This window comes from Equus przewalskii, chromosome 26 (assembly GCF_037783145.1).
Source record: "Equus przewalskii isolate Varuska chromosome 26, EquPr2, whole genome shotgun sequence".
Taxonomy (NCBI): domain Eukaryota; kingdom Metazoa; phylum Chordata; class Mammalia; order Perissodactyla; family Equidae; genus Equus; species Equus przewalskii.
Genome location: NC_091856.1, coordinates 11,685,196 through 11,827,678, shown reverse-complemented (window position 1 = coordinate 11,827,678; position 142,483 = coordinate 11,685,196). Strand labels below are relative to the sequence as shown.

The 142,483-nt window shown below is 39.8% G+C and overlaps 1 protein-coding gene and 1 long non-coding RNA gene across 2 annotated transcripts; both read right to left on the bottom strand.

Moving 5' to 3' along the window:
- Nucleotides 1-83,010: 83,010 nt before the first annotated feature.
- TMEM38B (transmembrane protein 38B) lies at nt 83,011-134,618 on the bottom strand. Its single transcript, XM_070596529.1, has 6 exons — nt 134,325-134,618; nt 111,814-111,970; nt 102,170-102,354; nt 101,245-101,332; nt 96,721-96,838; nt 83,011-85,214 (listed from the first exon to the last, which is right to left on the bottom strand). Exons 1-6 carry the CDS (start codon nt 134,566-134,568, stop codon nt 84,999-85,001), a joined length of 1,008 nt encoding a protein of 335 aa, XP_070452630.1. The 5' UTR covers nt 134,569-134,618; the 3' UTR covers nt 83,011-84,998.
- Nucleotides 114,856-128,505, bottom strand: LOC139079718 (uncharacterized). The gene is made up of 3 exons (XR_011533598.1): nt 128,449-128,505; nt 116,257-116,404; nt 114,856-114,921 (listed from the first exon to the last, which is right to left on the bottom strand). It is a non-coding gene; the product is annotated as an uncharacterized lncRNA (long non-coding RNA).
- Nucleotides 134,619-142,483: the final 7,865 nt, after the last annotated feature.

Genomic DNA, 142,483 nt, shown 5'->3' with positions numbered 1-142,483 from the left:
GCCTCTCAAAGGCATGTGGTCAAGTCCGATTGGCCCCTGGTTCTTTCTCAAGCCTTCCTGATTGCCCTGAGGCCACAGAATCAGGACTAAACAAAGACTGGCAGTCTCTGTGCACTCAGTTGTTGTCTTTATGAGACATGGATGATGGCACTGCCCCACTTCCAAGAGAGGGACATGGCATCTGTCTGTCTTGCTTGGCCTCAGTGCCACTTCAAGCAGGCGTTAGCAGGCATCCCTGGGCAACGTCTTCTGCCCTTCCCGTGGCCCAGAGGGAAAAGCTCTCGTCCTCAGATTACACTTGCCCCCAGCCTCAGCCCAGGCCAGGGTCTTGCCTAAGTGCTCGCTGCCTGCCTTGGTCCAGGCCAGCATCTCCCAGCAAGGGCCCAGCACCGGGCCAGGAGCATAGCAGATATATAGTAACCCTACATAAAAGTAAGTCCCTGCCACTCTCAGGACCTTGCCACAGGTCAGAATCGTCTTCCTTATGCCCATTGTCTCCCTCGGCTACTGTATGTGCATCTGCGTCTTTGTGGGCTGAGGTGGAACCTGGGGCAGGCAGAGCCTCACGGATAAAGCCAGGAGAAGCCAGAGCAGTGAGGAGGTCTCTTGCAGGCCTCACCACAGTGATTCTCCCAGGAAAGAGACAGCTGGAGGAACACGGCTGGCCCCCTTCCCCGGAGCCCAGCACACGGTGCTCAGGGGCCACCTGCTGGCAGCCGGGGGCATGTGTGACTCTGGGGGCAGGGCTGCTTAGGCCCAGGGTGTTTTCTGCAGGGACCACGTGCAGATGCACTCCAGTACATGGTGTGCATCCGTGCACACACACAAATATACCTCCCACATGTCCAAGTATGTATGTGCATACTCAGGGAGCCATGCATGCACACAGTGCTCGTGCAGACATGAGCCAGCCATGCAAGCACATAAACATAACACAGTTGCATGTGTGCTTATATGCATGCATCAGCACACACCCATGGGCACACAGGTACACACACACAAGTGTGGGTACTTGGGAGAGTGGCCCCTGACTGAGCCCCTTCCTCCCCCATGGCCCGTTTTGCAACTCCCTACCTCCCGGACATTACCCACACGGCCTCTGCCCTGTGCTCTCCTGCTCTTAGGAGGCAGGTTGTGCTCCTCCATGGCTCAGGGCCCAGGGGCTCCTCACACAACCTCAGCCCCACCTCAGCACAGGATTAAATGGCCTGCACCCAGCCTCCCCTCACCTGTGGCCTGTGTCTGGACAGCAAGTACGTGTGGCAGAGATGCCTCAGCTGCATGAGGACAAAGAATCAAGGGGCTCAGTTGATAGTAAGCTCAACTGGAGAGCAGTTGCCCACTAATCCCATAACAAGGTAGCAACAGCTGCACAGGTATGGGATCTAGAAAGGTGGGAGGTGATGCTCTTGAACTCTCTGGGAAGCTGAAGCCCTATGTTGACGCCTCCAAGGGGGCACTCAAGGGCTGACAGAGCCTCAGAAACCAGGTTCAAGGATGAGGAAGGAACCTACTATTTACTGAGTGCCTGCTGCGTGCAGGCATTGTTCTCATGCTATCTCATCCCGTCCTTACTGCCCTGGGAGGTAAGGAGTGTTACTAGTCTTCACAAGTGCCCTAACAACCACCACCAAGCCCCATTCTTTTCTTTCCTGAATAGCCATCAGATGTTTCCACTGATGCACCAAGGCTTGCCTGGGCCAGTGGCACAGCCTCCTAACTGGGCCCCTTACCCACTCTTGTCCCACCCAATCTGCCCTCCATAACAGACAGGTTTTAACAACACAAAGCTTAAAGTCTTTTCAAGGCTTCACTGACTTCTCGTTCTGAGGACCAAGACCAAAATCCTCCTCTCTCCCTTGCACCCTCACTCTCCTCTCCCGGCTCATTTATCACCCTAGCTCCTCCCACCCCTCATTCCCCACTGGTTGTTTTCAACATCTCTAATGCACCATGCTCTCCTCCTGTCTCAGGGGCGTTGCACAGGCTCTTCTCTCCACTTCCTATTCCCATCCCCTTGCCTGATAAGTCCTCCTTGTGAAGTCCTCCTTCACTCTCTCCTCACATGTCAGTTCCTGCCGGCTGTCTTCCTTGCCCTGGATCTCCCGGCCCCGTTAAGCACTCATAACTCCCTGCGGTGTTCCATCATAACACACAGCAGTGTGGTAACTACCTATGTGTGCTGTTAGGTGATTTCCCTCTGTCACCTCTGTCCCCTGGCTCTGAGCTCTGCAAGGGTAGACACCTTGTCTCTGGCTCACTCTTTTATGCCCAAGTTCCCAGAAATTGTACATGCTGGAGAAAAGGACATTCAAACCAGGTCCCTCTGCTTCCAAACAGTGTCCTTAATTCAAAAAGTGTCTCTGTGACCCAGAGGGAACAAAGCTGGCAGGGCAATGCCAGGAATGAGGACTGGTCCTTTCTGGATTCTGAGACCCCTGACCTTCTAGGTGAGTCCCTGGTTCGAACAATCCAATCAAGCCCATGCTTCCATCAGCCTCGGCACTCAGACTGTTCACGTGTTTCTACCTCAGCAAGCCTGTACTCTTATCTTTCTTGAACAAAATAATAACCATCTATTGGAAAAAAGCAGAGCTTATCTGCCATATCTGGTTGATGGATAAATGAAAACAGACCCAGTAACTAAAGAAAAGACCAGCTTGCCACAACTAGAAGGACCCACAACTAAAAATACACAACTATGTACTGGGGGGCTTTGGGAAGGAAAAGGGAAAATAAAATCTTTAAAAAAAAAACAAAAAAGAAAAGACCAGCAGATACTTGCATCGTCTTGGGGAGGCTGGGGGAAGCTTTCTAACCACAGAACCAAGGGCATACATAACAAAGAAAACTCTTACCAAGTGAAAATGGTAAACTTCTGTACCTCGTTTTAGATGTTCACCATCCAAAGGAAAAACCAAACCTATGAAGCTCTTGAGGACTCGTGCTTGGGGAACTCCAAGGTCGACAAGCCTCCTTCCAGGAGTGGCTACACAATTCACTGGACCCCTTATTCAAAAACTATTAAGAATTTTCAGACAGAGACAGCAGAGCAGTAAGCCAAGAGCAGAGCCTTTCTACGTGCAGGGACTTGTGCAACTACACAGGTCACATGCCCATGAAGACAGCCCTGCTCCTTCGCTCCCGAAAGCTGGGCAGGCCAGAACTACCCACGACACAATTTGACTCTGGAAACGTTCGCCCCCAAGCACCTCACCTGTGCCCAGTTCTTGCCCTCATGAAGCTCTGAGCCTAGAGGTAGAAGAGCTGTCAGGGCAGAGCTGAAAAGAGAACTTGGTGTGTCTTTACTCCCCTGGAGGCAGATGAGGTGGAGGGGCTCCAGTCCAGATCCCAAAATCACAGCGGAGAGCAAGGATGGTATAGCGCAAACATGGCCCCGGGGATTGTCTCACACACAGCACCCTGTGAATTACTTTCCTCACACTCGACAAAAGCCTGCGTGCATTTTGGAGGAGGGAATTAGAGAAAATCGGGCTGAAGAGAGCTAGTGCAGGTGCTGCAAGAAGGCGAGGGTCTTTGCAGAGCCTTGAGGTCCTCTGCAGTTTCACGCCAGTAAACAACACTCCCGTAACAGGAATTTTGATTGAGGCAAAATTGTCCCCCTTAAAATCACCCAAGATGACTCTGGCTCTCCCTGCCAACTTGGGTGGGAAGTTTGAGGGCTTCTGCTGCTATGTTTTCATCAAAGAAGGGCAAAGGAGAGGAGACCACGGCCACCTTCAACTCACCACATATAATGAAAATAATAGCTACCATTTGTTGTCTACTACACTGAACCAAGCACTGTGTTAAGAGCTTTTACATTTAATCTTCACATGAGCCCCCAAGGTATGTCTTACCCCTGTCTTGAGACTCTATGAAGGTTGATATTTTTATTTTTATTTTTATTTAACATGCATATAGCACTTACCATGTGCCAGGCACTGTTCTAAAAGCTTTATAAGTATTGACTCATTAAATCCACAAAGCCACCCTATAAAGTAGGCACTATGAACATCACTCCCATTTTGCTAATGAGGAAACTGAGACCAGAGAGTGAAGTGACTTGCTCCATGTCACGTAGATAGTAGCTGGTAGAACAAGGATTCAAACCCAGGCAGACTGGCTCCAGGATCCATGCCCCTAACTGTTATGTTGTGTTGCCTCTCCAGAATCAAAAATCAGACAGAATAGAGTGCAAGCTTAACTCCAATAGCCAGCCTGTTAATTTGTATACTATTTGGGTTTTATTTCCATAGCTACTTGCAAATATCAAGGTACTACATCATTCTTTCAAGAAAGCAGCTAGTGTGGATTAAGACGAGGTTTTGGATTGAGACAGACCTGGATGCAAGCCTCAGCTCTGCTGTTTGCCAGCCTGGGGACCGTGGACAAGTAACTTCAGCTGTCTGCGCCTCAGTTTCTTAAACTGTAAAATGGAGGTAATAATAGCATCCACCTTTTAGAGTTGTGGTGAGGATTAAATGAGACAGTAAGCCCAGGCCCAAAGTAAGCATTCAATACAGGTTCAAAGTTACTCTTTTTAACACTATCGTCTTCATTTTATCAATGTAATTGAGAGAGAGTAGGGCAGTAGGGCAGAATGAGAAGAACATACAATTTGGAGACAGGAAATCCTGGATTAAAATGTAACCACATAATTTTTTCACTGTGTAGCCTTGAGCAAGTCACTTCTAACTCCCTTTCCTCCTATGTAAATGGAGATTATAATGAGAGTTGCCTCTCCCAGCATTTATCAAGATCCTATGAGCTTATATGTGTCAAAAGGGCATGGTTATCTATCTAGAAGCATAGGTATGTTGGTCATCATTTGTGTTATATAAAATAGCCTGTCTATAGAGGGTTGAATGGTGGCCCTCCCCAAAAATATGTCTACATCCTAACTTCCAGAACCTGTGAATGTGACCTCTTTGGAAAAAGAGTCTCTGCAGAAGTAATTAAATTAAGGATAGCGAGAGCAGATCATTCTGGACTATCTGGGTGGGCCCTAAATCTAATAGCAAGTGTTCCTATAAGTGGCAGGAGAAGACTCAGAGAGAAGGAGGAGAAGGCCATGTGAAGACAGAGTGAGAAATTCAAGTGATACTGCCACAAGCCAAGGAACACCTGGAGCGACCAGAAGTGGGAAGAGGTGAGGAAGGATCCTCCCCAGAACCTTGGGACAGAGGGCGCCCTGCTGACACTTGGTTTTCAGACCTCTGGCCTCTAAAACTGTGAGAGAACAAATTTCTGTTATTTTAAGCCATCACATTTATAGTAATTTGTTATGGTAGCCCTGAGAAACTAAGATGCTGTCCCTAGGGGGAAAAAAAGAAAGAAAGTCTATGAGGAGGCTGGATTAGTCTGCTAGAACTGCCATAACACAAAAACAGGGACTGCATGGCTTAAACAGTAGACATTTATTGTCTCACAGTTCTGGAGGCTAGAAGTCCATGATCAAGATGCGGCCAATTCAGTGTCTGGTTCAGACTCTCTTCCTGGCTTAGAGACATGTCTTCTCACTGTGTCCTCACCCGGCCTTTCCTCTATGCGTGCTCGGAGAGAGAGATCTCTGGTGTCTCTTCCTCTTCTTAGAAGGACACTAGTTCTATCAGATTAGAGCCCTACCTTTATGACCTCATTTAACCTTAATTACCTCCATAAAGGTCCTCTCTCCACATACAGTCACATTGAGGGTGGGGGCTTCAACGTGGGAATTTGGAGGGACACAAGTCAGTCCACAACAGAGGCCATGTGAAGAATGTGTTAAAATCTGGAGCAATCAGACATAGCTCCATTAGGGCGGTGGCAGCATTGTGGAGCACAGGCAACTTCCTAGAATGGGGTCCCCAGGGCTTTCCTCAGTGATGGCCCAAGAAACAGGTAGCAGCACAGGGAGGACCAGGAGGAAAACTTCCTCCACCCTGTGCCACCTTCTCAGTTGGCCTCACACTCAGTTTACACCCAGCACTATTATTCCCTTTTATTCTATTAGTCAAATGTTTGGTCTTCCAAACCACAAGATTAGGGAAACAACCACAAGATTTCATTTTTGAAAAGTGAATTCTTAGATTTGAAATACCACCAAAGAGTATCTGAAACCCTTCAAATCCTATGAGGGGCTGTGTTTATAAATAAATATCTGGATGGATTCAGGTTTTGAACAACCAAGATGGCTGCAGTCATTTTCTTACAGAATTATGAAAAGGCGGTGTATCCCCATGTGGATGGGAACACACATCAGATCCTAATGGCAGAACTGCAAGCAGGATTCGGGATGATATAGCGGGAACATCCAGAGGAGCTGCTCTCAAACTTGAGGAGTTTCAGCATGGTAAATTAAGTCCTTTGGCAGCTTTTAAACCCTAAGGAAATCAGTCTTATGTTTCTCTAACAGGTTAGGTTTTGGTGAAACTAAACAATGCAAACTTTTAAAATCCTCCTGGCTTTGAAAACAAATAGCTGATCACCATCTATTCCTGCAATTCGCATTTCCCTTGAATGTTTACAATTTATTTGGTCAATAAATATTTATTCAGCTCCTACTATGTGCCAGGAATAACGCTGTATCCTGGGGGTTTTGTCATAAACAAAAGTAGACAATGCCCAGCCAGCAGGTGAGCCCACAGTTGGCATTGGGGGTCAGACCAAGGGGAAACAGGAAGGCAGCCCTACACACAGGGGGACCTCAGCACAGGGACTTAGCAGGGGAGCCGGAACACAGGCCAACTATAGGGGGCCCACCAAGTTTTGTGGAATCACGGTCTGAAGTGGGCATCCTGATATAGGGATGGGGAGACATGGGGCAAGGGTACATCTCAGGCAACAGTAAGGGGTTCAGGGGCCCATGCTGGGTGCCCCTTCTCTGCTCTGGCTAACAAGGAGACTCACGCAACCCTGAGCCTACCCACATGGGAGGAGGAGAGGTGCCAGCAGCAGGTGCCCACCCCCTGCCTCAGCCCGGATGGGTGTGGGGCGGGGACGAAAGAGCACCTGTAGAGGAACATCAGTGCATCCAGTTGGAAGTTGACAATGGGGAAAATAAGCCAAAAAAGTGCGGCTGGAACTGATTCAACCCACCTCGGGAAAACTGGGTGGTCAGGGACTCACTCAAGCATCAGGATTTTAAAGCCCCCAAACCAAAAGCACACCAAAGGGTCCAAGCTCACAGTGAGTAGGAATGCCATCTCTCGAGTTTCTTGGACCTGCCATTCTCTCATCAAAGAGCCCCCTCTGGTCTTTGGGCATTATCTAGTGTGTCTCCTTGACCTGCGGCATGAATAAGAAAATGGAAGGAAAAGGCGAGAAATGAGAGCACTCAGGGAAGGCTGCTCACCAGCCGTCACATAAACTTAAAGTCAATTTCTGTCCTTCTTGGATTTTTTTATACCTGGTCTTATCCTTTCTGGAAACTTGCAATGCTTTCCAAACTTAAGTGGTATCCAAAAACCCAAAAAAGTAAGAGGCAAATTCTCAGACTTATTTATCTGCCCTGTATTAAAGAGATCATAGAATTTTATCTTGGAAAAGGCATGACCTCTCTAAGCTTCAGTTTTCACCTTGAAGAATGGAGATAAATGAGGAGAAAAATCTAGCTCGCAGAGCTAATGTGAGAATTAAAGACTTTTACATGATTTGCACACCTGTGTACATTAGTAATTATTTTTATAGACATGCGGATCCACAAGGGAGAAGAAACCAGAAAGCTCCCACAGTCAGGCCGTCTCCTCCCTCCCTGATATCTGAGTGTCCCCTGCAATAGGCCCATGAGGTTGTCACCCCAACTATCTGTCACCCAAGATAAGAAATCCATCAAGAATAGTAATGTCCATGAACATCGATGCAAAAACTCCTCAACAAAAAACTAGCAAATTGAATACAACAATACGTTGAAAAGATCATATACCATGGTCACATGGGACTTCTTCCAGGGATGCAAGCATGGTTCAACATCCACAAATCAATCAATGTGATACACCACATGAACAAAATGAAGAATGAAAACCACATGATCATCTCAATAGATGCAAAGAAAGCATTTGACAAGATATAGCAACCATTTATGATAAAAATTCCAAATAAAATGGGTATAGAAGGAAAGTACTTCAACATAGTAAAGGCCATACATGTCAAACCCACAGCTAATATCATTATCAATGGAGAAAAACTGAAAGCTATCCTTCTCAGAACAGGAACCAGAAAGCATGCCCACTTTTGCCACTCTTATGAGACATAATATTGGAAGTCCTAGCCAGAGTGATCAGGCAAGAAAAAGAAATAAAAGGGATCCAAACTGGAAAGGAAGAAGTGAAACTGTCACTATTTGCAGATGAAGTTATTTTACGTATAGAAAACCCTAAAGAACCCACAAAAAAACTCTTAGGAATAATAAATGAATATGGCAAAGTTGGAGGATACAAAATCAACATACAAAAATCAGTTGCTTTTCTATACACTAATAATGAAGTAGAAGAAAGAGAGATTAAGAATACCATCCCATTTGCAATTGCAACAAAAAGAATAAAATACCTAGGAATGAACTTAACCAAAGAGGTGAAAGATCTGTACACTAAAACCATAAAACATTATTGAAAGAAATAGAAGACACAAAGAACTTGGAAGATATTCTATGCTCTTGGATTGGAAGAATTAACATAGTTAAAATGTCCATACTTCCTAAAGTAATCCACACATTCACTGCAATTCCTATTAAAGCTCCAACAACATTTTTCACAGAAATAGAACAAAGAATCCTAAAATTTATATGGAACAAACAAAAGACCCTGAATAGCCAAGGGAATCCTGAGAAAAAAGAACAAACCTGGAGGTATCACACTCCCTGATTTCAAAATATGCTACAAAGCTATAGCAATCAAAACAGCATGGTACTGGCACAAAAACAGACACACAGATCACTGGAATAGAACCAAGAGCCCAGAAATAAACCAACACATCTATGGACACTAGTTTTCAACAAGGGAGCCAAGAACATACAATGGAGAAAGAAAAGTCTCTTCAATAAACGGTGTTGGGGAAACTGAACAGCCACATGCGAAAGAATGAAAGTAGAACATTCTCTTATACCATAAACAAAAATTAACTCAAAATGGATTACAGATTTGAATGTAAGACCTGAAACCATAAAACTTCTAGGAGAAAACACAGGCAGTACACTCTTCGACATCGGTCTTAGCAGCATATTTTCAAGTACTGTGTCTGGCTGGGCAAGGGAAACAATAGAAAAAATAAACAAACGGGACTACATCAAACTAAAAAGCTTCTGCACAGCAAAGGAAACCATCAATCAAACAAAAAGACAACCTAACAATTGGGAGAAGATATTTGCAAACCATATATCTGATAAGGGGTTAATATCCAAAATATACAAAGAACTCATACAACTCAAAAAAGCTAACAACCCAATTAAAAACTGGGTGAAAGATCTGAACAGACAGTTCTCTAAAGATGATATACAGACGGCCAACAGGAAGATGAAAAGATGTTTAACATCATTAGCTATCAGGGAAATGTAAATCAAAACTATAATGAGATATCACCTCATGCCTGTAAGAATGGCTAGAATCAACAAGACAATAAATAATAAGCGTTGGAGAGGATGTGGAGAAAAGGGAACCCTAATACACTGCTGGTGGGAGTGCAAACTGATGCAGCCACTATGGAAAACAGTATGGAGATTCCTCAAAAAATTAAGAACACAACTACCATACGATCCAGCTGTTCCACTGCTGGGTATTTATCCAAAGAACATGAAAACATGAATACATAAAGATACATGTACCCCTATGTTCATCGCAGCATTATTCATAATAGCCAAGACTTGGAAGCAAGCTAGGTGCCCATCAAGGGACGAATGGATAAAGAAGATGTGGTATATAAACACGATGGAATACTACTCAGCCATAAGAAATGATGAAACCTGGCCATTTGTGACAACATGGATGGACCTTGAGGGCATTATGCCAAGGAAAAAAAGTCAGAGGAAGAAAGTCAAATACAGTATGATCTCACACATAAATAGAAGATAAAAACAACAACAAAAAAACACGTAGAGACAGAGATTGGACTGGTTGTTACCAGAAAGGAAGGGGGGAGCAAGGAGGGCTAAAGGAGTGATTAGGCACATGTGTAATGGGGATGGGTAACAATTAGTCTTTGGGTGGTGAACATGATGTAATCTACACAGAAATCAAGATATAATGATGTACACCTGAAATTTATATAATGTTATAAACCACTGTCACCTCAATTTAAAAAAAAAAAAAAACAGGAACGTCCCGCATTTTCTGAGTACATGCTATGCATCTGGCACTGTGCTCAATGTTTCCCCCGCAGGGTCTCACTCTATCTTCGTAATCAGTCAGTGAGGTGATAATAGCCGTACAATTCTGTGAACATACTAAAAACCATTGAATTGTATGCTTTAAATGGGTGAATTAAGTAGTTACGCGAATTACATCTCAATAAAGATGTTGGTTTTTTTTTTAAAAAAAAAAACCCTCAATGAGTAGGATCTGCTATTACCCTCATTTTACAGATGAAGAAACCGAGACAGACAGGTGCAACAACTTGCCTGACATCGCACAGCTAGCAGGGGGCAGAGCCAAGCCACGGTCTTCCACGCCGAGTGTGTACATACTGCTCCCTTGCCTCTCTGAGGGCAGCTTCCACGTCGGGAGGCTTGCCCCACGGGAACCCCGGGGCCAAACATCCTTGCTTTGTCTCTCTCCACAGCCCACGAGGCAGCCTGCTCCTGTGCTGGATAACGTGGGTCTTTTGCCAGTTTCCGCATATCCTGAGCCAAATCTGCCTCCGTGGAGTTTCCAGCCCATCATGCTGGTTCTCGCTCTGGAGCCGTGGGGAGTAAGAATGCTGTTCGCTCCATGAGGTGCCTTCAGGTATCAGAACGCAGCAATAGATTACATTCCCCCATCTTCCTTCCTCCAGGGTCTGACAAATACCTGAGCCTGGCAGAAGCTTGCAGACGACAGAGCTTGGCAGCCAGTGCTTCCTAAAGTCAGCCTGTGGATTTGGCTGCACTGGATTCACCCAGGAGGCTTCAGAAAACCCCAATTCCACTGAGAGAGCCCAAATCAGTGGTTGTGAGCCCGGGAGTCTGTATTTTTTTAAAGCCACCAAGTGATTCCAGTCAGGGGTAAGGTAAAGAAACCTGTCATTTTAAAGAAAGGAAACTGAATCTCACAGAGGGATGGAATGACTTCAAAACCCCTCAGCCACATTCGCGCCAGCTCACCCGAAGGACAAGCCCGCTTCAGTGCTGAGGATTCCAAGTTAAGACCACGCATGAGACTGTCAGTGGTCATGCAGAGGGTACAGGACAGAAGATGTGATTCATACAAGAAGAAATGCTATTGAACAGCCGTTTTAATCCTAATATCTATTTTTTAAATGCAATCAAAACAAGGTAGGGCATTTTATAGCCATCAAATTTATAAGCTAACAATACCCAATTTTGGTGACGTTATATTGAATTTAGTTCATTTGCACATTGCCTGCAACAATTTAAATTGATATAATACTTTGCAAACCAATGCAGCACGATAAATCAAGAGAACCAGGCTGGCTCCTTTCCTGGTGTTGGAAATGCAGGTAGGAACAAGACTTGCTCACTGCCTTCAAAGGACCCAGGGTCCACTGGATGAGACAGAGAAGGGGACACTTGTTTCAATATGAAAGATAAGTGGTAAGCACTGGGGGCCATGAGACTTTCTAAGGAAGGCCTCCTGGCCCTACCTGGAGGTTCAGAAAAAGGATTCCTGAAAAGATTGACAAATGAGCTGAATCCAGAAGGATGAGCAAGAGTTAACCAGGTGAGGAAGGCTGTGAGTGGCATTCCAGGCAGAGGGGACAGCCTGAGCAAAATCTTAGAAGCTTGCATGCAGTATGTGGGAGAGCAGAGGGAAGCCGGGGCTACAGGTGCTTGGAGGCAGGTGGGTGCACACCACAGAGCCCTCAGAGTTCTGCTAAGAGGCTAGGCTTTGACTAATAGGCTATAAGGAGTTATTGAAGGTTTTAGGTAAGGGGATGAAATAAACATATGTGAGCTTTAGAATGGTCCCTTGGGCCATGGTTTGGAAGAAGAAAGCAGACAGGGATGGCAGTTAGGGGGATGGGACCACAGTCTAAGCAGGGAACAGATGATGGAGGCCCCCACAGAGCAGTGATGGGGCAGCGGAGGGGAGGAAGAGATGGATGGGAGGAAAGGAAGGTCAGGAGCCTTCAGCATGTTCTAACCATCTGGTCACCAGAACCTAGGAATTCTTTGTGGAGGTTTAAAGGGGAGAGAAGAGTTGAAACAATCTCAGGGGAAGAGCCAGAAACTGATTCATCAAGGGTCACTGATCCCCTGGATGTAGCTGAGGCAGCTTCATGGCTCAGGAGAGGGGAGGACATCCCACCTGCATCAGCATCCCAGGGAGTAACCCAGGGGTGGGGGACATCTCACCTGCATCAGCATCCCAGGCCGTGGCCCAGGGCAGTGGGGACATCCCACCTGCATCAGCATCCCAGTGAGTAACCCAGGGGTGGGGGACATCCCACCTGCATCAGCATCCCAGGGAATAACCCAGGGGTGGGGGACATCCTACCTGCATCAGCATCCCAGGGAATAACCCAGGGGTGGGGGACATCCTACCTGCATCAGCATCTCAGGGAGTAACGCAGGGGTGGGGGACATGCCACCTGCATCAGCATCCCAGGCCACAACTAGCTGGTGTGGGAAGAGTCCCAGGCAGTAGAGACTAGGAAGGTGTCACAGGTTGGATTTCCCAGGAAGCCGACTCTGAGATGGAGATTAACATGCAGGAGGTTTATTAGGGTGTGTTCCTGAGATCGATGCCTGTGGAAAGGAGTAGGAGGAAGCAAGCAGAATTGAGCAGAGGGAGAAGTTGGGCTGTGATACAGCCTTGATGGAGGCCTCAGCTCTCGGGCTGGGATGGCCAGGCAGAGAGAGAGCCAGGCCCTTACCTCCGGCATCCGTCATGAGCTGGTGCAGGGAAGGAGCCATGGCCTCAGCAAGGTGGCTGTCTTCAATCGTCATTGGAGGCAGTCCCTGCAGAGCTGTCTACAGTAACACTGCTGGCAGCCAGAGACCATGTCCTCCACTTCTGAAGAGGGACCGGTCTGGGGGCCATCATAGCGTCCACCACAGCAGTACAAGCGAGGTTGTCAGAGCTAACCACAAGGGCTTGGGCCATCTCCCCATGAGAGAATTGGAAACCGGGACAAAAACCTAGGTATAAGATGGAGCCACTCAGTGGGGGTTTTCTGGGCATGAAGGAGCCGGGCCTTTCTCAAACTCTCTGGGTCCCAGTCCGAGGGCCGCAGGACTCTTTTCAGACCCACTGGGGTGTTCCAGGCCCGTGGACTATTGCCCTCAGATGTGATGGACTCAGTCCAGACCAAGGTCCCTAGCAGCGGCCGCTGGCCACGTGGAGAATGGGAAGGGTTGTCATTCAGTTGCCTTCTATCCATAATCTCCAAAAACCTGGAAACAAGCTGCGTGTCCACCATCAGGGATAGATGAGTAAATCATCGTGCTTCCACTCAAAGAACTGTTCTGTAGCCATGAAAATAATTCAGGCAACTTTTAAATGACATCAAAAATAGTTAGGATTCATTCAGCAGAAAGAAGCACAGCAAGAAATATCCACCTTATCGGTGTTAACTATAAAAATAAGCTCTTGCATATGGACAGACATTGGCAGCGAACACAGAAGATAAAACCTTCAACATTTATGACTGAGGGAGCATGGATGGTTTTTAATTCCTGTTATCATAGTTTGTAATAAGTGCTTTCTTCCAGGCTTGACCGTCTCCCACCAGAGGAAGCTACAGATGCCTTCATATTGGTGTGCGGCTGGCGGACGTTGTATTCCATTTGACACTCACAGCGACAGCTGTGGGCAGCCCACGCTGCAGGCAGACCTCCACGCCTGCTAAGGGATTGCTCAGGGACAGCCAAATCCTCTGAGCAAAAGGGGTTTAAAAGTTGGCAATGAGGAAAATATTTTTAGGAGGGAAGAAAAGAGAGTTTTGCGTCCCACACCCAACAACTAGTAAGTGGGATGTGAAAGGAAGCAGAGTTTAGATCAATATTTAAGGAAAGTGCTTGTGCTAACAGCTGAGGGGCTGTTTCCAGAATCATGAGCCCACTAGATTCAAGCAGATGCTAAAGGATCATTGGTCGAGGATGCCATAGAAGAGTTTCAGGGAGTCAAAGACCTTGATTTGTTTAATCAGAAGATTTCATAGATGGCGATTAAAAGAATTCAAAACTGACTCAAAGAAGGTTGTGTAGGGACCAGCAGGTCAGATCTTCATGGGTCCTGGAGGGACAAGCGAGACGCCCAGGGTTGCCCCTGGGGAAGAACACTGAGGCTCTCTCTTCCAGCACCCTCTGGCCATGATCGGCTAATCTGCCCTTGGGCTGAAAACCCAGACCTTTCAAGGCTGAGTCATTCAAGGACCCACAAACTTCCATCTCTTCCTCATGCTCAAAGGAGTTTCTAGAAGTACGGGGAAGAAAATTCCCAGGGTTAACCTAGTGGCCCTTATTTCAATCATTTTTTTCCCTAAAAGTACTTTTTATGTTTTCCTTGAGTTTAACACCATGGTCAATGGCACTGGAATGCAGGCTTGCAACGAATTTTCATTAGAAATTGTCAAGCAGCCCTCAACCCCATTTAGCACATCAAGTGGGTTTTGATCCTACCCACAATTCCCAAAGACGTTCCTTTGTACCTTTCCTGAAGCCATTCAGCAAACGTTTCCTGAACACATTGTGTTCCATGAACTGTGTTAGGCATCGGGGGCCCAGAGATGAACTAAGCCAGAAGCAACAGTTGAGTTACAGAGACAGATGCTCAAAGTAAAATGAGGGAGCAAGTGTGAGAAGAGCCAAGGAGGAAGCACAGAGCACAGTCCGTGGGATTCCATGATCCTTCAGTGAGAGGCCATATCTCACCTGGAAAGGGGAAGTAAGGATTCCCCTAGATGAAGAAGGTGGCACAGGATGTAACAGGAACTGAGATTTATAGGGAAAGATGAAAAAGGTGAGTTTCCCCATGTGGCAGTAGCTTAAGGCGCAAAGAGAGGTGAGCCTGGAGCGGTAAGGAGGGTTCCGCTCATGAAAGATTTTGCATGCCGAGCCAAAGAATTTGGAGTTTATCCTAAGAATCACGGGGAGACATGGGAGTTTTCAAGCAAGAATTGGATGGGATTTGTGTTTTTTATTTTAATATTTCTGGGACAGTGAGAGTATGGACCAGAGGAGAGAGGACACAAGACAGGAAATTATAACTATCTGTTATAATTTAATCTGTCTCATTTAATCCCAACATCACCTCCATGACTACCTGTCCCTCACCTGGCAGATGATCCACTGTGATGTGGATCTGATTCTGTACTGGAAAGATTCCATGGTGTAGTGGAAAGAGCACAAGGTCTGGAAATAGAAGCCCCAGGCTAGAATTATGGCTCTTTTACTGACCAGCTGTGTAACCATGAAAAAGCCACTTGACCTCCCTGATTCCTAGGCCTACCAGTTATAAAAAATGGACACCTGCCTCCCGGACAATGTGAAAATCCTGAGACAGGGATGCGGAAGCCCTGGAGAAATCACAGAACTCTGTGAAAATGCTGATTCCATTGTCCTCTTGCTACACATTTCCCCCGCATTACTTCTGCAGTGAGGGTCCCCTTAGATTTGGATTCCATTTTTGCACTGTATTAAGAGAATCTCAATAAGGTATCTTAGACAAAATGGTACTACATAAAAGAAAGCACCCAGCTTTCTGTATTTACCTGTGTCCCCAGGCAATTGAGGTGGCACAAACCACACTCTACCACTAGAGGGAGCTCATCCTTCAGCATCTAGGAAGTCATTTCAGCTCAAACTCGAAACAGGCTGTCTGCTAGGGAGACAAAGCTGAGGAGGGTTGGTTGGTTTGTTGGTGGTGGTGGTGGTGTGTGAGGGTGAGATAGGGTATTCCAATCACTATTCATCATTATTCCAAGAGTAAATCTCTGCAGTTAGACTAGAATTCAATCCCCGTGTCACCATTTCCCAAGTGTATGAACTCGGACGAGTGACGAGCTCTCTGAGCCTAAGTTTCTTCATCATGCCTGTTCAGTGGCGACGATTATGTGAGATATTGGACACACAGTGTCCAGCAAATACCTAGCACAGAATAGGAACTCCATACACTATAGAATCCTTTCCTTTTCCCATCTAATTACAAATAACGACAATAATTGAGAAACATATTTAAGTGAAATTGAAAGGCAAACAGAGTAGAAAGAGGCACAAAAGGATGGTGAATGGGCTTGGTGTTAGACGTGGACATTCCTCATTCTCACAGCTGTAGAGCAAAGGCATCCATGTATGTGGATTCTGTTTTATAAGCCCCATGGCTCGACTAGGCAGCCACGAACAGATGGGAGCGAGGAGTAACTGCAAAATGAAGCAGGCATATGGACCACAAACTATGGCTCCCTCTCCTTCTGTTGGAGCCATTCCCTTCAATTCTGGAGTCGTTACCCCGAGGTGGGAGGGGAAAAATGTTATTTAATCAATTTCCTGTCACCCTATCTTATATTTCTAAAATCACCATATCAGTCCTGCCTTCTATGTCCACAGAGACTTCTTCTCTCCGTATTCTAGCAAGTGGCTCTGACAAAGGCTATGCCAGAACCATGCCAACACAACTGGTGGAGAAAGAAGATTCGAGTCAAACAACCAGGTTCCCTTGACTGAATTCCAAATATCAGATGGGGTGATTTTTCCTCTCTGAATTAACCCTTTTTTTACTAAACCAACAAAGTCAACTGGATATTTTGATGTCTCTTAGACAAAGGGAAGAGGGAATTCCCATCTGTTAAGCACTTGTTGTGTACCAGGTTCTGTGCTGGACACTTTACTAACACTCTCACGGAATACAACCCTGTAAGGGAGAGAAGCTTGTCTCTGCCTTACTGGATGAGACACGTGAGGCTCAGAGAGGCTGACTAACTTGCCTGAGGTCACACAGCTATGTGTGTGGGACAGTCAGGCTGGAGCTCTTATATGCTGGACACCAAAGTCTGAGTTTTCCCAAGTAGACACCAAATACGGGCATGCACCACATAATGATGTTTTGTTCTACAGCCTGCATAACTACTGATGGTCCCATAAAATTAGTACCATGTGGCCTAGGTGTATAGTAGGCTATACCATCTAGGTTTGTGTAAGTACACTCTGATATTCATGCAGTGGCACAATTGCTTAACGAGGCATTTCTCAGAACCTATCTCCATCATTAAGCGATGAGTGACCTTACAATAAAAGTCTCTCTGAAAGCTCCCTCTTTAAAATGCCCCTGTGTGAGGTGTCCTCTTTTTAGATCTCATCCATCTCAATTTCTAAGTCTTCCTTGGGTTTCCTTGTTATAAAACTGTTCCCATTTAATCCACCCTCAAAGGCTCTTACCCTCTTTCTTCACTGTAACACTGCCCCACGGAAGATAAGAATAGCCTGCTTCACAAGCAAAGAAATTGAGGCTGGGAGTGACTTACCTGTCTAAGGCCACTCAGCTGGAAGGGAGGGTTCTGGGCATAGAGAAACAACTTTCTCTCATGAGGAAACTACCCCTAGACTGAGCTGGAAGAGTTCCACAGTGCTCTGGCCCCGTGAATGCAGAACCCAGGAGTCCAGCTTGGAACTGGATCATCATCCTCAATGCTTTCCTTAACTCTCCTCTCAATACTGATTAAACATATCTTGAAGGAGTCACCTCATATCTATCTCCACTACCCATGCCCAGGTCAGGCCCCCACTGGCTGCTAGCTGGATCCCTGCAGAAGGCAGCCAGCTGCTGACTTAACCTCTGGTCCTGCCTCATCAACCCACTCCTCACTGTCAACAGAGGGCTCTTTTCAAAAAATTAATGCCATCAAATCACATACCTGATGAAAATAATACAGTGACGCCAAAGACACACTCCTAAAAAAAGTCAGAATGCTTTAACCTGCAAAATAGCCTCCTTTATATTCTGACCAGGCTACCTCTCTAATCTCATCATTTCCACCCAAGACCACGCCCTCCTCTACTCATTTGCTTAATGAGGCAATATAGTATTGTGTCTGTAGCTAATGCCAATTCATTCTCCACTTCCCCTTTTGGTAATGGAACCCTTGACTTTTAGCTGAGCAGAAGGACTCCCTTGCAGCTAGGTATGCCATGTGACTAGGTTCTGGCCAATGGGATGGAAGGGAAAGTGATGTCTGCTACTTCTGGGTTGTGTCATTGAAAGGAAGTTTCTTGCTCTCCACTTTGTGTTCTTTCTCAGGGGTGAAAAAATCCACATGTTGATAATAAGCCAGCTTTGACCATACAGATCAGGACAACATCCTGGGAGATGATACAGCAATGAGACAGAAGGAACTTGGGTCCCTATGGGTTTGCAGGGTACACCACTGTTGTACTTGGTTTGGGCTTCCTTGGAGATAAGGATTTGAGTGCATTTATTTCAGAAGTGATTCCAGGAAAACACCAGTAGGGGGTGGGAAAGTGAAACAGAGAAAGGAAAGAAATCAATAAAGCGTACATTACCAATCCATTACCATGAGCAGCCAGAGTTCAGTCATGAGAAGACTAGGCGAGAGTCTAGAGCATGACCGAGAATTATCCTGCCCAAGGGGCAAGAGAGCTGGGGCATTTATACACCAACACCTGCAGAAATTGATAGGGATATTGGAGGAAGGGGGCATTCATTCCCCGGCACCTTGAGCCTCCTCACTCCAGGCAGAGTGCTCTGGGGGCAGAGACAGCCCTCAGGCAGGCACCAGTGCTAGACAGTGGATGGTGTGAGTGCACAGACATGGTGAGTGTGGAGGGGGTTTAGCCATCCCTGTTACACTCATCCACCTCTCCATCCCTGCATTCTAGCTCAGACTTTATGAAAGAGAAAAATAAGCATTCTATTTTCTGAAGTCACCATTATTCATTCTCTATTAATGCATGTATTTCTATTAACCAACAATAGTGTGAGACCGCCTACATGCAAAGTCCATCTCTGCCACTTACTAGATGCAAGGGACTGAACCTCGCTGATCCTCAGTTTCCTCTTCTGGAAAATGGGTCTACTTATAATACTTCCTCTTAGGCCTATTTTTAAGGGTACCTAGGATGATACATGCAAAGCATCTAGCACACCGCCTGGCACAGAGCAAGCCAGCTGCTCTTCTTGTTTCACTTCTAGAAGCCCTTTTCAAAAGCTGCTCCTGCATTTGCCCTGACAGTCCACATCATCTCTTGAACTGGTCCCCAGAGAGGCAGAACATGATAGGTGGTCCCAGAGCAGTGGGATGCTAAATTGAATGTTTGCTAACAACCATCTGCAGAGATGCTGCTGCCCCAGAGTAAAAAAGAAATTGAGTCCTGAAGCCAGAGCCCAAGATCAAAGCCAGGAAAGGACAGCCAACTTAGGAAGAAAATGACCGGAAATGAGACCAGACCACAGGAAAGCCAGGAGAGCCCTTCTAGAGTTCTCTGCACAGATTCCCTGGGTCGCTGAGCTTCTCTGGCCCATGCATCCAGCCAGGCAGCAGGGAGCAGTGCCCCATAAGTGTTCGTGAATGAGCAGGCAGGTCGCCCTGGCTGTTGCCTGGCTCTGCTACCAGCTCTGCTCAGTTAGCAACACTGAGGAAAGCAGCTCCCCCAGCATGCAGCCTGGATGTCTGCAGATGGCTCATCCCTCCACTATTTCCCCTCCCCACTTCCCCAGCACCCTTGGGAGCAGAGAACATGCCCTCAAGGTGGGAAGCAGCAACTCCTTCCTTTCAAAGACCGGTCAGTGGGAACCAGGAATCATTAACAAACACCGGTTGCCCAGGGTAAATATCTGTTGACTCCTGATGGAGTCAAGAGAGCAATGATTGAGAGTAAGTACTCAGTCATTAAGATTAGTTGAAATTGAACCTTGGGGGTTATTGTTTTAACTGTTACTCTCCACAGGTGCTATCACACACGAGGAACTGGTCGTTAATATTAATTATTGAGTCCACTTCTGTGGAGCGCTTCCCCAGCCAGGCCCTGTATTAGCCCAGGGTCTCAGTGAGGAGGAGATGGCTCCATGACTGTGATCAACATATCTACCCGGGGAGCAGCCGAGTAACCTCGTGTGTGTGTGTGTGTGTGTGTGTGTGTGTGTGTGTTATCAGCCAGGGATTTTTAATCATTGACTGACAGGAATTACCTGAATCTGTAAATTTGCAGCTTCCTGGGCCCCACTCCCTACAACTTAATCCAGGACCTGCCGGTTTTTTTTTAATAGACTCTATTTTTTAGAACAGTTTTAAATTTACAGAAAAATTGAGAAGACGGTACTGCATACACCCTCTCTCCCCATTTCCCCTACTATTAACGTCTTACATTCTTATCGCACATTTCAAATTTATGAACCCATATTGATACATTTTTATTTACTAAAGGCTATAGTTTATTCATATTCCCTTAGTTTTTACCTAATGGCTCGCTCTGTTCCAGAATCCTATCAGGGTACCCCACGACATTTAGTTGTCATATCTCCTTAGGCTCCTCTTGGCTGTGACAGTTCCTCAGATGTTTCCTGTTTTTGAGGACCTTGACGGTTTTGAGGAGGACTGGTCAGCTACTTTGTAGGATGCTCCTCAACTGGAATTTGTCTGATGTTTTTCTCAAGACTACACTGGGGTTGTGGGTTTGGGGGAGGGAAACCAGAGAGGTAAGTGCCTTCTCATTACATCATCTCGAGGGTACATGCAATCAACACGACTTATCACCCTTGATAATACTGCCTGTGATCACTGACTGAGGTAGTGTTTGTCCATTTTCTTCACTGCAAAGCTACCCTCCTTTTTTTTTTTAATTGCTCCCATACTTTCCTCTTTGGAAGGAAGTCACTATGCGCAGCCCAAACGTAAGAGATGGGAAGTTGCCCTCCCTGTCCTTGAGGGCAGAATACCTACAGAAGTTATTTGGAATACTTCTGCACAGGACATTTGTGTCTTCGCCCCATTTATTTATTTAGTCAATCATTTTTATGTCAGTATGGATTAATGGCTATTTATTGTAAACTTTAGTTCATTCCAGTACTGCTGGGTTTGGCTGCACAAATTGTCCTAGCTTTGGCCACTGGGAGCTCTTTCAGTTGCCCTCTGTGTTCCTTTGATTCACTTCCATTAATTTAGGTTTCATTTGTTTGTTTTTGAGGACATCCTTTTTCTGGCACTACAAGATGCTTCAGGCTCATCTCACACATTTCATGTTCCAGTCTTAGAATCAGCCGTTTCTCCAAGGAGCCTTGGCCCCTTTATTGGAAGATGGTTTCAGAATCAAAGACCTGGGTGCCAGGTGCAGGGCCTGCATTTTATTTAACTTCTTATTTGAAAATAACTTCAAACTTAGAGAAAGGTTGCAATATAGCACAAAGAACACCCGTTTATTCTTTATCCAGATTTAGCTTTTTTAGTATTTTGTGCCACTTGCTATGTCATTTGCTCTCTTTCTCTCTGTATTCAATTTTTCTAAATCACTTGGGACATCACAGCTCTCTATCTCTAAACACTCCAGTGTGTATTTGTTAAAAAGAATAAAGATGTTCTCCTACATAACCCCAAAGAGCTATTGATTTCCGTAAATTTTTAGATATAACTCTTTTATCTAACCTACCATCCACTTTCCAGTTTTATCAATGGACCCAACAACATCCAGTACAGATCCAGGCTAAGGTTAGGTATCGCACTTAGTTCTCATGGCGTTTAGTCTCCTTGAATCTGGAACCGTTCCTCAGCCTTGCTTTGTCTTTTATGACATTGACTTTGTTTGAAGACCATCATCCACTTTTTTTAATAGCAAGTTCCTCATCTGGAATTTGTCTGATTGCCAAGAGTTAACCAAACTACAAAGTTTGAGGACACCATCCCTAAGTCTACCCTCACATCTTATACCAACTGTAAATTCAGGGGATTCCCAAAACTACCCTCAAGTTCAGCAATTCACTAAAAGGACCCATAGAACTCACTGGAGACCTTTATATTCACAGCCACAGAGAAAGGACACAGATTAAAATCAACCAAAGGAATACTGTAGATGCATAGGGCAGAGTCTTAGAGGATTCCAAACATAAAGTTTCTGCTATCCTCTCCCCGGGGAGTTATCACTTATTACCCTCCCGGAATTGATGTGTGACAATACACTCAAGCCTCAGTGTATTGAGTTTGTATTGTAGCTCCATCCCATAAGGATGATTGATTGATTGATTGCCCACATGGTTGAACTCAGTCTCCAGGTCAACCCATATCACATGACCCAAAGCCCCCACCCTATGACTGTCTAGTGTGCCCAGTCCCCACCCTAAACAAGACACTCCTATCAGGTATGATACAGATTGCTTTCCAGAAGCTGAGGGCAAAGGCCAGACCTCTTTTGGGAAGGCCAAATTCTTTATTATGCACTAATGGTTTCCCATGAATAGACTCAGATTATGCATTCACAGCTGTGATACCACCTGAGTGATATCATATCAGAGTATCATATCTAAAGGTAGTCATTGGCCATCTGCCTCACATTGGTGACGTGAACTATAATCCAGTCAAGATATTGTATAGAAACTATGCTTTCCTTTGCTTTTTAATAAATCACTTATTAAAAAGGTAGAGACAATTTAAGATCAAGCAAATATCCTGCTCCTAATGAAAACCCCCCTGGATATAGCATCTATTGGCGTGTCTTGCCTGAACCAATCTTGACTGTGACAGTTGCAGAAGGCTGCTGATCCATCTCCAGCACTCCCTCCAGCTTTCCCAGTCAGCACTCGTCATGTACCATAAACAAGGAGGGGCTGCAGTTTTCATAAGCACCCCCAAATGATTCAGATGCAGGAGGTCTCCTCAGCGTTCTCTGAGAAACACTCTGAGTAGCCAGTCTAACACAGAAACATAAAACTAGAATAAATCTCAACTTAGTGGATGAGGAGATTCATCTGTAAAAGAAACACATCCCAGGGAGAAGGTACAGCACTCGTAGTGGCCGGAGGTGTGGAGCAGTCCAGCTGATTCTGGAAAAGACAAGGCTTGCAGACTGGAAAGAAGAAATCTTCTTTAGATTTTCTTTGCTGACTTTCCTTATTTTCTTTCCAACAGCTTCATTTTCCTGCCCCAAACTCTTCGCTTTTACAGAATATAGTCAAATAATTTATCATTTCGTACCCCCTTCCTATTCAAAGTGATTCAGCAGCAGCAGCTGCACTTGGGGGCTTGTTAGAAATGCCAAATCTCAGACCTCATCACTCACTCACTGAGTCAGAATCTGAATTTTTTCAAAACTTCCAGATAGTTTTTCATCACATTAAATTTGGGGAAACACTGACCTTTAGGACCCTTCTTGATCCATCCTCTGACTCTCCAACCCTCCCTGGAGCCATGCCCCGCTCCAGAGTCAACCTCCAACCACAATGAACCATGTATCCTCCCCTGAGGGCCCCATACTCTCTCCAGCCTCCAAACAGCCTTTGCACAGGCTGGCCTTTGCCTGGAAAGCCCTGACCTGTCCCCACGCCACAACACTTTGAATGATTGCTTCTTGTTCAGTCATCTGGACCCAGCTTAGAATCATTTCCTCTAGTCTTCCCTGATTCCACCAATCAGGTTAGAAGCCCCTGCTGTGTGCCTTCAAGGCATCCTCAACTTCCCTGCTCCCAGTACAGACCCACTGCGCAAGAACTGCCCATTTTCCCATCTTTCCCCCCGCTTAAGACTGCAAGCAATTTGGGAGCAGGGACTGTGTCTTACTCATTAACAGTCATGCATTTACACATTCACTCATTCATTCATTCCCAGCACTGAACAAAGTGCCTGAGCCCTAATGGGCACTAGTAGAATTTGTTTAAATAAATAATAGATGTATGCTTGATTATATAGTAATTAACGTTTATTTAGTGTTTTCTATGTGCCTGGCACTGGTCCATGTGAGATACACACACACCCCCATAGCAGTTATGCAGTGTAATTATTATGCCCATTTTGCAGTTGAGAACATTGAGGCACAGAGAAGTTTGGTGTCTGAACCAAGATTACACAGCTAGTGAGTGCTGGAGCTAGGATTTGAATCTAGGCAGTCTTATTCCAGAGTTTGCAAGTTTCACACACTGTGTTGCTTGATACAAAAGTATAGTGAGGGGAAAGCAAGCTAGTTTTTCTCTCGATGACCACTGTGCATCGATGAGGTCCAACAGCCTGACCTCACTACCCACAGAACTTAAGGCCCCATCCTCCACCTCAGGGCAATGTACCATTACTGCTGTCAAGGTACCTGGAAAATGGGCAGCCGCTTGTAAGTGCTGAACTTGCAAACCCCAAAAAGGAGAAGGAAGGAAGAAGGAAGTTCAAGTGAACTTTTCAGGTGAAAAGGACAGGACTGTCACACTCTGGCACAGTCTTCAGGACACGGACAGGCCTTCCCACCAGGCATATCTCAAAGGACAAAATGCTCAAGAAAGTGTATCATAAAGAAATGGACACATACACAAAAGTTGCTAGTTAAATTCATTCATTCATTCCATACATGTAGTGAGTTCCTATGGCAATAGGCCAGGCATTGTGCCGTTGCCAGCGATGAAACATCGATGAAAGAAACACGGCCCTGCCCTCAGGGGACTTACAGTCTGCTGGATGTGCATAATGACCCATATGCTGCATCTGCATCATAGCTGAAGAGAATGACGCCTCCTGGCGAGAACACATGTTTCAGGGTGATGCCGCGACACAAGTCATGCCTGGTCTTTCTCTAATGATGCCTTCCTCACGGACTTGTTGAGTCGTTTCTTTATTCAACACACATTACTGGATGTCAGCTCTGTGCAGGAACCAGGGACATAAACACGAAAAGTACAATCTCTGGCCTTCAGGTATTCATTGCAGGGGAGACAGACATATAATTCATTGAGAAATTTCCTGCTCTATCCCCATGGTCTGTTTGGCACATAACAGGTATGCCTGAGAAATATTGGTTAAATGGATAAATGTCCATAGAAACACCATAAGGCTGTGTGGTAAGGCTGTGACAGGCATGGGCAGCCTTTCATTTATCCAGTCATTCATTCTAAAGTATTCGTTGAGCATCTACTGTGGGCCAGCCTCTGTGCTAGACCACAGCGATACAGCAGAGAACAAAGACTCCATGGAATCCTTGCCCTGATGCCATTTGGAGGAAAATAGATGATAAACAAATCAGTAAATCAATGCGTAACTTTATACAAGGTAGTATTAAGTGCTACGAAGAAAAATAGAGCAGATTAAGGACTCAGAGAAGAGCGGGGCTGGGGGCTGTTGGACCAGTCAGGATACACTGAGCTTGCACTGCGGAAACAAACACTGCCGACGTCTCAGGGCCTCAGCACACTGGAAGTTTCTATTTTGCTCTCATGAGGTCTGTTGTGGGTGTGGACTAGGAGGCTTGAATGCTTGGTTCCTGCTCAGTCTTCAGGACTCAGCTTAGAACTGATTTCCTCCAATCTTCCCTGGGGTCCCACCATCCGAGTTAGAAGCCTCTGCCGTGTGCTTCCCCACAGTCCTGCTTAGGGTCCACCAGTTTCCAATGCTGCCAGCTCCACATGAGGCTTCCGGGTCCACCACAGCAGGTGAGCAGAGGACCTGAGAGGCAAGCACCCACAATCTAGAGGGACACGTGGCACTTCTGCTCCCAGTTCATCGGCCAGAACTAGTCGGCATCTGCACCTAAATTCCAGAACTCAGGGAAACGTGATCCTTCGAGGCCAGAGATCTTGAGAAGAAACCAATATTCTTTTTTTCTGCTTTATTGAGGTGTAATTGAAGCCAATATTTGTGAACGTTAGTAATGGACTAATGTCTAAGACAGATTTATTTTTTGAATGCATGGTCATGAAGGCCTCTCCGAGGAGGTGATTTCTGAGTAAAGTCTGAAATGAAATGATAAATTACACAGAACTCTGGGGAAAGAATGTCCCAACCCGGGAGAACAGCCAATGCCAAGGACCTGAAGCTGGATACGCTTGGCACGTTTGAGAACAGTAAAGCTGTCAGAGTGGCAGGATGGTGGGAAGTTCAGAAGCCTCAGACAGAGGATATTTGGTCTAGGTCTTAGAGCATGAATAGGAGTTTGCCAGACTTACAAAGGGTAGAGTGTCTCAGATAGAAGGCACAGCAGGGGCAATGATAGTATGGGGACCAAATGAGATTATATGGTTGAAAGTGCTTTATGAAGTACGAGGGGCTCCATTCACACTAGCTGTTGTTACCTACCAAGGATGCGTGTAGAAGAGATGGCAGAGATACCACAACAAATGGTAAAGAAAGCTGAAGAATCTGGGAGAGAAAAGAAACTTCCAAAAGATTAAAAGAAATCAGCGACAAAACACTGGCATTAATAACACAAATGCAGCCTTCATCTGACAAGTCGTTTTGGTGTTCTAGAAGCATTAGATAAAGTTGTAGAAACTGTAAATACTGATCAAAACCATTCAGTTGCTGGTTCTGCTGCCGTTGCTACTGCTGCCACTTAGAAAAATCACAAGAAAACTCAGGGAAAATCATGATGGGAGAGTAGGCATCATACTAAAATTTTGCCTAATTAGATGTGTAGAGACCTTCCTCGACTTACGATGGCATTACGTCCTGATAAACTCATCATAAGTTGAAAATGCAAATCGAAAATGCATTTAACACACGTAACCTACCAAACACCACAGCTTAGCCTAGCCTACCTTAAATGTGCTCACTAGCCTACAGTTGGGCAAAATTGTTTAACACAAAGCTTATTTTATAATAAACTGTCGAATGCCTCATGTAATTTATTGAATACTGTACTGAGTGAAAAACAGAATGGTTGGATGGGTACAGAATGGTTGTAAGTGTATCGGTTGTTTACCCTCGTGATCACCGGGCTGTCTGGGAGCTGTGGCTGGCTGCCGCTGCCCATCATCCTAAGAGAGGATCGTACCGCATTGTGATAGCCTGAGAAAAGATCAAAATTCAAAGTATGGTTTCTAGTGAATGTGTATCACTTTTGCACCATCATAAAGTCGAAAAATTGTAAGTTGAACCATCATAAGTTGGGGACCGTCTATACTAGTCAGGTTCCTCCAGAGACACAGAACCAATAGGGGATAGAAGGTAGGTAGATAGATAGATACATAGGTGGATAGAAAGATAGATGGATAGATAGATAATAAGGAATTGGTTCGTGTAATTGTGGAGGCTGAGAAGTCCCACGATCTGTAATCTGCAAGCTGGAGAAGCATCCTGTCCGATTCCAAAGGAGCATCAACGCTATAAGTCCCAGCCTGGAGGCAGAAGACTGATGTCCCAGCTCAGCTGTTAGGCAGAGAGAGAGAATTTCCCTTTTCCTCCACCTTTTTGTTCTATTTAGGCCCTCAACTGATTGGATGATGACCCCCCAAACTGGGGAAAGAATCTGCCTTTGAGTCCACTGACCCAAATGCTAACTGCATCCAGGTACACTCTCACAAAAATTAATGTTTAATTGGGGTACCCCATGATCCAGTCAAGTTGACACATAAAATTAACTATCAAAAGATGCCAGATCCCAAAGAAAGACATAAGCAAATTGACCCATACTTCAGAACAAAGGTTGACAGTCCTGGGCTCAGAAAAACCACAGAACCCATGTTGACCCTCTAGGAAACCATCTCTCCAGACTTGGAAAAAATGGCAAATGGTTATCTTTATGGAAGAAATAGAACATGGTGGTTAAGAATACAAGGCATATCTGGTCCCCAGCCCATGTCTACCTTTTACTACATGTGTGTCCATGGGCAATCACTTCCCTCTCTCAGCCTACTTCCTCATCTGTAAATTGAAAACCATAATAATGGTATCTTCCTCAAAAAGTTGTGGTGAGAATTCATGAAGATAACACAAGGAAAACACACAATACACGTTAGTTATTATATATACATTTAAATACTCTTATTAAGAATCCTATCACAGTTAGGAAAGGGTTAGTGGAAAGCTGGACAAAAATGTATAATGACAGGGTTAAACTACAGACATTCAAATTGTGACCAAAAAAGAGAAAGGAAGACAGAATTCAACTTTATTAAGCACTAACCATATGACAGACACTCGTAGACCCTTTAAGTCCTTTGTCTCATTCACTCTTCACAACCCTCTCTGAAGAATGAGTTGGGCACCACTGTCTTCATTTTTCAGAGACTGAGTTTCAAAAAAGTTCAGTAACTTGCTCAAGGTCACAAAGCTCCTAAATAGTACTTTTGTCTGATGTAAAAACGTGTTCTCTTTCCATTATAGCAAGAATGTTCCTGCGTGGTACCAATATTCTTGCTGTTATTCTCAAGACTAAGGTGAACACTAATCTCTCAAAAAGGCACACCCAGAGGCAAATCTCTAGACTGGAGAGCACTTCCTTTCAGGGATCGGGGTGATTCTTATCAATGAAGTTTTCAAGAAAGTGACAGCCCTTACTAGCAACATAACCCGGGGTGAATTCCCTAAACTCTCAGAGCATTTATTTGCTCACCTGCAAAATGGTGCAATACCTTGCAAAATTGCTACGTAGATTAAATGAGATCATGTGTGGGAAAGCTCCTGGCATAGTACCTATTTTCTCACCCGAATCTTCAAATCAGCTCTACTGAAATAGTTCGGAAATCCCTTACTGTCAGAAACCCTTGAAGGGATTATCCAACTTCTCATGGCCGTGGTTACTTTTGTAGATATGAGGAAACATTTTTTGAACAAATTATTTTTGGGGAATTAAAAAACAAAGGAGTTCATCTTTCTTTTTCTAGGTTAAGAATAAACAGGAAGACAGTAGAAAATGAGTTAACTTCATAACCCAATATTATAGTTTTCTTTATTTTTACCTACCAGGGAATGTGTTTCACTTTTTCTGTGTGTGAGAATGTGAGGGGATATGCAAAAAAAATGCACATACTGGATTTGTTAAGATAATACATATGTCGAGCTTGTTAGCTTTCAAAATTGAGTATTATTTGGGATTAAGGCAGGAATCCTAATACAGGTATCAAAAATATCTCCCAGATGTACAACATCAGTGCTTTCCAAAGTTGCCTGATGATAATTCGCTCTAGGGTTGGGGCAAGAAATCCGTGCTTTCATGAGCGCTCCAGGCTATTCTTAAAACCAGGTAAATTAGGAAAATACTATTCAAACCCATCTTGCAAATTTCAAGATGTTTCACCTTCCCATGAGTCTACTAATTTTAGCCTCAAGTATTTTTGGCCAAAGCAACTATCAAATCATTAAACAATTCCCTAATGCAACTGACAATTAACTTCTAATAAAGAAAGTACTCCTATAGTTAATTTCAGGAAAGAAAGTATTGTGAAAAAATGAAAGCTGTCTGTCAGAGCAGCGAAGACGTATTCTGACTGCATTAGAAGGGAGAAGCGCTCTCTGCGTAGGGAAGAGAACGTGAGCCGTCGGATCTCTTTGGCCAAGTGATTGAAACCAGGTCCTACCTGGCATCCAGGCAGGTGTGTTGCACTTCAGTAACTCCTGTCTTGCGGCATCAACACAGAGCCCAAAAGAAGGTATCACGAGAACAGGGCAGAAGAAGATTTCTGAAGGGAAAGAAATGATGAACAACTGAACTCAATGAAGTTAATGAACGCTAGAGTCAAACTGCCTGGGTTCAAATCCCAGGTCCCCTCCTACCAGCTGTGGGTCCTTAAGCAAGTTGCTTACCCTCTCTGAGCTCCCTCTGTATAAAGCAGATAATGATGATACCAATAGTACTTGCCTCACAGCCTGCAGTAAAAGACTTAGCACATGCCTGGCAAGTAGCATGCAGTCAGTGAATGGTGGTTGTCATTGTTCCACTCAAACACCAGCCCAGGAAGATATAATTAGATTGTTTGTCCAGCTCGTCATTTGCTAGCAATTGTCCCAGTATAGGATGGACTCCCGGCCATCACAAAATGACTCTGGGTCTCCATCTACTAGTTGTTCATTCACTCAGCAGTTTTTAAGAGCCTACTGTGAGCCAGAAACTGGTATCAGTGCTAGAGAATCTCTATTTTTTATTTTTATTTTTCTATAAAAATAGCGTATGTTTAAAGTGTACAACGTTTCGATATACATATACACTGTGAAACAAATACTACAGTCAAGCTAATTAACACATCCACCATCTCACATAGTTACCCTTTGTTCTGTAGTGAGAACACTTAAGATCTACTCTCTTCAATTTCAAGTATACAATAGAGTATTATTAACAATAGTCACCAGGCTGTACCTTAGATCTCTAGAACTTATTCATCCTGCCTAACTGAAACTTTGTACCCTTCCATCAACATCCCCCCATTCTTCCCTCTTCTCCTAATTTAATAACTCTTCTAATCACTGCTTCTATGAATTTAACTTTTTTCGGATTCCATGTAAGTGACACCATGCAGTGTTTTTCTTCCTGTACTTATTTCACTTACCATAATGTCCTCTAGGTTCACCTATGCTGTTGGAAATGCAAGATTTCCTTCTTTTTTAAGGCTGAATAATATTCCATTGTGTGTATATATATATATATATATATATATATATATATATATACACACACAATGTCTTTATCCATTCATCTGTCGACAGACACTCAGGTTGTTTCCATGTCTTAGCTATTGTGAATAATGCTGCCATGAACATGAGAGGGCAGATATCTCTTCAACATCCCTGATTTCATTTCGTTTGGATATATACCCACAAGTGGGATTGCTGGATCATATGGTAGTTTTATTTTTAATTTTTTTTTTTGAGGAAGATTAGTCCTGAGCTAACATCTGCCGCCAATCCTCCTCTTTTTTGTTGAGGAAGACTGGCCCTGAGCTAACATCCATGCCCATCTTTCTCTACTTTATATGTGAGATGCCTACCACAGCATGGCTTGCCAAGCGGTGCCTAGATCCACACCCAGGATCTGAACCAGCAAACCCCAGGCTGCCATAGCAGAATGTGTGAACTTAACCACTGCGCCACCAGGCCAGCCCCTTATTTTTAACTTTTTGCAGAACCTCACATTGTTTTCCATAGTGTCTGTACCAGGTCACATTCCCACCAACAGTGCACAAGGGTTCCCCTTTCTCCACATCCTCACCAACACTTATCTTTTGTCTTTTTCGGTAATAGCCACCCTATCAGGTGAGATGTGATACCTCATTGTCGTTTTGACTTGCATTTCCCAGATGATTAGTGATGCTGAGGACCTTTTCATGTACCTGTTGGCCATTTGTATGTCTTCTTTGGAAAAATGTCTATTCATGTCCTTTGCCTGTTTTTCAGTTGGATTTTTGGGGGTTTTTTTTGCTATTAAGTTGTATGTGTTCTTTATATATTTTGGATATTAACCCTTTTTCAGATATACAGTTTGCAAATATTTTCTCCCAATTCATAGGTTGCATTTACATTTTGTTGATGGTTTCCTTTGCTGTGTAGAAGATTTTAGTTTGATGTAGTCCTACTTATTTTTGCTTTTGTTGCCTGTGTTTTTGGCATGATATCCAAAAAATCTTTGCCATAGAGGAGCTTTTCCCCTATATTTTCCTCTAAGAGTTTTACAGTTTCAAGTCTTACGTTTGTCTTTAATCCACTTTGAGTTGACTTTTGTGTTTGATGTAAGATAAGGGTGCAATTTCATTCTTTTGCACGTGGATATCCAATTTTCCCAGCACCACTTATTGAAGAGACTATCCTTTCCCTATTGCATATTCTTGGCTCCCTTGTTGAAGATTTGTTGACTATACATAGGTAGATTTATTTCAGGGCTTTCAATTCTGTTCTATTGGTCTATTTGTCTGTTTTTATGCCAATACCATACGGTTTTGATTACAATAGCTTTGCAGTATGATTTGAAATCAGGAAGTGTGATGCCTCCAACTTTGTTTTTCTTTTTCAAGATTACTCTGGTTTTCTAGGTCTTTTTTGGTTCCATGCAAATTTAAGGATTGAAATGTCTGTGGAAAAGGCCATTGGAATTTTGGTAGGGATTGCATTGAATCTGTAGATCACTTTGGGGAGTACAGACATTTTAACAATATTCATTCTTCCAATTCATAGCACTGATCTTGTACATCAAGGAGATAAGTGGTAAGTAATTAAGACGGAGTCTCTGTCCTCTCAGAGCTTATGTTCAAATAAAGTGGGCTGAGCCCTCCTCCCCAGGACTTTAGACTTTGGTCTGTTCTGGCTGGTCTTTTGAACAGAGGACCTCTAGCAGTGGAAGCCATGGCCAGGAATCAGGGTAAGCTGGTCTGGAGAATGAGAGAAGACTGAAGCAGTGGCCCAGAGAGAAGCCATCCAAAAGAGGAGAGAGAGGTCCCTGAGGTCTAACTGTACTCTAGCCTCCATGTTCATGAGAAACTTTTGCATCCTTTTAATGAGTTCCTCTCTGGCCATAAGAAAGGTCCAAAAAAATTGTGTTTACTTGCATCCAATGAGAAAAAAGTCTATGTGTGGATTTAGAGATTGTCACAGGTAGGGACCAAGCTACATACATGACATTAATGAACAGTCTGATAGCCTTGTAGCTATGTCAAAAATGTCACCACATTTCATCCTCAGAACAATCATATCAAGTAGGGACTTGCAGGTCCATTTTACAGATGAGGAAACTGAGCCTCACAGAGGTGGTAAGACTGCCAAGCTAATAAAAGCAGAGTGACAATTTGAACTCAAGTAAATCTGGCTCCAAACCTGAGCTTTGAACTTTATACCATTTTACCAAAGATGAGAGTTCCAATGGCTCTGCTTTAGCGGCCAAAGTGTTCATGACTCCTCACCTTCCTCAACCTAGAGTATTTTCATTTGCATCTACTCAAGGCACTGTCTCCAGCTCTAGAGCCTATAAGGATGAACTGGACATTGACCAACACAGAATTTCCAGCCTACAGGGATGTGTTAACAATGATACCAACCCTAAAATCTCAGTGGTGTATTTCTCACTGCTCTCACAGTCCCGTGTAGGTCTGGTAGGTTCTCGTGCTTGCTGGGAGCAGGGATCTGGATCCTTCCATCATGTAGCTCCACCACACCAGAGTCCTTCACCTCCAGTTGCTCCGACAGGGGAAAGAGAGCCAAGAATACTGCAGAAAATAGTAACGGCCAGGTCTGGATGTGGCAAACATCATTTCCACCCCTAGGATTCCTAGGAAGAGCACAACACAACCCTCCAGCCAGGCTCTGCTAGCGAAGTAACCGGAAGACAAAGTAGGTGTCCTGTTCCCTAAGAGGTGAGTAGGGTGTGACACAAGTTAAGAGAAGGGGCAATTCCCTCTAGCCCAGCTGTCTGGGAGAAGGGATGGCATTTCTGTCCTCGATGGTCAGTCTTGCATTCCAAAGCAGTGACGTTCTATTCACAAGGAAGGGGCAGGGCTGGACAAGCTGACCTTCTGTGTCAAGCTGAAGTCCACTCTGCCCAAAGGATTCTGCCCCTGGTCAGACTCCTTCTGCAGAGGCAGGAGCCGCAGCAACTGCTAAAGTAGGTGCTTCTCAGTGTCCTTCCTTGTCTTCACACTTCCAGTGCCCAGACTTGCTCCCCCAGGTATAGCTGCTGCAGAATGGGGCTGTCAATCTTCAGGAGGAGAGCGACAAGGAGAAGGGCAGCCTCAGTGCAAAGGTTTCTGACTCTGATTCGCAGCCAGGACTAACATTGATAACTATACTGCCCGATGCTCCAAAACTAAGGCTTCAGGACTCACCTCTAATAGATTATTCAATGCCTCTCCTTTCCCATTTCTTACTCTTACCTCCTCCACCGGATTCCCAGCACCTAAGCATTAATAACATCATAGAGCTGGATTTCCCAAACTTGCCTGCTGATATGAATCATCTGGAATGCTTGCTAAATATCCGATTCCCAAGCCTCGCCCCTGGAAATTCTAATTCTGGGAAGGAGCCCAGGAATCTGTTTTTCTAAGAAGAGCTCCAGGTAATTCTTACCTTCAAGAAAGGTTGGAAAACACTGATATAATGCATATGACCATGGTAAATAATTTCTGAAAGTTTCTTAGCTTTAAAACACCATTCTATGTCATTTTTAACACCATTGCTTTAGCGTCCTGTTAACAATTGATATTTGTTGATTATTACTTAGTGATTTCATTGGACCCTTACAAGCACCATGGGGGCTAAGTGGACACCGGAACCAGAGGAGGTAAGTGACTTGCCCAAACTTGTCTAGGAGGAAATGATAAAGTCGAGATCAAACCCAAGTTTTCCGACCCCTAAGCCACACTCATGCCCCTTCATTATCCTGCATTCCTTCATTCGACGAATCTTTGTCAAGGCCTCTTTTCCACCAGGGGCTCTGGCAGTGCTGGGAAGGCAGCCACACTGACTAGAGAAGTTGTGAAACTTCTCTGACATCCCCTCCATCTGAGGTGGGGGAGGAGAAGGGGAGGGCAAAGATGCAGCTAGGAAGGTTGGTTGAGGGGCTGGGCAGAAACTAAGTGAGTTCCTCTCACTACAGGGGACTGTAGTGCTGGGGGCTACTCAGGAGGGGCCAGGACCTGGACTCCAACTAAATAGGGTGGTTGGGAAATTATTAAAATTCGAAGAAGGGGCAGGCCCCGTGGTCGAGTGGTTGAGTTCGTGGGTTCGCTTCACGGCCCAGGGTTTCACTGGTTCCGGTCCTGGGTGTGGACATGGGACCACTCATGACGCCATGCTGAGGCAGCATCCCACACAGTAGAACCAGCAGGACCCACAACTAGAATATACAACTACGTACTGGGGGGCTTCGGGGAGAAGAAGAGGAAGAAAAACAAAAAGGATTGGCAACAGATGTTAGCTCAGGTGCCAATTTTAAAGAAAGAAAAAAAAAACCACCATAGAGTAAAAGTAACTCTTTAAAAAAAACGTTCGAAGAAGGCAAAGAACCAAGTTCACAGTGGTCAGCCAAAGTATTAGTGACCCCTGACCCCTTGACCAAACTCTTGGCCTCTGTCCAGTCTGCTCTACTGCTGGGTGTGAGGGGGTCTGTTTCCAATGATGTGCGGGTACCACAGCTGCTGCCGCTCCCCGCTTCTGCTACCATTTCCTAATTCTTCTCCTTCAAGCCCCAGGCCAAAACCTGCGGCTCTCTAGGAGGCCCTTGTCTGCACTTCCCAGGACCCCGATCTGCACTTCCCTTGGAGTAATTGGCATGGAATCCCTCCTATTAATGTTCTTTGCTACTTAGACTATGAGTCCCATGAGGGTGGGCAGGAGGCCAAATACAACTCTGTAACTCGGAGCTGAATGATCCTCTGAAGCAGCACAAACACGCTCCCGACACCCACTGCGGGGCCTGCTCAGCTCTGGGAGGCTGCCTGCCACCCGGCCTCCCGGCTGGCCCCAGCTCACGCTGGCTTCGCCAACTTTCTGCCTCTCTTGCTCTGATTTGCATTCTCTGTCTCTGTCCTTCTCTCTCTCTTCCTTTCTGCTTTTCTCTTTCTCTTCCTCCCCATTTTTTCCACTCTCTCTGCTTCCTCCCCTACATTCCCCTTCCCAACTCAAAATCGCTTCCAGTGCGGTTTCTCTCTGTTTCTCTTAAAAACACTTCCTCTCTTAAATACACACTTTACCTCTCTCTCTCTCCACAAGCTCATTATCATCACAGGTTGAGGCTGAGGCAGGAGGTGAGTCACACCCACTGATGTCCTGTTTCCTGGTGGCATACACGTGGCCAGTCGCCATGACCAGCTTTTGTCAATGAACCTGTTTCTTCTTTATCGCATGTTCCGGCCCACAGCGGGCAGCAGACATTGCTTTAATCGGCCTCACAACCTTTCCATTCGATTCCTGCTCTCCAGTGGTTTCCCTCCAGATCCTAAAGCTCAAAATGTGCTGGTAGAAACTCAAACCAGCTGGGGGAAACGGCCCGTGACAGCATCAGCTGCAGCTGTGGGAGCTTCCCTGAGGAGTGAGGGAGTCTCAGTTCATGAATCCAAAGAGTTCAAATTCAAGTTCACGTTCCTCCATGGCTGGACTGTTCCTGCCTGGGACATTTTCCCAATAAACCACCCCACAGTGTGTCTCTGTTAAATGGGAATGTCGCTGGTGTCTCAGGATTTTCTCTGAAGTCGAAAGCTAAGAGATAGCTACAGATGGGTCCTGGATCCCTTCGTTCATCACCCACCTTCAGCCTAGACAAGCTTACAAGAGTCAGAGTAAAGGTTTCTTTGACAAGACTTGCCTGTCTAGCAGGAAATGTGTTACAGCCCCACCCCCCTTCCAGGAAGAAGGAAGTGGGAGGGGGGTGTACTCACCCCACCTCCACCCCCAGGGAGCTGCCTGTGACTGCAGAGCGGAGAGAGACAGCCACAGTGGGGTGAGCTCCACCTCCTCAGAAGGTGAGGCAAGGGTGGATGTGGGTTTTCCCACAGGTCAAGCGGACTTTACCAAGAGTAGCCAAGCTAGAGCCATCTTAAAAGGACCCCCACGCAGGAGGACTGCCCACAGGCTGTAGAGATTCCAGCAGGAACAGTCTGGGGGTGTTCCCTCTGGGCAAGAGCTGAGAGGAGGTCGTTAGCAGCTGGCCTGAGGATGCATCGTCCATGCCAGAGATCCCTGTGAAGACCAGCACTGGGGCTTCAAGCACTCACATAATCTCTCCTTGAGCATTTGGGCATCTGCCACACAGAGAGCATCAAGGCCCAACTATGCCAGCAGTTGTCAGATAAGAATTAAGATTTCTTTCTTCCGACTCCTCCCCACTCCTCCAGAAGCAGTAGGTGAATACGGTGGAGAGAGCAAGAGCTGGGAGGCAGGGTAAAAGGACAGACCACATCTCTCTTCTCTAAGGCAGGAAACTGAGCCTGAGGCTGCCGGGAGCTGCGGATTAGAAGACAAGCTTAGAACTGGGTAAGAGAGGGAAATTTTAGTTTAAATAAAATTGAACTTTTTAATGCTACCAAAATGAGCCTGTTCTGATACTGGAAAGTACCAGAAAAGCAGATATCTCTGAGTTATTATCCAGGCACAGGAAAGGGGTTTCTGACAGAGCTGGTTTAAAGAGCAGTGGTTAGGAAAAAAAATAAAATTATCTTTGAATTTCACTCTCCCAAGTTCAGCCCATTCGACATTCTTGTAGTTCAGATGTAAGGCATGCTAGAAGCTTGAGGGAGATGTGTTAAATGTGCATTCTGAGCTGGGAGGAGCAGCCAGAAGGTAGCCAAAAAGAAGGGGTCTGGGGAAGCTAATCTGGCTTGGGACTGTGGAGGGGTATGTGGGCCCCAGCCCAGCTCCCAAAGTCTGATTCTCCATGCACTTGCATTGGGCAGTCTGACTACTCAGGAGGAGGATGCAGAAATGGGGGCCCAAGGGTCAGAGGTCAAACACTCAGGAGCGAAGAGATGCTAGACCTGGTTCTGGAAGGTCCCAGGCAATGGTCAGGGGCCTGGCATATTCCATCCCCCGGAGGAGAGGGAAGTACCAACGGGCATTAAGTAGAGTACCTGGGTTCTAACCAAATTGACTGAGGTTCAGGGAAAGGCTTCCCTCCAAAGGTGGGACTGAAGAATTAAGAAGGGCAACTAGTAAAGTACAAGACAAAGAACTAAGGCAGAAACTAGTCCCGTGGATGGAGGCCAAAGGGCTGGTTATGTGCAGAGACTCAGTTCCATGAGTTTGCTTCTCAGGAAATGTTGCCCTCAACTGCCCTCTCCTCTTGCTCAGCCCCTGACTGCATTAAAATCTCTTCTTTGTTTTCATAGAATTCTGCGCTTCCCTCTAGTTTAGCCTTTATTATATGATAATGTAATTGTTCCCTTACTTTTTCATCTCCTTCAGAGGGCCTGGGGGACAACCATTCTGAGAGCAAGGTTTTAGTAAATGTTCATGAGTGAAGGAGTGAATGAGTGAATGAAGAGCTGTGTAGGTCCCTTCAACTAGCTCCTGGTGGTGTGTAGGTCCAAAACAGGGTTAGCACCAAACAGACATTAGCAGGCGGTTGGGAGATGGGTCAAGACGAGACAAAGAGTGGTGGCTAGCTGGTGGAGCCTGCATCTGGGGTAGAGGCTGAGTTCCTTTTAAGAACTGTGGGGTTAAGGGAAAGGAGTACAGGAGCTTTCTCAATCATGATAAGCTCAGGACTTGAGGAAGGAGAGATCTTCTAGGTAGAAGATGTCAGGGAAACCAGTGGGAAGTTGCTGAGGAAGGTAGAGCTCAGGGAAACAAGATGGCAGCTGATATTGTGGTCTTTCTAGAGTGTTTCACAACTGACCCTAGAGTGTTTGCAGTATAGGGGCCATAACAATGCCACTACATCTTCGGTATTAAATAACACAAGGATAACCATTTGTCAACAGTGCCCGGCACTGTGGCACTACATCTTGTAGGTAGAGGAATCACATCCAAGGGGCAATGATCCAGTTTCTACTGAATCCAGTTCCCACTGAATTACAGCGACAGAAGAATAATGTCATTTGGGAACATATGCTAAGAACACCTTCCCAATAAAATTCTTTAAATTAAGAGGCAGTGTTTAAAGCAGAGCGAGCATATCAATATCAATGAGATGCAATTGAGTCCCACATTAAAATCCATATTACCATGTGCATCCATATCACCGTAGAAAGTAAAGCTGGACAGAAAAGGGGAGAATGGTCAGACATCACACCCAACATAATTTCAGATCTCTGAGCCCCATGCCAAGATTCTGCCAAACCTTATGGCTTCCAAGAGATGGGAGTTAGATAGAAAAAGCATATGGCTAGGGTGGGAGGGGGCTGGGAGGAATTGCACAAGAAACAGACTTGCTTTTCCAGAGGAGGTCTGCTTTAGCATCAGACTGTTGAGACGAAAATATGCTGTTTGAAACAAAAAAAATGTCCTTGGTATTGCCTTTGGACACCAGGAATTGTGTCCTAGGGGGTAGGCTGTATCCGACCTATACCTTGCACACACACAAAGTGCAGACATGTGGATGGGTGTACACAGAGAGTGTAATTCCCAGGAATCTAGACCTTCTTGGGTGCTGTCAGAGGCATCTGGCAGACATAACTTGATTATTTGATTCAAGACCCACACTGTATGTTTTGCAAGTATAATTTTTTTTATTATTTCTTAGGGGGTAAAAAAAAGTACACACAAAATTAAGTTTTGGCATATTTTTAGTGTTTTTGCCAACTGTTACATGGGGGAAGGGTGTCAGCTTTGGTTTTTAAATTATGTATAAAAAACAAGTGGTCATAAGTAATTTGAAAAGAAAAAAGGAAAAAAAAAAAAATTCCACAGAAAGCCGAAAGGCAATTATTACTGCGTAAGGAAAAGCCATTCTAGGAATTTCAAAAGTAGATGAATATGGGGCTCAGAGAGAACTGGGTCAAGCATAGCATAGCCAAGCAGCAGCCTGTCCTTCCGTATTTAACACGAGAGTGGGCCATAAACCTAACAATAGTTAGACACTGTGCCCAAAGGCATTCCTTGATTTGATAAGATATGTGACATTGAGCAAGTCACCCTCTCTCAAAAGTAATTAAGAGTTCTGGAGGCCCTACAATATGTCCACTACTATGCTAAATTTCATAATCATGCCCTTTTTAAAATCCTCACCACAACCATGAGGATGTAGTCATGGTTATTCCCGACTTCCAAGTGAGAAAACTAAGAAAGAAAAATTTTATAACCTTCCCAATGTCTCACAGCATCCCAGCACATCAGATCGGCCAGGGGATGGAGTGTCTGAATTGGGGAGAGTAGTGCCAAGCCAGGAAACGAGCAGAGATAAGAGAGGAATCAGGGCAGGTGAACAGCAAAGACATGTACTGTTCTGCCCAATCTGGCCTCATTTTCACCTCATCCACCTGTTCAGCTGACTTCCTCCAAGGTAACTTGAGAATTCTGAAAAGCTTCTGACACTCAGGAAAGCTGATTCAGGATTCAAATGCAGGTAGGGATGATGATGGTGGTGATGACGAGGATGAAGACTGATGATGATATTATAATGATGGTAATGATCAATGATGAGGATGATGAGGATGGTGATGATACATAAAGCATTACCATCTATTGATGTACTAGGCATTGCTAGGTACTTTAAATCCTTTATCTCATCTTATTCTCACTATCACCTTGTGAGATAGAGATGATCATTATCCTCCAAGTTATAGATGAAGAAACTGAGGCTCAGATGGAAATGAGTTCCCCAAGGTAACACAGCTAGTAGGTGGGTAGTAAAGCTAAAATCCAAACTCAGGCCTAGAGACTCAGAAGGCCATGCCCCTAACCAGTCCACTTGAGGGCCTACCCATAGCAAGTCAGCCACAAGGCCAGTAGGGATCCAATATCCCACGCTGCGCCTCAAGAGAAATTTACCCAAAGTAATTCCTAAGGTTCCACGCAGAAATGAAATGCTATGACCATGACTTTATCATTATCATTACAAATACATTCAAAGTACGTTTGCCTTTTAAATTTTGGTTATTTTTGTTCTTGGCCAGAAGTTTTTTATTCGATGGGCCAAAACTTGGAACTCTTTCTCTTATGATTATTTTTCCATGACTTCAATGCTTAGTAAGGTATTCTGCTGTAGGAAAAAAAAAATAACGACTCTATTTTACTTTAGTCTGTTTTCTGGCTGGACATTCCTTTAAGTCTTGAATCCATCTGGAATTCATTTTGATGCATGGGAGTAATCAAATTTTAGATCCACTGGTCTAGCTAACACTATTTCTGACAAAAGCCTCTTTATTGCCTCTTCCGGCAATTACCATCACAAGATAAGGCATTCTTCTCTCAAAGCTAAAGTTTTCCAAATGCTTTCCAATTATTTGAACTCCTATGGATATATCTATGAGTCTCAATCTTCCTACACTACGTATAGGTAATTCAACATTAAACATTTTAGCAAATCAATTTGAACAGAAAGTGTTCTGAGGTGGTGACATTGATAGCAGACATTTGATGTCCCCACTCCCGAATTTCCATGAAAATGGCAAACAAACTTTAGTTAACACTCCATTAGTAATTTGTAGATTGATGGGCACTGTAGACCACTATGATTAGCATTACCCCAGGGCATGTAGGATTTAGCAAACAGCTGATTGGTGCTAAGTCACTGAGGTGCGAATATCCCAAGGGAAGAAATGGAGTAAAATCACCACATCTATGAAATAAGAAATAAAGCTACAGATCAGAGGAAGAAAAGGAAATCCTAAAAAAAGAAAGAAATGCTTTTATGAAATAGATTCATCCCAAGAAGAAAGAGAAATTTGGAAGCATTTATGAGTCATATTCCCAGCAAGATTCATGGATATATTGCACCTATGAAACCAAAGCAAAGAGTCATGAAGAAATAACACTTTAACGTCAAGAAAGATTGGAGAAAGATGAAAATCTGTAGTACTAAAGCTGTAATGGAAGCACAGACCAAAGAAAATCGGATTACCAAAGTGGAAGAGAAACAAGGGATGTAAAACTCTAAGTAGAAAAATAAACCTTTTTTTAAACATAAGAATACATAGTGGGGCCAGCCTGGTGGTGTAATGGTTAAGATGGGCTTGCTCAGCTTTGGCAGCCTGGGTTAACAGGTTCAGATCCCAGGTGTGGACCTACACCACTCATCAGCCATGCTGTGGCAGCAACCCACATATAAAATGGAGGAAGACTGGCACAGATGTTAGCTCAGGGCTAATCTTCCTCAGAAAAAAAAAAAACGAGTACATGGAGGATTTATTGAGGAGATTCAGGCTATCTATGACACCAGTGTCCACAATACTTTAGCCTTTATAACAGTTTATTGAGATATAATTCACAAGCCACATAATTCACCTATTAAAGGGTATAATTCAATGATTTTTAATATATGTAGAGATGTGCAACCATTATCAAAATCAATTTTAGAATATTTTCATCACCCCAAAGAGAAATTCCATACCTCTAAATTCCTTATCCTCCACCAACCACTAGTATAGGCAACCCATAGCATGCTTTCTGTCTCTATGGATTTGCCTGTTCCAGACTTTTCATATAAATGGAACCATACAATATGTGGTCTTTTGTGTCTGGTTTCTTTCACATAGCATAATATTTTTGAGATTCATTCGTGTAGCATGTATCAATACTGCATTCCTTTTCATGACCAAATAATGCACATTTGAGTTGTTTTCACCTTTTGGCTATAATGAATAATGCTGCTTGAACATTCATGTACAAGTTTGGCTTTTTGTTTGTTTGTCTTTGGCAGACACGTGTTCATTTATCTTGGGTATGTACCAGGAGTGGAATTGCTGGGTCATATGGTAACTCTATGTTTAACTTTCTAAGGAACTGACAAACTGTTGTCCAAAGCAACTGTATCATTTCACATTCCCACCAGCAGTATATGAGTGTTCTAATTTCTCCACATCCTTGCCAATACTTGTTACTATCTTTTTAATTATAGCCCTCCCAGTGGTATAAATTGGTGCGTTTGATTTGCATTTCTCTGATGATTGATGACGTTGAGTATCTTTTCATATGCTTATTGGCAATTTATATATCTTTTTTGGAGAAATATTCAGATCCTTTGCCCTTTTTTCTTTTTTTTTTTGGTGAGCAAGATTGGCCCTGAGTTACATCTGTTGCCAATCTTCCTCATTTTGCTTGAGGATGACTGTCACAGAGCTAAAATCTATGCCAATCTTCCTCCATTTTGTATGTGGGATGCTACCACAGCATGGCGTGATGAGCGGTGTGCAGGTCTGTGCCTGGGATCCGGAACTTCAAACCCTGGGCCGCTGAAGTGGAGCACACAAACTCAACCACTATGCCACTGGGCCTGCCCCTTGACCATTTTTAATTGTGTTGTCTTTTTACTATTGAATTGTAAGAGTTCTTTAAATATTCTAGATATAACTCCTTTGTCAGATACATGATTTGCAAATATTTTCTTCCATCCTGTGGATTCTCTTTTCACTTTATTGATGGCGTCCTTTGAAAACTTTTGAAGCACAAAAGTTTTGAACTCTGATGAAGTCCAATTTACCTATTTTTTCTTTGGTTCTTATGCTTCTGTTGCCGCATTTAAGAAACATTGCCAAATCTGAGATCATGAAGATTTATGCCCATGTTTTCTTTAAGAATCCTATTATAGTACCTCTTACATTTAGGTCATTAATCCATCTTGAGTTAATTTTCTTATGCTGTGTACAATAGGGGTTCAACTTCATTCCTCTGCATTTGGATATCCAGTTGTCCCAACACCACTTCTCACCTTTTGAGTCACTGTGTTCTTTAATACCCAAGAGAAATAACTCAAAACTTCAACCTATGTAGCTGTGGGAAGTTTGGAACCCTCACCACTATTTTTAAGCATTCCTGCAAGGAGAAATGTGTCAGGCTCCACCATCTTTCCTTCTGGACTCTTGCTCCTGGTTTTTTTCTATCACAGATGCTGTATGGCTCAGAAAGTAGATGCCTATGAACTGCACATATTGTGAAAGAAGTCCAAGGAATGCCTTCCAGTGCACTTTCCTCCCGAGAAAAGGGATCCCAAGCAAGTCTTTCCCACAAGCATGCCCCGGCTGGAGCCATAGGTGTCACCTGTACAACCTTGCCACTCAAGCTATGGCTGATGGCACCAGGAAGAAGTTGCAAAGGTACGAAGAAGACCAGGAACTTTCAAGATGGCTTTCTAAAGACACTGCCTAAGAGGGATGCTCCATATAAGTGGGGGCAAACTGATCCAGTCGAATTCTCTATTTTGGGAAGTGTAAATGCTCCCACCAATGTTGTGAGATAAATGGGAACTCTAGATTACGGTAGTTGATCACCACCAAGGATGATTTTGGCTTAAACGGATACCCTTAGTATAATGCTAAGTTTTATAGTAAATGGGTGTATTACTTTATCTTTTTTTAGGGATCTCACTGTGTCTCTATGGATATGATGTCTTACTATATTAAATTCCTAAAAATAATCCCTTCCTTTGTCCTATTTGTTTCTGTTGTGTCGTTTTTCCACTGACTTTTTTTTTTTTTAAGATTTAAGATTCTTAAGAATGGTCTATAGCTTTCCTTTTCATCCATCTTTGTTGAGAATATTTAAATGAGACTATTTTTCGATTGGCTTTAAACTCATCAGGTTCCATGTTCTAGAACAGTACAAACGATACAGAAATTTTCCAATTCTTACCAGTTGGGGAAGAATAATCCATAATTACCTCTAGCATAGAGTGTGTTTTTCTTTTTTTTCCTTGAGATTTAATAATTGTATTTCTCTTTTTTTCCTTGATTATCATTCCATTCAGCCTTTCTATTTCTTAGAATCAATTTTGATCTTTTTTTTTCCCAGGAGACCATCCATTTCTAAGTTACTCTGCTGCATTCCTTTCATATTATTGACTTTTGATTTTTTAATATTCTCCATGTCTATCATTATATTACCGTCCTGCACTATACTTTTATTTACATATTTTCTCCACTGCCGTCTTGATTAAAATTTCCAGAAGTTTGTATTTTTCTAGAGAACCAGTCTGATAATTATTTATACATTCTACTGTTTTCTATTTTTAAGTGTATTTCTTTATAATTGCCCCACTTTTAGGCAATTATAACTTTCTTAAAGTTAGCTTTTTATTTTTTTCTAGCTCCTTGGTGTAAAAAAATTAATATTTTTTTCCAAAAACTTTTATCATATATTTTTTCTACCTTGATCTTTATAAATGGATATTTAAAGTCTGTAAACTTATACTAATCTGTGGTTAAATGTAAATATCCCATGGACACTTGAAAGGATATGTTTTTTACTTGTATAGTATTAATATAATGATAATTAAAATATTTAGATAATTTTATCCTTTTTTAAATTACTTCCGTTTAAGATTCATAATCTTGAAATTTGTTATTCTCTTATCTTCTTAATTTCCAATGGCTTTTTGCTGTGTATATTTTGCTGCTTCTCCACAGCACGTAAATTTTCATTACTATTAAATCTCTACTCTCCATCGGTGTTTCTCAGTGACCCGCAGCATCATTCTCACGTGGGAATTTGTTAGATATGCAAATCCGCATGGCCCATCCCAGACTCAAGGAATCAGAAACTCCGTGGGTGGGGCCCAGGGATCTATTTGCTAACAGACCCTCCAGGTGGTTCTGATGCATCTGACGGAGAACCGCTGATCTACAGCAGCACTTCCGGCAGGATCAAATGATTCTAAACGACTCCTTTAACAATTACTATAACCAGTCTGCTTTCTTGTTTCTTTGTTTCCCTAACATACGTTGGCCTTTTATCTTATCGTTGAACATAGCAAACCACTGAATTTTATTTTATGATCAAATTGGAGAAAGTTTAACTTTTCTTAAACAGGCAATTTTGAACTTTATTCTCATACTTGTTATGCTTGGTCTTTCTAATACCATTTTATGCTTTCTGGTTTTTGTTTCTTTGATTTTCCTTTCTGTTCTAGTTTTCTTTGAGGTTAAACTTATTTTACTCTTCTACAAATATGTGGATTTCTAGTAGTAAATGACATGTAAAGCTTTCAAAAGCACTCTAAAATCTATATTTATTCATCAAATATGAAAACTAATTTTTACTATCTATTGAAAAATATTAAAATTAACACTTGCATTTTTTTATTGCCCTCTATTCTTTCTGCTTTCTTTTATTTCGAGTTCAGATAATATTATTTTCTCTTTTGAATATATATAATATGTATAATTTCTTTAGTCTTTTGCCTTCTGTACATTTATCACTATTACTTGAATTATGTCTATATGTGGAATGTATTCAGTGCTCACAGCAGTGTAATTCACGTCTCAGTGATCTGGAGTGCCTATGACTAACCTGTTAAGCAGTATTATATAAGTGGTGTATTCCTTCAGACACCAAACATATCCGACAGAGTTGTCCCATTCTCTTCTCATAGGAACCACAAACTTTCCCAGCAAGTTCTCCATACATCACTGCATTGTCTTCTGGCATTTAGTGTTGCCAAGAATTCTAGCATCAATCTGCTTTTTGCTTATCTGTCAGAAATGGGTTTTTTCCTTTCTTTTCAGGATGCTTGCAGGATTATTTCTTTTTCTTTGAAATCCAAGTTTTTAAATTTGTTGAGACTATTTTAAATCCAGAAATCCTTCTTTCATTTTTTCTTTTGTTTATTGCCTCTACTCCATTGGTTCTGGATTCTTTTTCTAGAATGCTTGTTACCCATGAAGTTAATTTCTGCTTTCTATTGCTTAATTACAGCTGCCACCTTCTTTGACATTGCTTTAATATCTTTGCCCTTTTCCTCTGCATTCTGAGGATATCTAAAGTTTGTCTTCTACCTCGCTTAATTATTTTTTATGGTATCCTGTCTCCACTTTCTTGATTCCTATATGGATTTTACTTTAGCTACTATATTTGTCATTTCTATGCATTCTTTTTATTTTCTTACTCCCTTCCCTCCCCATGACAGCCTGGTCAGTTTAATAGAAACAAATATCCTTGTGTGTCTTGTTAGGAATTGATATTTTTTTTTTTTGAAATGTGTTTTCAGTTTTTCACAGGAAACCTATTTCAGACGAAACTGAATTTGCTTAGTCACAGTACATTATCATGCTTCTCTTGTGCTACAGAATTTTCCCATAAAACCTTACATTGATTTTTCTGTTCTCGTCTTTATGAAGGAAATACACACTCGTCCTGGATTGAAGCATTACCAAGAAAGAATTGCTTTGGGACTAGTCAGAATTTGGGTGAGGGGGTTGTGGAAGAGGGAGCCCTCCCAACTCCTTATTCCAAGGTTCAGATCCAAAGGAGATTGCAAAGGCTATAAATGCAGACTTAAATGGCCTAGAGAGGGGCAGGGCCACCTGGGGAGTCTCTTAACATCTGTAGGAACCACAGACAGGAAAAGGCCTCCTACTGTGCCTTCATGGAAAACATTCCTGGTCCCACAATATTTTAGGGCCAGAAGGAAACTAAGGCCCAGAGAAGTCAAGCCATCTCCACACCTGTGACATAGTCTACACTTGAATCCAGGTGCCTGACCTCCAACCTCAAGCCATCACCTGCAGCCACACAGGCTGTGCACTGCACATCCAGAGAGTGCCACTTACAGAGCTACACCCCTGGAGTTGCACATTGGGGCAGCCATGATGTAGGAATCATATTTCCAAATCTCATTGCCTCCCCACTTGGTTCCCCTGCTCCTCCAGGGAAGGCTTCATATCTTAGGATTGCTCTTGCCAAGCCTGAAGTACCATGGCTGGAAGGTGGCTTTTTTCTCTCCAGGAAGGAACTTCTGCCTCTCCCACCGCAGTCAGCACTGTCCCTTGTTGTGTGTGTGTGTTTTTTTAATCCAGATTTCAGTTCTCTCTCAGGGGTTATTGTTCTAAGAGTAGTTGTAAATTTGTTGTGTCTGTGGGAGGAGGTGAATTCAAAGTCCACCTACGCTGCTATCTTGACGCCATTTCCTATAGTTTTTTTAAAATAAAGAATTTTAAATAGTTTATATGGAAACATGAATTATAAATATATGATATCTATATAAATGTAATTTATAAAATTTTAGAACTTATAGAATATACAATCATATAGAATTTTTATAGATTCTTTATAGAATTAGAACATATAAATATTGATAAAGTGACTGAAGGGTATTGTCAGCTCTCTCAGGATTGTAGCTGAGTGGGGCCAGCCGCAGTCATGGGAACACCTAATTGTTTCAGGCTGTGGAGGGTGGGGCCAATCGCCTATGTGGCTGTTTGATAAGCACAAGTCTGCTGCAGCTGAGCATTACAACCAGCCAGCCAGGGGGACAACCTAGCCTCTCTGGGCACCTGCAGCAAAAGCAAACCTGCCACAACAGAAGGACACATGAAGCCCACACAGGGGCACTTTTGGAACACTTGGAACTGGTGACAAGAAGGAAGCACACTGCTGGGCCTTACTAGGCATCTCTTATATAAGGTTACCTCTCCAAGATCAAGAGATATAGCTGACCTATCTGATACGTATATATAAGCACAGAGAAAGAGGCAAAATGAGGAGACACAGGATTACAGTCCACATAAGGGAACAGGATAAAACTCCATAAAAAGAACTAAATGAAACAGAGATAAACAATCCACCTGACAAAAAGTACAAGCTAATAGTCATAAGGATGCTCACTGATCTTAGGAAAAGAATGGATGAACTCAGTGAGAACTTCAACAAAGAACTGGAAAATATAAAAAAGAACCAATCAGAAATCAAGACTGCAATACTGGAAATGAAAAATTCACTAGAGGGACTCAATAGCAGAGTAGATGATACAGAAGAACAGATCAGCAAGCTGGATGAAAGACTAAAGGAAATCACCCAAGCTGAACAGATAAAAGAGAAAAGAATTAAAAAGAATGAGGACCATCTAGGGGCCTCTGGGACAACATCAAGTGCACTAAGATCCGTATTATAGGTGACAAGAAGGAGAAGAGAGAGAGAAAGGGACAGAGAATCTATCTGAAGAAGTAATAGCCAAAAACTCCCCTAACCTAAGGAAGGAAACAGACGTCCAGGTACAGGAAGCATAGAGATCACCACACAAGGAGAACTCAAAGAGGCCAACACCAAGATACATTATAATTAAAATGTCAAGAGTTAAAGATAAAGAGAATCCTAAAAACTGCAAAAGAAAGGCAACAAGTTACATACAAAGGAAACCCCATAAGGCTATCAGCTGACATCTCAGCAGAAAGCTTACAGGCTAGGAGGAAATGGCATGATCTATTTAAAGTGCTGAAAGGAAAAAACCTACAGCCAAGAATACTCTACCTAGCAAAGTTATCCTGCAGAATGGAAGGAGAGATAAAGAGTTTCCCAGACAAGCAAAAACTAAAGGAGTTTATCACCAAGAAACCAGGCATACAAGAAATGCTAAAGGGACTTATTTAAGTGGAAAAGAGAAGACCACAAATAGGAATAAGAAAATTATGGGAAAAAAAAGGAATAAAATCATGGTAAAGGCAAATATACAGTAACAGTAGCAGATCAACCACCTATGAAACTTATATGAAGGTCAAAAGACCAAAATACTAAAATTATCTATTTCCATGATAAAAGGGTAATGGATACACATGCACAAAAAAAGAGGTTAGGTATGATACCAAAAACCTAAAATGTGAGAGGAGGGGAGTAAAAGACTAAAACTTTTAGCAAGAGGTCAAACTAAAGAGACTATCAACTTAAGATAGATGTCTATAAACATAGGTTATTATATATGAACCTCATGGTAATCACAAACCAGAAGCCTATAACAAATACACAAAAAATTAGGAGAAAGGAAACCAAACATAAAACTAAAGAAAGCCGTTAAACCACAGGGAAGAGAGCAAGAGAAGACGGAACAGAGAAGAACTACTAAAACTTCCAGGAAAAAAGGGGAAAAAACGGCAATAAGAACATTCTTATCAACAGCTACATTAAATGTCAATGGACTAAATGCTCCAATCAAAAGGCATAGGGTGGCTGATTGGATTAAAAAACAAGACCCATATATATGCTGCATACAAGAGACACATTTCAGACCTAAAAACACTCACAAACTGAAAGTGAAGGGATGGGAAAAGATACTCCATGAAAATTGCCATGAGAAGAAAGCTGGGGTAGCAATACTTGTATCAGACAAAATAGACTTTAAAACAAAAACTGTAACAATGAACAAAGAAGGGCACCACATAATGATAAAGGGAACAATCCAACAAGAGGATATAACACTTGTAAATGTCTATGCACCCAACACAGGAGCACCTAAATATATAAAGCAACTATTAACAGACATAAAAGGAAAAATAGACAGTAACACAATAATAGTAGGGGACTTTAACACTCCACCTACGCCAATAGATAGATCATCCAAATAGAAAACAATAAGGAAACATTGGCCTTAAATGGCACATTAGATCAGATGAACGAAGTAGATATATACAGAACATTCCATCCAAAAACTACAGAATACATTCTTTTCAAATGCTCATGGAACATTCTCCAAGATTGATCACATATTAGGCCACAAAACAAGTCTCAATAAATTTAAGAAGACTGAAATAATACCAAGCATCTTTTCTGACTACAGTGGCATGAAACTAGAAATCAACCACAGGAACAGAATCAGAAAAGCTGCAAATATGTGGTGATTAAACAAAATGTTACTGAACAATGATTGGGTCAATGAAGAAATCAAAAGAGAAATCAACAAATACCTGGAGACAAATGAAAATGAAAATATGACATGTCAAAATTTATGGGATACAGCAAAAGTGGTCATAAAAGGAAAGGTTATAGCAATATAGGCCCACCTCAACAAACTAGAGAAATCTCAAATAAACAATCAAAGAGTGCATCTAAAGGAACTGGAAAAAGAAGAATAAACAAAGCCCCAAATCAGTAGAAGAAAAGAAATAATAAAAATCAGAGCAGAAATAAATGAAATAGAGAATAAAAAAAAGAAAAAATTAATGAAATTAAGAGCTGGTTCTTTGAAAAGATAAACAAAATTGACAAACTTTTAGCTAGATGCACCAAGAAAAAAGAGAGAAGGCTCAAATAAATAAAATCAGAAATGAAAGAAGAGAAATTACAATGGACACCTCAGAAATACAAAAGATTATGGGCCGGCCTGGTGGTGCAGTGGTTAAGTTCGCACGTTCCGCTTCTTGGCAGCCCAGGATTCGCTGGTTCAGATCCCAGGTGCAGACATGGCACCACTTGGCAAAAGCCATGCTGTGGTAGGCATCCCACGTATAAAATAGTGGAAGATGGGCATGGATGTTAGCTCAGGGCCAGTCTTCCTCAGCAAAAAGAGGAAGATTGGCAGTAGTTAGCTCAGGGCTAATCTTCCTCAAAAGAGAAAAAAAGAAATACAAGAGATTATAAAAGGATACTATGAAAAGCTGTACACCAACAACTTGGATAATCTAGAAGAAATGAATACATTCTTAGAATCATACAACCTTCCAAAACTGAATGAAGAAGAAATAGAGAATTTGAACAGACCAATCACCAGTAAGGAGATTGAAACAGTAATCAAAAACCTCCCAAAAAATAAAATTCTGGGACCAGATGGCTTCCTTGGTGAATTCTACCAAATATTCAAAGAAGACTTAATACCTATCCTTCTCAAACTCTTCCAAAAAATTGAACAGGAGGGGAAGATTCCTAACTCATTCTATGAAGCCAACATTACCCTGATACCAAAACCAGACAAGGACAACACAAAAAAGAAAATTACAGGCCAATATCACTGATGAACTTCAATGCAAAAATCAATAAAATACTGGGGCTGGCCCCGTGGCCGAGTGATTAAATTTGCGTGCTCCGCTGCAGGCAGCCCAGTGTTTCGTTGGTTCGAATCCCGGGCATGGACATGGCACTGCTCATCAAGCCACGCTGAGGCAGCGTCCCACATGCCACAACTAGAAGGACTCACAACAAAAGAATATACAACTATGTACCAGGGGGCTTTGGGAAGAAAAAGGAAAAAATAAAATCTTTAAAAAACAAAAAAGCTATGGTAATCAAAACAATATGGTACTGGCATAAAAACAGACACACAGATCAGTGGAACAGAATCGAGAGCCCAGAAATAAACACATACTTCTATGGACAGCTAATTTTAAACAAGGGAGCCACAAACATACAGTGGGGAAAGGAAAGTCTCTTCAATAAACGATGTTGGGAAAACTGTACAGCCACATGCAAAAGAATGAAAGTAGAACATTATCTTACACCATACACAAAAATCAACTCAAAATGGACTAAGGACTTGATTGTAAGACCTGAAACCATCACACTTCTGGGAGAAAACATAAGCTGTACGCTCTACAACATTGGTCTTAGCAGCATATTTTCAAGTACCATGTATGACCGGGCAAGGGAAACAATAGAAAAATAAACAAATGGGACTACATCAAACTATAAACTTTCTGCATAGCAAAGGAAACCATCAACAAAATGAAAAGACAGCATAAGAATTGGAAAAACATAAAGGGTTAATATATCTGATAAGGGGTTAATATCCAAAATATATAGAGAACTCTCACATCTCAACAACAAAAACACTAACAACTGAGCAAAAGATCTGAACAGACATTTTTCCAAAGAAGATATACAGATGGCCAACAGGCACATGAATAGATGTTCAACATCACTAATTATCAGGGAAATGCAAATCAAAACTACAATGAGATATCACCTCATGCCCGTCAGAATGGGTATAATTGAGAAGACAGGAAATAACAAATGTTGGAGAGGATGTGGAGAAAAGAGAACTCTCATACACTGCTGGTGAGAGTGCAAACTGGTGCAGCCACTATGAAAAATCATATGGAGATTCCTCAAAAAATTAAGAACAGAACTACCATACAATCTAGCTATTTCACTGCTGGGTATTTACCCAAAGAACATGAAGACACAAATGCATAAAGATACATGCACCCCTATGTTCATCGCAGCATTATTCACATAGCCAAGACTTGGAAGCAACTTAGGTGCCCATCAAAGGACGAACGGATCAAGAAGATGTGGTATATATACACAACAGAATACTACTCAGCCATAAGAAATGATGAAATCCGGTCATTTGTGACAACATGGATGGACCTTGAGAGTATTATGCTAAGTGAAATAAGTCAGAGGGAGAAAGTCAAATACCATATGACCTCACTCATAAATAGAAGATAAAAACAACAATAAACACATAGAGACAAAGACTGGATTGGTGGTTACCGGGGGGAAAGGAAGAGGGAGGAGGACGAAAGGGGTAATTAGGCACATGTGTGAGGTGATGGATTATAATTAGTGTTTAGGTGGTGAACATAATGTAATCTACACAGAAATTGAAATATAATGATGTATACCTGAAATTTATATAATGTTACAAATCAATGGTATCGCAATAAAAAAAGTTACAAAATAAAAAAAGTACTATATCCTTTTTCTTAATGATAAAAGAGTGTTTTAAGAGGGTGTTGGAAAAATATACCTATCAGAACAGCAGTTTATAACTCTGTCCCAAAAATTCTGTGACTATGTATGGTGATTGGTGTTAGTTAGACTTACTGCCGTGATCATTTTGCAAGATATACAGATCAAATCGTTATGTCGTACACCTGAAACTAATATAATCTCGTATGTCAATTATGCCTCAATGAAAAAATAAATTTTTAAAAATAATAATTAAAAAAATGAAACTCTGTCCCAGGAAGACCTGAGGTTTAGCAGAGGTGGCTCAAGGATAAAAGAGGAGGATGAGGGAACAGCCTCCCAGTGTCCCTGCCCTACTTCAGAAAGAGTACTGCCACTTTTATCTATTTCATATGTTTGGGGTTTTATATAAGATTTCATCTGGAAAATGATCACCACTGCCTAAAAAACTGAAACACATTGTATTAGAGGCTTTATATTTGGTTTATTCAGGGCTACTGTGATTTATAATAAGTCTGTTGTTTATTTAATAATCACTAAAGAGTTGGCTGCTTGTAACAGTCGGAATCTATTTTCCTTTCTTGAAACTTCCCCCCCTCCTTGAATGCATCACAGGTTTCTCCTGCCACCTGGTGGCAGCATATGTCTATTGCAGGGGCAATTTCTAAATTTAGCAGGTATCTGCTGAAGTTGCAAATACAACTCACAAAGTGATGAAGATTTGTAGGGGGATTTTTAAATATCCATTACAAGTTACAAGACATCTCTGCATCCATTATCTCATTTTATCTTCCCACCAGCTTTGGCAGGTGGGTATTCATAGTCTCTCCCATTTTCAGCAGAGGAAAAAGCTCTCAAAAGCTAAGGAACTTAGGTATAGCCAGAAAATTATGGGACTTGGAGTCTAATAGTTATAAGAGAGAGATAGCTTTGTGACAATCTAAAGAGTCTTAAATCTAGAGAGATATTTGGGCTGGAAGCACAAAATTGGTATCCATCAGAATAGAGGTTAGTGTTTGAAGTTACCAGGTGATCAAAACTTGGAGCCATGGGAAATGACACATGGGATTCTAACGAACAAACTGAGATGGTATGGCTTGGTGATGGCTGATAAAAAACAAACAAGGAAGCTTATACGGTTGGCAGTCTGAGGTCACAATCTGAAGAATGGAAATCTTTGTATATTGCGTGAAAATACATAGCAAGAAGAAGAAAGAGAAGGACACATTAAGAGCTCCACTCTACACAGTCCAGATCAAACCTAAAGTTCAGGTCCCTGTTTGAAACTCAGATGTGACAAAGAAAAATAATAAAGTGTGACTATCACAGCCCTTTCCCTCCTTACCTCTCACTCCCAAAAGGATTCTTTCTTGCCCAATTACCCAATCAGTCCCTAGGCGTTTCTGTGAATAGTAGGGTAATCAACAAGAGAGACAACACAGGAAGAGGGAGAAGACACCAGCATTGAAAAGAGAAAGGGAGAGAACTAAGGACAAAAGGAGAAGAATTTATGCAGAGAGGAAGAGAGACCTTATGGGCTGGGGTTAGAAGAGAATATTTGGAGTTTGGAGTGGGAGAGAAAGGAGACTTTGGTACGGTTGCCTTGTATGGGACACTGGTGGAGAGAGAGGAAAGAGAACTGGGCACAGCCTCAGACAGGTAGAGATGAGCACTCACAGGAGCAAGGGTTAGAGGACGGAGCACGTCACGAATCCGGGCAGATGACAAGAGGTGTAGAAAGGGCCACAGGTCAAAAATTCTGAGAAAGAGAATGATTCCAAGGCAATGTCTGTGCCATCCACGATTTGCCTACCAAGACAGAAACCAAATCCTCAGAATGGACGGGTCTTGGCCAATAGATGCCAGAGAGAAAGGGCCACATTCCACTGAATAAAGGAGAGAAAGGAGAGGCTGGCAAAAAATCTTCTGACAGACTCGGGTGCAATAAAAGAGAAATCTGTCCATGCCTAAGAGCCATTTTCTAATTGCCATTTTCTAACTAGTGACCCTGGAAAATTCCTCCCCTCTCTGGGCTTCCATGCCATCCTCTGGATAATGAGGAGATGTGGCTGGGAGATCTCTGAAGGCTCTTCTGACTCTGACCCTCTGCCTCAGGGCCTCAGCATCACATTTGGCAGCAGGCCCAGTAGCTGGCTCCTTCCCCCAGAACAGGTAGGACTGAGAGCAGGTCCTCTTTTACTGCTGTGGCTGTTGCCACTGGGAGTGCCCCCCCAAACCCCCAACCTAGCCTGCAGCTTTCTCATCACCATGCCCTTCACAATTGCCCCCACCTGCCTTTGGGGCATAACCTCCAGCCACCCTCTCTCACACACCAGGCTCCAATCACACTCTGTTCCTCAGTGTCCCCCTTGCTCAGCTGTGGACCTCTGCCCCTGCTCTGTCCCTGTCCACACAGAATACCTGCCAAACACTTCTTTATGTTTTTCAACAGATTCTATAACGCAAAGATGCCAATTCCTCCCTTTCCAATGTTACCTTCTCTGTTGCTTAAACTCCTAGAATTCTGGAACAGGATGGGCTTATAACTATTTGTCTTCCATTTCAGATTGTCATCTCTGTGAGGACTCAATAAATATTCATTAAACTGTTTATTAAATGATTTATTAAATTAAATAATTAATGAACAAATGGATGTGTAACGCTAACAAATCCACACATTTCCCACTGTGCTCACTGCCACCATCTTTATCTGTCATCTGGATTTTTCTAACAATTCTCACCTGTTCTCCTTGTACGTGCCTCTCCTTCCATCTTTCCAAAACCTTTTAAAACTTAAGTCATATTTAAGTCGTATTTATCGCTCCTCTGCTCAGAGCCCTCAGGAGGAAAAGCCGAAGGCTTTATAAATGGCTTACCAACTCCTGTCTGATCAAGGCTCTGACCTCATCTACCACACTTTGCCTCACTCACCCCAGCCACATGGCCTACTTGCTGTTGCACAAACTTGCCCTCACACTAACGCCTCAGGGACTTTGCCCCAGATATCTGCCTGGCTCACCCCCCTCACAGCCTTCGAATCTTTGTTCCCATGTCACTTTCTCATGGAGGATTTCCCTGACCACCATATTTAAAATTTTCAACATGTTCCTCCCTGAGAATTCCCTAGCTCCCTCTCCTGCTTCATTTTTTCCATAGTACTTACCATGTTACAATATATAACATAATTTATTTATTTACTTTACTTTCTCTATCTTCCAATAAATTCCATGAGAAAGAGTTTCTGGTTTGTTTTATTCATGGCTGTATCCCCAGTCGTTGGCACAGAATATTTGTTGAATGAAATCCCTGATTCTCAAGTAGTTCAATTCCAGCACGGTGTCTCATTCAAGTAAACTAATCCAGCAGCCAAAACTAATTCAAAACTTTTATTGTGCTCTTAAAAACCACTAAAGAAGATTGCAATCACCGTCCAAGCAAAACTTCTTAAATTTCCTTTCCACCCTTCTGTGATCCTTAGATTCCAGCAACTGCTTCCTTTAAACCCTTCGCTTCCACATCTCTCCCTGGGTGCCCTGTCTGTGGACCAGCCCCCTCACATCCTCCCCAGAGGTCATTGCCAGGACTTCTGCTCCCACCGCTGAGCCACTGGGATGGCCAGAGACTCCCCCTTGCTCCCCACAGAGGGAAGTGGGCCGAGTCTTCCAAGAAGCAAGGTTCTCTCATTCTGAGTGCTTTTCTCAAGGTAACTGTAATAAAGGTTTCTGGGAATAATTTTGCCCATTTGTTACAAATGCAACCTCAGGGAGCAAACAGGCGAGGGGTCCCAATAGTTCCCCAGGGAGTTGTATGTGTTTGCTAATTGAGGCTCTTGTACCGTTATTGTTAACTTACCTGTGACCAGTGGGTGGAGGTTAGAGACTTCCCTTCCCGCTAAGCTCTGGTTTGAGAACCTGGACCTTTGAGGGAATTTGGAGGTTGGCAGACTGGAACATTATGGGTCACTCTAGAAGAGAAACTGAGTCACACCCTGACTGCCTCGCCCCCACACTCAGTGAGAGGGAGGTCTGGCTAGCTAGAGAAGCACAATCCAGGGAGCGGCCAGGCTACTGAGCTCTCAGTTCCAGGAACCTGATCATCTCAGCTGGTGGCCAAGACTCTGGAGTTAGGAGAATAGGCATTTATCTGGAGAATCACTCAAGGTGACAGGATCCCAGAGCTCCTGCTCTTGAATCAGAGGGAGTAAAGAGCAGGGACCAGAATTACCATGCGAGCCATGACCAGAGGGGAGAGGGAAGAGCTAGGACCAAAAACGAGCCAAGCACCCAGGAATTCCCTTGGGAGCAAGTCTTCTACAGCAAAAAAGACTTAGGGAGCAGTGATGGGATCAGCCAACGGGTCATGATGGGGTCACTTGGTCCCAGGCAGGCCTGAGGGTCCTGACACTAAGCACATGAGGCACAGACAGCAAAGATACTGATAAAATTCCTCCCTTGCTCGAAATGGACGTAGATCTGGAGTAGAATGAAGCCTACAAGTGGAGCCACCAGAGGACAGGGAGCAGCCAGGAAATTCATTCATTCACCCAACAAATGTTTACTGAGTACCTACTATTGCCAGGCACTCTTCCTCTTGGAGCCGGCCTCCTCATCAAACAGACAAACCTCTATCTGAGACAAGTCACTACCAAGAATGCCCCCAGTGACCGCTCTCACTGGGCTCCTCAATCCACACTGTGGTTAACTCCGAAAACAAACTTCATGGAGTAGAGGCTACTTGCGCTAGATATATATTTTAACCCCAGAAAAAGTTTAACAAGCAAACCAAAATCAGAGTACCGTGAAAAAGAAAAGAATGTCCATGGCTGATTTTATTACCGTTATTTCCTAGAACTCTTGGCAGCCTACTCAGGATTCCAGGATTCCACAGAGCACAATTTAAAATCCTCTGTCTTCAGTCAGGCTGACCTTCCAAAAGAGAGGTAGGCGCGCTCTCCATCCCCCAAGCAGCAGTAGCGGTGAGATATATCAAAGCAGAGCGGGCCAGGCTTCACTACCGGAGCTCGGAGGCCCGAACCGGGCCTCACAGAGGGTCCATGTGGACTTGTAAATAGATGCACTAAAAGAGTAAATAATGAATTTGTGCAATTGGAGGAAAAGGCTCCGAAGCAGTTCTGGTGATGCAGAGACAACCTTTTAAAACAGAGAGCCTGTGCGTGCATCTCCCCCAGCAGAGGTAATGGCTTCATATACATTCATGAGCTCTAGTCCCCCAACTCTTCCTCGTTCTCCATCACAATCATAAAACACAAAGGAAAAGTGAGACAGAGAAAGACAGATAAACTTCAAGGGTCCGAATTGCAAACACAACCTACAGTCTGTAAATTGCTTGGAGACCTTTGGAGGGAGAATCGAGGAAATGAAAAGTAGAACATACAGGAATATTGCTGTTTAGGGGAAAGTCTCTGCTTTGGGCATAAAATCTTGTCTGGAGAACGGTGGAGAGGCGCTATACCCACTAAATGTGAGATTGCTTTGTATAAAGGACGAGCCGCGTTCTTACTCCGCATTCTTCCGCCTGTCTCCGGTGGCCACCTCCAAGGTCATTTACTTGCGGAAGCTCCAAGGCTCTATGGTTTTAGTTATATTAAAACCAGGAGCCCAGGAGTCCCGGCTGTGTTTGTTGGGCTCTGCTAACCCCACCCCTCCGAGATCCCACCCCTCCGAGGTGGATCCTCCGAGAGCCCAGCCTGCCACAGAGTCAGAGGGTCTCAGAGCTCAGACCCCAGAGTCAGACTGTGTGAGTTTACATCCCAGCTCAGCCACATGTCGTGTAACCTGCACCGTCTTCCAGAAAGGACTTAGGGCCATCTGCAAAACGGCTTTGCAATTTTGTGCATTTGTGCATGCGTTGCCTGGTAATTTGGGGAGGGGGATTTATCCTTTTTAGAGATAAACATAAGCGCACACACACACAAGGTGAGGAAATTGGCCGCCAGGAACCTGAGGTCAAGTTATTGTTACATGCTGCGGTCTTGTGTCCTCAAAGGCAAGTGCGCTTTGCTAACTTCAGCTGGAAGGAATGCAGCAGGGTGGCGGAAAAGAATGAAAGAAAGATCACAGGCCAGCTTCCGCTCCCACACCAGGCTGTATGTTCAGACCAAAGGCGGCCAAGAGCCAAGCAGCCAGCTCGGCCGGGTCACGAGGCTCAGCTGCCCCTTCCCTGTGAGTGAGGCTGACCCCAAGCCCCCGCAAGCTGTTAGGGGGCTCCTGGCTGCCAGAGGAGCAGCTCTTCAGAAGGGATGCGAGCTGAAGGTCGTACCCATTTGTGCTTAGCCCTGGCCTCGCCGCAGCGCTCAGAATCGTTGGCCCAGGGCCAGCTTGGATAATTACATTTCACCTGCCCAAACTCGCCCGTGGTCTCCCCTGAGAGACGTCTTCCTCTTCCATGGCTGCCGTGATCCCGAACATAAATACTCTCTCAAAGGCAGTATTCTATGCCTGAGCAGCTCAGGTTTGTTCCTGAAAAAAATCCTCTTGTAACAACGCACTTACTCTCATTCCTTCCTTCCTTGGGCAAACAGTTATTAAGCAACGACTTAATGAGTGCGGAGCACTGTCCTGAGTGCAGGAGGAGCAAAGACGAATAAGGCAATAAATTTTCGGCCTGTGAGAAGCTTGCAGTCCAGCAGGAAAACCATCAATATGAGTAGTAAATGCCTTTAGAAATGGAGTATGTCTGGAGAACCAAAAAGAGAGATTCTAAATCTTCTTAGAAAAGTCAAGGAAGGTTCCCAGGGTCCGTGATGTTGGAGCCGAGCTGTTAAAGAGAACCTCAATAGGCAGATACTGAAGAAGAGCATGCAAGGCAGGGAACAAATACATATGCAGAGCAAAGGGGTATGAAAGAGCCTGGAGCGGGCAGAATTAAAGGGGAGTGGCAGGAGTATATGGCGTGAGAGAAAGGGGCCTGAAGAAGGGAGGCTGGAAACGGAGTCTCTGGGTAGGCTGTGGAGAGCCCGGAATATCACAATAAGGAATTTGCTTGTAGCGTTTGAAGATTTTTAAGCAATGAAACGACTGATCCATCTGTGTTTTAGTAAAGACAGTCTGTGGCAGTGTGGAGAGAAGAGTGGGGAGACTAAAGAAATAAAGGTCAGAAATAACAAAAATGTGGCACTATTCTCCTCGACCCAATGAGAGGTATTGGGGGCCTGAATGAAGGCAGAGGCAGCGGGAGAGAAGCAGACAGACACAGGCGTTCAGGAAGGGAAATCAACAGGTTCTCAGGGCCTGGTTGGATGAAAAGTGAGAGAGTAGAAGAATCTAGAAGAGTGGGCAACTGGACGGATGGTGGGACTATTAACCAAGACGCCACAGGAGGAAGCAGAGTAGGGGAAATGAAGGATTCCTGCAGAGATTACAGAAGACAGCTAGAAATGTAGGTCTGGGTTCATTAACTTCCATAAGTTCCCTGCAATGACATTTATCAATTTTATCAACAAAATTTATTTCTGGAGGCTCTACACCGGTGGTCCTCAAATCTGAGTTTAAGAATCACCTAGTGGGTTTGTTAAAACACAGCTTGCTAGGCTCCACCCTCAGAGTTTCAGATTTAGCAGGTCTGGGGTACCCAGCCCAAGAATTTGTATTTCTACCAAGTTCCCTGTGATGCTGAAGCGACTGACCTGGAGCCCCCACTGTGAAAACCTCTGCTCTAGATTTTTGTTTGGGCTGCTTTCCCCACGATCTGAAATTTTCTCTGAGTAGGTAACTAAAAGGGCTGATTCAGGTGGAGATGATCAAAAATGTTCTCTTTTACCAGCAGACTTTCAAGGATTCAGTTCTAACCACTAAAAACAAGGGTTTGAGTTTGGTGGCTGACTAATCTCTCATTTCTTCTTACACAAATGACAGGCTTTAAAAAAAACCTTAGCATGTAGAAGTCGGTAGCATTTTTTGAGTGCCTACTATATGCCAAGCATTGTGCTAAGCACTTTCCATACATTGTCTCATTTAGTTCTATCAATAACCCCATGGAAGTGAATACTATTCTAATCCCCATTTCTCAGATGAGGAAACTGAGGCACTGAAGTGGTTAAAGTTAGCCCAAGGTCAAGTTGCCAGGAAATGGCAGATTTACTACAGAGTATATGCTCAAATACTATAAAATATTGCCTTTGTTATCATCCCATATTTTGTTCTATGAAATAGGCTAGCTTACTCCAAGACCAGAATCTTCCACATCCTATTATGTCATTAACCCACAGTGGTTTCCTGAATCTGTTTTCAAAACTCTGCCAGCACATTGCTGGCAGCCACGATGGAGTATAATCATCATCTTTCAGCTTCTTAATAACCCTTGTGCATTGAACAATCAGGAGAACGGAAGGGTCAAGTGGAAGGCAACGCCCTGTGGTGCTATGAATGTGTGTGAGGATTTTCTGCAATAACGCCTTGGGGATACATGGGCATTCTCAGCATTCTAGAGTGTAAGAGCCTCTCACAACATCTGTTCCAACAACCTCTCTAGACAGTACACACAGTATCATCCTTAAAAGACAATTTTCAGAGAGCCCTAAACAGTTGTTAAGATTCTTTGGCCATCTCCAAAGAGAAAAGCAAACAAAGTGAGCAATTCACGCACCAGCTCTCTATATAGAATCTACTGGCCTTTCAGCCCCTAGGTTACATGACTAACCTGTGAGACAGAATGCGTCCTATGAGACCACAGGACATCAGAAATTTGTGACCTGTGTCCCAGTGTTATTTTAACATAATTCCTAAAATCTGAGGAGTGTGAGTCTGGCTGCTTGAGGAAGCCACGGGTACCAGGATTCCTCTCTTCTGAGGAGATTAACCTCTTTGAAGGGCACAAGTGAATGCCCTTCTGGAAAAGACAGTGCTCAAGAAAATTTCAGGAGGACCATCCCAAACTATCCCAGGGCCATGCCTGGCCCAAATAGTCCCTGGCCCACCAGCAGGGGGGACCTGGAATTAAGTCTTGCTGTCACAGGCCAAGAATCTCCAAGGCAAAGCCCTCACATGTAAGCCTTCTCCCAAATCTCTGTCTGTATCACTAGCCTTCAATGCCACAACTAGAACCTGAACTTGAATCTTAGTTCTTAGCTCAGGTCCCAGAATCCCATCCTGCTTGATTCTTGGAACCCCGTCTTCCCAGGGTCTGGACTCGAGCATCCATAACACTCCTACCACCAAAACCATCTCCATACCTGCAGCTCGCTAATGTCTTACTCCCAACTGGGCAGAACAGTTCAAACAGAATGCTTCCTCCTGTCTGAATTCCAGCAAAATCTTGGCTTTAGCTCCTGCTACCCTGCTCCAGATACCACATCACTGTCCCTTGGATATAGATGCTCTGTCAGGCAATGCTAGTCCTCACCAAATTCATTTCCTCTTCTTCTTGGGCTCATAGCCCAGTCTCTTTTGCAGTTACGTGTGGCCATATGATTCAATTCTACCAAAGGAAAGTGAGAAGTGACATCCAGGTCTGGCCCATAAAAACCTCATACGTGTCTCTTTCCCCTTCCAGTGGCTGAGTGTTGATTTCCAGGCAACCTTGGAAGCCTGGAAACTAAAGGTGGCAAAGCCTATCAGCCTGAATCCCTGAATACCTGTGCAGAGCATAGTTCCCAACCAACTGGAAATGTATGGACTATTCATGAGAGTGAAAATAAAGTTGAGTGCATTTGAGCCATCATACATTCTAGGGATTTTGGTTAATGCAGTTGGCCTATCCAACTAATACAAGTGGATCAAGTCCCAATTCACTAATTCACTTTAGAGAATCTTCCACGAGGACCCTCCTCATTGATGAGTTAACCTCCCTGGCCCTATACTCAGCCCTAGCTTGCTGGGTTTTCCTACCTTGAATGGCTGAGATCCTATCATTTTATCTGCCAATCCCATCTAAGTAAGCATAGCACCCTATTGGTTCAGAGATGGGAAAAGCTAGATTTATGGCAAGAAGATGAGGCAGTGAACACATGCACAGCCCTGAGCCTGTTTCTCTCGGTCTGCTCAACCAGAGATGGCTTGACTGGTATACATCAGTGAGGAAGAATGTAAGTCTGTAACTTCAGCGTCACTCTCTGAAAAGATGAGAGGATCCAAAAGAATGCCAATATATTACTGACTTCCTTTACTTTTCTAGTGTAGAGTTTTTAAGTTGATTCTTGTGGTAGGAGATGTGAAAATTGCCTTCTTTCAGGTAATTAGGAACTCCTGAACCCAGATGGAGCTTCTGTTAACCCAGTTTTAAAACATTGTTAGGGGTGTTCTTGGGCCCTATTCAATATATGTTCTTCTCATAATGCTTGGGAGAGGCTTAGAACTTGAGTCCCTGAACAGCAGAGGGCGGAGATGAGACAGAAGAGAGAAACATGGGGAACACGGTAAGATCAGTGAGTTCCCATGAGCATGGGCCACTGCTGCACTTCCTTTGCTTTGAAGGGAGTTCCTTGATCAGCAGCAATGCTATGATGTAGAGTACTGTGATGGTATATCAGGCATTCTGTAATCCCAAGGATGATAGTTTTGGCAGAAGCATTGCATGCAGGGAAATCAAATCCATGTCCAAAGTGTCTCTTCCAGTAAGAACAAAATGTCACACCATCCATGATGGAAGCAGTCTAGTGTAATCAAACTGGTGCCATATTGGGGCTCTATGTTGGACTCTACTGCTGGCAGATTGGGCACTCAGCAGTGGCTGTAGCTAGGTTGGCTGTGGTGAGTAGATGTTCATGTTGTTGAACTCATACATAACCTCCATATGAATTTAGCATCAGCCTTTCCATCTTTGTGAAAAAGATTGCTGGAATGTTGATAGGGATTGCACTGAATCAGTAGATCACTGTAGGACATACTGCCACCTTAACAATATTCAGTCTTCTAATGCATGAACACAGGATATCTTTCCATTTATTTAGGTCTCCTTTAATTTCTTTCAGCAATGTTTTGTATAGTCTTGAATTTGTTGAGACTTGTTTTGTGGCCTAACGTATGATCTATCCTGGAGAATGTTCCATGTGCTCTTGAGAAGAATGTGTATTCTGCTACTGTTAGATAGAATATTCTGTATATATCTGTTAAGTCCATTTAGTCTATAGGATTGTTCAGATGCACTGTTTCTTTATTGATTTTCTGTCTGTAATGATCTACGCATTGTTGAAAGTGGAGGATTGAAGACCCCAATTGTTGTATTGTTGTCTTTCTTTCCCTTCAGATCTGTTAGTATTGCTTAATATATTTAGGTGCTCTGATGTTGGGTGCATATATATTTATGATTGTTATATCCTATTGATGAATTGACCCCTTTATCACTATATAATAACCTTATTTATCTCTTGTTACTATTTTTGGCTTAACGTCTATTTTGTTTGCTGTACAGGCAAACTCATTTTATTGCATTTTGCTTTATTGCACTTCACAGATATGAAGTATTTTACAAACTGAAGGTTTGTGGAATGCCCACATTGAGCAAGTCTCTTGGCACTGAAGGCTCAGGTGATGGTTAACCTTTTTTCGCAATAAAGTATTTTTTAATTAAGGTATGTACATTTTTTTAGACATAATGTTATTGCACACATAATAGACTACAACATAGTGTAAACATAACTTTTATATGCACTGAGAAACAAAAAAATTCATGTGACTCGCTTTATTGCGATATTTGCTTTATTGTGGCGGTCTGGAACCAGACTTGCACTATCTCCAAGGTATGCCTGTAAGCAGAGCTACCCCTGCTCTCTTTTGGTTTCCACATCATGGAATGTCTATTTCCATCTCTTCACTTTCAACCTATGTGTATCCTTAAAGTTTAAATGAATCTCTTGTAGGAAGCATATAATTGGGTCCTGTTTTTTTAATCCGTCTAGCCACTCTATGACTTTTCATTGGAGAATTTAATCCATTTACATTTAGAGTAATTATTGATAGGTAGGTAAGGACTTACTAAGAACATCTTATTGTTTTCTGGCTGTTTTGTAGTTCCCTTATTCCTTTCTTCCTCTCTTGCTTCCTTTCTTTGTGAACTGATGATTTTCCGTATCGGTATACTTTGATTCTCTTCTTTTTATCTTTTGTGTATCTAGCGTAGGTTTTTGCTTTGTGGTTACCAGGAGATTACATAAAGTATTTTATAGACGTATCAGTCTATTTTATGCTGATAACAACTTACCTTAATCACATAGAAAAAGTCTACCATTTTACTTCCCCCCCTTTATGCTTTTGATATCACAATTTACCACTTTTTATATTGTATTCATAACAAATTGCTGTAGCCACGGTTATTTTTAATACTTTTGTCCTTTAACCTTTATACTAGAGTTAGGTGATTAACACACCACCATATTGTAGTATAAGAGTATTCTAATCTTGACTATATATTTACCTTTACCAGTGTGTTGTATATTTTCATGTTACTAATTAGTATCTTTTCATTTCCGCTTGAAGAACTCCTTTCAGCATTTCTTGCAAGGCAGTTCTGGGGGTGATCAACTCTCTCAGCCTTTGTCTGTCTGGGAAAGTGTTTATATCTCCTTCATTTCTGAAAGACAACTTTGTCAGTTAAAGTGTTGTTGGTTGGCAGTTTTTTGTTCCAGCCCTTTGAATATATCATCCCACTCGCTCCTGGTCTACAAGGTTTCTGCTGAGAAATCCACTGACAGGCTTATGGGAATTCCCTTAGAATTTCAAGCTTCTTTTCTCTTTCGGCTTTTAAGATTCTTTTTTTGTCTTTGACTTTTGGCAGTTTTATTATAACGTGTCTTGGTGAATACCCCTTTAAGTTGAGATCTTTTGGTGACCTATAAGCATCATGACCTTAGATATCTAAATCTCTCCCCAGATTTGGGAAGTTCTCAGCCATTACATCTTTAAATAAACTTTCCATCCCCTTCTACTTCTCTTCTCCTTCTGGGACTCCAATAATTCACAGATTGTTTCTTTTTGTGTTTAATTTTGGTGAATTTCAGCTCTTAGCACAGTAGCAGCTTCCCATCCTCCACCCCCAGCCCTGTGGCAGGCAGCTGTGCACGTGTTTCAGGAACAACCTGCACTCAACTTACAGAAGCCGGAGTTGGCAAACAGGTCCCTGTCCTCCAAATATCAGGAATCTGTGCTTTGATCACTGGTTGCTGCTTCTGACCACAAAGATGCAGAAAAAGAAGAGGGCAGCCATTGTGTGGCACCACCCTCCTTGTTGCAAGCGCCTCCTCCTCTGGGTGAAGTGACTTTCAGGGGTTTTAAAGGGCCAGGGCCCTTTTCCTTCTTTGTTTTTCTCTTTTTTCCCCTTTTAGAAAGCAGGCATTAAAGACTAGGACATTCAAAAGCAACTGCATCTATGGGGAAAATTAGAAAGTGACTGTGCATGCCCAGGAAAAGGCAAAGGCTGGGAGTAGACCAGAGAACACCTTAAACATATACCTCACACTGATCCTTGGCACAAAAACAGCCAGAAACAAACAAAAAACCGAAACAATTTTAAAAAGCAAACCCTAGGGAAGGGGAAGAATCTGATTTGCAGTTACCACATTATTGGATTCAAATATCCAGTTGTCAATAAGAATCATGAAAAAACAGGAAAATATGGCCCACTCAAAGAAAAGAAATAAACAGAAACTCTCCCTGAAAAAGACCTGAGAGTAGATCTACTAGATAAAGACTTTTAAAAAACTGTCTTGAAGATGCTCAAAGAACTAAAGGAAGATGTGGAGAAAGTCAAGAAAACAATGTGGGAAAAAATAGAAATATCAATAAAGAGATGGGAAACCTAAAAAGAAATATGAAAGAAATCCTGAAGTAGAAAAGTACAATGACTGAAATAAAAACTTCACTAGAGGGATTCAAAGGCAGATTTGAGCAGGCAGAAGAGAGAATCAGCAAAACTGAACATAGGACAATGGAAATTATCGAGTCAGAGGAATGGAAAAAAAGATTGAAGTGAACAGAGGCTAAGACACTTGTGGACTACTTCTCTAGCGGACCACCACATGCATTGTGGGAGTCCCAGAAGAAAAAGAGTCAGAAAGGGGACGAGAGAATATTTGAAGAAATAATGGATGGAAACTTTACAAATTTGGTGAAAGACATAAATATAAACATACAAGAAGCTCAATGAACTCCAAGTAAGATTAACTTAAAGAGACTCACCCCAAGACACATTATAATCAAACTTTCTAAAGACAGACAAAAGAGAGTATCTTGAAAGCAGCAGGAGAGAAGTGACTCATCACCTATAATGGATACATAATAATGTTATCAGCAGATTTCTCACCAGAAACTTTGGAGGCCAGAAGGATGTAGGCCAATATATTGAAAGTGTTAAAAGAGAAAAAAACTGTCAACCAAGAATTCTATATCCAGCAAAACCATCCTTCAAAAGTGAGGGAGAAATTAAAACATCCCCAGATAAACAAAAGTTGAGAGAGTTCATTACCACTAAATCTGCCCTAAAAGAAATGTTCAAGGAAGTTGCAGTATGAAGTGAAAGGACATTAGATAACAACTTGAAGCTGTATAAAGAAATAAAGATCTCAATAAAGGTAAATACATGTGAAATTATAAAAGCTAACATGATTTTTACAATAATTTATAACTACATTTTGTTTTCTACATGATTTAAAAGACTGATATTTTTCACTAAACAATTATTAGTCTAAAAGCTGGTATTAAGGTTTGTAACTCCACATTTTGTTTTCTACATAATTTAAGAGATGAATTCATTTTTAAAAATTATTAGTACATGTTTTGGGGCACACAATGTATAAAGATGTAATTTTGTGACATCAACAGCCAAAAGGGGTGTGGACAGAGCTGTTAAAGGAGGAGTTTTTGTATGTTATTAAAGTGAAGATGGTATAAGTAAAATTAGTGTGATAACTTTAAATGTAATCCTGATGATAATCAGAAAGAAAATAGCTATAGAATATATACAAAAGGAAGTGAGAAAAGAATTTAAACATTTCACTACAAAAGATCAACTAAACTCAAAAGAAAACAGTGAAGCAGGAAATAAGGCACAAAAAAGCTATATGGCATATAGAAAACAAATAGAATGATGACAGAAGTTCCTCCACATCAGTAAATTATTTTAAATGTAAATGGGTTAAACTTCCCAATCAAAAGAGATTGGCAGAATAGATTTAAAAAAAGATGCAACCATATGCTGTCTACAATAGATTCACTTTAGATCCAAAGACACAAAATGATTGAAAGTGAAAGGATGGAAACAAAATACGCCATGAAAAGAGTAGCCAAAAGAGAATGTGGTTGGCTATGCTAATATCAGACAAAATAGACTTTAAATTAGAAAATTTGAGACAAAACAGGATATTGTATATTAATAAAATATTCAATACCACAAGAAGATACAACAATAATAAACATTTACACACCTAATAGCACACCACCAAAATATATGAAGCAAAAACTGACAAAACTGGGGCTGGCCCCATGGCCGAGTGGTTAAGTATGCGCACTCTGCTTTGACAGCCCAAGGTTTCACCAGTTCAGATCCTGGGCATGGACACGGCACCACTCATCAGGCCATGCTGAGGCAGCATCCCACACAGCACAACCAGAAGGACCTACGGCTAGAATACACAACTATGTACTGGGGGCTTTGGGAAGAAGAAAGAAGGAGGAGGAGAAGGAAGAAGGAGGAGGAGGAGGGGGAGGAGGAGGGGGGAGGGGGAGGAGGAGGAGGAGGAGGAGGAGGAGGAGGAGGAGGAGGAGGAGGAGGAGAAGGAGGAGAAGAAGAAGAAGAAGAAGAAGAAAGAAGAAGAAGAAGAAGAAGAAAGAAGAAGAAGAAGAAGAAGAAGAAGAAGAAGAAGAAGAAAAGATTGGCAACAGGTGTTAGCTCAGGTGCCAATCTTTTAAAAAAAACCTCACAAAATTGAAGGCAGAAATAGTTCTTCAATAATATTTGGAAACTTGAATACCCTACTCTCCATAACAGATATAACAACCAAACAGAAGATAAGAAGACAAACAACACCATTACCCAACTAGATCTAATAGACATATATAGAATACTTCACCTAACAACCACAAACACATTCATCTCAAGTGCACATGGGACATTTTCCAGGATAGACCATATGTTAGGTCACAAATTAAGTCTCAATAGATTTAAAAAGGTAGATATCATACGATGTACCTTCTCTGACCACAACAGGATGAAGTTAGAAATCAATAACAGTAGTAAAATTGAAAAATTCACAGATTTGTGGAAATTAAACAACACGCTCAAACAACCAATAGATCAAAGACTAAATCACAAGGGAAATTAGAAAATACTTAGAGATGAATGAAAATAAAAACACAATATACCAAAACTTATGGGATGCAATGAAAGCCATGCAAAGGGGGAAATTTATAGCTATAAAGGCTTATGTATTAAAAATAAGAAAGATCTCAAATCAACGATCTCACTTTACAACTTTGTTGTTTAGTTGTTAGCACTATTGAGTCTATTCTGACTCCTAACAACCCTGTATACGGCAGAGCAGAACCCTGCCAGGTCTTTTTGTGACATCCTCTCATCTTCCAACACCATATCAGACAATGCTCTGCTGCTATTCATAGGGTTTTCACAACAAATTTTTTCGGAAAGAGGTGACCAGGTCCTGCTTCCTAGTCTGTCTTAGTCTGGAAGCTCCACTGAAACCTGTCCCCCATAGGGGACCATGCTGGTATTTGAAATACCAGTGGCATAGCTTTCAGCATCACAGCAACACGCAACTGCTACAGTATGACAACCAACAGATGGGTGGTGTGGTTCCCTGCCTGGGAAAGAAACCCAGGCCATAGCAGCAAGAGCACCAGCTCTCAACCTCCAGACCACTGGGGCTGGCAACTTTACAACTTAAGGAACTATAAAAAGAAGAGAAAACTAAACCCAAAGCTGGTAGAAGAAAGGAAATAATAAAAGTTACAGCAGAGATAAATGAAATAGAAAAATAATAGAGAAAAGCAATGAAAACAAACTGACAAAACTTTAGCTAGATGGATTAAGAAATAAAGAGAAGACTCAGATTACTAAAATCAGAAATGAAAGTAGGGACATTACTACCAATTCTAAAGAAATCTAAAAATTTATGAGAGTACTATTAACAACTCTATACCAACAAATTGGAAAATCTAGATGAAATGGACAAATTTCTAGAAACACAAAACCTACCAAGACTAAATCATAAAGAAATAGAAAATCTAGGGGCCGGCTCTGTGGCTGAGTGGTTAAGTTCACGCGCTCCGCTGCGGCGGCCCAGGGTTCGGATCCTGGGCACGGACATGGCACCACTCATCAGGCCACGTTGAGGCGGCGTCCCACATCCCACAACTAGAAGGACGTGCAACTAAGATATACAACTGTGTACAGGGTGGGTTTGGGGAGATAAAGCAGAAAAAAAAAAAAGATTGGCAACAGTTGTTAGCCCAGGTGCCAACCTTTTAAAAAAATAAAAAAGAAACATTGTTTACTATATTAAAACAGAAATTAAAAGAAAATCTAAGAAGATTTATAACTAGTAAGGAATAATAAAACATCTCTCAAAAAGGAAAAGCCCTGGACCCAATCTGATGAATTATTCATTGATGAATTCTGTCAAACACTTTAAAAAGAACTAGTACCAATCCTTCTCAGACTTTTCCAAAAAATTGAAGAGGAAGGAACATTTTCTAACTCATTCTATGAGGCTAGCATTAGCCTCATACCAAAGCTAGACATTAACACCACAAGAAAAAAATACTACAGACCAATATCCTTTCTGAACATCGATGCAAAAATCCTCAACAAAATACTCCCAAAGTTTAACAGCATACTAAGATGATTATACACCATGCCCAAGTGGGATTTATTCTTGGAATGCAAACAAGTTCCAATATATGAAAACTGATCAATGTAACACACCACATTAACAGAACGAAGGGAAAAAAAACACATGATCATCTCAATAGATGCAGGAAAAGCATGTGATGGAATTCAACACACTTTCATGATAAAAACACTCCATTAACTAGGAATAGAAGGAAACTACCTCAACATTATAAAAGCCATATATGAAAAACCCACAGAGAATATCATAATTAATCATAAAAGACTGAAAGTTTTTCCTCAAAGATCAGGAACAAGAAAAAGATGCCTACTTTTGCCACTTCTACTCAACATAATACTGGAAGTCCGGGTCAGAGCAATTAGGCAAGAAAAAGAAATAAAAGTCACTCAAATTGGAAAGGAAAAGGTAAAATTATCTGTTTGCAGATGATCTTATATGTAGGAAACCCTAAATAGTCCCCCAAAAGCAGTTAAAAATAATAAATAAATTCATCAAAGCAGCAAGATACAGTGCAAACACACAAAAATCAGTAGCATTTCTATACATCAACAATAAACAATCTGAAAAAGGAATTACAAGAACAATTCCATTTACAATAGCATCAAAAAGAATAAAATACTTAGGAATTAACTATAGAGATGAAAGATTTGCACAATAAAAACTACAATATATTGCTGAAAGAAGTTAAAGAAGACATAAGTAAATGAAAACACATCTCATGTTCATGGATTGAAAGTCTTAATATTGTTAAGATGTCAGTATTACCCAAAGTGATCAATAGATTCAGTGCAATGCCTATCAAAACCTCAGTGATTTTTTTCTTTTTGCAGAAAAAGAAAAACCCATCCTAAAATTTATATGGAATTTCAAGCTACCCTAAACAGCCAAAACAATCTTGAAAAAGGACAAAGCTAGAGGACTTACACTTCTTGATTTCAAAACTTGTTGCAAAGCTACTGTAATCAAAATAGTGTGGTATTGGCATAAAGATAGATATATAGACAATTGGATAGAATAGAGAGCCCAGAAACAAAACCTCACATATATGGTCACATGATTTTTGACAAGGGTGTCAAGACCATTCAGGGAAGGGACAATCTTTTCAATAAATGATGCTAGGAAAACTGAATAGCCACAAACAAAAGAAAAAAGTTGGACCCTTACCTAACACTGTATACAAAAATTACTCAAAATGGATTAAGACCTAAATGTAATGCCTAAAACTATAAAATTCTTAGAAGAAAACATAAGGCAAAAACTTACAACACTGGACTTGGCAATGATTTCTTGGATATGACACCAAAGGCAAAGGCAACAAAAGAAATAATAAACAAAATGGACTTCATGAATATTAAAAAATTTTGTGCATCAAAAGATAATATCAACAGAGTAAAACGGCAATGCATAGAATGAGATGAAATATTTGCAAGTCATATACCTGATAAAGAATAATATCCAGAATATATAAAGAACGCCTAAAACTCAACAACAAAAAAGAACAACCAAATTAAGAAATGGACAAAAAACTTGAATAAATATTTCTCCAAAGAAGATATACAAATGGCCAATAAGCTCATGAAAAGATGCTCAACATCACTAATCATTTGGGAAATGCAAATGAAAACTACAATGAGCTATTACCTCACACTGATTAGGATGTGGAGAAATTGGAACCCTTACCCACCATAGTTGGGAATATAAAATGGTACAGCCACTGTGGAAAACAGTGTGGCAGATCCTCAAAAAATTAAAAATAGAATTACTATATGATCCAGCAATCCCACTTCTGAGTATATACCCAAAAGAATTGAGAATAGGCTCTCAGAGAGATATCTGTACACCCATGTTCATAGTAGCATTATTCACAATATCTAAAATGTGAAAGAAACACAAGTATCCACTGACAGATGAATGGATAAGCAAAATGTGGTATATACACACAACAGAATATTATTCAGCCTTAAAAAAGAAGGAAATTCTGACATATACTTCAACATGGATGAATAAATAATAAGCCAGTCACAAAAAGACAAATACAGCATGATTCCAATTATATAAGGTGCTTAGAGTAGTCAAATTCACAGAGACAGAAAGTAGAATGGCAGTTGCCAGGGGCTGCAGAAGGGGAAAATAAGTAGTTATTGTTCAATGGATATATAGAGTTTCAGTTTTACAAGATGAAAACAGTTATGGAGATGGATGGTGATGACAGTTGCACAACATTATGAACGGATTTAATACCACTGATCTGCACAATTAAAAATGGTTAAGAGGGTAAATATGTTTTGTGCATTTACCACAATTTTTTAAACAGCAGGGAGTTCCGATTTCCAGTTCCACATGAACGAGCTTGGAAGTCGCTGCCCTGTCCCAACAACAAGTACAAAAGCTGGAAAAACTGAAAAATCAACAACTCTTCTTGGATCGGTAAGAGAGGGGAGGACATAGGGTAAACCAATTGCAGAGACAGACAGGCGAATAGAGGGAGTCACAGTTGACAGGAGCGGAGACTCACCAGCGAAACCACCAACAAAACCAGGCCCAGGTCAAAAAATCTGAACCGCACTTGACAAATTGCTGAAGGCTCAGCGTTGACAACTCTGAGTTAAAAACTGCAGGGGAACCCAGTCATAAGCGTGCCCCTACAATAATTGTGAGATTTACTGCAGGAGTTCAACTAGATTCCCATAGTAAATACCACAGAAAAATCCCCTTGGACTTCCAGCAGGGGGAGAGGAAAAGGAACCATTTTGAAATGAGTCAGAGCGCTCTGTTCTTAGCAAGGCCTGCCCTAAGGGGAATCTATAACCAGAGCCTAAACTGCTGGGGTATCATCAGAGCCTAACTGACCTGGGGAAGGGAAAAGCCCACATTTGGTCCACTCTAGCCATCCTGTCCTACCTACAGGTCGGAGAAAAAACTGAGAAACACTTGTGAAGTTCACAGTCCAGAGGCACAGGCTCATTAAAAGACTAAGACCTAATCATAGGACTATACCATGCTCCCTCTCCCCACACCTCACCACCACGTTATGAAAGGCCTATTCACAACAGTTTCTTTTACCTGATACATCATGTCTGGCTTTTGAGAAAAAATTAGAAGGCATACCAAAAGTCAAAAACACAATTTGAAGAGACAGAGCAAGCATCAAAACCAGACATGGCAGGGATGTTGAAATTATTACACCAGGAATTTATGACTAATATGCTAAGGGCGATAATGGATAAAGTAGACAGCACGTTAAGAAAAGATGGTCAGCAATGTAAGCAGGGAGATGGAAAACATCAGAAAGAACCAAAAAGAAATGCTAGAGATCAAAAACACCGTAACAGAAATGAGGAATGCCTTTGATGAGCTTATTTCCACTGGGCACAGCTAAGGAAAGAATCTCTGAGCTAGAGGATACATGAACAAAAACCTAAAAGCAAAGAAAATAAAGACTGAAAAACAAGGAATAAAATATCCAAGGACTGTGGGGAAACCACAAAAGGTATAACATACATGTAGTGGCAATATGAGAAGGAGAAGAAAGAAAGAGATAGAGGAAACATTTGAAATAATAATGACTGAGAATTTCCCCCACATTAATGTCAAATAGCAACCCACAGATCCCAGAAGCTCAGAGAACACCAAGCAGGATAAATGCCAAAAAACAAGTAGGCAAATCATTTTTCAATTGCAGAAAATCAAAGATAAAGAAAGAATACTGGAAGAAGCCAGAGGAAAAAAAGACCTCACCTATAGAGGAAGAAAGATAAAAATTACATCTGACTTAGAAACTATGCAAGCAAGAAGAGTGGAGTGAAATATTTAAATGTTGAGAGAAAAAGACCACCAATCTTGACTGCTGTACCCTGCAACATTACCCTTCAAAAGAGAAGAAATAAAGAATTTCTCAGATGAACCAAAATTGAGGGAAATTGTAGATCTGCCTTGCAAGAAATATTAAAAGAACTTCTTTAGAGAGAAGGAGATAGTGTGTCAGAAACTCAGATCTACATAAAGAAAGCAAGAGCATTCAAGGAGGAGTAAGTGACGGTAAAATTAAAATCCCAATCAATTTTTTTAAATCACAATTTTAAAAACCTCAATAAATATTCCAGTAAGTTATTTTTGTGGAAATTGACAAGATAATTCCAAAATTTGTATGGAAGCAAACAGGACCAAGGACAGATAAGAAAATTCTGAAGAAGAAAAAGATCAAAGTAGGAGGATTTATTCTACCAGATATGAAGATTAAACAGCCACTGTAGTTAAGACAATGCGTGTATAGCATACAAACATACCTCGTTTTATTGTGCTTAACTTTTTTCCTTGTGTTTTTTTACAAATTGAAGGTTTACGGCAACCCTGAGGTGTGCAAGTCTATAGGCGCTGTTTTTCCAAGTGCATTTGCTCACTTTGCGTCTGTGTCAATTTTGGTAATTCTCACAATATTTCAAACTTTTTCATTATACTTGTTATGGTGATCAGTGATGAGTGATCTTTGATGTTACTATTATAATTGTTTTGGGGTTCCATGAACCGCACCCATATAAGGCGACGAACTTAATAAATTGTGTGAATTCTGACTGCTCTACCAACTGACTGTTCTCCCTCTCCTCGGGCCTCCCTACTCCCTAAGACACGAAAGTATTGAAAATAGGCCAATTAATAACCCTACAATGGCCTCTAAGTGTTCAAGTGAAAGGAAGAGTTGCACATCTCTCACTTTAAATGAAAAGATAGAAATGATTAAGCTTAGTGAGCAAAGCATGTTGAAAACTGAGATAGGCCCAAAGCTAGACCTCTTGTGCCAAACAGTTAGCCAAGCTATGAAGGCAAAGGAAAAGTTCTGGAAGGAAATTAAAAGTGCTATCCAGTGAACACATGAATGATAAGAAAGTGAAATAACCTTATTGCTAATATGGAGCAGGTTTTAGTGGTCTGCATAGAAGGACAAACCAGCCAGAACATTCCCTTAAGCCAAAGTCTAATCCAGAGCAAGTCCCTAACTCTCTTCGATTCTATGAAGGCTCAGAGAGGTGAGGAAGCTGGAGAAGAAAAGTTTGAAACTAGCAGAGGTTGGTTCACGAGGTTTAAGGAAGGAAGCTGTCTGCATAACATAAAGGTGCAAGGGGAAGCAGCAAGCGCTGATCTAGAAGCTGCAACAAGTTATCCAGAAGATCTAGCTAAGAGAATTAATCATGGAGGCTACATTAAAGGTTTTCAGTGTAGATGACACAGCTTTATATTGGAAGATGACGCCATCTAGGACTTTCATAACTAGAGAGGAGAAGTCAATACCTGGCTTCAAAGCTTCAAAGGACAGGCTGACTCTCACTAGGGGCTAATGCAACTATTGACTTTTAAGTTGAAGCCAGTGCTTATTTACCATTCCAAAAACCCTAGGGCCTTTAAGAATTATGCTAAATCTACTCTGCCTGTGCTCTATAAATGGAAGAACAAAGTCTGGATGACATCTGTTTACAACATGGTTTACTGAATATTTTAAGCCCATTGCTGATACCTGCTGCTCAGAAAAAAAGATTCAAAATATGATGCTCAACCTAGTCACCCAAGAGCTCTGATGGAGATGGACAAGATTAACGTTGTTTTCGTGCCTACTAACACATCTATTCTGCAGCCCATGGGTCAAGGAGTAATTTTTACTTTTAAGTCTTATTATTTAAGAAATACATTTCACAAGGCTATAGCTGCCACAGAGATAGATAGCTGCCAACCTCTGATGGATCTGGGCAAAGTCAACTGAAAATCTGGAAAGGATTCATCATTCTAGATGCTATTAAGGACATTCATGATTCACAGGAAGAAGTCAAAATATTAACATTTACAGGAGTTTGGAAGAAACTGATTCCAACTCTCATGGATGACTTTGAGAGGTTCAAGACTTCAGTGGAGGAAGTAACTGCATGATCCAGCATTTCACTCCCAAAAATATACAGAACAAAAATGTGTTCACATGTGCACCAAAAGATATGCAAAAGAATATTTATAGCTGAAAACTAAAAACAATCTGAATTTCCATCAACACAATGGCTTGGATACATAAATTGAGGTATAGTCATAGAATACAATATTAGCAATGAAAATGAGTAAACCACAAGCTACATAAAGTAACACAGATGAATCTCACAAACAACATGCACAAAATAAGTCAGATACACCAAGATAAATACAGTCTAATTCCATTTATGTAAAATTCAAAAAGAGTCAAACGAACATCCAGGACTAAAAGTCAGGACATTGGTTACCTTTGAGAAGGGAAGAGTATTGATTAGAAAACAGAGATGCTAATAATGTTTCATTTCTTGACCTGGGTTGTGGTTGCATGGGTATGTTCTCATTGTGATCATTTAACAAGACACACATTTATGATTTGTGCACTTTTCTGAATGTTATACGTCAATTAAAAACTTTAAATCTGATGTTATTTTGAAGAAATGTTACCATTTCTAATACAGATCACTTGTCTTGCCAGTTTCCTCTCCTTTTTTTTTTTTTTCGGATGTACATCATAGCATATTTCAAATTCTGTGTAGATTACATCATGTTCACCACCTGAAAACTAATTATAGTCCATTCCCTCACATGAAAGCCTAATAACCCCTTTTGCCCTCCCCACCCCCTTCCCCTATGGTAACCACCCATCCAATCTCCAATGCTATGTTTGTTTGTTGTTATCTTCTACTTATGAGTGAGATCATATGGTATTTGACTTTCTTCTTCTGTCTTATTTCACTCAGCATAATACCCTCAAGGTCCATCCATGTTGTCACAAATGGCCGGATTTCATCATTTCTTATGGCCGAGTAGTAATCCATCGTGTATAAATACCACATCTTCTTTATCCATTCGTCCCTTGATGGGCACTAGATTGCTTCCAAGTCTTGGCTATTGTGTATAATGCTTCAATGAACATAGGGGTGCAAGTATCTTTATGCCTTTCTGTTTTCAAGTTCTCTGGATAAATACCCAGCAGTGGGAGAGCTGGATCATATGGTAGACCTAGCCTTAATTTTCTGAGGAATCTCCATACTGCTTTCCATAGTGCCTGCACCAGTGTGCACTCCCACCAGCAGTGAACAAGTGTTCCCTTCTCTCCACATCCTCTCTAACATTTGTTGTTTCCTGTCTGACCGAGCAAGGGAAACAAAAGACAAAATGAACAAATGGGACTACATCAAACTAAAAAGCTTCTGTACAGCAAAGGAAACCATCAACAAAATGAAAAGACAACCTAACAATTGGGAGAAGATATTTGCAAACCATATATCAGATAAGGGGTTAATACCCAAAATATACAAAGAACTCATACAGCTCAACAACAAAGAAACCAACAATCCAATTAAAAAATGGGCAAAAGATCTGAACAGAGATTTCTCCAAAGAAGATATACAGATGGCCAACAGGCACACGAAAAGATGCTCAACATCATTAGCTATCAGGGAAACGCAAATCAAAACTACAATGAGGTGTCACCTCAGTCCTCTCATCCTTAACAGAACTGAACTTATCTGTCTCCTGTAGGGAGTGCAGTGCCTTCTGAGGGGAGTCCCCTCAGAGTCCAAACGATTTCATTTCTCTTCTCCGGTGAGTTGTCGGCTGCATTTGACATGGTCAAGAACTAAGAGTCACCTCGAAGCAGATCTTCCTTTCTCTGCAAAGAACCTTGTGAGTGCGTTCCTGACTTCGGGGAGAGGCTTAGCGCAACTATCCTAAATGGCCCTAAGTATGATCTCTTGTGGAAGCAGTTACTCGTCAAGGAGGAATTAGGAATAACCTTTATAGATTTGTGAGCTGGAAGGTAGTGTTGAGTGAAACAAAGAGAATCAATTGCTAGGAGGTCTACTAGGAAATTAAGACGCCCCAGATGCATCATGACCCGGGGTGATTGTCCTCCTTTAAACAACTGCTGTGAAAGAACTTCACCTTGGCAGCCTTGATGGCAGCTAAAGCAGAAGATCTGGCCTCTGCCATCTTATCCTTGTCCTCCCTGGAGCCTTTCTGAGGAGTCTCATATTTTCCCAGGAAATTCTCAACCTTGTTGCTGCTGCCCACACCTTCTGCACATTTCTCAACTACTCTGCCCCACTATCTATTGACTCAAATCACTGCCACCTATGGGGAGTGACCATCGACTAAATTTGTGCCATTCCCACTGCCCTGGGGTGACCTAGCATCCCACAGATTTAGTTCAGAGAGGGAACAGAAATTACTTTAAAGATTCTGGATAGTTTGGCTTCAAGTCTCCTTTACTAAGAGTAACATTAATAACATTGCTCAAAATAAAGAGGCAGGACCAAATCTGAAGCCCCTTGAACACACAACCACAAAGGGTGAAAGACTGGAGGAAGAAAGAAGGGACTTGAAGATTGTGTTCAAATGGATTTAATTAACACAAAATTTATCATAAGTCTGCAATCACAGGGAAGAATAATGTGAGCTTTTGAGGACTTCTGAGAATATGCAAGATCAGACAGACTGAACGTGAATGTGATAACTGGCATAGTAGTGCAGTGATGGAAACGACAGAATTGTTTAAACGCGTGAGTCAGGATGCCATCCACAGTGACCCAGCTCCTCCACAATCCTTGCATCACGACAGCATCATCACCATAACAATGAAACGTAACAACAGTGCAATGAGGAGAATGGACTTCTGAACTTTCTGTCTTACTGGCTTGTGGGATTCAAGTATTATACATGGGAAATGACTGGGGCACATTCATTGTATTCCAAACTACGTACAACTCTGGTTTTATCCATAAATTAACTAGACTCTTCTCTGTGAATATTGTTTAAAAACACTTTCACATACATTAGCTTATTTTCAAAACAGTCCTTTAAGGTAAGCAGTTGTGGCAAAGACTGTAACTCGTCCTCTAACATGAATTTCTCTCTCTTCCTCAATATAACCCCCAAAATGTCAGGCTGCTCAAAATAAAGACAACATGCTAATGTTTCATTACTTTTTATTATTCAACATTACAAAATTCATGCATATTTCTTTAGGTTTGGGTCTTACATAATTCTTCCCTGCTATATACTTATATGTTTTAAGTCACACCATTTTCCAAGCATAACTATTATCCTTTGAATTCTTCCTGTCGTCACAGGTTTTCTTAACACCTAAGGTCCTTTGCAAATTTAACTACGATGCTATGTGCTTTCTCTCACAGCTCATTAAGATGTCAAATGTAAATGCTGTTTATAAGGCACTGTAGCAGACTCATTTCATTTTGTATTATTCTCAAGGAAGGTTTCTGTCTATAGTCTATTTTTATTGAGAGCAGGCTGAATTTTTATGTCAAACATGCATGATTACCACAATTTTACAGGGGTAAAAATATATCTGAAGTTAAATTAGTCTGGCAGGAGTCCCTCCTGCCTCTCCCCCCACCAAACCATTGTTTGCTGATAATAATTCCACCATGTGAATTGCTTAATTTCTTCTTGATCCCAACTAAGTCTTAAATCTCTTTATTAAATGTAGAAGAAAGTAATAGTTCTCATTTTAGTTATGTGTGCCACAAAATTTTGTATTATCATAGATCATCTGATAGTCTGCCACGTAAATTAATCTAAGGTCTACGGATTTTCATACCAGATCATTGGGCCACATTCTGTCACCACAAATATGCACTTAGATTATATATTTCAATATGGACCACTACCTCCTCAACTAATCACATACCTACAACTGAGCTTAGGGGATTTTTTATTTCATTTTTTTTAACTTTTTATAAAGATTATGATAGTTTACAACCTTGTGAAATTTCAGTTGTACATTATTGTTAGTCTATTTCATTTTTTAAATATTTTGTATTATCACATTCTTATTCACCAGCTCTTCAAAACATTAGTTATGATGCAGCAAGGTCAAACCTGCCCACAGAAAGTCCCTAGACATAGACAGAAAAGTCCTAAATTCCTGTAATGCATAACCTATAGCACAAGCACAGAAAAAGCGACCGCATATGTAAAGTGTACAATGACTTTCAAGAAGCAGAACCAAAAATGAGGGCTGAGTGACTTGCTAAGTAACAGAATTATTACTTTACATAATAGCATAAAGTGTTTCTCTTTTAAGCATTTCTCACAATAAAGGCTGGGTACTCCTTTGTTTGGGTGCCTGAGATGGGCAAACATTTCATGACGTGGAGGCAGGCAAAAGTTTCTTATGGCACAGAAAACAACTATAACATACAAGGAAATTAGACTTCAAAATTAAAAACTTCTGCTCATTAAGACATCATCAAAAAAATAAGTAGGTAAGCCACATATCAGAAATATGTGCAAAATACATATTTGACAAAAGATATTGCAGATATATGAACTCCTACAACTTAATAATAAAAAGACAAATCCAACAAAATATGGGCAAAAGATCTGAACAGACACTTCACAGACGGAGATACACAAATGGCCAGTAAGTACACAAAACAGTGCTCTATGTCATTAATCATCAGGGAAATGTCAATAAAAACCACAAACCACCCACTGGAAATAGACAAATTGTAAGTGTTTGAACCTAATCCTCGGTAAGGATGTAGAGCAACTGGAACTGTCATAGATGGCTGTGGAGTATAAAATGGTACCACTACTTTGGAAAAAAGATCCAGCAGTTTTTTATAAAACTAAATGTAATTCTGTTCTTAGGTATTTGCTCAAAAGAAATAAAAACGTATGTTCATCAAAAGACTTGTACAAAAATGTTCGTGGTAGCTTATTCAGAACATCCCAAACTAGAAACAGCCCTGATGTGCAACAGGATAAACAAAATCCGTCCTATTCATCTAGTAGAATGCTACTAAGCAACTAAAAAAGATGCAACACAAACACAACAAGATGAATTTCAAAATTTCAAAAACGTTATGCAGAGTTTGAAAGAAGTCTTATGCAAAAGAGAATATACTGCATGATTCTGTTTATATTCTATTTAGAGGAGGAGTGGGCGGATTAAGTGGAAAGAAACTTCCTGAGGTGCTGGTAATTCTGTACACCTTGGTAGTTTAGGCTACATAGTTTCATGCATTTGTCAAAAGTTTTTAAATGTACACTTAGAATTTGTTCATTTCACTGTATGCAGATTTTACCACAAAAGAGAAAACAACTGTAAAAAGAAAAATAAATTCTACTAAAGAAATGTCTGAAAAAAACAACAAGAGTGAAGTTTTACTTAGTAAGAAAAATAGATCCAATAATTTTTGAAAAAAATATACAATCTAACCCAAGTGTAAGAAGAAACAGAATGACCCTTGCACTTACCCAGATGTCTCTGCCTGGCCTGCTCCTTCACATACTCAGGTCTCTGCTAAAACGCAATTTTAACAGAAAGGCCTTCTCTAACAATCCTGTTTTAACACACACACCCCCACCATTTTCTATCCATGTGTCCTGCTTAGTATTTATTCATAACCTCTACTATCACCACAAGAACATCTTTGTTTATTACTGTCTCCCCACGAGCGGAATGTAAACTCCAAGGGAGCAGTGGCAGGAGGAAGAGCATTCTTGAGCACGTTATTCCATTTCCAACATATCACTCAATTGCAATCAACTTGTGCTTTGAGGTAGATTTTAATGGAATGGTGTCTGCTCTTAAAGGAACAGAAAAAAAATACAATAGAGAGACAGTAAATGTCTCCCCTCTTCTCTCATCTCTCCACTCTTTGGTCTCTGCCCACAGGGAAGCTAGATTTCCACTGAAATCTATCTACTCCAAATGTCTGCTCCCTCTCCAGCCTTACTCCCTCAGTAAGGAAAAGTGACTAATCTGAAAAATCAGAGTTTGATATTAATTTGGCCACATTTTACTAGAGGATGAGATCACTGAGTTAAGCCAGACCATGTTTTTGCCAGCTTCTTGTCTCCTTTTATAAGGAGATCTATCAGGTGTTGACTTTCTCAGTGCCACCTCTGACTGTCCGTGTGAAGCAGGCCCACAGGCCTCATTCAAGCTACCTGTTGGGCAAGGAGTCTAACAACCCGCTTTGCAAATCCAGTTGCGTCTCCATAGGAAGCATGCGTAGATTCAGTGGGGGTTCAAGCCTAAGCCATATTCTCCAATACAGCTTTTTCCTAAGAATCTTGAATTGAACGTTACAAGATGCTTGCCTAGATTAATAAAGTTTGTACCAATGTCCCATTTGAACAGTAATCATTGAATATCTATCAGTCAAAATGTCTTGATTATATATCACTCAAAATGCCAAAATAGAAAAGAAGAAACATTAAAATAATGTAATACTCCATTGGTGCTAGATAACTTATTTTAATAAATTTGTCTTTAATACAAGTGTAAAACAAGATTCCTACCATTTCAACTATAGTTAAACCCAAACTTCAAAACTGTCAACAATTAGTAACATTAATTTTGAAAAGTTTTTAACTACAAGAGTATCAAATATAATACAGAACTCTTAAATATTTAATGCATTTTGTCACAATATTAAAAATAAACTTCTTAGCATCTCAAGGCTACAAAGCTCCTCCCCCTAAAAATCTTTTGTTTTAACAAGTATAGTAACTGCTGGTGTATTTGTTAAAAATTTTTAAAAACAAAAACTTCTAACTTCAATGTGATTTGAGTACTTCTAGGACATCCCAAAACGCCTGGAACATAACTAACTCTTTGTAGGTAGCAGGTTTATGGTCTTGGTAGAAGAAATCATATTAGTCAGAGTTCTAAAGTTATAACTGGCCTTTTAAACTATAAAATAAAGCAAGAAAATTTAACACTATTTGGTACTTCTTTTCTTTTTGTCAATAAGGAATCAGATTTAATGTCATCATTCTTCATTCAAATGAACTACCATATGAGATTTTAGTTTCTGTTTCTTCTTGGTTAGCTGGTTACTATCAAATGTCAAAGGACAACTCTCATTAGGGCTGAGCATTTTCATAAGGGTAATTAGTTTCAATTTAAAATAAAAATAATACATGTACATGTAGATTAAAATATAAATATATGCAAACAAGCAAGAGACATTCAACTAGAGAATGAAGGAATTCCACTAGAAAAGAGACATAAAGGGGAAATTTTTAAAGTGAAATAATACTTTTGTTGAATCATTAAGATGATACGATCATCAACATATCCAGACCAACTAGGATCAGAAAGAAGATGTGAAATGCTGAGAAGAATAATTTCTCCTACAGTTAAAATGAATGTGTTTTAAGAAGAGACAAAAAAATAAACTCCTAAAATGAAACTTACAAAGCAAAACATGGGCTTAAGGATTTATTAAAAATTACACCCGATATTCTTTTGAGAAAAGAAACAATATAAACAAGGACATGAAATAAACTTCAGATTAAGACTCATACAAATATTCTCTTCTCACTGAAAAATACTACTAACAAAATTTAAAATAAAATTTCATATATTTTCCATTTAATGTGGGTAATAAATACAATGTTTAGGGGCCAGCCCAGTTGTGTGGCGGTTAAGTTTGTGCTCTCCACTCTGGGGGCCCAGACTTCAGGAGTTTGGATCCCAGGCATGGACCTACACACTGATCATCAAGCCTGGCTGAGATGGCATCCCACATACAAAATAGAGGAAGATTGGCACAGATGTTAGCTCAGCAACAATCTCCTCAAGCAAAAAGAGGAAGATTGGCAACTTTAATTCAGGGCCAATCTTCCTCACAAAAATTAAAAAATAAAAAAACAAAAATAAATTAAAAAACACAATGTTTATATCTGAGATATAAACTAGTAATTTATTTTCATTCATAATATAAACTGATTTAGGTAAAGTTTACTCTTCCCACTGCTCAAAATTAAACAGGAATTGTTTTCCATGTCTAGGAACTATAATGTTAATGTGAAGTAAAAGTTTAATTTTCCTGAACTAAAGCTCAAATAGATTCAAATAAAAAATATATACGAAAATACCTAAATAAAACAAAAAGGCTTTAATATTTTTCAATGATAGTAAGTTTACTTTTTCTAACATTAAAAACATCTAGCCTTCTTTTATCAATCTAAAACTATTAGTCACAATAGAATCTTTTATATATAACTTAGAAAAACAATTTCACATGATACTCTCTTAACACTCAAGAATTACAATCCGAAAAAGGATAGTCTCCCTGAAACAGAAAGAAGTTTTCTTTTTGTCACCTCCATTCCTTATATATAATCTTTATTTCATATCATTTACATAGAAATATTTACCACAACCTGAGAGGAAATAAGAAAAATTTTTTTGCCTTCTAGAGTTCATCAAGTAAATTTACTCAGTCTTCTTAGCATGTTTCTTTTTCATTTTATCTGAAGCATCAGCTGTAGGCTTTAAGGTGGATGAACCAGTGCCATTAAAAGATGACTTCGTTTCACTTTTCTTTCCAGATGGTGAGAACTGCTGCTGCCAGCCAAACAGCATCCGGCTCAGCATGTCCTCAAAAGGGGCGAAAGACACAGTAGGGGTCTCTGTGAGCATCATGGTTATCTGTAAAAAAAGTTCAATTTGGAATTTAAATACAAATATTTTCTGTTTCTCAAAACTGAGAGGAGAAAGTAAATCAAAAAACAAAGATTCGAAATGCATTCTTTTTTTTCCCCACTCTTTTTTTAAATTAAAAAAAAATTTATTGAGGTATAATTGACAGATAACATTATATTAGCTTCAGGCGTACAACATAATGATTCGAGACTTGTATATATTGCAAAATGATCACAATAGGTCATGACACACAGTTACGAATTTTTTATTCTTGTGATAGGAACGTTTAACAACTATTCTCTTAACAACTTTCAAAGACGCAATACACTATTATTAACTATAGTCACTGTGCTGTACATTACATCCCCATGACTTTATTTTAGAACTGCAAGTTAGTACCTTTTGACTTTTTTCATCTATTTCACCCATTCCCCATCCAACCCCTCACCCCCATCTCTGGCAACCACCAATCTGTTCTCTGTATCTGTGAGCTTAGTTTTCTGTTAGTTTGTTTTGGATTCCACATATAAGAGAAATCATATGATATTTGCCCTTCTACATCTGACTTATTTCGCTTAGCATAATGCCTCGAGGTCCATCCATGTTGTCACAAATAGCAAGATTTCATTCTTTTCATGGCTAAATAATATTCCACTGTATATACATAGACAGACAGGCAGATAGACAGATAGATAGATAGATAGATAGATAGATAGATAGAAGACAGACAGACCACATTTTCTTTATCTGTTCATCCATCAATGGACACTTAGGTTGTTTCCACATCTTAGCTACTGTAAATGATGCTGCAATGAACATAGAGGTGCATATACCTTTTCGAGTTAGTGTTTCCATTTTCTTCAGATAAATACCCAGAGTAGAACTGCTAGGTCATATGGTAGTTCTATTTTTAATTTTTTGAGGACCATCCATACTGTTTTCCATAGTGGCTTCACCAATTTACAATCCCACCAACAGTGCACAAGGGTTCCCTTTTTCCCACATCCTTGCCAAAACTTATTTCTTGTCTTTTTGCTAATAGCCATTCTGAGAGGTGTAAGGTGATATCTCCTTGTGGTTTTGATTTACATTTCTCTGATGATTAGTGATGCTGAGCATCTTTTCATGTATGTGTTGGCCATCTGTACATCTTCTTTGGGAAAATGTCTATTCAGATCTTCTGCCCATTTTTTAATTGGATTGTTTGGTTTTTTTGCCATTGAGTCATATGAGGTGTTTATATATTTTGACTATTGAACCCTTATCAGATATATGATTTGCAAATATTTTCTCGCATCAGTAAGTTGCCTTTTCCTTTGCTCTTCAGAGCTTTTTGGTTTGATACAGTCCACGTGTTTATTTTTGCTTTTGTTCCCTGTGCTTTTGGTGTCAGATATAAAAAATCACTGCCAAGACTGATGGCAAGGAGCTTACTGCCAATGTTTTCTTCCGGGAGTTTTATGGGTTCAGATCTTACATTCAAGTCTTTAATCTGCTTTGAGTTAATTTTTGTGTACAGTGTCAGATAGTGGTCCAGTTTCATTCTTTTGCATGTGGCTGTCCAGTTTTCCCAACACCATTTATTGAAGAGACTATCGCTTCCCCATCGTATATTCTTGGCTCCTGTGTAGTAAATTAATTGACCATATATACATGGGTTTCTGGGCTAAAATGCATTCTTAATGTGATCAGAAGAAGAAGTAAACTAAGCTAGGATCTGGGAAATCTCTTTTCTCTACAAGCTTATACTTAATGGAAAAGAACATCACTCATTAACAATAACTATGGTACAAGGTACCACACTTTTAGGTGCCAAATGAGCAGTATAACCACAAAAACACATTATTCAAAGTGAAATATCATCTATAGTCTACACCAAACAATAACAGCTATCATTACTATGCACTTAACATACACCAGAACTGTGATAAGTGTTCTGCATTACCTTATTCTTCTTAAATTTCATCCAACTACTCTATTATCACTCTCATCATAGAGATGTGGAACTAAGGCTCTGACAGGTTGAGTAACTTGACCAAAGGCACAGAGATGATAAGTGGTAAAACAGTTTAGAACACTCAGATTTTGGGTTCAATCACTAAATACACAGCATTCTATCATTATCTAGTCACAGACTTTCAGAATTACAGAATACTGCCCGTAGGAGAGACTGTAGAAAATCTCTATCATCCAATTTTTTCCATATATATATATATATATTTATATAAAAGGAACTGAGACATTGATAGGTGGAATGGAGAGTGCTACCAAATCTTTATCTGGCAAAATGCACAGTGTTCAGAGATGTTTAGATTTGCTCAAGAAATCAGACTGGTGCCAAAATGGATCTGGGCTGAGGAGAGAACTTTAAGGACTGGAATGGTTCCAAAAGCCCATGATTTTCAAAGCGTCAATTCCTCCAGCAGATCTCAGATAATAAATCAAACTAGAAATTTGGGGAATCAAATTTCCACAAGAGGCCCCTACCTAATCCACTTGTTTGAGGGAAAGGGAGTCAAGAGTCAATCTTACTAACTGTAATACAGTCTAGGTAGTGGGGAGCTGGAGACAAAGTAAGTGTCCGTCACAAGAAGAACGGACAAATGAAATGCATACTGTGCAACGGTTAAAAGTAATAAATAGAAAAGTAACACAGAAAAATCCTTAAAACACACTGTTAGGTGAAAATGAGACAAAGAACAAGAGCTATAGTGTACTATCATTTATATAAATTAAAAATGTGATGCACACAATACACTGTGAATGTACTAAATGCCATTGAATTGTATACTTTGAATAGTTGATTTTCTTACGTGAATTTGACCTCAAAAAAAAAAATAAACAACAGGCCAGCCCAGTGGTGTAGTGGTTAAGCTCATGCGCTCCGCTTCAGCAGTCCAGGGTTCTCTGGTTTGGATCCCAGGCGCAGATCCACATACTGCTCATCAAGCCATGCTGTGGAGGCATCCCACGTACAATATAGAGAAAGATGGCCACAGACGTTAGCTCTGTGTCAATCTTCCTCAAGCAACAAGAGGAAGATTGGCAACGGATGGTAACTCAGGGCCAATCTTCCTCACCAAAAAAATAAATAAACTTTTTTTTAAATGCATACACATGGGCTTCAGGCCAGCCACGACTAAATACCTTATATCAGACTCAGTCTCTCACCAAAATCAATATAAAAGATAGAAATACATAAAACAACTGTTAAAAAGCACTGGAGAACAATCAATATAGGCAGAACTTGATGGCAGAACCTTATGATTCCTAAGAGAAAGGAAACTGAGCATGGTGAGCTCCACATTCGCCCTGGCAGTTTCTTTTAATGATAGATGTCAATCTGCAGCATAGGGGAACAGCAAGTCACCAAATGGGCTAAGGAGACAGAGGCTGCATTCTGAGGTCAAAGCATCTAGGACTTGAGGGCAAGACAGCTCAAAGAGGAGGCAACCACATGGAAGTGAGCCCAAAAATCCATGAGCAATCTGCCCTGGAGGAATTTACCAACCCTAAACTGTGCAAATATAGAAAGAGATTTCCAAAACCTAGCAGAGAGCAACAGCTGGGAAGCCAGGAGCTGAGCAGACACTTGAGCAGCCAGCTGCTTGGTGCCAAGAGGACAGGTTGGCATTCAAGGCCAGCCAAGGTAGAACTGCCTAGGCATATACTTCAGGCTTAAGTTGAGACCCAAAGACGGTCACACTGTAGAAGGGCAGACCTGAAACAGAACATCACTAATGAAACCTAAAACCAACCATCAACGTGATTAAAATAATCTGCTTGTGCTTCACCTGGCTGCCAGAAGAATGCTGAACGCAGTCCCTGCCCTCAAGGACTTCACAGACTAGTCAGAGACAGGCAAGTAAATAAGTAATTACAGAACAGCAGAGTACACGCAGTAACAGAGGTCTGCCCAGCAACCCTGAAGTAAGGAATATAGATTTGGAAGTCATTGCCACGTAAGTACAAGGTAAAGGTATGAATATGAATGTGGTCACCTGGAGAGAGAAGACAGAGTGAGAAGAGTCTAAACATAACGTTAACCTCCAAGTTTAGGCCATTACTGGGTAGGATCTAAGAAGAACTTCCTTATATTAAATTATTCTTTAGAATAAATAGTTACAATGAAATGTACCAGCATAATTATCTTGGTCATAGCTTGACTTCACAGACTGCCAATAAAAGATAAAAGAATTCTGGGGCCAGCCCTGTAGCAAAGTGATTAAGTTTGGCATACTCCAGTTTAGCGGCCCAGGTTCGCAGGTTCAGATCCCGGGTGCAGACCTACACCACTCATCAGGCATGTTGTGGCTGCATCCACATATAAAGTGCAGGAAGACTCGTACAGATGTTAGCTGAGGGCTAATCTTCCTCAAGCAAAAAAGGAGGAAGATTGGCAACAGATGTTAGCTCAGGGCTAACCTTCCTCAGGGGAAAAAAAAATATGACTCAGCTATCCACTACTGGCTTAACAACTTAAAATCAACAATTCAAAGTGACCTATGTACCCCTATGTTCATTGTAGCACTATTCGCAATAGCCAAGACATGGAAGCAATCCAAGTGTCCATGAACCAACGATTGGATAAAGATGATGTGGTGTATATATACAATGGAATACTACTCAGTCAGAAAAAAAGGACAAATTCATCCCATTTGCAACAACATGGATGGACCCGGAAGGAATTATGTTAAGCAAAATAAACCAGACTGAGAAATACAAACACCAGATGATTTCATTCATATGTGGAAGATAAACGTGCAGACAAAGAGAACAGTTGAGTGGTTAGCAGGGGAAGGTGGGTAGGGGGTAAGCACAGGGATGAAGGGGAGCACTTACATGGGGATGGACAAGAAATAACGTACAACTGAAACTTCACAATGAAGTAAACTATTATGAACTCAATAAAAAAAATTAAAATTAAAAAAAAGATAAAAGAATTCAGATAAAAACAATGGTCCACTGTCAGGAAAACAGCAATGTGTTTTTACAAAATCCAAAAGAGAAGAGTGTCAGGATCTAAAGTATCTCCTGAGAACATGAACTATAGCATTTTTCAAAGTTGAGTGTTTTAATAGACTCTCCTCTCTGAGTAGACTCATCACTCAGCTGAGGACTATTGCTGGCATCAGAAATTATTGCTGGGACAGACTTACGAGGTTCAAGGACAGACTTCTCTGAATTCAGCCTCTTATCAGGCCCTGATTCAGCAAGGTGACACAAATATAATGGTGACAAATAGAATGAACCCTTATTCTTTTACAAATAAAATATAAAACTGTCTCTATATTTAGCAAACTATTAAAAGAAAAAGCATATTACCTAAATTAAATAGCATTTGACTTAATGGTCTCTTGCTTAAAAAGGGAAGGAAACAAAAGAAAGCAGAAGTCTCAAGGATAATCTCATATTTAAAACATATCCTAAAATATAAATTTATTCAGCTAAAGAAATTGCTTAAAGCTCTGCCACATTCTTTATATAATATCTCATGTTATACTACTTCAAAAATACCCAGAAAAATGTGACTTACAAAATAAGTTCTTTAAGGGCAAAAATAGTACCTAAGTAGTTTAATATCCTCTATATTGCCTAGCACTGACTAAACATAACTTCTACCTCACATGAATAATTCAAACACTATTACAATATATGTATATAAGCAAAATTTACATAATTAATCTCTCTCTACCCAGAACATGCTTCTTCCTGAATCTACCTGCCCAAATCCAGACAATCCTTTGCAGTGCAACTCAAGTATCTACTCCATTAACCTTCCTTGATGCCCTCCAATGAAAGTCACTTTGCCCTGTAATGAACTCCTGATGGCATGTGGCATATCCAACCAGGTTTTCTAGTCATCTATGCTTTCTTCATTGGTGATATCACCCACTCAGACATCCATAATCATTAACCTGAATGACTGTCAAATAAATTATAATCTTAAGATTTCCATTTTTATAAATGTCCTTTCCAATAAGGTGGAAAAACGAATTATTCATTTCTGGTAGTAGAACTTTAGATAAATAAATATGGGAGAACTAAATACAGAGAGACCTGTGAAAGAGCATTTTGGTCATTTATCAGTCAGTCAACAAATATATATTAAAAATCTACTACATATACCAGACAGAGTGCTAGGGATGGAGTGATGCATAACACAAACCTAGTCCTTATCCTCATCAAGTTTAAAAGTATAGTGTATATGTATCATATTTCTTTTTAGACAATAACATCTTGAGGACACAGTTTGGGTCTTATTCAAAGTTATTACGCCCATTTGTATCCCCCAAAGAGCCTAATAACATTGCCCTTCATTCATGTATTCAACAATCTACTATCTGAATACACCTCTCAACAGCATTCAGCAAACTGACCAGTCCATCCTTCTTAAAACCATCTCCTGGTTTTCATCAGCCACTTTCTTTCCAGATTCCCATTCTGAATCTTCCTTGTCTAAATATTAGAGAATCTCATGGCTCTGTCCTCACTCCTGTCTCACTCTATGCTTTTCTCCCTATGTAAATAACTGCCTAATTTATAAATGTAATACAATCTCAATAAAAATAAGTTTTTTTATGGAATTAGACAAATTGCTATTAAAGTTCATATCAAAGTGCAAAAACAGTTGGGAAAGAAACTGAAAAGAAAAATAAACATGCAAGAATGTCCAGAAAACACTGAAAACAAAAAATTGCAAGTGCCTGGTTCTTCACAGTCTCATAAATAGAATATGTAACAAGACTTTTAATTTTTGCCAGCCTGATAAGAAATAGTATCTGAGTGTAATTTTAAATACTATTTCTCAAATTATGAGTGAGTTTCACATTTCCTCATATGTTTGAGAGACATCTTCATATCTTTTCTGTGTGAATTGTCTGTTGATAACTTCCTTTTTTTTAATTTTTCTTTCAGGTTTTTGGTCCTTTATCCCTTAACTTTTAAGAGGTTGTTATATATTAGGAATACAAGCTCTTTGTGATACATGTTGCAAGTATTTTATCACAGTTTGACATGTATTTTTAGTTTGTCCATGATGTTTTTTGTCAAGCAACTTTAAAAACAATGTTATGGAGTCAAACTTAACCTTTTATTTATAGAAAAAGAATGAAGTACGCCTAAAGTAAGTATAAGGAAGGAAATAATATAGACCTGAAATTAGTGAAATATAAAACAGAAAACAATGAAACCAAAGGCTGGGTCTTTCAAACATATCAATGAAACTGATAAACATCTAGCTAGACAGATTTAAAGAGAAAGAGAAGACAGAAATGACCAACACCAGGAATGAAAGTGGAGACATTACTACAAATTCTACAGATATTAAAAGGGTAACAGAGAATACTATAAACAATTTCATACCAAAAAAATCGAAAACTTAAATGAAATGGCAGATTTCTTGAAAAATGCAACTTACCAAAATGAACACAAATAAAACAGAAAATCTGAACACTCCTATAACAAATATTTAACCAAGAAATAATATCAAACCTACATAAACTCTTTCAGAGTAGAGAATCAAACACTTCTCAACTTATTTAATGAGCTCAGTGTTAACGCTGACACAAAAACCAGAGAAAGAAATTACAAAGAAAACCATAAAACAATATCCTTCATAAACACATCAGGGAGAAAACATCTTTGAAATATACTAGCAAATTGAATCTAGCAATATATAAAAAGGATACACCATGCTTTAGTGAGGTTTATCACAGAAATGAAAGACTGATATAACACTTAAAAAAATCATGTAATCCACTATATTAACAGAATATAGTGCATTGCAGTCATATTCAATCAATGCAGAACAAAGCATTTAACAAAATTCCACACCAATGCACTATAAAAATTCTCAGCAAACTAGGAACAGAAGGGAATTTCTTCAACCTGATAAAGGGCATCTGTAAGCCACTTATAGTTAACATCATACTTAATGTAAAAGGCTAAATCTTTTCCCACTAAGGTGAGGAAGAAACCAAAAATGTCCACTCTCACCATTTCTATTCACCATTGTACTGGAGGTTCTAGGCAGGAAAACAGGCAAGAAAAAGAAAAAAATAGCATCCAGATTAAAAAGGAAAAAGTGAAAGTATCTTTATTATTTATTATAGACAACAAGATGTAGACAATGCTTAAAATCTACACAACAGATACCAGAACCAACAGGTAAATTTAGCAAGGCCATAGGACAGGAGAATAATATACAAGAATCAACTGTAAATCTACATACAAGCAATACAAAACTCAAAATTGAAAATTTTAAAATTACTACATAAAGTCATCCAAAAATGTGAACTACTTCAGTATAAATTTAAATTTAAAAAATTCTATGTACAACAATGAAAACTACAAAACATTAATATGAGAAATCTTAAAAAACCTAAATAAATACATATATCATAGTCATGGATTGGTAGGCTCAATATTAAGATGTCATTTTTCCCGAATGGATCTATAGACATAACACAAGCTCAATCACAATCCCAGAAGCCTTTTTTTTTAGTAGAAAGTGACACCTTAATCATATTATTTTAATGGAAATGTAAAAGACCTAGAATATCCAAAGAAATCTTGAAAAAGAACAAAGTTGAAATACTTATACTACTTGATTTCAAGACTTACTATAAAGTTACAGTTATTAAGACAGTTTGGTATCGGCTAAGGACAGACATGTAAATCAATGGGACAGAATATGGTTCAGAAATAGACCAAAATAGACTAAGGCCAACTGATTTTCAACAAAGGCACCAAGATAATTCAATGAGGGAAAGGATAATCTTTCCAAAACATGGTGCCAGAACAAGTTCATTTTCTTATGGGAAGAATAAACCTGACCCTTAATTCATTACCAATCATAAAACTTAATTTTTGTTCCACAAATTAGGCCTTAAACAAAAACTGATCCTTGTAATTCAAAAATTTAGCACATATCAGTACTACTTATTCTTACGAAACCCACAATACATGTTCATTTTCTTTAAAGTTAGAAACTCTCAAAAGTTATACAGCTCCCATCACTCCTTCATAAAACACTCAACAAATCAACAGTAGAAAGTAACTAACTGCTTCAAGCTGATAAAGGACATCTCTGAAAGACCTACAGTTAATATCATACTTAACAGTGAAAAACTGACTACCTTTTCCCTAAGATCAGGAAGACGAAAAGGATGTTCATTCTATTTATTCAACACTGTACTGGAGGTTCTAGCCAGGGCAACTGGGCAAGAAAATTAGATAGAAGTCTTTCCAATAAATAATGCTAGGACAACTAGATATCCACATGTAAAAGAATGACATTGGACCCTTCCTCATATTATACACAAAAATTAACTCAAAATAGATCATAGAGTTAAATATAGGAGCTAAAACTATAAAACTCTTAGAAGAAAACATAGAGGTAATCTTTTTGACCCTGGATGTGGTAATGACTTCCTAGACATGACACCAAAAGCACACACACCAAGGAGAAGATACATAAACTGGAATTCACCAAAATTTTTAAAATTTTGTGCTTCCAAGGACACCACCAAGAAAGTGAAAAGTCAACCCAGAGAATGGGAAAAAAACATTCAGAAATCAGAAATCTAATAAGGGTCTAGTATCCAGAATACATAAAGAATTCTTGCAACTCAACATTAAAAAAGACAAATGACAATCAAAAATGGGCAAATGATCTGAATAGACATTTCTCCAAAGATATACAAATGGCCAATAAGTACATGAAAAGGTGCTCAACACCATCAGTCATCAGGGAAATGTAAATCAAAATCTCAATGAGATGCCACTTCACACCCACGAGGATGGCTCTAATAAAAAAGACAAGCATTGGTGATGGTGTGGCAAAATTAGAATTCTCATACATTGCTGGTGGAAATGTAAAATGAAGCTGCTTTGGAACACGGTCTGTTGGTCTCCCAACAAGTTAAACAGAGAATTACTATATGATCTAGTAATTCCATCCCCATACAATAAACCCAAGAGAAATGAAACATATGTCCACAAAATACTTGTATGTGAATATTCATAGCTCATTATTCATATTAGCCAAAAAGTAAAACAACCCAAATATCCAGCAACCAATGGATAAATAAAATGTGGTATACCCATACAATGGAATATTATTTGGCAGTAAAAAGGAGTAACATTCTGATATGTACAACAACAGAGATGAACCTCAAAAATATACTAAGTGAAAAACAACAGTCACAAGGCCACATATTATATGACTCCATGTACATGAAATGTCAGAATAGGCAAATTTAGAGAGATGGAAAATAGATTAGTGGGTGCCTACAGTTGGAGGGATTGAGGGAAAATGCGAAGCGACTGTTAAAAGATATGAGGTTTCTTTTTGGGGGTGATAAAAGTGTTCTAATATTGATTGTGGTGATAGCTGCACAACTCTGAATATACTAGAAACCACTGACCTGTACACTTAAATGGATTAATTGTATGGTATGTAAAATATATCTCAATAAAGCTGTTACAAAAAAATACATTACAGCTTAAAATTTGAGAACTAGAAGAGGAGGGCCCATGTGAGGAGATTTTGCCTCAGATATTTAAAATAACTTGAATTGCAGCCACAGACCACCTCCTCTGCAGAGACTACACCAACAAAAGGAAATGATCCCTATGGTGACTTCGTTCTTTCTAAGACATAAATTTATATAATATATACAGTTTTCCTTTTAAGAATCCCATGGATAAGCTTTTAGTCAAAAATATCTAGGCTGAGACAGAGTCAGCTATAAAATTTTCTACACTTAAATAACAATCTTACTTTAAAATCAACTGTCTACCTGTGAAGAGGGAACAATGTCTAATAATGGTAAGAATAATAATAATCAGGACTAGCCTCATGATACAGCTACAAATAAAATTCATAACATGTGTCAGACACAGTGACAGAATGACATGTATCAGCTCCAATCTTCTCAACGATTGTACAATGAAGATGAAGAAATCGAGATCCATAGACTTACCTCTTCAAGGATGAGATAGCAAAGCTGGGATTTGAATTTAAGACTGCTCGTCTCTAAAACCTATAATCTTATACCATACTACCTCCTATCAAGAGAGGATAAAGCTTCCAACCAGGCAATAATAATATAGACTGAGCACAAATATGTCCTAATGTAAAATTTTGAAATTTTAGACCTCAAAGGCACCTCAGAGAACATCTACCCCAAGTATCTCCTTTTACAAATGAGACAACACTGTCTTTGCAGTCTCGGATCAGCTTTGGCTATTTCCACTACTCTCTAGCCTCCAATACACTATTAGACTATCTGCAAACCCTTCCTGATAGCCTGGACTAAATCAAACGAGGAAACATAGAAGACCTGTGTTTCAGAAAATCATAGACGTGCTGAACAAAGTCCCCCAAATTTATCTTTTTAGACTATAATAACAGTAAAAAATAAATGTTCCTTTTACTTGCCTAGTGAGCAGAATTCTGGTTATACAGAATTTGTAATACTGATTTATAGCTACTTTGAACTCTTACCTTTGTGGTCACAATAAACATGGTATAAAGGAACATAAGATTATGCCTTGATATTGCCAGATGCTTGGTGTGCTGGAACGTGAAGATAATTGACCCCAGCAGGGTAACTTTGGCCGCACTGAAAATCAAACACATTTTAAGTTAGTAGGTAATAAACATGGTCTATCTCTATATATCTCAAAGAGTACTCTACAAAATATCAATTTAATGAGTTATTACACAGACAAAAATGAGTTCTGTGAATATACTTATAAAGTTTTATAAGTGCTAAGTTATATAAAGTTAAATACGTTTCTTTACAGCATAAAGTATCAGAAACTTTAGAATGTTCATATATATTGTGACTCTCTGATAAAGAGATTGCATTTCTATATGCTAATATTTCTGAAACACATTTGACTATATAAAACCTTTTCAAAAAGATTTGGAAGTTTCACGTTCCATAGGGTGATTTGGAAAAAACAGATCAGTCCTGAAAAACTTTAGTGCTAAATAAGCTCCTTGGGGGGGGGGGGGGGGTGGGCAGGAAAAGAAAGCTCTGATTTGTAGCGTCTTCCCATTTCCATGGTGTAAATACTCCCATCACAGCCAATTTCAGGCTGCTGTGGAATGGAGAAGGGATACACAAATCAGCTCTCATAAAACAGTACAAGCCACCTCCAGCACATTACTTAGCTAACTCCAGCACAGAATATTAGCGTTAACTAATACCTAAATAAATTAATGCCGAAATTTTAAAGTCTATAGTAAGATATTAATCTACAAGTAAGCATTATTTTTATACTATATATTTGCCACATAATTAACGTCTATCTCAGTAACAGATCATTATCCAGCTCTTTATGTTTACAACTAGAAAAAGAAAAATGATAAATTCTTAGAATGCCACATTGCAAAATATGACAAAATTTAAAAGCCCCTATAAGCCATTTTATGAAAAATTAGTTATTAAATTATTACAAGCTAAGGACTGAGTTCAAAAGAGAGTTAGGTTTGGGCAACAGGGATTTGGACTTCGCTTAACAATATGACTGGGCAACATTCATGTTCTGGAACAGTGCTATCTACACTTTTTGACTGTGCATCCCTATTGGTAAAAAAAGACACTCCCTAGTATAGGTTTATCAATTAATTTATAAGCTATATACATGTACAGCTGTATTACAAAACATACACCAAATTGACATTTTAAAAAGATAAGATAAAAAACACATGTCTTAGGTTTGTCTTAATGTCATTTTGCTACTCTTTGTTTCTAATAGTTTGGTTTCTGCACCATAGTGCCTCATCATGGGCATCTCCTTAGCATACTCACATTCCTTTTTGGATTGCATTCTCTTCAAGCATAAATTCAGAAGTTTTGAATCTAAGGAGCAAAGATCTTGTAGACAATAAATTGGGGCAAGGCATTTCTAGTTTCCTGAGAAACTAGAAAATAAGCTTATATCTGCTTCCCAAATGCAAGGGTGGAATAGCACAGGGTAACAGTTGCAGACATTCCCATACCAAACAGGAGAAACGGAAGGAAGAAAGGGGTCACTAATCCTATGCAATTTCAAAATCCAGCAGGGCAAATTCCACTAGGTTTCGAGACCTGGGAACAATCCTCTGTGGCTTCAGGCTCCATCCTCTGAGTCTGCAGCCCCAACCCCTGCACTCATGACTCTGGCCTTTGCACCTGCAACTCCAGCCTGTGGGCCTGGCCTCAGGCCTCGAGGCCCACAGCTCCCAGCTGAAAGTCATTCTTCCTTTTCCCTGAAAGGTAGTTACACGCTTGCAGCAGAGCAGTTTTATCAGCCTGTTTCCTGCCTACAGAGTTCTGAGAGTCTGACAGTCTTCTTTTATTTCATCTTGTCTCTGTCCCTTTCAGTCCAAGCTGGTAGTGTTTCTGCTGACATAACATTTTCAAAAACCTTGTGGGTCTCCTGTGTAAGACAGAGGAATCCATGCCATTAGTCAGGATGGTCCTCCACCTAACTTTCCTGAATAATCTCATCTCTATTGCTGGCTTCTGCTGTGACAGCTGAATGGACCCATGAGTCCCAGACCTAATCTGCTTAACACTAGCAGAAGTTGCCTAGCCACATCTTTGACCTGCTCTCCATAGCAGGTTGTCCTAAAAATGAATCTCCATATTTTATCCTCTTTTGCAATATGGATAGCCTGAGAATTCCCTAAATCATTAAATCTTGGTTTCTTCACTTAGCGGTTATTTGTTCAATTCAACTCTTTCCTCTCACACTTTACCATAAGCAACAAGAAGAAACCAGTCCAGACTTTCAACACTTTGCTTCAAAATCTCCTCAGGTAAATATCCGAGTTCATTGCTTATGAGTTATGCTTTCCACACAACTGTGGCACACAATTCAGCAGTTTTCTGTCACTATAAAACTCTATCACTTCTTCTCCAGTTTCCAACATCATGTTTCTCATTTCCTTTTGAGCATTCACCAGAACCTTTACCGTTCATATTTCTACCAATATTCTATTTATGATAAAAAACGTATTCTAAGACCATATAGGCTTTCTCTACTATACAAAAGTATTTGCTAACAGGTAAATGAAACCTTACATATATACACACATACACAAACTATCCTAATGTACCAATGATCTATCTTGCCTGACCAATTGTTGATAATTAATTCATTCAGCTAATATTTATCAAGTGTCTAATATGTGGTAGGTGCTTGGGATACAAGAGCAACCAAAAAAGACAATAATCCCTGTCCTTGACATCTTGTATTCTTTGAAGGGTGGGGCAAAGCCAAGGAGAGAAGAAAATAAACATAATATCATATTCTAGAATATGATAAATGCTGTGGGGGGGGGGAAACAGGGGGAGGTATTGCAATTTTAAGCATAGGAGTCCTCATTAAGAAGGTAAGTTTTGGGTCGGCCCAGTGACGTAGTGAAGTTCGTGTGCTCCACTTCAGTGGCCCAGGGTTCACAAGTTCGGAGCACGGACCTAGCACTGCTCATCAAACCATGCTGTGGTGGCATCCCACATACAAAATAGAGGAAGACTGGCACAGATGTTAGCTCAGCAACAATCCCTCAAGCAAAAAGGGGAAGATTGGGAACAGATGTTAACTCAGGGCCAATCTTCCTCACAAAGAAAAAGAAGGTAAGCTTTGAGAAAATACTTTGAGCAAAGCCAATAAGGGAGTTAGCCACCTGAGGAAAAAGATTCTAGGCAGAGAGAAAAGCTAGCGTTAAACCAGACCACATCTAGCTCATTCAAAGACAGAGCAGAGTGAGCCACGGAGAGACAGTAAGAGATGAAGTCAAGGCAAATAGGGTGTGGCAGATAGGCAGATCTTGGAGGGTCTCTTTTTTTTGTTTGTTTAAAGATTGGCACCTGAGCTAACATCTGTTGCCAATCTTTTTTTTTAATTCTTGTTCTCCCCAAAGTCCTCCAGTACATAGTTGCATATTCTAGCTGTAGGTCCTTCTGGTTGTTTAGAGGGTCTTATATAGACCATCTGGGGGAGTTACCGCAAGGGTTTAAACAGAGGAGAGAGACAATTTGATTTAGGTTATAAAAGCCCCAAGAAATGTTTTATGGAATGTACATTTCAAGCATATACTCAAAATGAGAAAAATTTCCCCTGAATATTACTAATGCTTTATTTATAACTTATTATCAATCAAAACCTCCTTTATTCTATTTCTAAACTACCTCATTCAAGCTTTAAGGCGTACTTTCCAAGTTAAATATCCTGGAATTTGCTGATTCACACAAACAGATACTTCACCATTCATACTGCTTCTCAACCTTCATTTTTAATCCACTCTAATAAGCTTATTTTCACATAAGGTCTTTCCTCACCCTACTTATAGCCACTGTTCACTAGTCTTTTCCTTCTTGAGTTGTGGAAACAGTAACTCTTATTTCTCTATTCATTTTCAGGTGCATCAGGGACATTTGTGACATTTAAGATTGAGTCTATCTTTAGAGAACATCTAATGATTACATGGATGCAAAAGGTAGTTTGCATTGTACAAGTACACAGTGAGTTATTTCCTCTAATCTTTTTCTTATTTTTATATGGAATTAAGCTCAACTCTCATTCTTAAAGCAACTAACAGGGCTTTATGATAATGTATTGATTTGTTCCTATAAGCCTGACATTTTACTAGCAGAACTATGGATAATTTGAAATCTGGGTGATGCAGTCATTAATGAAAATTTCAAGAGCCTGCAACTGATTCACTTCCATACAGAGAAGTCTGTTCCTGCGTCATTCTCACTCCATAAACACACTCTTCCCACAGTTCTTCAACCATCCAGAAGTTTTGTTTGGTTTTATTTTCTAAGAGGAGAAACCCAAAGAGAAAGAAATCTATATTAATTTGAAAAACTACGTTTGAGAGAGCACACTTTTTGAAAGGGTAACTTTCCTATTTATTTTTTTAGCTACATTTCATGCACATTTAGAGTCCCCAAAATGTTCTTAAAAAGAAATATGGTAAGATCTCAGGACAAAAAGCCGGGTCTCAGTACAGTTTATACCAACTCACTAGGACATCTTCATCCATTTGTCAGCTTCTGGTTTCCAATCTCCTTTCACCAACCGTTCAAAATTTGTGACAATGCTACCACCTGCACCTAAAAATAAGATAATAAAACAATAATATTTATTCAAATTTTCTAGAGAAAATATTTGAAATGAAGCCATAATTCTATCCCCTGACTTAAAATGCCAAAGAAGATCCCCAAAATATAATTCTTGGGAGGAAGAAAAAAGTTGCCTTGTACATTTATGATACTGAAACAACTGCAATTCTTCTCTTTCACCAGTATGGCAACTGTCTATTGTACCATAATTAAGGTTAAAATTGGGACCTCAGGCACAGAGATGTGGCTAGAGGTTTCAGACCCAAAAAATAAAATCCTCTGCTTTATCATTTCCTTCCCTGATATTAGCTTTAGGTGCAGTATACTATAACAAGAGATTAGAGAAATTTGTTCAATTCCTACGTACAAAAGAACTCAACAATAAATGTAAGCAACACAGAGTGAACATGAACCCATAATCAATCATATTTATTATTTCTAGTTATTCAGGATGAAAAAAAGACAAGAAAACAGAGCAATGTTTCTTTCATCTACATGTACCACATAATTTCTTATGTAAACTTGTTTTATCTATACTGGCACTACACCTTAATTAACTAGGAATTCCTCTGGTTCAGGGGATGCTAATCAAGCCAATCATAAAAATTTTATATTATAAGACAGGCTCAAAATAATAGCTGATGACTAATAATAGTGAAAAGTGCTAGTTTTGATTAACTTTACTAGCCAACAGAAACAAGGCTTCCATCCTCCAAAAAAGATTCTGTTATTAAAGTATGTGGTCCCCTGTAATGTAATTAGAGAGTTGCTCGGTAGTCACAGTTCACCAATAACAGAACATTTATGAATACATATCGTTAATATTACCTCGGGCCCATCCAATAGCTATCATGACTATCCAGCCATTTTTGTAATAGCTATCAGCATGTGTGACTCCACCTACTATTTTCCAAGTTCTGGTCACTTCCTTCATTCCGGCAGCCAAGACTTCAACAGGTAGGAAAGAATAGCCCTGGGAAACTAGGTCATATGGGCAAAAAAATATAATATACCTGAAATTAAAATTCAAATATTTTAATATAAAAATGGAGTCAGAAAAACAAAATTAAAATCCAGCATATCAGCAATAACAATTTGGCGAATCCAACAAATGGAATTATCCATATAAACATGAAATTTGACTTCAAGAAGACCACAGATTGGGTCAATTTTTTTAAATCTCATGAAGCACATAAAAGTCATGATCAAAGGAGAATGTAAATTTTGGACTTCTGAATACTCTATGCAAAAAGTATTTACTGAGTTCCTAATTTGCGCCTATACTGTTCTAAAAGCTAACTGCTGAATCCACCAACTAAATAAAGCAAAATGTACAATCACCTCTCAGGCAGGGACTTCTCTAGCTAGAATGTCTTTGTCCTGCGAGAAAAGGAATTAGAAAAGGGCCCTGGTAGCTGAGCAAGGGCTACATTTTAACCCCACTTACATCTTCACCTGTGCCCCTTTGGGCAGCACATAAACCGCAACCTACGCAAAGAAGGTTAGAGCACTCAAGGAGACACATTTGTGTTAAGGAAAAACATGTTTTCACACAGCTGAAAGAATATGGAGCTTCTTTCTCAATTTAGGTGAGTAAGCTTAAGTTTTAACCAATTAAATTGTGACATTACTTTAATAATAATTCACTCCTTGTGGTCTGCTCTGGCCATAGGTGCTAACACAGTTTTTTGCTGTTTTCTGCAGTTAAGCACAGTGGAAATATCACCTTTGACAAAACTCTCAACACTGCCCGACAGATGTGACACCAGTCCTTGGCCAGAGAACTCTCTGGAACCACTACACAGATCCTGGGGACTGCCCAGTCTGTGGCCCGCAATGTTAATGGCCACCACACTCATGACATCATCGATGACATCAAGAGTGGTGTGGTGGTATGCCTGGCTAGTTAAGACACACCGAGGACAATACTTCAATAAAGGATCACTTGGAAACGGAAAAAACAAAACAAACAAATAATAATAATAATTCACTCCTCCTCAGGTGAATTATTTTCTGAAGTTTCATTTGTCCTAAGCATCTGTTCAAACAATTTAGCAGTACTGTTAATTGAAAAACACACTAGTTTTCTCTCCCCCACTCCTAAAATACTCTCTGGTAGACAATTTCGTGCTTAAAGCAGAATATATTTTCTTCCTAATGGAGTGCTATGGTATACACTGCATGAAAGAAGTATTATATCTCTTCTAAAAGAAGTTGTTAATCTTATTGCAATTCATGATTCATAAAGTCAGAATTCCCAAAAGCATTCATGGAATATGAAATCTATTTGCCAAAATACGGCTTCAGAGACCAATACAAGATGCAATGGTTTATTCAGCCCGCAGCACCTTTTCTTCTTCATCTCCACTTACCAATTCATTCTTATTCTTCAATGTCCCACTCAAATACTACCATATACATTGACTTTGGGAGTTTTGTTTTATTTAATATTCTCTGTTCAAACTAAATTCTGACGGCTCTGTACAACTAAAACATTTGGTTCCTATGCCCCAACATAGCTCTTTATACATTTTTCTTTATAATATACAAAGGCTGTAACGCTCATAACAAATTATAATAGTCCTTAGACAGCAGGACTCACTCATCTTGTCACCCCGTCACCTAAAGCCCAGAACGATGAAAAGCAGCCCTGAATTAAGTCATTTATTAGCAGTCAATGTGGGGGCAAATTACAAAATATACCAAATCAAAGAACCACTTGATAATTAAAGAGTTTGAGAGAAAAAAAATTATCTGAGAGTAGTAAAAACCTTTATGAAAATAACTGGCATGATTTTAAAACTTTACATGTTCATATAATATTTTGAAAGCCTCCATACACTTCTATCTTTAAATATAGACTAAATCTCCAGGAAGCCAATTACGTATTGGGGGGGGAGGGGAGTTACACTTAAATGAGTAATTTGAAAATGTATTTTTAAATAAAACAAAAATGTGTTGGTATCCACTGTAAATTAAGAAAGGAGGATTTGGTTTCACTTGAGCAGTAATGAATGCTCAAAAGCAAAAACACTCAAACAAAAAGAAAACAAATGATCCATTTTCATTCTCTACACCAAAACTATCTTCAACATGAGTTAAAAATTTATACTAGTGGCAGAGCAATCTTAAGACTTTTCATATTCAACTCTGTGACATTATGGCATACAGTCTAAAATTTATAATTATTGCTGTTTTTGAATTAAAAAGTCTTTAATCAGATATTTCTAAAGCATCTCCATAATAAGCTAACATTTTAAACAGAAAACAGTTCTTGGTTCAAGTGTTAAATAGCCACAGGGCAAAAGGACAATTGTTGATTGTGCTCAGTAGACTTAAAAGTAAACATATCAGATCAATGGCTCCCCAAACAACCATTCCTGCTTATAATCCAAGGGAGCTTTTTAAATTCCTTTAATGAATCACTCAACCAATGCTCATTAAGCAATCATCATGTCTTTCCTTCTGTAAAGATTATAATTCTACCTTTAAATAAAACTGTCACTCCTAAGCAACTTTTAACTTGTAAAATGCTTAAAGAAAACATATTGGAAAAGAAGAAGAAATGGGGCATATTGACAAGAAATGGAAGGAAAAGACGATTTCTTATACATTTTTAAGTCAATTAGGTTAATGGAGAAACGAAAACAACAGAGAATAGTGCAAAATAATAGAAGTTAATCTAAAACAGAGTACAAACAGGATGCTAGGCCACTGACAACTGAAAGCTAAACCAGTTTAAGTAGGAAAGGTGAAAGTAGAATTTAGGTTAATATCAAGAGTTGAGCAGAGAGAAGCTTCCTACAGTTAGTCACTGAGAACTCTGTTTTCACCCTGCTATTAATTCTACTCCTCTATCAAAGACAGTATTATTTAACTAAGCCAAAACAGAACGATAAACTAAATACAGTTCATATTAGTCCAATATGACAGCTTTGCTCTTACTCTTATTACTCTAACAAATTAATAATTTTATGTATATGTTTTGAAAAAGACTATTGCTGAACGACAGAACTATAAAACTATATCTTGTCTTTTTCCTCATAAAAATGCAGTCTCAGTTACACAAATGTGCAATACACAATAACTGATACTTGTAAGTTTAAGGAAAACAAACTGGGACATAAAAATCAATACACAGAAAAATTGCAAAATATTTATCTCCCCCAAAAACAGTTTTCAACAAGAAAAATCCTATGAAAGTGTCTGCTGTCTTCCAAACAATACTACACCACGACATGCCCAGCTATTGTTTCCCTCTGCCAGTAGATGGTGCTGATCTCCAGAGTGAGCACGATGAGCTACCGTGCCAAAGACGACCTTTCCGACAAGCGCACGCACAGAAGCCCTTAGTTCAGCTTGCTGGAGATTAAAGTAATTCCAAACACCATTTTATGTCCCAAAATAAAATCAAATAAAGCAAAGATTACAAATTTCTTCTCAACATTAAAATTTTAAAAAGGGAAACAGTAAAATATTCTGTGTCTTAAAGACAAATATCATTTTTCATATTTAAGGGTCTGTGAGAACAGAGACAATGTTTGTATTCCAGAGTTGAAAACAACACACTGCACAAGAGCAGATAAAAGGATTAGACAGCCTGGGTTCGAATCCTGGCTCCAACTACTGGAAATTGGTGATACCTTGGGCAAGTTAATTAATTTAACCGTTCTTACCTCAGTTATATCATCTGTTAAATGAGAATAAAACAGCACCTACCTTACAGGGTTCTTGTGAGGTTTAAGTGAAATAATATATGCAAAGCACTTAGAAAAGTGTCTGGGAACACAGCAAATACTACAGCAGTGCTATCGTTGTTGCTGTTTTACAATGCCCAACAAAACAACTAGAACCAGTAAAAATGCTCATCAACAGAAGGATAAATAAAATATAGATACTAATATAATGGATTATATAGCAGTGAGAAGGAACATACTATAGCTACGTGCAAAAACACAGATGAATCTTAGTAACATAATGTTGAGTGAAAAAAACAAGTTCCAGAGAACAATATACAGTATGATACCCCATTATAAAATAGGGCTGAAAACAAATAAAACTAAATATCTATTATTGAGATATTCATACATACGATACATCTTTTTTTTAAAGGTAAGATAAACACAAACAGGATAGAGGTTATCTGTGGGAAAAGTAACGAGAGATGAGGTGGGGGAAGAGATACATGAGTATATGTAGGTTATTGGTAAAGTCCAGTTCTTGGGTTGGGTGCAATGAAGTAAAAATGTAAATTAGCATAACCACTTTGGAAGTGATTTGACATTATCTAGTAGAGTTTAAAAATCACTTTCCCTGACTTACAACTAGGATATACAACTATGTACTGGGGCTTTAGGGAGGGAAAAAAAAGAGGAAGACTGGCAACAGATGTTAGTTCAGGGCCAATCTTCCTCAAAAGAAAAAAGAAGGGGGAGCTGGCTGAATACTGCAATGGTTAAGTCCACACGCTCTGCTTCAGCAGCCCAGGTTTCGCAGGTTCAGATCCTGGGCGCAGACTTAGGCACTGCTCATCAAGCCATGCTGTGGTGGCATCCCACATACAAAACAAAGAGAGAATGGCACAGATGTTAGATCAGGGACAATCTTCCTCAAGCCAAAAAAAAAAAAACCAGGACGACTGGCAATGGATGTTAGCTCAGGGACAATCTTCCTCACAAAAAAAAAAAAGGGAAGAGTATAGTATGTAATAGCTGTAACTATGATAGTGTAGAATAGTATATCTATTTTAAAAATGAGAAGAGGATCAGAAGAGGTATGCAAAAAAATTAATGTTTCAGTAATCATACGGTAGTAGTTTTAGTACGGTTACTCTAAAACTATTGTGTATTGCGTGCATAATAGAGAATAAAACAAACGCGTAATGTTGGAATATTCTAATTCTATCACGTCTTGTGCCCTTAAGAACTAAAATTCTTAGAGTGGAAAAAAGGAGATACGTATGTAACAGAGAGAGGTTAAATAAAAGCTCAAGGGTCTTGAATGCATTACAAATATCAATATGAACCCGCGTTATTTTATCCTTATTTTTCCCTAACTCTGTCCCCTAAAAAGGCCTAGAAACAATAATCAATCCACCAATAATGAACATCTCTAGTGCTCAGAGTGTGGTCTTGAAATGCTATTTCTCACTAAAAGAAACCAGAGCTTCTTAGAGAAATGAGAGATTCCAGAAGAAAAGTACAAGATGAATCTTATATTAAGTAGCAGGGAAGCTAATCAAAATCCCAGGAGCCAGTCTGAAGAAGCTCCCACTGGCCAAAAATGAAACAACTTGAGCTTCAATAATGACAATAATTGCAATTTATTGAACCCTATGAAAATGCTTGAATGCACTCATAATTATTTTTAAAAAAACCAAACTGGTCACCTCTTGAGGATGACAGGAGACCAATTCTTATCTTAAAAACTGGTAAGTAAGGGCCAGCCCCACGGCCTAAGTGGTTAGGTTTGGCATGCTCTGCTTCAGCAGCCCGAGTTCAGTTCCCGGGTGTAGACCTACACCACTCATCAGTGGCCATGCTGTGGCAGCATCCCAGATACAAAATAGAGGAGGACTGGCACAGATGTTAGCTCAGGCAGAATCTTCCTCAGCAGGTAAATAAACAAACAAACTGGTAAATAAAGGGAAAGAATCAAGTATTTATCCTGCCTTTCCTATATGAATTGTACAACTGGGTAACCAAATAAGAGATGATTAGTGAGAAGTATCTATTTACAATTCTATTCCAACTAACACATAAGGAGAAAAGACAGAATTAGACTATTAACATTTTGCTATTTCCAATTAATTGATACAGTCATTAAGTATAAAAGGGTGCTAATGTCAACAAAAAGAGAACTAATCAGCTATTTGGGGCCTCTTATGGTCTTGCTAAAGGAATCTAACCTGAATCTGATTTGGTTGAATCTGATTGATTCTGGATCAATCTGCCAATTTTCAGGCAACACAGAGAATAAAGGAATATAATGATCTGCACTTATGAGAATGCGATCAGCAAACTCCAGACTATGGAAAACTCTACGTGTCAAATGGTACTGGTTCTTCAAGAGATAAATTATAAGGAAAAAAAAGGAATGGAGGGGGGACCCATAAAGTAAAAAAGACTTAAGAGACATCAAATTTTTTTTTTTTTTTAAGATTTTATTTTTTTTTCCTTTTTTCTCCCCAAAGCCCCTCTGGTACATAGTTGTATATTCTTCGTTGTGGGTCCTTCTAGTTGTGGTATGTGGGACGCTGCCTCAGCGTGGTTTGATGAGCAGTGCCATGTCCGCGCCCAGGATTCGAACCAACGAAACACTGGGCCGCCTGCAGCGGAGTGCGCGAACTTAACCACTCGGCCACGGGGCCAGCCCCAAGACATCAAATTTTTTAATGGACATGAGTAAATTATAGTGTCCAGGGACAAACATTTGGATGACAAAATTATAAAAATAAGCAAGAAGTGATTACCATAAAAGTCACGATAATGGTGTGTTATTGTAAGGGTTACCTAAGGCAGGACGGGGGTTGTGATTGAACAGGACACACAAAAGGGACTTCTAAGATGGATGACAAAGCCGTATTTCTTGATTTGGGTAGTGATTTCAAGGATACACTTTACAATAATCCATTAGGCCATATATTTGGTTTTTGCGGTTTTCTGAATTTTCACTTTATAAGAAAAAGCTTTCTTTAAGTGGTAATTTTTTTCTTACTCTAAATGATAGATATACAAGTTTTTATTATATCACAATTATTTATACTTTGCATATATTTTATAAATATTTTTTGTACCTGTTCAATACAAAGTAAAAAATTTTTAAAAGAGAAGGACTTTCTTTTTCTTTTTCTTTCTTTTTTTTTTTTTTGCTGAGGGAGATTTGCCCTGAGCTAACATCTGTTGCCAATCTTCCTCTTTTTGTATGTGGGCTGCCGTCATATAGCATGGCCACTGACAGACGAGTTGTGTAGGTCCACACCTGGGAACTGAACCTGAGCCGCCAAAGTGGAGTGCACCAAACTTGACCACTAGGCCACTGGGGCTGGCCCTAAACTAAAATTTTTTAATTGAAAAACATTGTTCTTGATGAAAACTCTTCTTGGTTAAGATCACAGTCTAAATGCTGAATGGAAATCCAGACCCCACCATTTACCAACTTTCTAAGCCTCAATTTCCTCTTATCTAAAATGGGGACAATCAGGGCCGGCCCAGTGGCATAGTGGTTAAGTTCGTGTGCTCTACTTTGGCGACCCAGTGTTCACAGGTTCAGATGCTGGGCACAGATCTACATACCACTCATCAAGCCATGCTGTGGCAGTGTCCCACATACAAAACAGAGGAAGATTGGAATAGATGTTAGCTCAGCAACAATCTTCTTCAAGCAAAAGGAGGAAGATTGGCAACAGATGTTAGCTCAGGGCCAACCTTCCTCACCAAAAAGAATATAAATAAATAAAACGAGGATAATAAAAGATATGAGGTTAATAAAAAGCAAATACTAATACTACTAATTCACTATATAAAAATGTACTTCTCATTTTCCATTTCTAATCAAGATTTATAATTCCTTGCTACTCAATTACAGAAATCCCTTATAATATGACAATACATAGCAGTCTATTCCTTTAGCAATGTATTTACTGAGCCTAGAACAGTACTTGGCACACGGTTAACAAAGTCCCTGTTCTGATAGGGTGTTATTCTAGTGGAGTGAGACAGACCAACATAAAAAGAAATAAACAGATAATATGCCAGGTAATAATAAGTCTAAGAAGAAAAATAAGGAAAGATGTGTGATAGTCATGGGAGAGGAGGTGCTATTTTAGTCAGGGAAGACTTCTCTAAAAAAAGAAAATATGAGCCTCAGGGGAAAGGACATTATAGAGAAAAGACAGCAAGCACAAAGGCCCTGAGGTAGAAGAACACTTTATGTGTTCAAGAAATGGCAAAGCCAATGTGACTACAGGAGACTGAACAGGAGTAGAGTGGAAAAGACATTACATCAAAGAGAGTGGAAGGGAAGATTTCCTAGGGTTTCATAGGCCACGGTAAGAGTTTTGTATTTTGTTCTTAAGATAAGAAACTACAGAGCATAGGAATATTATGTTCTAACTTATTTTACAATAATCCCTTCGTCTGCTACATGAAGAATAGCCTCGGGTATAATGAAAGAAGCAGCTAGACCCCTTAGGAAGCTACTGCAATTGTCATGCAAGAAACAGTGGTGGTTGGTCTACAGGAGTAGAAGAAGTAATGGAAACTGTCAGATTCTCCGTATCCTACTCTTTACATAGTTTCAGTAGCTACACACATAAAAACATTCTCCAAAACGCTAAAATCTTTTAAAAATATTGTTACAGAAATAAAAGTCCTTAAGAAAGTCTTTCAAAACACATAGCACCTGGAAGACTATACTTTAAGAGATGGTTAAACAAATCTATGAGAGAAGTGGCTGGTCAGTGCCAAGGCTCTAAAGTCAAACTTCCTGGTTTTGATCCTAGCTCAATCACTTACTAAATACGAAAATTTTAGCAAAGTTTCACTATGCCTCAGTTTTGTCATTTGTCAATTGGGAATACTACTAATAATAGCTACCTCAAAGGACTTGTGATTAAATATGAAAAATGAATATAATGAATTTAGCTGACATACAGTAATAATTCAACAAATATTAGCTATCAAATTTATTATTCTACTGCTACTAGTTTCCACTGCCACAGGTTCCCACTATTACTTTTTCCCATTGCCACTACTATTTATAATATTTCCTTTTATGACTGGTTATATATTCATTTAAAAATTATCCCAATAAAAATGAACTTTAAGTGTTCCTAACATGTTATATATTTCATTGATAGAGTTTTTTAATGAAAAGCATAGTTTTTGCTATAGATATAACAAGTACTGTGATTTGTATTATGCTTTTGTTTAACTTGATGGATCAATCCTTAAGGATACCTGAATTTGGGTGTGCAAAACTCCAAAGTAATTCCTAACATTTTTTCTTCACTTCAAAACTAAATTCAAAACAAAATTAATGTTAAATTTCATAAAGTTCTGACAGATCCAACAAAGAGTATGACAGGAATAATTATTGCATATGAATCATAATCAATTAGACTTCGTGTGGTTGGTCACATTCTTGATTTTATCCTGTTGTATATCTGCATGTATGGGTTAGGTTCACAAGATAAACTGTTTGGGGCCAAATATTTGATGCTCTTTCATGTTTGAATGCCTCCACTACAGATACATTAGATAATGGTAATAACTGTCTCTGGGAGGGCAAGGGAGAAGGGTTAGAAAGAGACATACTTTATACTTAAAACCTTTGGCATTTGGGTTTCTTCCCTTGCACATGCATTAACTTTCAAGAAGATAAAATATTTTTTAAAGCAAAAAGTTCCATTTACTAATAATTTACAAAACAATTTTTAAAATGACTCATAGTTCACCACAATGGCAGCTTACCAGATTGCAGATGCCAGTAATATATTAGTGTTGTTTGCAAGAAACCTCAATACAGGCTCGCCAAGCAGCACACAGGATAAGATTCCTCCACCAAAGCAGTGGAGCATCGCAGTAAACCAGCTTGAAAAAGGGTTCTTCCGGGCCTCTGCTGCTGCTCCTGAAACGGTACAGTAAAAACGTGGTCTGACAGCTGTACACGAAACAAGTCTCAGGTATCAGTGGCACTAAAGAAACAAACTTCTTAACTTCATAACTTTCAGGAACTTAACATTACTCATAGGTGTGACAATCACAATCATCAAAAACCATACCTTTTGTTCTTTAGATCAAGACTAGAAACATTTTGTTAAGACATGGGTGATTGGGCACCTTTAAAATACTCCGTTCAGGCTCTTATTGCCAGTTTCTTACTAGTAGATTATTATAAACAATCTCCCCATCTACTGTCTCCTTTCATTCCCAATCCTACTGTAAGTACTCCTAGTCAGTATGTCAAAGCAATACATTAAGAAAAATTTATAATCTTAAGTACTTCAAAAATAAAAGGTGAGATAAATAAAATAAGCCTTCAACATGGACAGGCTAGAAAGCAAACAATAAAACAAACCCAGAGGTGAAAGGCTGATGAGGAATAGAAATTTACATCATCTCAAAACGCTGCCTAAGAAATTACTTATTAATTACAGAAGGAAATAACTTCAGTGGAGAAATCGTGCAGACGTCACTGTAAACAAACAACATCGGGTGACTCCTGATATGACGCAGTAAGAACGTATCATCACTTCTGTGGTATTTCTACCAAAAATGTATAACCTGAACTAATCTAAGCAGACACACCCAAATTAAGGGCTATTCTAAATAAATTTTTAAAAACAAAGAAAAAGGGGGTGGCCTGGTGGCACAGCAGTTAAGTGCGCATGTTCCGATTCAGCAGCCCGGGGTTTGCCAGTTCGGATCCGGGGTGTGGACATGGCACTGCTTGGCAAGCCATGCTGTGGTAGGCATCCCACATATAAAAGTAGAGGAAGATGGGCATGGATGTTAGCTCAGGGCCAATCTTCCTCAGCAAAAGGAGGAGGATTGGCGGCAGATGTTAGCTCAGGGCTAATCTTCCTCAAAAAAGAAGAAAAGAATAAAAGAGAAAAAAGCCTGGCCTATACTTTAACAATGTAAAGGTCAAGAAACACAAGAAAAGGCTGATGAAATGTTCCAGATTAAATGACATTAAAGAGACAACAACTAAATGCAGTGCATATCCTAGATCATATACTGGAGTAGAAAGAATATTTATAAAAGAACTTTTTGGACAACTGATGAAATTTAAATATGGATTGTGGCTTAGATAACAGCATTGTATCACTGTTAAATTTCCTGATTTTGATAACTGTACCATGGTTCTTAAAATTAGCACACTTAAGTAATCAGAAGAAACTGGGTAAAATGCCTCCAATTTACACTCAAGTGGTTCTGAAAAAGCAATATGCATAAATAAAAACATTGAGAGAGAAAATGCTAAAGTACAAGCTTCCAGTTATAAGAACAAGTTCCGGTGATCTAATGTACAGCATAGTCACTATAGTTAATAATACTGTATTGTATACTTGGAATTTGCTAAGACTAGATCTTAAGTGTTATCACTCCCTCCCCCAAAAAAAGGTAACTATGTGAGGTGATGGAGGCGCTAACTGACTTGATTGTGGTAATCACTTCACAATGTATATGTATATCAAATCACCACACTGTACATTTTAAATACATATCATTTTTGCAATTATACCTCAATAAAGTTGGAAAGAAAAATAAATTGGGCAAAATGTAAGTAGTTGGTGAACCTAGGTAGAGTATATGGGAGTTCCTTGACCTACTCTGGCAACTTTTCTCTAAGTTTGAAATTATCAAAGGAAAAAGTACACAAAAATAAACTCAGCTAGAGAAATAGTAGCAATTTATAAAAACAAAAGTAGAAACTAATTAAATAGATGCTAAAATCGGGAGGTAGAGATGGGCAATCAATAAAGCCAACACAAAGCAGTTGTTGGAAAGGACCAATAAAACAGATCATTGCTCAGTAAGTTTCAGAAGGGGAGGGGGCATGCAAATAATGCTAACATTAGAAAGAAATTATTTTAGTCAGAGATTTTTTTAATTATAGGAAAATAACCTGTATTTCACCTAGTAAATGTGAAGATATAGTTGAAATGGACAGTTTTCTAAGAAACTATAAATTAGGAAAATTCTCTTAAGAACAGATAGAAATCTGACCATACAAATAACTATGGAAAAAAACTACAGGGCAGTCAAAGATCTATCCTAAGAAAGTTGCCAGCCTCAGATAAATTCATAGAAAACATTTACCAAATTGTTTTGGATTACTCATTTTTATGCTATATAACCATTATAGAATTTAGCAAAGGAGAAAAATTTAAATCATTCCATGAAACACATAAGGCCAACATCAAAAGTTATAAAGAAAAGAAAAAAGAGAGAATCAGTGAGAAAGGAGGAAGGGAAAGAGACACGGAGGGAGGGAGGAAGAGAAGGAGGGAGGAAGGAAAAAAGAGAGAAACACTATAATTCTAACTTATGAGTATAATGCACAAATATATTAATAAAAAGTTGAAATCAGCAGTTTTTTGAAAGGATAATAAATCATGACCAAGTAGATTTTACCAAAAGAATTTAAGGAAGGTTCAATATTCAGAAATTCATGAAAATCATTCACTATACTAACAAATTATTATGATCACTCCCTTGGTCAGACAGTAAAAGGTCACTTGATAAAAATTTCACATTCTTGATTTTTTAAAAAAATCTAGCAATCTGAGAACAGAAAGATAAGTTCTTAACCTGAATAAAGCCATGAAGGAGATTTCAAATTTGACTTCAACAAAATTTAAAACTTCTATATTACAAAAGACTGGGACAGAATGTTTTTTCAATACACACAAGGCAAATTCCAACAAATCAACAGAAAAAGACAATCAACACAATAGAAAAATCGGCAAGTCACAAAGCAGCAACTATAAATGACTAATAAACATACCAAAAAAAGGAAAGTCCTCAACTCATCAGTGATCAAGGGAAAACGAGAGGCTATTTCACACACACCTAATTGGCAAAAAAAAAAAAAAACCTACAGCTTAATATTAATAAATTGGCAAAGATGTGAAGCAATTCATATACTCTTGTGAAAGTATAAACAGGTAAACCATCTTGAAGAACAATTTGGCAATATCAAGTAAAATTTTAAATTTAAAATTGACTCAAGTGCCCAAGAAGTTCCATAAATATTAAAGCAATGCTGCTTATAATGCTGTGAAAAAATGATAACAATCTAAGTGACCATCATCAGAGGATCAGTTAAACAAACCATGATCACTTATACTATACAGGAGCAACTCAAGAATGTGGTAGATCAATACCAACATGGGAAGAGCCCCAAGACATGCTGCTGAGTAAAAACAAAACACCAAATACAATCATATTGGACAACAGTATTACAGCATGGAATCATTACAGGCGAAAATGCAAAGATCACACATTTCTATAGGCACATACATATACATGGAATGCACAGAAAAGGGTCTGCAATACACCAAAATGTTAACTGTTATTATCTCTTGAGACAAGCCTGGAATTAGGAAAGATGGTCAAAGGGGCTTTAAATTTATTTAATTATATTCATTATATTATTTAATTATATTTAAATTCTTTAAAATAAAATATCCATTTATTAATTGTATAATTAAACAAATCTTAACAAATTAGGTCACATCCAATCTGAGGAATACAACACATTTATTCAAAAACAGGTGGCAGCTTTACATGCACTGACCTGACAAAAAGGCAACCATATGTATGTAAACAATATGTACAGTAAAAAATCACTTAAAGTGGAAAAACAGAAAACTAGACATTTCTCTAGGTACATACACATGCAGGTCACGCATAAAATAAAGTCTGCACGAACATACAAACAAACTGTTAACTGTTGTTACCTCCTAGGAAGAGGCCCACACATGCAAAAACAAACAACAAAAAAACAACTACGCATGGGGCTGGCCCCGTGGCCGAGTGTTAAGTTTGCGCACTCCGCTGCAGGCAGCCCAGTGTTTCGTCGGTTCGAATCCTGGGCACGGACATGGCACTGCTCGTCAGACCACGCTGAGGCAGCGTCCCACATGCCACAACTAGAGGAACCCACAACGAAGAATACACAACTATGTACCGGGGGGCTTTGGGGAAAAAAAGGAAAAAATAAAATCTTTAAAAAAAAATTTAAAAATTTAAAAAAAAAATTAAAAATAAATAAAAAAAACAACTACGCAAATGTATGTGGGGGTTCAGCAGAGTAACATCATCATACTTTTATTAACATGGAAATTCATCTATATGTGCTCAGAAAAAAAAAAAGGAGGTAAAAATTTAAATAGCACAACCCACCATTCCACACAACAAAATGTGCCCAGAAGTGAACATGAGTTGGCAGACGTGAATTTTCTGTGGTGTACGCATCCTGTCAATTGAAGTGACGCCAAGGTTTAATGATAAGCATCTGGTGATAACTCAAGAAATGGTGACCTGTTCCAATCTGGAAGAAAAATTAGTTATGAGAAACTTACTAAAAGACAGGATGTCAATCTCCAGTGTAGCAACTTCCCCTAAACCTAAGAATTTTCAAGTTATTTTGATGATACATGGTCATAGTCTTTAGAGCCAAATCTCTATGTAAGATGCGACACCACTATGTCTCTAGCACACATATACTGTTATCTATCTAAGTATGTGTATAGGCTCTGTTCACTATTGCCCCATATGATGTACACCCCGTACAGGTGATTGACTATAACACCGGTCAGTCGGCGCAGTTAATGAGTATGATCTTTTTTTGGTCAGTGGACACTAGCTGCCATAATGAGCCATCCTCATGTTGAAAGGCAACGTAGAGTGCTTAATAGTATGGACTGCAGAGCTTAATTGCCCAGGTATAAATCCTGGCTCCAGCACTTTGCTTTCCTACATCTTTAAAATAGATGAAGATATAGATATAGATATACGGACATAGATATACATACAGATCTAGATACACAGATAAAAGAGGAAAAGGGAAAAAATATCCTACCTCACAGCAAGGTAGGCCTGTAAGGACTGACTACAGGTGGGTACATTTAAAGCACTCAGAATAAATGCCTGGCACATAATAAGCAATAAATATTAGCTATCACTATGACTACAGAAGAAAATAGAAATAAAAAGCAAAATTACTTTTTCCTCTCTACTTCTACCATTCAATCACACTCCTCTCCTGAGGAGTGACACTTTCATATTTTTTTTCTATGCTTATTTACACATACACACTCCTTTTGCCCCTTGTCTTTTCTCTCCCCTAACCCCACTCCATGTGTGTTTGTGCGTGTGTGTCTCTCTCTCACAGGCATGCCCTGGTTAGCTCTGGGGACACAGTCTGCAAATGGGAGGGAGCTCTAACCATATAAGAGCTATAATGTGTCCATCACAGCAGTCACTATGAAGACACATTCCTAGGTAACTGATTACTTCTGATAAATATACAATACGGGAATACTGGCTCATGTCTCTATCCTCTATATTCCTTAGTACTGTTCTAATGGAAGATTTAGAGTTATTTTCATCTGATTAGCAGACATTTGGTCCTATCCAAAACATCCATAAGACATCTGATCCATACTAAAAGGTCCTTAACATTTGGTCCTGTCCAAAACATCCATAAGACATTTGGTCCATGCCAAAAGGTCCTTCATATTTGGTCCTGTCCAAAACCATTTGGTAAAACTCCTGGACATTTCATACAGGACCAAATGTCCTACAAGGCTTTCATCCATCTGACACTCGCCACTCACTGGCTTAGCCAAATTCAAATATATCCAGGTTTTCCTTGACCACTAAAACAATTCAAATCAAATTTACTAAATGGTTTCACACAAATTATTAACTCACGAAATATTCATTTCTGATTAAGTCTGTCAAAATAACTTTCCTTTTCCCTCAACTTTCTCATTGTCTTATTCTTTCCTCTTAAGACATATCACATTCTAGATTTTGTTCACAAGTATTAGCTCCATTATAAGATTGTTACCCCTTGAGACTTGATGAGACTTTTGCATAAAGTGGGTGCTCTATAAATGTTTATTGTATCACAGAAAAATACATGTGCAATATTTCAGGAGTTTATGTATTACAAGTTTTGTTTTTTGGGTTTTTTTTTGAGGAAGATTAGCCCTCAGCTAACTACTGCCAGTCCTCCTCTTTTTGCTGAGGAAGCCTAGCCCTGAGCTAACATCCGTGCCCATCTTCCTCTACTTTATATGTGGGACGCCTACCACAGCATGGCATGCCAAGTGGTGCCATGTCCACACCCAGGATCCAAACCAGTGAACCCCGGGCTGCTGAGAAGCAGAGCGTGTGAACTTAACCACTGCACCACCGGGCTGGCCCCATAAGTATTACAAGTTTTTTTTCCACTAATTTCCCTTAGTATTGCAGTGAGTCAGAGAGGCAGTTGTGATTGCATACCAGTTTTGTGACCTCTTTGGAGGACCTTAACTTATCTTGGCTTAAATTTCAACTTTCATAAAATGGGAATTATATAACAGATAAGGATTTAAAATGAGAGAATACACATAAAAACACATAGCACACACTACACATGGTAGACACTGTTGATTTATCTGCTGAATGGATTGATGACTAACAGCAGAGAAAATAAACAAAGTGCAACCCCTGGGCTGCTTCTGACTCAATTCTCTGAGCCCAAGATATAATTCTTTTGAGTTCTCATTGCAATGCTGGGATGAGAACACCACATATGGTACTGAAAAAGCACTCATAACTCCAACAGTCTTAAATCAATAAAACTAAGATTTTATTAGACCAAAAAAGAGAACAGAGTTAAAGGGAGGATCTCCCTTACATAAGTCTTTTCACTTAATTTTCAAAATTATGTCAGTCAGAAGAACTTCTCTAACTCAAATATGCCTTTCTATAAAGCTCTTTTCAGTACACACACGATGGTAATACAGTTTACTTTATGAGGCAATCTTATGACAAAGTTCTTTGGGTGTTATGTTCCTTTGCATGAATCACGCTAGTAGCAGAATTAGTTTAATGTGAAGTTAAACTATGAAAATATATAAAGTTAACCAGAAACAGCTGGTATATCTTTAGGGAATATAAATAACTTTTAGTTGGAAAAAATAGCTAATATATCTTTAATTCCTTTTCAACTTTAAAACAAAGATGTATTCCTTTTAGCTAGGGAAAAAGTTGTGTCATAAATTAGGATACATTATTTTATTTTTAATATACTAAGATTTAAAAGAGAAAAAAATATTCTCCATACTACCTAGAGTTAAGATGTTTGTGATGTGCTATTGATAGATTTTCCCCAAAACCCTTAGCAAAATTTGTTGCATTGAGACCTAAATCTAATTCAAAGTATAAGATCTTTAAAGTACTTTAACATCAAAATATTTTCATTATGAAATGAAGACTAAAAAGTAAAGTCACATTCTACCCCCATAAATTCACTTAAAATCACATCTACAAAATAATTCCAGGAGAGTGACATCAGCAACATGGCAGAGTGAGCTGTTCCCTTTGTCTCTCTCCCTTTTGAACTACAACTAAATGGACATTCATTGACCAACGGAGGAAGCCCACACAGCACAACTGGATGCCTGAGAGACACACACAGCTCTACATCCGAGGGTGCATAGACTGGCCCTCCAGGAAGTAGTGGACATAGGTGAGCACTCCCTGCCCTCCCCCAGTGCCCTATGCACACATAGGAAAGCTTTCCAGCCTGGCAGGAGCACCCCAAAAGTGGGAACATGTGTGGGGCACCATAGGAAGAGGTGGCAGCAGCCCTTAGCCCGCTCATGATCACTTTCCTGGCAGGGGTTGGGGGGAGTGCACTGTGCCCCTGCAGCCCCAAGGAGTGGCCCAATCTCGGTCTCAGGAGGAAGCCCTGCTCTCCAAGCACAGTCCACACAAGCCACTGAGCTCCCCAGGGCAGCACAAGTGCCAACAGTACCCCGATAGCTTCCAGCAGACGGGGGGGAGCAGAAACTCTGCTCCTGCTTCCTCTTAGTGGTAGAAGATGTAATCTGTGAACTAATTCTACCACAAAAACCCTGACAAAAGATTAGTTCATCAAGCACCATGAGAAACTGCAGCAACAATTCAGACCAGAAGGAACATGACAATTCTCCAGAAACCAACCCTGAAGGCACAGAAATTTACAACCTAAATGACAGAGAATACAAAACAGCTGTCATAAAGAAACTCAACAACTTACAAGAGAACACAGAAAGAGAGTTCAATGAGCTCAGGAATAAAATTAATCTCTTCACCAAAGAGGTCGAAACTATAAAAAAATCAAGCAGAAACTGTGGATAGGAAAACCACAATTAATGAAATAAAAAATAATCTAAAGTCCTTAAGAAATAGAGCTAATGTTATAGATGAAAGAATTAGTGATTTAGAAGACAAAAATATAGCCATTCTAGAAGTGAAGGAGGAGACAGAACTAAAATTTTTTTTAAATGAAGGAATTCTTTGAGAAATATCTGACTCAATTAGGAAAAGCAACCTAGGGATTGTAGGTATTACAAAAGGAGAAGAGAGGCGGAAAGGAGCAGAAAGCTCATTCAAAGAAATAATAGCCGAGGACTTCACAAACCTGGGGAAGGAACCAGATTTACAAATACACAAAGCTAATAGAAGGCCTAATTACATGAATCCTAAAAGACCTTCTCCAAGGCATGTAATAGTAAAACTAGCAAAAGCCAAGGACAAAGAAAAAATACTAAGGGCAGCAAGGCAGAAGAAAATAACCTACAAAGGACAGCTTATCAGGCTTTCAGCAGACTCCTTGGCAGAAACTCTACGGGCTAGGAGAAAACGGAATAATATATTCAAAATACTGAAAGACAAAAACTTTCGGCCAAGAATACTCTATTCAGTGAAACTTTCCTTCAGATGCAATGGAGAAATAAAAGCTTTCCCAGATAAACAAAAGCTAAGGGGTTCATTGCCACAAGACCTCCCCTAAAAGAAATAATTAAAGATGCCCTCACAACGGAAAGAAAAAGGCAAACGTCTACAAAGCTTTCAGCAAGGAGATAAATAGACAGACATAATCAGAAAAGCGCAGCTCTCTGTCAGAATAGGGAGGTAAATAATTATAACTTAAAACATAAACGGAAAGAAAGCATCAAAAGTGACTATAGACACTTCGACTTAGTCACAAACTCACAACATTAGACACAATAATTTGTAACAACAAGAACTCAGAAGGGGAAGACGAAAGGGATGGAACTTGCTGAGGTTAACAGAATAAGAGGTTATGAGAAAATGGACTATTTTATCCATGGGATCTTTTATACAAACCCCACGTAACCACTAAACAACAAATTAGAGCAGAGGCACAATTCACAAAAAGAGAGAAAATCTCATCAGAAAACCACCAATATGAAATGGCAGTCAGAAGTACAAAGGAAGAGAAACACTGAAAACAGAAAAACCAGAAAACAACAGATAAAATTGCAGTATTAAGCTCTCATATATCAATAATCACTCTAAATGTGAATGGATTTAATTCTCCAATCAAAAGACACACAGTAGCTGGATGGATTTTTAAAAAGACCCAACAATATTCTGCCTCCAGGAAACAAACCTCAGCTCTAAAGACAAAGACAGGCTCACAGTGAAGAGATGGAAGACAATACTCCAAGTTAATGGCAAACAAAAGAAAGCAGGTGTTGCCATATACATATATCAGACAAAATAGACTTCAAGTTAAAAAAGACAATGAGAGACAAAGAGGAGCAGTATGTAATTATTGATAAAAGGAACATTCTACCAAGAGGACATAACATTTATTAATATATGCACCTAACACACAAGCAGCAAAGTACATAAAGGAATTATTAACAGACCTAAAGGGAGAAATTAACAACAACACAATAATAGTAGGGGATCTCAACATCCCACTTACATCAATGGACAGACCATCCAGAAGAAGTCAACAAGGAAATAGTAGATTTAAATGAAACACTTGATCAGATGGACATAACAGATATACAGAGAACATTCCATCCAAAGACAGCAAAATACACATTCTTCTCAAGTGCACATGGATCATTCTCGAAGACAGACCATATGCTGGGAAACAAGACAAGCCTCAATAAATTTAAGAAGATTAAAAACATCTCAATCATCTTTTCCAACCACAATGCTATGAAACTAGAAATCAACTACAAGAAAAACACTGGGAAAGTCAGAAATATGAGGAGACCAAACAACATGCTACTGAACAACCACTGGATCAATGAAGAAATCAAAGAGGAAATTAAAAAATACCTGGAGATAAATGAAAATGAAAACACAACATAACAACTCTTATGGGACACAGCAAGAGCGGTCATAAGAGGGAAATTCACAGAAATACAGGCCACCCCAACAACAAAAACATCAAGTAAGTAATCTTAAACTGCACCTAACTAAACTAGAAAAAGAAGAACAAAAGCCAAAGTCAACAGAAGGAGGGAAATAAAAATCAGAGCAGAAATAAATGAAATAGAAACTAAAAAACAGAAGAAAGGATTCACAAAACTAAGAGCTGGTTCTTTGAAAAGATAAACAAAACTGACAAACTCTTAGCCAGACTCACCAAGAAAAAAAGAGAGAAGGCTCAAATAAATAAAATTAAAAATGAAAGAAGAGAAATAACAGATACTGCAAAAATACAAAGGATTATAAAAGAATACTATGAAAAACTATATGCCCATAAATTGGACAATCTAGAAAAAATGGATAAATTTTTAGACTCATACAACCTCCCAAAACTGAATCATGAAGAAATAGAGAATCTGAATAGAACAATCACAAGTAAAGAGATTGAAACAATCAAAAACCTCCCAAAAAACATAAGTCCAGGACCAGATGACTTCTCTGGAGAATTCTACAAAACATTCAAAGAAGATTTAATATCTACCTTTTCAAACTATTCCAAAAAATTGAAGAACATGGAATGCTTCCTAAATCATACTATGAGGCCAACATTACCCTGATACCAAAATCAGACAAGGACAACACAAAGAAGGAAAATTATAGGCGAATATCACTGATGAACATAGATGCAAAAATGCTCAACAAAATATTGGCAAACCAAATACAGCAATACATTAAAAGGATTATACACCATGATAAAGTGGGATTTACACCAGGGACACAGAGATGGTTCAACATCCACAAATCAATCAATGTGATACACCACATTAACAAAATGAGGAATAAGAATTACATGATCATCTCAACAGAAGCAGAGAAAGCATTTGACAAGATCCAACATCAATTTATCATTAAAACTCTCTTAACAAAATGGGTATAGAAGGAAAGTACCTTAACATAGTAAAGGCAATATATGACAAACCCACAGCCAAGAATATACTTAATGGTGAAAAACTGAAAGCCATCCCTCTGAGAACAGGGACAACAGTGCCCACTCTTACCCTTCTATTCAACATAGTACTGTAGGTTCTGGCCATCTGTCCAGAGCAATTAGGTAAGAAAAAGAAAGAAAAGGAATCCAAATTGGAAAGGAAGAAGTGAAACTCTTGCTGTTGGTGACATATGATTCTATACATAGAAACCCTAAAGAATCCATCAGAAAACTATTAGAAATAACCAAAAACTACAGCAAAATTGCAGGGTACAAGACCAATTTTAAGAAATTAGTTCCATTTCTATACACTAATAATGAAATGGCAGAAAAGGAAATCAAGAATACAATCCTATTTACAATCGCAACAAAAAGAATAAAATATCGAGGAATAAACTTAACCAAAGAAGTGAAAGATCTATACACTGGAAACTATAAGACATTACTGAAAGAAATTTAAGACAATATAAAGAAATGGAAATATATTCCATGCTCATGGGTCGGAAGAATAAACATAGTTAAAATGTCCATACTACCTAAAGCAAGCTACAGATTCAATGCAATCCTAATCAGAATTCCAATGACATGCTTCATAGAAATAGAAGAAAGAATTCCAAAATTTATATGGAACAACAGAAGGCCCCAAATAGCCAAAGCAATCCTGAGAGAAAAGAACAAAGCTGGAGACATCACAATCCCTGACTTCAAAATATATTACAAAGCTATAGTAATCAAAACAGCATGGGGGTCGGCCCCATGGCTGAGTGGTTAAGTTCGCGTGCTCCACTGTGGTGGCCCAGGGTTCCGCCAGTTCGAATCCTGGGTGCAGACATGGCACCACACGTCAGGCCATGCTGAGGTGGCACCCCACATGCCACAACTAGAAGGACCCACAACTCAGAATACACAACTCTGTACCAGGGGGCTTCTGGGAGAAAAAGGAAAAAAATAAAATCTTTAAAAAAACAGCACGGTACTGGCACAAAAACAAACACACAGATCACTGGAATAGAATTGAAATCCCAGAAATAAGACCACACATCTATGGACAGTTACCTTCAACAAAGGAGCCAAGAACATACAATGGAGAAAGGAAAGTCTCTTCAACAAATGGCGTTATGAAAACTGGACAACCACATGCAAAAGAATGAAAGTAGACCATTATTTTTCACCATAATCAAAAATAAACTCAAAATAGACTAAAGATTTGAATGTAAGACCCGAAACCATAAAACTCCTAGAAGAAAATATAGGCAGTACACTATTTGACATTGGTCTTAGCAGGATTTTTCAAATACCAGGTCTATTCAGCCAAAAGAATCAAAAGTAAAAGCTAACAAATGGGACTACATCAGACTAAAAAGCTTCTGCAAAACAAAGGAAACCATGGACAGAATGAAAAGACAACCCACCAACTGGGAGAAAATATTTGCAAATCATTTATCCCACAAGGGGTTCATCCCCAAAATATATAAAAAACTCAACAACAAAAAAACAACCCGATTGAAAAATGGGCAGAGGATATGAACAGACACTTTTCCAAAGAAGATATACAGATGGCCAAGAGACACATGAAAGAATGTTCAACATCACTAATTATTAGGGAAATACCAATCAAAACTGTAAGATATCACCTTACACGGGTCGGAATGGTTATAATTACTAAGACAAAAAACAACAAAAGTTGGAGAGGATGTGGAGAAAAAGGAACCCTCATACACTGCTGGTGGGAATGCAAACTGGTGCAGCCACTATGGAAAACAGTATGGAGATTTCTTAAAAAATTAAAAATATAAATAGCATATAATCCAGCTATCCCACTACTGGGTATTTATCAAAAGAACTTGAAATCAATGATCCAAAAGGATTTATGCACCCTTTATGTTCACTGCAGCATTATTCACAATAGCCAAGACATGGAAGCAACCCTAGTGCCTTTCTATGGATGAATGGATAAAGAAGATGTGGTATATATATATATACAATGGAATACTACTCAGCCATAAGAAAAGACAAAATCATCCCATTTGCAACAACATGGAGGGACCTTAAGGATATTATGTTAAGCAAAATAAGCAAGACATAGAAAGACATACACTGCATTTCACTCATATGTGGAAGATAACAAACACATGGATAAAGAGAACAGATTAGTAGTCTCTAGAGGGGAAGGGGTTGAGGCGGGTGAAAAGGCTAAAGGAGCACATATGTACAGTGATGGATAAAAATTAGACTACTAGTGGTGAGCATAATGAAGTCTATTAAGAAACTGATAAATAATAATGTACACCCAAAATTATACAACGTTACAAACCATTATGATCTCAATAAAATTACTGGAAAAAAAATAAGAATAATTTCACACTCTGGCCAAAATGAGTCATTAAACGATGTTTCAAACAGTTGCATTGACTTGGTTATAACAAAGGTTGGAAAGATATCTTTTGATGTACTGCATACACGACTTCTTTATTTTGATGCACTTAGTCTATTTTAGTTCTGCAGTGTGTCCCTATTTTTAAGAACTAGTTACACTGTAGCTATTTTCAAAACAGTTAACATTTAGCTTGCTGGTGGTAGATATGACTTCCAGAAAGCAGCAGAGGAATGTTCTAGCCTTCTAAAAGTTAAAGTATTTTTAAATCCCACACAGTCATGCGTCGTTAACCATGGGGATACGTTCCGAGAAATGTGTCGTTAGGCAATTTTGTCGTTGTGCGAACATCACAGAGTGTACTTACCAAAATCTAGATGGTATAGCCTACTACACACCTAGGCTATATGGTACTAATCTTATGGGATCACCATCATATACACAGTCTGTTGTTGACCTAAGTGTCATTATGCAGCACACGACTGTATTAGTAAAACTTTGCCCTAGTATTTCCCCTTATAGATTTATCTCCTTAAAAAGAAAAAGAGAAAAATTAACAACATATCTATCTTATATGCCTCAAGTATGCTTTTTCATCAAAATTATTAAAAAATAATCATGTAGGCAACAGAGGCTTAGAGATTATCTGTGACATAATTCAGGGAGCTTTGGATCAAGTTTGAATCACAGTGGGCCAAGTAAATCTAAGACCCACTCTGTGGTTATTTCCCCAGTTCCTTAACGTATAGCTAGAATAGACACTTCTGACAACTGGCACAATCCCCATTTTGATTCTCTGATCCATGAAGTAAGGGTCATTCTGGTAGGAATGGTCAAGTAGAAGCCCCTAGAGTTTCTTCTCCTCACTAAGACATTTTTAAAATGCAATACCACAGAGACGGGTGCCATAACCAAAAACACGAAAGATGAAAAGGTGGTGATGGTTATCACATCCCATTTAACTTTCCTGTTTGGTCTATACACAGGCAGATGGATCTTGGAGACTGTGGGTTATCATAAATGTAGACTGGTAATGATTCCAATTGCAGCTGGTACTGAAGACACGATATTTTTACTGGAACAAATCAACAGAACCCCTGTAACTTGGTAAGCAAATGCTTTTTTCTCCATATTAATTTGCAAAGAATCCCAGAAACACTTTGATCATACTTGGCAAGGTTAACAGTATACTATCACCATCTTCCCTCAGATCTATGTCAATTCTCCTGCTCTCCAAAAAGGCCACAAAGATTTTGATCCTACTAAGAGTCCACACAAGATCACACTGGCCCACTACACTGGAGACATTATACTGACAGAATCTACGGGCAGGAAGTAGCCAGAACTTTAGCTATCTTAATATGACACATGCAAACTAGAAAGAGAAATTAAACCCCACTTGTAGGTTTCTGTACCAGTCAGAGTTGTCAGGTAACAGAAAATACATAATTATTTTAACAGAGAGAATTTAATATAGAGAAGTAAGTAGGTATAAAACTGTTAATTGTTGAAAAGGTAAAAAGTAAATACTATGCTATCACAGAGGTATCAACTGCAGAAAGCAATTACCACAGCTGGAGGAACAAAAGATAGGCTGAAATTATTTAAACTTAGAAGCTTGGAGGAAAAGCTCTTTAGAGCAAAACTGAGACTCCTGAGGAGGGGACACTGCTCAGCTGGAGTTCTAATCCAGCTCACTTCCTGCACAAATAAAATATTGAGATTTAAGTTCTTATCCTAAACTACCCAGGCAGTGGTAGAGTTTGAACTAAACACTGGTCTCCTGACTTTATGAGCTCTTTCTCTCACACTACGCTCCCTGACCAATATTTTACGTCAAGCCACTCAATATTCTAACTTTCCTTTCACTTAAAAAAATATCAGAACCAGCACTGATGGTTAAAGTTCAGCACACTCTGCTTCAGTGGCCCAGGTTCGGTTCTGGCTGCAGAATCACACCACTCATCTGTCAGTAGCCATGCTGTTGCAGCAACTGACATAGAAGAACTAGAAGGACTTACAACCAGAATATACAACTATGTAGTGGGACTTTGGGGAGAAAAAATTTATATATATATTTATTTATATATATATATATATACATATATATACACACACCCATAAGATATTTAAATAAGATTCTCTAAACTCACAGATTACAGATTGTCATTTCTGAGACATCTTTTCCATCCCACACTGGGCAGAACCTGTTCTGGATTTTTAAAGCATCATATAACATAGGGGGCTTTTGGGGTATCATGAATGTTCTATTTTTATCCAGATGTCGATTACACAGATGTATTCATTCTGAAAATGTATTGAGCTGTACATTTATAATTTTTTACTTTTCCATATGTTTTTATGTGGGGATTCAGAAAGACAGCAAAACTATGCTGCCACCTTTCCAGAATCCCCAGAACTGATAAATTCCTGACTTACTAATCCTTTCATCTCCCACAAATTAGAGGAAGGAATATGACAAACTTTATTGCTGGATTTAATTCCTGAAAGCAAAGGAGAAACTGATTGGTGATATGGAAAAGACAGAAATCATGAGGGAAAATAACCATGTCAAATGACAACTTATTGAAAAATTACTAAACACTGAGAAACTAAGAACATTAAATGGACCTACAAAGAGAGAGCACAGAATAGTTGAGAACTTTGCAATTAATCCAAGAACTTGCCCCATAATTTACGAAACTATGTGACTTAACAAAGGTTATTTTATTCCTGTAAGACTATTCCTGATCTGTAAAATGAGTTCAATAATACTTACCTTAAAAGGATTTGTGAGGATCAGAATTAAGATACTGATGTATGTATCTGAAATCTGAAACGAATGAATATTATTATTGTGTAGGAAAGGTAGTGCAACCTTATGTGACACTACCAAAACAAACAAAAAACAGCACAGTTGAGTTTCCTTAGGGCTGTAACAGTATCTTTCATCTTGGTATCCTCAACATATGCAGTAGAGTGTCAATGAATATTTTATTAATTGAACTACACGTGATTTGAGAGAGGTTAGCAAGATAGTGGTGGGAGAATTAAGAGCAAAATAACAGATTTTGTGTATAAAAATCAAGTAGAAATAATTGTAGATTAAATTTTCAGAAAGTTTTCCAGAAAAAAACAATTGGATATGAATGTAGGATTGAAGAAATGTGTTTATCTTAACAAAGATTTAAATAGAAAAGAGACAGAGCAGACTGATTTAAAATGTTAAGATAAGAGAGATTAAAATTGATGACGTAAACTTTCTGCTAAAATGGTTTCTAACAGCTCTGAAAGCAGCATTTTCCAATTTCCTAACAAAATGCCCAAGAAAGAAGGGGAAAAACCCTGTACTACTAGCCAAAACTAAAAACTATAGATAATCAGATGCCAGGGTTCTGGAGAAACTAAAGCTTATTATAAGACAAATGGAGGTAAACTAAGAAATAAAAAACAATCCAACTTATTAAATACCCTGATGCCTTTGCTTAAGAAAAACAAGTCACATGGAAAAGGGAAGGGATAGGGCAGACCATCATCTTTCCTGAGATTTGAAGGCCTACAACCTAAACCAAACAAAAAAGGGATGCTATCTTTATCCAGACCAAAGATAGAATCAATTTCCTTCACCCTCTTGCCTCCACTGGCATGTTTTAAGATCTAGACAAAGACCACAAATCACAAGACGTAAGTGGTGGGAGAGCAGGAGTGAGGAATTGACAGTGGTAGAGTACATTCCAAAAGTCAGAGTCTCAAGGAGTAACATGTTTGAAAGGAAAAGACAAGAACCCTGGTCACAGTACATAGATGAATTGTAGTTTTATTGTACTACACATCTGAGTTTCAGAGAATCAGTCACTGGGGGGCACAGAAAAGTTGCCAATTAGGTAAAAATGTATATAAAGTCTTGATATCAGCCCTGATATCAGTTCCCCTACATTAAACCCAGCATATATGGGGTTAAAATCAAAACACTCACCCCCTTTCCCTACTTACTCCTCGGCTTCCTGGCACCAGAATCCACCATCCACCATGGAGGCAGAAAACCCAGGACATCCACCTGCGGATTCCCGTATCTTGCTATTCTCCTCCCTGAAAGCAGCCTCACAAGGCCAAATGCAGGCTGGCAGGAAAACGCCAGCTAGCAAGGCCACAGGCTCCCCACTCCCTCCAAGCAGCCACATTCCTTGTAAGATTTAAAACCCCTGGCCTCCCATCTTTCAGGGAGATGAGACGAATTTGAGGGCTCACTCTCGTCTCCCAGGTGATGTCACCCAAAACAGAAAACCCTTTCCTTGACATAAGCCTGGTGTTCCAGTTTTATTTGGCCCCTCTTGTGTGGCAGGTAAAGAATGTATGTATGTGGCAGGTAACAGTATTGGCAAATCAAAATCCCTAATGATTTAAAATAATACATCAAACAAGTAGAGCTTATTCCGAGAACACAAGGATGATTCATCATTTTTAAAAATGTATTACATTTTGGGGCTGGCCCCGTGGCCGAGTGGTTAAGTTCACGCGCTCCACTGCAGGCGGCCCAGTGTTTCGTTGGTTCGAATCCTGGGCGCAGACATGGCACTGCTCATTAAACCACGCTGAGGCAGGTGTTTCGTTGGTTCGAATCCTGGGCGCGGACATGGCACTGCTCATTAAACCACGCTGAGGCAGCGTCCCACATGCCACAACTAGAAGGACCCACAACAAAGAATATACAACTATGTACTGGGGGGCTTTGGGGAGAAAAAGGAAAAAAATTAAATCTTTAAAAAAAAATGTATTACATTTTAAATAGGAAAAACAATATGATCAACTCAACAGATTTATAGGAGTAAAAACACAAATGTACAAATGGCCAATAAACTTAAGCAGAAACTCCTTAGTAACCACGACAGATGCAAATGAAAACTATGTTTTCTGATTATTAGAATGACAAGATATTTAAGACCAATAACAGCCAATACTGTCAAAGGAAACAGGGAGTCTAACACACTTGTGGTAAAAGCTTAAATAGGTACACTCTTTCATGTAAATTATATCATTTTTACCTATTTACAAGTACTGGTACTGGAATGTAAAATATTTTTCACACCATGTGTATTAGCATTCAATTAGTTCAGTGGTTCTCAAATATTTTGGTCTCAGGTCTCCTCTGCATCCCTAAAAATTAGTGAGCTAGGGGCTGGGGGAGGGCTGTCTACAAAGAGGCAAGAGGGAATACGAGGTGGGTGATGAAATTGTTCTATATCTTGATTGTGGTGGTAGTTACATGACTGTATGTGTTTGTTCAAACTCACAGAACTTTATATTTGAAAAAGGTGAATATAATGTATGCATGTAAATTAAACCTTTAAAAAGCCCAACTTAAAAAAAATTCGTGACTCTGAAGAGTTTTTGTTTCTATGGGTTACATGTATCAATACTTAGCATGTTAGAAATCATAACTGAGAAAACTTTAAAAGTTATTTATGTATTCATTTTAAAAACAATAAATGCTCAGAAAGCAATCAGAAATGATCAACGATTACAGCAAAGTTGCAGAGTACAAAATCAACTTACAAAATTCAGTTGCTTTTCTATACTCTAATAAACAAACTAACGGAAAGGGAACTCATGAACACAATCCTATGCACAATCACAGGAATAAAATATCTTGAAATAAATTTAACCAAGGAAGAGAGAGACCAATACAATGAAAACTACAAGACTTTGCTGAAAGAAATTGACAGATTCAATGCAATCCTAATCAGAATCCCAATGACATCCTTCACAGAACTGGAAGAAAGAATCCTAAAATTTATATGGAACAACAAAAGGCCCCAAATAGCCAAAGCAATCCTGAGAAAAAAGAACAAAGCTAGAGGCATCACAATCCCTGACTTCAAAACATACTACAAAGCTACAGTAATCAAAACAGCATGGGACTGGTACAAAAACAGGCACACAGATCAATGTAAACAGAATTGAAAGCCCAGAAATAAAACCACACATCTACGGACAGTTAACCTTCAAAAAAGAAGCCAAGAACATACAATGGAGAAAGGAAAGTCTCTTCAATAAATGGTGTTGGGAAAACTGGACAGCCACATGTAAAAGAAGGAAAGTAGACCATTCTCTTACACCATTCACAAAAATAAACTCAAAATGGATCAAAGACTTGAAGGTAAGACCTGAAACAATAAAACTTCTAAAAGAAAATATAGGAAGTATACTCTGACATCAGTCTTAAAAGGATATTTTCAGACACCATGTCTTCTCGGACAAAGGAAACGAAAGAAAAAATAACAAGTGGGACTTTATCAGACTAAAGAGCTTCACAAGGCAAGGGAAACCAGGACGGAAACGAAAAGACAACCTATCAACTGGGAAAAAATATTTGCAAACCATATATCCAACAACGGGTTAATCTCCATAGTATATAAAGAACTCATACATCTCAACAACAAAAAAATCAAACAACCTGATCAAAAAATGGGCAGAGGATATGAACATTTTTCCAAAGATATACAGATGGCCAATAGGCACATGAAAAGATGTTCAACATCACTGATCATCAGGGAAATGCAAATCAAAACTACCCTAAGATACCACCTTACACCCGTTAGAATGGCTATAATCACCAAGACAAAAAATAAATGTTGGAGAGGTTGTAGAGAAAAAGGAACCCTCATACACTGCTGGTGGGAATGCAAACTGGTTCAGCCACTATGGAAAACAGTATGGCGATTTCTCAAAAAAGTAAAAATAGAAATAACATATGACCCAGCTATCCTACTACTGCGTATCTACCCAAACAACTTGAAATCAGCAATTCAAAGAGACTTACACATCCCTGTGTTCAGTGCAGCACTATTCACAATAGCCAAGACGTGGAAGCAACCTAAGTGCCCACAGACTGATGACTGGATAAAGAAGATGTGGTATATATACATACAATGGAATATTACTCAGCCACAAAAAAATGACAAAATCATCCCATTCACAAGAACATGGATGGATCTTGAGGGTATTATGTTAAGCAAAATAAATCAGATAACGACAAATACCGTACGATTTCACTCATATGTGGAACATAAACACACAAAGAGAACTATTTAGTAGTTACCAGGAGGAAAGGGAGTTGGGGGTTGGGCAGAAAAGGTGAAGAGGTGCACCTATACGGTGACTGACAAATAATAATGCAACTGAAATTTCACAATGTTGTAAAATATCATAACCTCAATAAAAAAATAATAAATGCACTAAATGTTAACAAAAACGTATTTTTTATGAAAAATAGCTAATTTTCCCAAGCAAAAAACACTTAGTGAGAAAAGTCACACTTTTCTATTTTAGCAAATCTCTTTAACATCTGGCTTCAAACAGAAAACCGCTGGATTCTCATATCTGCTTCTGCATTCAATCTGTTACAGTATCGCAGGTCACGTAGCCTCTGGAAAACTCCACCACACACTTGTGAGAAAATGAGTGTGAAAAAGACAAACAACCTCTGCACATTATTATGAAAATAATTTTGACCTGCAAGTGTCAGGAACCCCAGGGGTTCCTGGATCACTTTGAGAACATCTGATTGAGCCTATACAAGAAAATCAAATACTGAATATGGCATAATAATAAAATATACTTGTTTTCAAATCAAGGAAGCTGCATGTTATGCAGATCACCTGTCCTGATTTAATACAATAATATTCTCCTTATCCAGGTCAAAACTTCTACCAAACAATAATTGAGACTGACTTACAAACTTGCAATGTAAACGAAAAATATTTCTGAGGGCCAAGGGTTTAAAAGACCAGTAGTCCATAGAGGTACAGCAGCATCCTCCAGCCCTCACTCATCAGCTCTGCGCAGGACCAGGCGGATTAAAGGCAGCACCAATACACAGAAAGTAGACAAAGAAAATGCCTGACTTCCGAGAAAGAGGAGACCCATAAAACTACAGGCGGGGAAAAGAACTGCAAAAGTAAAGTAATATAGCGCAAACATATCTTGAACGGGAAATACAAGTCTTGCTGGTTGATCGCATACGTAAAAGAACCCACGACGCTGTATACGACTAGACCCCCATCCAGAGAGTGAAACTGCCCCACGACTCTTGCACAGTGTCACCCGCAGGACGGAAAACGGGAAGCCACTCTCTTCTCAACAATCATTCTGTCGACCGTGCGAAGCAAGGTGACAGAACAGGCGTTGAGGGGAAGACTGGTGGGTCGCCTGGAGGCATTTTGCTTAAGCGTTTATACAATTTTCCTAAGCGGACAGCAGTCCACGGCCATTCACGACCCCACGCGCCCGAGTCAAACTCGCGTCTCAGGGACCTCTGTTCCCAGGTGACTTAACTACTTTCCAAGGAAGCGCTGGCACCGCCAGGAGACCGCGCAAATCCTGGCGGGCACCGGCCTCCCTGTCCCCTGTCCCGGGGGCCTTCCCGTGGCTGCAGGGCAGGTCCCCACCCCCCGAGGCGGCGTCGCGGACCCCAGGTCGCGCCTCCTTTGACGAGTACCCGGACCACCTCTCTCCCGGCCTCGGTTTCCCCATCTATCCTCGAGGGGTCGGACGAGCTGTATCTCTGGGCGCCCCTCCAGCTCGGCGGTCACCCGGCGCCGCCGTCCTCGCCCGGAGCGGGGACCTCCGAGGGGCCAGTCCCGGCGCCGCACTCACCTGGCTGACGCTTCATCGCCATCACCGACACCAGGTAGTGGGCGATGTCAAAAAAGGGGAACATAGACGTGCGAGAAAAGGCAAGGGTCAGCCTCTCCCACTCGGACTCCATGACGACGAGCCACCACAGCGGCCCAGGAAGCCGCGACGACGGGCTCCCGGCGAGAGCCGACAGCAGCGGAGGCGAAAGCGGAGGCAACCGCGGCCGCGCGCCCTCCGGCGCGGCCTGGAGGAGGCTGCGCATGCGCCCTAGCTCCCGGGGCCGGCGCGCCGAGGGGCGGGGCCGCGAGCCTGGGAGCCGCAGGCGCGCGGGCGGTTGGCAGGTAGGCGGGGCGAGCGAGTTCCCGGCTGTCCTCTGCTTCTCCTGATAAGGGTCCGGCGCCAACTCCGGGCTCGCCGCTGTGCCAGACCCGGGAGAAGGGGCGGATGAAGGAAACATAAATCATGAATAAAAAATACATTATTTATGTTAACATGTAGTGCATTTATTATTTTTAAAAGGAATACATAAAAAGTATTTTAAATTTTTCTCAGTTATAATTTCTAATATGCTAAGTATTGACAAGTAACCCACGTAAGTCTGGAGGACGCTCTGGGAGTCCTCAAGAAATTTTGTGTCGGCTTTTTTAAAGGTTTTATTTACATACATTTTATTCCCCCTTTGTAAAGTTATGTGATGTTGGATAAACACACTCAGTCTGGAAGGGGAGACGCTCGGTATCAGATTTATTTCTGTAAATTGATGTCATTCGCCTAACATTTCTCCAGCAACCACAGTGTGCAAATCAGACCATGACTCATTGAAGATAGAAAAAAGAATACGATAATATCCTGCCCTCAAGAAACTTGTATTTTCCGAGGAGAGAGTAAAATCTTTTTTTAAAAGGACGTACACAGTTTGTACAATGCAGGTAGTGAACAGTGTAGGCGCCATGCCAAGGCATTTCCGAGGAGAAAACTATTTCCGGGAAGCGATAAGGTGAACTGGCCTTTAAAAGCTGTGTGAGAGATGGAGGGAGGTATTTGGGCTAGACTAGGAAGTGAGAAATGAAGTTGGAAAAGAAGTCTTTGGCAGGCCATAAACCAGGCGGTTTGGCTCTAGAATCCAACCTCTTGATTACTACAGGTTGCTCAGGCAAATCAGAACCAGAATCCACTCTTTTAACCATGCATTATGCTACGCTGGGTTTTTGTTTTTGAGGGGGATTTGGGAGAAGGTGCAATCAAGCAACAAGATTAGGAACAGATTGGTGAGAAGAGAAGACTAGAGACAGGGAAATCAGACCGTATTCACTGGTCCAAGCAAAAGGTAGTGCAGGCGAGGGCAATAGAAGCTGGGACCAGATGGGGAAAGATGCAACAGAAGCAGAATAGGCTGGATGTCAACTCATCCTGTCAAAGGAGGATATGGGGAATAGGTGAGTAGGAGGATTATGGTTGTATTCAGAGAAGTAGCAAACAAGAAGGAGAAGCAGGTTTGGGTGAGAAAAACACAAGTTTAGCTTGGTACACTTTTTATTTGATGTGTCAATACATCATGCTGGCACCAGGAAATTGGAAATACATAAGGAGTTGCTAGATAGGTAAGCACTATATGGAATACGCACTGCAAAGGGAGACTTTCATTGATTTTTTTATCTGAATATTTATCCATGGATTTTAATTCAGTCAACAAATGTATTTTGGGTGCCTGCTGTGTACCAGACATTTTGCTGGATGTCAGAGGCCCCACCCTAAACACTAAGTGTTCAAAAGGTCAGGAAATTATAGTAAATCTCCACATTTCATTACTTATCAAGAAAGAATAGACTTGCTAAAATACTCTTCGTATGCGGTTTTCTAAGGAAGCACTTCCTAGTAAAGAAAGGTTTTTAGACCTCTGGCAAAGCTAAAGGAATAAACAACACCTGTGATTATTTATACTTTCACATTTCAGTGGTTCTTTCCATACCTTTTAAACATTCCCTTATTCTTGGAATTATAGAGTTATGAATTTAGAGGCAGAACTTGGATATTATTTCCCAAAAGGCTTTACATTTTAACAATCTTAAATTCCACTAAATATGTTTTGTCCTTGGACTTAAAAAAAATATGAAACATGAAGTAATCCTTACAACATCTCTAAGTCATATGTCTATGCCAGTATCATTCTGGGGTATAAGTAAATTTGTTATTAACACCAATAGGGCAATAGTGAAAAGCATCAGAGATTTTTTTTTAAAGGTAAATCAAACATCTTACTTAACCTAAACAGATTAATTCCAGAGAAAGGAATTAATCCTCTCAGACTCTGTAAGTAATCTGAAATTTGTGTCATTTCAAAACTGTAGGAATAAGCTGGGTCCCTATCTACTAAGAGCCTAAAGAAATTAAAAAAAAAAAATCTAAGGTAAATGAAATAGTAACCTCACAAAAACACAAGTTTTATCTGAATTTTAAATGTGCTCACTGTATTTGCCTCTAGTCAGCACTTCAGTTATTTAGTGTAACGAAATGAGCCAAGTAGCAGGAAATGGTGAATGAAAAGAGGGAAGGCTTTGAATTGGTAACAGGGAAAGGCAAGATTTGGGGAAATTACGTGTGAAAATTAAAACTTTTCCTGACTTTTGGAAGCGGTTTACAAAGTTACATAATTATTGCAGATAAAATGAATTCAAATCAGTGCTTATCCATTAGAAAACAAAACTGGTCTGATTTTATGAACATCTAAAAAAGAGTTTTGTCTAAACGTGTTCAAAGCATTGAGTTCAAAAACATGTGAAACTAATTTTTATAAACCAAGTTTCTCAGCAGCAATACTATTGACGTTTTGGGCTGAACAATTCTTTGCTATGGGGGACTGTTTTATGCATTATAGGATGTTTAGCAGCATCTCTGGCCTCTACCCATTAGATGCAGTAACACACGCATCCGTATGCATGTGTGCATGCGCACGCACACACACCCCGATTGTGACAACCTAAAATGTCTCCAGACATTGCCAAACGTCCCCCGGGATGGGCAAAAACACCCTTGGTTCAGAACTACTGTCATAAATGAATAAATTATTTTTTCAGCAGTGTATGCCTCTATTTGTATAACATTATGGTCCTGCCACTAATATTAATCATCAAGTTAATTCTAAAACAACTCACATAACCCTTCTTAGTCTCAGCTTGTTCATCCATCCTCTGGTTCAAGTTGGCAATGTCCTGAAACCCAGTGTCACAAATGCAATCCTAGCTATTTCTTCTCTGCAATACTGCTTTCTATCCACTGAATGGCATGCCCTTCACTTTGGGAAATCAATAAGAGTAACTTTTTAAAGGACTGTAAAGAGTCTATGACTAGGAAGTTTCACATTAAAGAGACCAATTACCCCTCTAAGCTTTAGTATTCTCATTAGGCATTTCCATTCTAATGTTATTTTGATAGGTATTTGATAACTAGATCATATCAAATTATAGCTTAACAATATGTGACATTTAAGAAAAGTATGTTTAATTTGAATTCAACTTTTTAAATGTTCAGCTTTATCAAAGAGAATTAACTAGAGAGCAGCAATTGCCCTCAAAAAACCCACTGAATTCAATCAGTGCAATGAGATGCTGGTGCATGGATTTAAGTGATAAACAAATTCAAGTGTACAGTCAACTCTTTAGACTCAGTGTGTATCTAATAATAGTGCCTTCGATATGGTGACTTGCAAAATCTCACTTGACTCACTTATTTCTTGAACTGGAAACTAAGCTCCTTTTCAATAAACATCACTTATACCTGTACTATAAACTGTTAAACCAAAAATGTTTTCCATGTGTAACAAGTACAAATTTACCTAATTAAAAATCTGATGTTATTAATTGGAATATCTCTGGTATTCATCAGTGTCAGGACTGCCCCAACTGCCGTCGCTCACCAGTGCCATAGCTGCCAAGTGTCTGTGGTTAGCAACACTCAAGGTTACAATTCATCTCTGTTCAAGAGTAACAGGCACCATTAAATCAAAGAATAATAAAATTGTGGACATTGAATGGACCCTTTTAAAAAAAGTGCCATGGATTGCACATCATAGAAAACTGTTCTTGGCAGCTTAAGCAATGTGAGGGATTTACTGAAAGATTCTCGGGGAATCTCGTGAAAGCCAAGGGAGAGTTGAGCCCCCAAGGCCCAAGAGCAAGAAACCAGGCATTTCTGGGGCCAGCAGCAGCAGATGAGTGTGGGCTGCTCTCAGTCACTAATGATAGTCACTGTCAACATTGTTCAGTCTCTGTGTCCCCCATTCCCTACAGCCAGGAAATAGAGCCTGCCCTGGCCTGGGCTAGATGTCCTCTCCTGGTTACTCAGCTCTGGCACCCACAGCACATGGACCCACAGCATCCCTTGGTATCAGAGGCAATGTCCTGAGAAAGGAGGGAGCCAGGCAGCCATCACAAGATGTGTCTATTACAATCATTTTCTTTAGCCTGTTTAATTCAGAGGAGGAAACTCAGGGCTGGAGAGGTCACGAAGGCAGTCAGTGACAGGCCAGGATTTGCTATTATCCTGTTACAATCACTCTCCCCTAAGTACTCCTGCTGGGCTTTCTCCTGTCCCTCAGACCACAAATACTTCTAAAGCTGTACTTTACTGACAGATCCCGCATCCCTACAGCAATGGAAAGGCCACCAGATGAGAGCCAAGAAGACCCACTAGGAGTCAGCTATGGGTCAACAGTCAGGATTAAAGGAATGTGTAGTGTCCAGTATAACCAGTTTGCTGAAGGGGCTGAGCTCAGTGAGGTACAATCAAGAAGTGGATTTGTCTTCCTGTAGACAAAGCCCGCAACATGATCCTATGTCAGATCTCCCCTTCTCATCCTTTAACATTAACTCAGAAGATGCCATTTAAGATCCCACCAGCTTCCTCATCGTTTAAGATACTAAAAACAAAGTTAAATAAAAAATTAAAAGTCCAGTCTAGTTAAAATGTCAATCTTACATCTAATTCAGAGTTTCTCCCCTTTCATCAATCCAGATCTGCCTAGTCCAGAGACTTGCAATGGGGGAAAGGGGCATGGCGTGGTCTTTCAACCTCTCCTCATTTTCTGCACCTTCCATCTTCTATGTCCTGAAGGGTCAAAACAGTAGGCAGAGAAATTAAAGAAAAGGAACAAAAAGCCTTCTAGTTAGCAAGTGTTGGTTAGGGTTTCTGTTTTTGTTTTGACTATTGATATTCTTTACTATGGCAAGTCTAGTGCTGAATCATTCATAGGGTACATTTGTGGGTACCACGATGATGTCATGGACCTCTGGATAGCAACATTTCCCCACATCTACAGTTATGGCAGATACCATCAAATGGCTAACCCAATGAGGATATCCAACTCTGCCTTTTGAGTTAAAACATTAAATATGGTTTTTCCAGCCTCTCAGCACAGGGTGGCCGTGTGAATATTGGCAAATGAAACTAAAGAAATCTGTTTACGTGTTTCTGAAAACAAAGTGAAGAACAAAGTTGGAGGTCTGACACTACTCGACTTCAAGACTTACTTTACAACTATGGTAATCAATACAGTGTGGTATAGGCAAAAAAAATAGACAAGTCAATGAAAACAACGTGGCTTCCTTGGTAAAAGGGACCTATGCCCTTGTGATAAGCCCTTCTCCTTTTCGTTCTGGCTTGAGCTGGGGCAGCCATCTTGTGACTAGGGAAGAAAGGTCAAGAAAAGAGCAGGTAACTGAAAGTATCGGCTGTCTCTCTCGGACTTCCTGTTATGTGAGAAAAAAATCCTTTATCTGTTTAAATAGAGTCTGAATTGGCTTGGGGAAGGGAAGCACCTCCTTCCTCATAAAAGGAAGCAAAACATTCTCTTTGAATTCCTTTCTATGAATTTCCTTTCAAATTTTTGACCTCTTGGGCTGTTGGGAGAGAAGGTCTCTAGACCAGTTGTTATCTTTAATCAAGTCCCACTTAGACTATCTAGGTCCTTTCTTTAGAATGTGGGAGTAATATCTTTTGTCCTATGAGCTCTAGCTGGAATTCCAAGATAATAAGTCCCAATTCACACCTTGTCACACCAGAAGACAGGCAAGGGAGAGAGATGAGAAAATGAAGTTGATGAGTGAGGTTTAAAAGAAAACGCACATTGCTAAGGCTAGGAACTCACAGTGATCTGTCAGTGATCTGTGTAGACGGGTTGATTAAATCAAAACTTTAGCAACAAGAACACAGTGTACACCTGATGCTTGAGCAAACAAAAGGAATCCTACCTAGGGATTCATAAAGGCATCCAAATAACAGGAGGGTCCATAAGTACAAAGAGAGGGGAATGCGGGCACAGGTGGCTTCTGACCTGTAACCATTACAAAGGGAAATCATTCCAACGTAAAGTTGTCCTTTTACGATGATTGACCATAAATACATACTCCGTTCTTGAGCCCAAAGTTGTCTAGCTTTCATAAACAATGTGTCTATGTTTCATATCTCTTGGGTTTATTTATAAGTCAATGTTCAATTAGTAGAATTGTATACGTATGGATGGATGGAACGTATATTCCAGGGACTGCTCCAATCACTGTATGTTCTTTAAATATGTGTAAATCTGTGTAAGTCATGTAAGATGTAAAATCTGTAAAATATAAAAATCTTCTCACATTTATTATCCATGGTGCTGGGTAGTCTTAGAGTTTTGCATTCAAAAATTAGTAATAAGTTTCCTTAGTCTGAAAAAAAAAAGCTAAAGAGAATGCTTTTAATAACAGCACAACATCTTTTAGGCATTATGATTATCTAGGAAGGGATAATTTCCCAAAGTAGTTTCCAAAATATGGAAATCTGTTTTTCTCCCTCCGTGCAATACATGAAAGTGGAAATCCAGCTAGGAGAACCCCGTATAAAGCTTTTCCTATCTCCACCATAGTCAGCTGGACTATCAGGTTCTATGTGGTTATTATTAGGTTATTTTAGGTTTACTATTTATAATCTTCATTCATACAATAAATATGTATCTCATCTTTCAGATAGGGCCATCAGATCATAATAGCAAAGCCTTTCCCTCTACTTCTTTAGCTACCTCTGTTAGGTTTAGCAAGCCAGTAGCAGCAATCAAATTGCATTCTTGACTTTACACCAAGGAGTTCACTTGGCAAATTATCTCATCTTGGGAGACAGTGTATCATGGTTATAACATAGAAGACAGTCTCTAGAGTCAGACAGTCTTTTTACTTTGTAACGTTATAGAAAGCAGTTGCTAAATCTCTATAAGACTGTGTTTTCATCTTTAACTGAGGAATAACAGTACCTACTTCACAATTTAGTTTTCAAAATTAGGAGAGCATGCATATCATTTGCTTAGCATAGTATCTGACCTGTGGTACTTGCTTGAAAAATCTTAGTTATTACTCTTCTCCTACAATATTCAGATCTCCTTGAAGGAATTTACAAGTTCCTTTCCTACTGCTTTCTTAACCACTGTAGTTATTTATATTATACTACTTTTAGAAGCGTAGTGATTAAAAGTATGGATGCTGAAGCTAGATGTCCTGGGTCAAATCCTGGCTCTGCCCCCTAACCTGGGAAAGTTTCTCTGTGCCTCAGTTTTCTCATTTCTAAAATGGTGAAAATAATCCTCTGGACAACATGGGTCTTTGTGAGGATTAAATATGTTAATGTTTGTAAAGAACAGTGCCTAGCACATAGAAAGCCCTCAATAAATGTCAGTTATTATTATTCAGAATTTACTTACCCAATGTTACAAGGACTTTAATAGTTTTCTCTTATCAAGAATAGAATTCAACTTGAACCTAATTTCATAGAAAATGCCTACTACATAAAACCACCCAAATATGTGTTCTAGTGTGTTGGCCTAAATAATGAACAGAATGATCAGTGTACTATAACAAAGGATGCTAAGGTAAGAGATTTTAGGAAGTTCAGCAAAATTGTCTTTAGCATTCCAAGAAAAGGCTTAGGCATTTCTCCTTTATTTTCCTCCCTTTTGGTTTTATGTTTTGTTTTTTATTCTTATTTTCTTCTCTTTAGTGTTATACTTCGTAATAGTAATGTGTACTCAAATAGAAATGACAATGATGCTTCCTTAGTATATGAAGATGATGCTATTGCTTTAACTAATGGCATGTTCTTGAGTGTTTCTAGGAGTTCTTTCATCACATTCTCTCAGCTAGAAGTCATCTACACAGAAA

What these genes read in the sequence shown, in the direction of transcription:
- TMEM38B (XM_070596529.1), bottom strand. Translation starts at nt 134,568, where the DNA reads ATGCGCAGCCTCCTCCAGGCCGCGCCGGAGGGCGCGCGGCCGCGGTTG. An exon ending in GGCGATGAAGCGTCAGCCAG is followed by an intron (nt 111,971 to 134,324) that starts GTGAGTGCGGCG and finishes GTACCGTTTCAG; the next exon opens with GAGCAGCAGCAGAGGCCCGG. An exon ending in AAATGGATGAAGATGTCCTA is followed by an intron (nt 96,839 to 101,244) that starts GTGAGTTGGTAT and finishes TTTGATTTTCAG; the next exon opens with TGCGGCCAAAGTTACCCTGC.